General features: G+C 37.4%; 2 protein-coding genes across 6 annotated transcripts; both read right to left on the bottom strand.

Moving 5' to 3' along the window:
• Window positions 1-21,315: 21,315 nt before the first annotated feature.
• On the bottom strand, window positions 21,316-109,132 carry samd12 (sterile alpha motif domain containing 12). Of its 5 annotated transcripts, XM_046834380.1 has the most exons (6): window positions 109,009-109,108; window positions 108,814-108,935; window positions 88,463-88,659; window positions 81,609-81,738; window positions 67,218-67,358; window positions 43,365-45,035 (listed from the first exon to the last, which is right to left on the bottom strand). In XM_046834380.1, exons 2-6 carry the CDS (start codon window positions 108,824-108,826, stop codon window positions 44,869-44,871), a joined length of 648 nt encoding a protein of 215 aa, XP_046690336.1. In that variant the 5' UTR covers window positions 108,827-108,935; window positions 109,009-109,108; the 3' UTR covers window positions 43,365-44,868. The 5 variants fall into 5 exon arrangements, with proteins under 5 accessions (XP_046690338.1, XP_046690336.1, XP_046690337.1 ...); XM_046834382.1 differs by lacking the exons at window positions 43,365-45,035; window positions 108,814-108,935; window positions 109,009-109,108 and adding exons at window positions 21,316-22,182; window positions 108,189-108,661; XM_046834381.1 differs by lacking the exon at window positions 108,814-108,935 and having other exon boundaries at window positions 109,009-109,132.
• Window positions 109,133-115,720: 6,588 nt separating this feature from the next.
• On the bottom strand, window positions 115,721-118,179 carry abrab (actin binding Rho activating protein b). The gene is made up of 2 exons (XM_046834378.1): window positions 117,402-118,179; window positions 115,721-116,718 (listed from the first exon to the last, which is right to left on the bottom strand). Exons 1-2 carry the CDS (start codon window positions 118,025-118,027, stop codon window positions 116,235-116,237), a joined length of 1,110 nt encoding a protein of 369 aa, XP_046690334.1. The 5' UTR covers window positions 118,028-118,179; the 3' UTR covers window positions 115,721-116,234.
• Between the last annotated feature and the right edge of the window lie 3,717 nt (window positions 118,180-121,896).

Raw genomic sequence — 121,896 nt, 5'->3', positions numbered from 1 at the left:
CAATCTGAAGATTTTAAATAATTATTGCCCACAAAGCAGGAGAACGTTATAAGAAGACAGCTAAGTGGTTTCAGGTAGCCGTTTTATCAGTTCATAATGTGATTAAGGAATGGCAGTTAAAAGGAACGGTGGAGGGCAAGTTAAGGTCTGGAAGATAGAGAGAGAGAACTGTTTTCTTGACATTTGTGACCTCTTGCCATTAGTTTTTTTTAATTTGTTAGAGAACATACACTCAAAGATCATGCTTTCTTCAAATCCAGTTTGTAGAGCTAGATTGTCATTTTAAGACATTACATGGTTTCCTAAGAATTACTCTGTCATCTTATGTCCTGGATTAAAGATTCAAGTAAATTTACACAGTGCCAGTGTAAAGTATTTGCTGCCTAATATATCCCACCCACTAACAGGTGCCATGCTGAAGAGAAAATCAGTGTTATTCACTCACCAGTCATAATGTTAAAATGTCATAATGTTATGCCTGGTCGGTGTATATGATCATTGTTATTTGTTGGATTATTTGTATTTTGGTCCTGGTATATATTAATATCTATATCACAAAGCATGCCTTTAAAACACTGTTATGATATCTTGAGACTACATAGAAGAATTTCATTTTTCCTTTTGTCCTCTGTTCAAGTTGGCGAATACTAATTTTTCTCATAACACTGTATCTATTTCCAGCTTCCAACAGATAAGATGTTCAGAGTCTGCTCACTCCAGAGAAGCGAGCTCAGATGTTACAGGGCCTGAGGCATTTAGGGAATCGAACCACTACTCCGTGACTAATGCTGGCATGGTCACTGAGTAGGAGTGTAGTGTGAAGTTCTACTCCTCTTTTTTAACGCTCCCCAATGTCCTCTGAGCAAATGAATCTTTAAAAAAAAAAGAAGAAAAGCAGAGCGAAAGCTTTCACAGCCTGAGTGAGGGTGTGGGGTGGCTTGATACCTCCTTCTTTATTTATTTATTTAAGTGACCTTTCCATCGAGAGAAAGCCAGCTCTCTGAAACATGAAGGTTTCAATTCTGGAAGCCGTAGAAGGGGAGGGCGATGGAGAAAAGGCGATGAGAGAGATTTCACCAATGCAAAAAGAAAGAAAAACACAAGACTTCAGGGAGACAGAGGCGGTAAATGAAGCGGAAAGGGTTAGATGTGCTGATAGGTTTTTGTCCTCATTAAAAAAAAGCAGAGCTCTTGACTTCTGCACCCGTTCATTTGTATTCTGACACAATTCATTCGGTACAGATTTGGACTGGGGAATTGGAGTATAGTTTAGAGGTGAAGTGAGACTTTCTTAGCTAAACGCTTGCAAAAGACCCTTTACATTTGACATACATAGCCGGGTGCTTAAAACAAGTCTAGGGACTCGACTAAACTGGAAACACTGCATATTTTTTTTAGAGGAATCACAAATATACAGTTATTTAAGTGCATCATGGATAAAGTCTAACACAACATATAGAACATTTAAAAAGTCATACAGTGTACTTTATTTTAGTGAGTCATGTAATAATACTGATCCTTACAAACAGATTATGAGACAAGAACTGCTATATATGGATAAATGTTTGTGTTCACCTGACCATAAGATTGGTATGTGCTTTTTGAACATCCCATTACACAATTAGTCCCTATTTGCTGTTATAATAACCTCCACTCTTCTGGGAAAATGTTCCACTAGATTTTGGAGTGCTTGTGGGGATTTGTGATCATTCTGCCTCAAGGGTGTTAGTAAATTCAGGTACTGATGAGTTCCTGCGCTCTATAGCAGGCCACTTAAGATATTCCACTCCAGCCCATGTAAATCATATCTTCATATCTTCATCTTCTTTGTGCACAGGAGCATTGTTATGATGGAACAGGTTTGGGTCTCATAGTTCAAGTGAAACGATTTTACCACATTTTACCAAAGACATCTTATAAAACTATGTGCCTCCAACATTGTAGTAAGAGTTTGTGGAGGAACCACATGTGCCTGAAAAAAAACAATCAGGTGTCCCAGTACTTTAGTCCATGTATTGTACTTCCTTTGATAGTTTTTGTTTGTTAATAATTAGCATGACTAGATAAAAACATGGCAATTCAAAAGAAACAGAGGAGTGTGAAGTTAATACATTACACGTATAACATCAAACACTCAAACACACACACACACACACACACACACACACACACACACACACACACACACACACACTTGTGCCTCTCTTTCATGACACACCGGCAGGACGTTACTGCACTAGCTTCATAGGGTGAGATTAGATCAGCGAGCATCTTTCCTCACCCCTCTGAACCTCCCCATGCTTCCGCTTACATTTCCCAGCTGCTGAACAGCAACAGGCATTTGGATACATGCCCCATCAGCTAGGAATCCTAAGATCTAACACTGACACCCACTTTCTGCACTCTTCTTTCTCCTCCTTGTCAACTAGCTTTCACAAAACCAAGGCCTTCTCACACTGCACACATTTACATTCTTTAAATTGTCGACTGTCAAACGAACGCATAAATAAAAGACAATCCAGCCAGTTTTCATTTAAGTAGTGATGATTCAAACTGACCGTTAGTTCAGCTTTCATGAGCCAATGTTCAACCTTTGTGTTGTACAGACTTTCTTTTTCTTTTTTCTTTTTTTTTTCTCTCTCTACTGAATTCCAAGCCTTTCTCTTATCATGTGTCAGCACTTCCAGCCTTGGAGAGCCAGGTGATTACAGGAGGGGGTCAAAGCAACCATATAATCATTTCATCATTATGAAAAAATGTGTTGAGTGTAAAAAGAACTGCACATGAATTTATTAAGGATTTAAGTTACACAATAGTTTTGTTCATAGTGTCCACGTCTTAACTACTGTAAATACTGTACATACACCAAACAATGCAACAAAATGCCATTGTTTTTGGAAAGAAATAATGATGGGCCTAGTGCATATCAAAAAGTTTGTACACCCTTTAAAAATTGCATGTTTTTTTTATTGTTCTGTAATAAATTCAAGCAAAATAAATTATGTGATTTTTTTTTTGCTTTTTACAAATGCCTGCTTAATTGGAAAAACTGAAAACAATTATACAGTAATCTAGATCATCATCATAATGTGAGGGTTCTTAGAATGAACCCGTCAGGATCAAGTTCATGTTCAAAAGTACTCTAAACACAATTATAACGCAACACTTTTTTTTTTTGCCCCCATTTTTCATGAGGTGAACTCAAAGATCTAAGACTTTTTTTATGTACACAAAAGGCCTATTTTTCTCAAATATTGTTTACAAATCTGTCTGAATCTGTAGATGTGTGAGCACTTCTCCTTTGCCGAGATAATCCATCCACCTCACAGGTGTGGTATATCAAGATGCTGATTAGACAGCATGATTATTGCACAGGTGTGCCTCAGGCTGGCCACAAAAAAAGGCAACTATAAAATGTGCAGTTTTACTGTACTAGGGGGTCCAGGGGGGGGTCCGAAATCCAGTCAGTATCTGGTGTGACCACTATTTGCCTCACGCAGTGCAACACATCTCCTTCGCATAGCGTTGATCAGGTTGTTGATTGTGGCCTCTGGAATGTTGGTCCACTCCTCTTTAATGGCTGTGCGAAGTTACTGGATATTGGCGGGAACTGGAACACACTATCGTATACGCCGATGAGGACGACGAGCACGCAGATGAGCTTCCCTGAGACGCTTTCTGAGAGTTTGAGCTGAAATTCTTTGGTTATGCAAACTGATTGTTGCAGCAGCTGTCCGGGTGGCTGGTCTCAGACAATCTTGGCGATGAAGATGCTGGATGTGGAGGTCCTGGGCTTGTGTGGTTAAATGTGGTCTGTGGTTGTGAGGCCGGTTGGATGTACTGCCAAATTCTCTGAAACGCCTTTGGAGACGGCTTATGGTAGAGAAATGAACATTCAATTCACGGGCAATAGCTCTGGTGGACATTCCTGTGGTCAGCATGCCAATCGCACAATCACTCAAAAATTGCGACATCTGTGACATTGTGCTGTGTGATAAAACTGCACATTTTAGAGTGGCCTTTTATTGTGGCCAGCCTGAGGCACACCTGTGCAATAATCATGCTGTCTAATCAGCATCTTGATATGCCACACCTGTGAGGTTGATGAATTATCTTGGCAAAGGAGAAGTGCTCACTAACAGATTTAGACAGATTTGTGAACAATATTTGAGAAAAATAGGCCTTTTGTGTACATAGAAAAAGTCTTAGATCATTGAGTTCAGCTCATGAAAAATGGGGCAAAAACAAAAGTGCTGCATTTATAATTTTGTTCAGTATACTTTTTACAAACCTGTCATCAGTGATGTGATTCTGATTATCAAATGCTCTGTTATAAAATAGTGTGCATAAATGTTTTATAAATGTTTTATTTTTCTGTTACTTTTCATTAAAAAAAATTAATGGTCTCTATAATCAGATTAAAGGTGTACAAAAATCTGACAATTTAGTATCTTGGTTTCATATTAACAGGGACTTGTAGAGTTTTTATATTCAGTGTAGCACAATTTGGATTGATGCATTTATGTAGGAATGCCTGAATGCTGTTTTAAAGCCAGTAACCCATTTGCAATTCGGTGTTCAGTACTATTTCACTATTTCATTTGAGACAAGAACGAGAACACAAATGAAAGGCAGGAAGGCAGGTTAGGACAGGACCATAGACTTTACATAGTTCATAGACAGACTGTCAGCAGTTGCATCAATTTTTTGGTTTCTGTGGTGTCTGCAAAAAATACATTTGGGACCATTACTGGATATTCTTAGTCACTTAAGTGACATAATTTTTTTGTTTTGCTAATAGTCAATATAAAAATTTACAAATTAAGCAGACCTATTTGCTTTTGGCATGTATTGTATTTTAAAACGAATGAGAGCAAATGAAAACAATTAAATTAGACTACTGTGGTCACAAAAAGCTAAGCATGGAGACGACTGGTATTTTAACATAAATATAACATTAACTTGCATCACTGTAAGTGAGTCTTAATGTGACTTATTTTTTGCTGAAGGTCATGTAATAAGCAGGATGATCCAAAACATATTAAGTCATTATCACATGTTAAATAGTTCCAGTTCATGACTTTAGTCCCTCATAATCATTTGTGACCATGAGATATTTAGTTTGCGGCCTTGAAATATAACCTAATGGTTTTCTTGTTTTATTTCATAGCCTCAATATATTCATTTTTTTGTATGTTGTACCTAAAATATCCACATTATCACTTCAAAGGCTCTGTATATTAACATATTTGAAGGCAGAACAATTTTTTTCACTTTAAGTCACCACATTTTACAACACATTTTAGTCATTTGCTGATGGAGGGACACATGTGCAGGCTAAAATAAATAAGCAAAGTCCTGGCAAACAAATCTGATGGGTAATGCAATACGCAAACACAGTAACAGGCAAAGAGTCATGCCAATGGCAAACAGACATGAACTGGGCAAGCAAATGGAGTAAATGTGAAAACAATGTCAAGCAATGTCCACATCCAAAAAACAGCCAAAGTGCAAAAGGTTCAATAATGTCACAAAAAGTTTTTGTGTGAAGTGAGACTTGACGGTGTATAAGAATGAATGAAGTTGGGAGATAAAGAACAGGGCTATGTAATCACTAATCAGGTGAATGTAAATGGGTAAAGGATGATCATGGGTTTTGATGGATCGTCATGGGTTTTGAAGTTTACTGTCTGGCTGTGTATTATGAAAAGGCTTGGCTTTTTTGAATTTACAGGAGTTCTTCCAGGCATATAGTATACATATACCATACATCCAGTAGCATGCACTGTATATATTTTAGTGTATACATTCAGCTTCAGTGTGTGGAAAATGTATCAAAATGGGGAAAGCCAGACAAATCCTAAATAATAATTATTTCCACCCCAAATTCTCCCCAGTTTGGTAAATTCGAACCCACCAGCCAGCTCCCCCTTATCATTCGACAGCTAGCAGCCGTAGAGGGTAAAGGTTAACATGTGCTTCCTGAGACACTTGAAGTCACTCAGGCACATTTTCTTCCAAGCTGCCACTCATGCTGCATCGCAGTACAGTATTACACACAAGGAAGGAATGCTATCTACCCTCATCCAAGAACATAAACTTACAGATGCAGTGATGACCATTGTGTGCTGGTCACAGAAGGCTTTGAGGAGAAGCAATTTTATCAATTAATTTAATACATTTTATAAATAACATGACATTTATCACTTTTGCCCATCTGGCATTCATTCTCCTGCTTGTGCCTTTGGTTTAGTGGTCATTGCCCTCTCATTATCATTATGAATAAATGCTTTCCTTTTTATTTGTAGTAAAACATAATATTCTGTTAGCAAGTTAACTCAAATATCTTCAAATAGTAAATATTGTAGCTAAATGAAAAAGAAATAAAGTTTAAATCCATGCTGTAATGGTTATATTGGCACTAGCTGACCAACATTCAACTTTCCACTGCTCTCAGCATACACATTATTTCAAAATCTGGACTGGTTATATTACTGCAGTCTTAAATATATAATGCAATAAATTAGGCTACTTTCTAATTTCTGAACAAAGTAAGACTTTTTTTTTTTTTTTGGAAAAGGCTGAAAGAATCTCAGCTCTGTTAATCACTTTATTTCTTCCTTTCATTGCTTTCAATGGTTCCTGTGATAAATGAACATTCAACTTTTAATTCGTAGTAAAGCATATCATCTTAGGACTTTTAGACAGTAATTAATAAATAATGCATCTCACTTCTACTATTTGTTCATGTTTATATACTCTTTAATGCTTACTGCATTTTTAAAAACGTCGAATTATTTCAATCAGATTACTTTTTTTTTTATTATGGCTCACCACATAGTATAAGGAGAATTTATGTAAGGAATCATTTCATCTTTATTAGTGCTTATCATTATCTTAAAAGATCCTCTCATGTAATTATGAAACTGTCACTGCCATTTTAATTGCACGTAGTGAATTTTGGCTGAATGATACAGCACTTGACTGGCTTTGCCCGGCGTGATGGCGTGGTGCCAGAGCTGTGTGTGGTGAGGCAATAGCATTAAAGCTAAATCAAGGAAGCAAAGTGACCATAAGACATAATAAATACACAATACATGGCAAATCACAGTGTGGCTTTCTATATGAGAATAAGCTGCTGCAAGAGAAATGTAATAAGTCTGCTTCTGAGACGCTATTAACACATAATTATTGTTGTTGCATATGGTGTGTGTGTGTGTGTGTGAAAGCTAAACTAAAACACGGCATCTCTAAGTTGGCTTGCAGTGAGTGATATATGTTATGAGTGGGTTAATTATGAGGACAAATGGGCAGTTGTGGGAGGTTCAGGGTTAACCATGGCTCATTTCAGAGAGTTTCTTGTGCAGTCTGGGTAAAAGCAACTATCCGCTGTCCCTGCAACATTTCAGCTGTGAGCTAAGGGGCCAGGACATTTTGCCTTGGGCAAATCTTACAAATTACAGAAACATTTACTATACTGTATGGTACACCATACAGCCTTTCATCATGCATGCATTATTGAGGCATGTTATACATTTTATGACAAGCATAACTCAGGAGCTGTCAAATAAACCGACCTTGTCTGATGCATTTCCTCACTTTTTCCAGCAAGTCGACTTCAAAAATAATGCGAGGGGGTGACTGTAGGAAGAAATTAGGTTCCACTAGGACATAGTGGGTTATGGGCAAATTGACATGATGGTCTGCTCCTTGCATTAATGCACTGCAATGCACACTGAAGTCCCTCTGCGAAAACCATTAGTCTTGCATAACTCCCTGGCTCATGTCAAAGCATTTAGTAAAGAAAAAAGCAGTAAAAATACAGAAGGCCTTGGATGCAAGCTCATCATCCAGGGAGTTAATTATGAATGATTGCATATACAACCCATCTGCACACACACACACACACACACACACACACACACACACACACACACACACACACACACACACACACACACATATGCACCCTGGTATGGAAAGTATTTGGGCCCACCTGTATGTAAAACACCGGTATCTAATATCAAGGCTCTAGCGTGAGCCTGGGGACTGCTGCAAAGCAATGATCTGGATTGCAGAGCCACAGGCAAGAAGCTGGATACCAATCAAACCCCCACACACAAACACACACACACACACACACAGGCACAAGGCAGTAGCATGAACAGACAAACACCTATGCCTCCAGCTGTGTCCACCAGGCCTCGGAGGGAGACAGTCTCGTAAATCACACTCTGCAGGTACACTGCATTCGCCGAGAAGGCAGGAATCTCTAAACATGAACTTTTGCCTTATCTGTGTGTAAATACTACAGGATGGTGCACTGCAGCTCTGAGGAAAGCTCACTTTGGCTTTCACACACACACACACACACACACACACACACACACACACACACACACACACACACACACACACACGCACAGCAAGATTTATTTAAGATAAACCCAGGCCGGTATTGAACACACACTTGCAGTCTGAGGACAAGCAGTGGCTTTTAATTTTCATCGTAAGAAATATAGAAGTGTCGGTGTGCAGGTTTGCTCAGAAATCCCTGAGAGACAGCCCACCAGGAGGACTCAGGTCAGAGTGTGACTGCCTGGAAGATATATAGACCAACATTTTGAAGAAAACTGCCTCCTTGGAGAATGGAGAGAATGTCTCTGGGTTTGGACTTGTTTTAACTCTCATTTAACTCTCTCTGCTAAGATCCAGACAGCTGAAGAAAATAAAAATGTGAAAAATCTTTTCAAAATCTTTTCTTCAACCCCACAGGGAGTTTTGGAGGATGAAAGGTAAAGAAGTGCCCGGGGAGTGATTTGATATAAATTAGGGTTAGACTGGGGTGGGTTTTTCTATGAATTTGATAAAAAACACAAGTGATTCTGTAATTGCGGTCAGACAAAGATATCGCTGATAGTTCGATAACCAGGACCTGCTGGAATACAAAGAGTATTAATGCTTAGGAATGAGGAAAGTAATCGAATGAGAACACATTATTTGGAAGAGTCTAAACAGATTCAAATACAGATATTAAAAGGAGGCACACTATATTTTGTGGGGACTTACAGAAAAGTTCAAAGGTCATGTTGGTCAGGGTCAAACACTCACGATTTAATAAATAGTCTGTTTGATAAGGAAATTCAAGAAAACTTGCTATGTGCTATTCTTTATTCATCCTTAGCAACTGCATGGACAGGCTTGAAGTAGATAAAATTATGTTTATATTTGAGAAAAATGATCAATTAAACTCATTGGTATAACAAACAAGTCAAGTCAAGTCAAGTCAAGTTAAGTTTATTTCTATAGCACTTTTCACAACAGACATTGTCTCAAAGCAGCTTTACAGAAATCAACATTTAAGGTGAACGGTGTGTATTTATCCCTGATGAGCAGCCGTGGCGACTGTGGCAAGGAGAAACTCCCTTAGATGTTATGAGGAAGAAACCTTGAGAGGAACCAGACTCAAAAGGGGAACCCATCATCATTTGTATTACATCAAGAGTTGGATCATAAATCTTTCAACAATACAGAACACTGGAGAGAGGAAACAACAAAACAACAACATAAAAAGGCTATAAATATGGTTCAAAATGGTTTTAAATCTGAATACAGCTTGTGTCATTGTGAATGTAAATAAAATTCTCACACTAACCCAATGGAACCATATGCATCACCAGGTGTTAGCAAATGGTCCGGCACACAAATTACTTACGCTAACTCTTTCTACACATGCCTCCCTACTGGCCACGATTCCTAGCATGGTGTGCTGATTAAAGCTACGAGTGTTGTGCTGCTGCAGGGAGAGAAGCAATCAGTTTGGTAAGTGATTACTCATTGTGAGCCCTACAAACTACTCTGCTATCATGCGTTTAGAGGCAGCAGTAGCAGTAATTATGATGAGGTAGGGCAATATAGCAGCTGACACCAACAGCCATCAGTCCCATTAGAAGGGCAGAGGGAGGGAAGTACCTGACTCTTCACAACACATCAGTTGATGTCAGACAGATAAAGGCTTGCTGCATGACTCAGAGACAGTGAGAGACATCGAAAATGATGAGTGCTCCTTTGACCCGTAATGAATGCTGAGAGACAAAGTGGGCGGGCGCCAGAGAGAAAGTGGGAGGAGACGTCTAATGCTGCCGCCAGTGTTTATCGCTGATCCTGTGACCTTTCTGATCCAGTTCTGGTTCAAAAGAATGTTAATAGCACAGCAGAGTGAGTTTTCAAAGCATATCTTTTTTATGTTTGTAATATAATTTGACTGGAATAATAGGTGACAAGTTAAACAAGTGTGCAAGGGTCTGTAGGGCCTTTGCCTTACCCCTCCTTGCCTTTATAATCTCCAGCAAGAACACATCATTATTCTAGTACTAAGAATACTATTTAGTTGAAACTGTTGCTTTGACTGGTTGCTAAAATGGAAAGAAATATTATTGTTAATTTATTGTAAATGATTAACCTGAAGGTTTAAATCCCACCTCTGGCCTGTGTGCATGTCCTCCCCTGTGCCTCAGGGGTTTCCCCTGGGTACTCCTGTATCCTCCCCCAGTCCAAAGACATGCATTGTAGGCTGACTGTCATTTCCAAATTATTTGTAGTGAATGTGATTGTGCTTTTTAACGGGTTTGTACCCAGCCCAAGGTGTCTCCTGCTTTGTTCGCTGAGATCCCCGAGATTGGTTCAGGCTCCCCTGAGACCTTGTGTTGGATAAGCAGTATGGAAAATGGATAAATGGATCATGTTGATAAATCAGTCTTGAAAGAGGTTTGTGAATGTTTTCTTTTTTTTTTCTTCAGATAAATGGGTCTGTTTTATGTCAGGAGAAATGATATTTAGAATGCTATTTGATATGATAAGATTCATCCTTTATCTTTAGATCTTTTTTTTGGATTCACTTCACTTCAAAGCAGAAGATCACTGCATCCAAGCAGGGATTATCGCAGGCTCATTACAATGGTCTCTATACTGCGTAATATCACGCAACTATTTCATTTGTTCGCTACAGATGAATATAACATGTACATGGGTAATAATTTTCACCACTGTTTTTTTGTGGAAAAACTTCAGATGAAGAGCTTTTGGGCATATGTTTCTTAAATTTAATATTTTATTATGTTAAACACATCGACTGGGCACACATAGTAAATAGGTTGTGCATTTATAAACAAGAAGAAAATGTGTTTAAATAAAAATAGAATGTTTATTCATGAGGGTACAGATTTAATATCTAAAATACTGACAGTTCCTCCTTCTATTATTTGCATTACAAAGAGACACTTGTTACCTCTCCATGGTTTATATGTTGTGACTGACAGCCAACATTAGACAAAACCATGGGGTAGTTCTGCACAAAAAGCTATTCTTTTCTGCTCATGTTCCTAATTGGACACAGTCATGTCGATCCTTTTACAATTGGAACTACTGAAGCTTTTCTCTTGAATTCTATCAATCCTCTGTTCCTGTACTGATCCAGAATGTTTTGTTTTTCACCTCAACCAAGTTCTGCCACATTACCCCATTGCTTTATTCCAAATCCTGGCTTCCTGTAACTACACAAATTGCTTACAAGGCCAAAAAAATCCTAACTATACCATACTAACCATACTCTTCATTATGTTCCCTTCAAGTCAGCTCAAAACGACCCATCATCCTTCAAGATAAAGCAGATGTATGAAAGCTGTTCATTGTCCTGACAACAAGGTGGTTAAATGAACCTTCCCCGGCTGCCCAAACAATCTCCAAAAAATCCTCAACTTGCTTGTGCTGTACTTGTACTCTTCTGTACAAACTCCCTTCTAGTTTTATGATGTTTTCAGACCATGGTGCTAGCATTCGGGTTTCTGCAAAATATTGTAAATATATATGTAAATGAATATTAAAGCATACAGTACCTTTGCAGCTTTGAAGCTTGATTAATAGTTGAATTCATTCGACCACTAATGTTAATTAAAATTTAAATACATTTTCAAAAGAGATTTGACATTCTCAGAATGAAACCGATTATAACATCACTGAGGGAATGAGTTAGCCTTGATCCTCGTTCACCTTCTCTCATCCTTGTAAAAAAACAAAAAAAAACAAAACAACACACAAGGGGTAATTAGACATCTGGTTTAATAATCCATGTCCCTGGTTACCTGCTCATTGAAAAGGCTCACATGGTGGTTGTCTTTGTTGGTTTGTCAGTGCTGTGATGCAAAGCTACTCTGGCTAGGATGATGCAGCAATGCTGCAAATTTTGCTCCGCCCAGCACTGTGCTAATCCTGATGCCCCAGAGACAAGCCTGCTCCCAGGGCTGAGAAAGATTCTAGCTGGCCTGTCAGACCCTGCAGACCCCCCTCACACTCGCACAAATACACCCCTGCCCCTTCACTGGGCACATTGCCTGGCCCACACATGTTCAAAGCATCAAAATGTGACAGGAGCATTAACAACATGTGGTACATCCAAACTCCCCATCGTTAATCTCTCACGCCTCTTCTAAGACACGAAGCAGAACAAATTCAAAATCTATTGGACAGAAAGGTATCTGAGAGGATTTGGATGAGACACAAGTTGAAAACTGATGCATTGGGACGGATGCTTTGTGGTTATGGGGATGGATTGGGAAATGAAAGCACATTTGTGCAAAAACAATGACGGCTTTGTGATGAAAATGCTCTAACAGCACAGGGCCAGGAGACAGTGAGGGAAGCCACTGTCTCTCAAAGCACATCAAATGCACTTAATTAATACCGCTGACTCCAGCTAGCATTATGATCTTAAACACGTTTCTGGTTCATTATTATTGAAAGAAAGGAATGGTTAAGTGGGGACAAATAATAATAATGTATCAAAGTAATATACAGTATATGCATCAGTAGATAATGCATGGGTGGATATGTGCACATATTTGCACAGTAAATAACCACCTGACTGAAAGTGGAGTGTATTAAAATAATTGTACACACACCAAGCTATTAATTATCCTGCTAATACCATGGTATTTTTCAGTATTGACAAGCAGTCAAATATCTTTGGTATTTTTTCTTTTTACTTTCAATTTATAATCTTCTTCTCCTTTCGGCTTCTCCAGTTAGGGGTCGCCACAGCGGATCATCCATCTCCATACCCCATGTCCTCTTCATCTGCCTCTTTCAAACCAACTACCTGCATGTCTTCCCTCACCACATCCATAAACCTCCTCTTTGGTCTTCCTTTTTTCCTCCTTCCTGGTGGCTCCATCCATCCATCAGCATTCTCCTTCCCCATGTCACACCCCATGTCCCTTCTTTGCACATGTCAAAACCATCTCAATCTCACCTCCCTCACCTCCAAAACGTCCTACATGCGCTGTCCCTCTAATAAACTAATTTCTTATACCACAATCCTATAAACTTTCCCTTTCACTTATGCAGATACTCTTCTATCACAAATCACTACTGCTATCACTCTTCTCCACCCACTCCACCCTGCCTGCACTCTTTTCTTCACTTCTCTAACACACTCTCCATTAATTTGCACTGTTGATCCCAGGTACCTGAACTCCTCCACCTTCTCCACCTCTTCTCCCTGCAACCGCACCACTCCACTGCCCTCCCTCTCATTCACACACATGTACTCTGTCTTACTCCTACTGTCTTTCATTTTACTTGGTTCATACATAGAAATGTAGTAATAGTATAAGACATTTAGACTTATTTGAATTACTGTAAGTCTTATTTATAACAATAATAATAATAATGAAAATATTATAGCTGTTGGTGTAATTTTTTGTGTTATTTATCAACTGAACATCAATTTCTTCAGGTCTTCATATTGATCTGATCAAAATAGCCATATTCAACGTACAAATAATTTTTTTTTTCATTTTGCTCAGTAAGGTAATTAGAAAATGTTTACAACAGCTGTTTCACTCTGTATGCACCGGTGTTTATTTATAAGGAAGCACATTCATTTGAAAATGGATTAAACTGACCACAACTTCTTCTAGTCCATCAGACTCAAGCACTCAGACAAACCATGATATATTAACAAATATCTAATATGGGTAATTATGAATAAATGTGTCGACACTCATGAAAAAATCTTAGAGCCTCCTGACACATATCCCTTCCTTTATACTTTGTGACAGCTCTTTAGCTAACATAATAATGGGTAATAATGGACAGAAATAGATTTTCTATTGCATTTTAATGAAAAGGTTTCTAGCAAAAAAAAAAAAGAAAAAAAAACTCACAATCTGTCATGCAGTGTTAATTCAATGTACAGTATAATGTGCTAATAGTCCTCTTAATGTACATATGAAACATCATCGTCACCCATACAGAGTACATAAAAGGTGTTGAGAGCCGTTCTACTCTCATCTGATTGCAATAAATGTGAGTCATATTCTTCACTCATGCCTGGAGCAAGACCAATACAGTTGTACAGACATGTCTAAAAGAGAGAAAAAAGCAGGATTGGGAATGGAGTGGTAGATCTGCAGATCCAGTGATGACACATCAGATCTTTGTATGTGGACAGCTGTTTTCTTTTTTCCACATATGCACATACTGCACGTTTCTTTGGTACACATGGTAGGCAGTGAATCACATTCTTTGCTCAAGAAGCTTAGTTGCACAACTCAAATTTATCACAATATGAAACCAGATCCGATTTCGGATAAAAGGTGAAGTCATGTGAACTCTTGGGTAATTCATATGAAAGCATATTGTTTAGTATTTTTAGAGAAACCTATAAGTGGTACAATACGAACTCATTAGAGAGCGCCATGGATGCTTCCTAAGAGTGTATGGAGGGAATAATTCAGATGTATGGAGTGCTCTTAGAGGCTGACTAAGCAAAAGTTGCGCAAGTGAACATCATTTACTGGAAGATTTCCCGCATTTCCTCAGAGTACTACGCAATCAACCGAACATTGTTCCATGTTAGGAACATTTGTCAGACCTACAGTAAGGTTCTCCTTTTATTGTGTAACTTTATGTATGAGGTATTTATTCATCTTTTCCACATTCAGCACCATATTAGCTAAGAAGATACGACATGTAACAAACACTTTTTTACAATTGAATGCTGTTGAATTCTGTCCAGGCGGTGTTAGTCCATTTTCCAGAGGAGCCTACCGGAGCCAAAAGTCTGACAATTGAATCAGAATCATGACTTTATATGCCATCAGCAAAGACAGCGAATGAATTAGCTTCTATAGAGCACACTATGCACCAGAAAGACTAACTACACAAACTATATTCATTTTTATTGATAAATTATAGAAAGAATGTGTCCACTTTGGCAGGTGGCTTGATGGTTAATTGGATATCTATAGTTTTCTGGAATATATTTTAACCATTCAAGAAGTACCATGCATGGAAAGTCTTAACCAGCAGGAGATATTTTTGTCCTTATACGACTGATACAAAGAAGAAATTCAAAATATTAATTAAAAGCTCCAAAAAGAATCATTTTATATAAAAGAAACTTGGAGCACTTTGTTTAAAATGGTGACTTGAGTTCCCACTTGCATTTCCAGCTTCACTGCAAACCTCAGTCTCCAGCGGTGACATGCACACAACTGGTAACAGTTAGCAGATGCAATGGTGAGAGCCGTCTAATGTGTGTGTGTGTGCGTGATGCCGTTAATGACACACAGTGCCAGCAATAGCTTTAAGTAGCTGATCCACTTTATTGGGTAAAAAAGTTAAAGTAGTTGAGAGAGAGAGAGAGAGCGCGAGAAAGAGAGAGAGAGCGAGAAAGAGAGAGAGAGCGAGAAAGAGAGAGAGAGAGCTGGGGGAGGAGAGAGCAAGATTTTAGTGGCCATGCAGACTTTAATAAGCATGCTCACAGCACTTCATCAAACCCAGTGGCGCCTGGAGGCTGCTGAAAGTGCATGGGTTCCCTACTGGGCTGGTTAACTGGGCATAGGTGAGTGGCAGGTAAGCCATAAGTACACAAGTCTCACACACACACACACACACACACACACAAAATGATTCACATTATACTCAAGTAGAGTGTGTTTCTGCAAATAAGCAGGTGTACGTATCTAAGAGAGAGTGTGTGTGTGTGTGTGTGTTTGGTCAGATTTGAGGTGTAAGCTGACTACAGCTTTTAAGGTGAATGCCAAAAATTCAGCTTTTAAACAGACTCTTTTCACTGTAAAGTTGCTCCTAGTGTGGGTGTGTACACATGGCTTAGGATATTGAACATGAAACAGCAGTTATTATGGGATGTGGTCCAAATATTCTGCTGACACAGACCATGTGTGGATATCAGACTACTCCTTTTTTAAGCGCAATACAGTGAGATGCAGAAAGCATTCTGGAAACTAAGTAAATCAAAATGTTTAGTTTAAAGAAGAAAGAAAGGAGAAAGAGAGAGAGAGAGAGAGAGAGAGAGAGAGAGAGAGGGGGATAGAGATTAAGACTTATACCAAAGATCATGCGTAAAAAATTGCTTGCAGCAACACTTACACAAAAATATTGTGTGTAAAGGTATGAAATTCACACAACAGGCCTCAGATGCCTGACCTACCCCGGGGGAATTAGATGATACAGCTTACCTAAAGGCACACAAGGATTTGGGTGCGCACACACCCACACCCACACACACAACATGCCTGTCTTCTCTGAATTTGGCGAGCTCGTAGAGCGCTGCCTGTGATATTTAATTCATTTGATGGTGTCTAGATGCCTCCTGAGTTCACACCATCCACAGTGAGAAAAATGCAGAGGAACACAAGAGAAGCTACGCTGGAGAGCCAGCGAGAGAGGAGGAAACAAAGATGATGATAGAAAAGGAAAGCAAAGAATACATTTACTAAGCTTATAGTTCATACAAACGGAATAAAGCAGCATTGCTTACGTGGCAAAGACTGACACTACGAGATAAAAGAAGTAATACAAAAACACAGACAGAAGTTGAAAATGAGATATGAGGAATTGAGTGTCTCTTCTCGAGTCAGAGTAATGGATGATTGTCTATTTCGTTCTGCTCGTCTCTCAGCCTCTCGCCAAGTAGCCTCAATGCACTCCATCAGCAAAATGAGTTAAGCCTTGTGCCTGTGTGTGTGTGTCCATGTCAATTTCAGTTTACTGTGTAGATAATCCCAACACACAGGGGAAAATGTATGTTGTTTAAAGCCTATCCCATCTCCCTTAGTACAAATATAACTGAGTTAAAGAACATCTACTCTTCCCTTGTGTTATTATATTATATTAAGACTGTGCAACCAAGCCATCTAATGCAGACTGACCAAACATGGGACACAAAGTGTTTCTGGATCTATAATAATCAAATCATTTTAGAGATTTATGAAAAAAAAAAGACATGCCGTATTTGCCATATTGCTATTTATACTGCAGCGAGTTCTCACACCTGATTGGTTGGAAGGTGTTGATTTATTTTCTACAATGGCACTAGTTCAGCTTGTAAATCATTATCTGTTCAAAAGGATGGAAAAAGAAAATGATACACATAAAATGTAGTTATTTAAAAAATGTCTAAGATATTAATACAGTTCTGTTATTAGCATAATATTATAATATGTAATAATATTATAATATGAACATATATACAATTTTTGCAATGATCAGATCACAAGTTCAAATCCCAGCTGCTAAGCTGCAACTGGTGGGTTTGAGCAAGACCCTTAACAATCATCTGCTCAGCTGTACAAACGAGATAAATGCATCTGCCAAATGCTGCAAATGTAATTTCCCCCCATTTTTTTCAGCTGTTTAAGCACCTTTCAAAATAGATTTTATTGTCTTCTAGGCTTTTTTCGGTCCCAGAAATCAGCTCTGTTCTGTTATCAGTGTAGCAAAGAGGTTCTAAACAAACCCGAACTGTCCCATCAACTGTGGCTAGAAAGAAGAAGTGGTCACGAGAAGAGACGAGAGCATGATGTTTAATATGCTGCATTTTCCAGTCCTATCGTTGCATTTCACTCGCAAACACAAGCACACAATTAAAAACACAGGTAGACCAACACTTGTTATATATTACTGCTACGTTTTAATATTACATATGTAATATTTGTATCCATCATTAGGCACACTATATAGAAATGGAGGAAAAGTCTGGACACTAACAGTTTGTTCTGCATGCCTGTTTCATACACAAGAGCGGAAAAGAATAATGTAGCATGCTACAGAATGGCAGAAATCAAACAGTTGTTTTTGGCCATGTTCGCAAATGTGCAGATACATGTGTGAATTATTATAACTGCTAGGAGAGAGATAAAGAGAAAGTATGCATTTGCATAATCCAGTGTTTCTCAAACCAGCACCCAGGGCTCCAGATGGTTTGCATTTTTGCTCGGTGTGACGGAAACTACAGATTTCCTGCTAAACAGTAAGTGCTAATTCCTCTTTCCTTATTATATAAGAGCAAAATCTCCACGGTTTACGTTAGTTACACCACACCTGTCTTGTTAACTGATTACTGTTATATCTGTGATCTCTCTGACATGACGTGCCAATATAATCATGCAAAAATGGACAGAAAAGCAGAAAGGTAGTGAAAATGTAAGTGTTTGTTCCACTGCGTTGTGAGCTAGGAAATCAAACATTTGAACCATCAGGAGCAGGGGCTATCAACTGGCAGTCTGGGAAAGTATTTCAGTAGACTGAATGAAGTAACTGATCAATGCAGGAAAAAAAAATTAAAAATCCATTGTACAGCAACTCTTTTTTTAAAAACATGAACCAGCTTTGTTACTATAGTAGATCATCTGTTGCAAATAATCCAGTTACATGCTGCAGGCAGATGACTGGACCAGTGACCAGCTGCAAGGCTATAGAAAGTTTTAAAAAAGGCACTGACTTCTATAGATTTTTCCATTTCATTTATCATCTTGATTTAGATTTGTGTATTGGCTACATGTCTTTAAATAAAATGTCATTGGCAAAACAAAGATAAATAAAGAAAATCTAATCATTGTCTTATTTGTTGCCAAATATTTATTGTTCCTGAATGAAAAGCGAACTGTTCTTGATATTTAGTCAGAAGTTGCTTATCTGGCTCTTGTAAACCTGGAACTTTATGAAATTGGATTTTTCAGTTGATCAACCATGGTATAGTGGGAAATGGAAGGTTTGAGCAACACTGGCATACCAACAATGTACAACTCATTAGATCAGTACAGAAAGTACAAAATATTTATGTGCAAATGTTAACATGCATGTATTGTACAAATGTATATGTTATGTCTGAATGTTCAAATCAGACACACACTTGTGTACAGTTCTTCCATCTGAATTAACGACTCCCGCTGTAAGCAGTAGCTGTGATTGAGACGATTACCTAGATGGCACCTTAATGCAGCAGATCAATGAGCTGATGCTTAGCACAGTCATCAGTGTTAAAATTAAGCCCCAACTGACGTCTGGATGTGCAAAATTTACCAGATGTGCAGAGCATAACTACAGATGTGTCCAAAAATACTCCATTTCCTCACGACCATCATATTTATTACAGGCACCTGTTCTCAGCACGTCACTAGAAGATTAAAGAGAATTGTCTGGATTATTTTGGACAGAAAGCACATTATTTAAGATTAGCAAATCTATGCTAAGAGGCTTTGTGATTAGTAGTTCCAAAATAAGACTTCTGTTATACACTAATAAACACCATGACATTGACTATATGGACCTGAATAATATCAGTTTTTTTACTCTGAGCAGTTATATTTATATCATTATAGTGAATGGGATTTTAGCTAAAAAACAAATAAAACCCGAGGTACACAGACAAGTGTTCAGACCTATGTTGCACCAATTCACTTTCTAGCCTTTTTTCTTGCTTAAAACACTAAACTAAACCAACATGTACATCTTCAACAGCCTTCTTTTGATAGGAAAGATCAAACGTTTCAGTTTTGAGTTTCTATTCCTCGATCGTTTCAAAAGTTCAGAACAGAAGAACTTTGTCCACCATCTTTCGCATTTTGACATTTTGTAATATCATGGAACATTAGCTGTCAAATTTTCCAGAGGTCTTCAAATCATTTTCTCAAATGGTTCTCCTATCACAAGCACTCTTTCAGCTATCAAGGACTAGTCAAATATTTTTTTTAACCAAAAAAGACAAAAAAAAATGCTTTAAGGTAACAAAAACTCAGTTCGTGAAACCTAACAATTTCACATAACTACACATTAAAACTGAAAAGACACCTGCAATTAAGGTAAAATAGATTAGTTTATAGATATAGTGTCAATTCAGTGCTCATCTCACAGTAGAGGCAAATGTTATGTAAATAAATATTACCCGTCTATTTCCCTTAAATACTGAGCTTCTACTCCATGAACCATGCAGCTTTCACAGAGCCGGTTCTCATGCTGTCTCAGACACAGTCTAAGATAGTTGAGCAGATGAAAGATTAATTATATGCCTCACTCACTATTCTATTACTACACAACATTGCAACAACCACGAAAGCCATTTCCAAAAGTGTTCTCCTGTGTACCAGAGAGCGGCTTCATCCAGCCATGAAATGGCGGTGAGAAACAGCCCCTTTTCCTGTGTAATTCTCAAAAACAACACCACCACCACTCTTCTAGTGGTTGGCTATTACATGCAGTCTAATCAATACTTGAATCTGTTACAGCTTCCCAATTTCATGTGATAAACTGACTTTATGTAGACTTCACCAACCTAGAACTGATCGATTATACGCTGACTCCAACACACAATTTCTTGTTAATATATCTCGAAGGCTAGACATGTGGATCATGCTACAGTTACAAACAGTTTTTTCTTCTAGTGTAACACGTGGCCTTTTCTGATGATATGGTTTATATTATAAGATATATCCCACTGATTAAGCAAAGTCTGTTCAGTCAAGCAGTCCTGTGTGCTTCATAATGATGAAAGTAACAGTGTACGGCCATATCACACCACAGTGATGCCTCTGAAAATGTCTGCAGACAGTTAATAACAATTTCATGACAGAGTTCTATTTGACAGGCTTCACACATCCCTTTACCTCTGACAGGGTTCTCCTCTTGTTCCTTTTTTGTCATTCTTTAACAATACTGTTTCACACTTTAGATTTCTTCTTCCTTTTAAATTTTTTTTTCTCCAGAGGCATGACAAGCCATAGAAGACAAGCCAATCTTCAGGAAAGGACATCATCCATTATTTTCAAGGTTGATTTTCCTCTTTCCCCTTGTGACAAAACAACACACAGACCATTTTCCCAACACACTGTGATTCAGCAATACGTTCTCTCACTGTTCTTAGATCAGACACTGAACAGGTTCGATGTGCTGTCCATTAATAAATGGGAGTAGTTTTTTTCCAGAGCTTGCAATGACTGACCTTTTCACCTTAACCATATTTAGTTATTTTAATCCTGGTACACATGGAGGCTGCATTCATTTGAAGGGGTTAGAGTGTAGAGGAGTAGATGAGGTGGCATCTGCCACATTAAGACAGCTGGTCAGAGTCACAGTGTAGTTCAGATTAAGGGATGGACGAGTGTTTGCAGCAGAGGAGAAACATTGGGGGAACTTGGAACACAGATGACAAGCCCATAACATACAGTTCACATAACAGGAAGAGACATCAGACTTCGAGGAATAAACATGAGGCACAGATACTATACAGATGTGCAAAATATCTCTACACAGTCCATCTATAGCATAGAGAGGTCAAAGTCACAGAGAGAAATTTAAAGTAAGAAAAAAGAAAAGACGCAGAACTAGGAAAAAAGTTACCATTAGTCCTACTGCAGTGAAGAGAAGATCTAAAATGTGTGTCTAAACATTATGCTAGTCTGAAGAGCATAGCTAGCAGACTCTCTACAGGAAAAGGTAAAGTGCTACACTTGGTAAGATGACAAATAGTGAGTGGGCTAATTGGCCAATTAGTCTCTCACAGCCAATTGTCCTTTTAGCAGGAAGAATATTTGTGGTCCAATTCAAAGATGTTCCACAGGAGGAAAAGGGAAGAAATGTATTTAAGAGCTGGAATAGGAAGGGGGTGGGGTTAATAGGGTTGGAGAGGGCATAAGGGTAAAGGGCAAAAGGGACAGAAAAAAGGGTCCTTGGACACAAGAGCTTGATCCAGGGCTTGAGGCGACTCAGTTTGGGCTGGAAGGCTGGTGTGTGCTGCAGACACGTGAGAGGACGCTTGGAGGGTCACGTGGTGGCTGGTGGGTCTCTGGGACTGCTCAGGTTATGGAGAGCTCTCCAATGAGGCTGCAGAGAAGAAAAAGAGAGGGATTTAAGGAGGGAGGTTGAGAAAAATAGGAACGGAAGATAGAGCAAAAGGAGTAGACACAGGGAAAAGGTGAGGAAGTTAAATACAAAAGGGAATGAGGAGGAGGAAAAAAATGCAAGTGCAAAAGAGTGTGAGAGAAATGACATGAGGGACTGAGGGAGATTAGCAGAAGAAGGAAAAAGATTTAAAAATAAAATACAGTTTGAGGAAATGGAAAGAGGAAACAAACAGGCAGAGAAGTGAAAGTCTAATAGACAATCATCAAATATATAATAAACTAAAGCCAAAAATAAAGAAAGAACAGCAGAGAAGAGCACAAAAAAACATGCTTTATATGGCAGTTGCAGTGATAAATCCATAGGTCTATAGTTCAACACCTCACAAAACAGTGGCAATGAACCTGCCACCCCAATGATTCACCTGCACCGACACACAGAGTCACGAGTCATGACAAGACACATCTGACACTCAGCCGCATAACAAGTCTGGAACTGCCCAATAAGATAACACTACCTAGGTACATCTTTTAATCAAACGATAAAAGAACTTGGCATATTAAAAACAAAAGCAACTTATACACTCTACAGCAACATGCACTTGCCTGCTGGCTACACACAGAAAAACACAGCAAGCATTTGAAATCCATTAGCATGGAGTGTGCTGACAAGCTGTCAGAGCATCACAGGCCCTCCATCTCATGCAGAAGCACATGAGCAGGTGGTGCGAGCACATGAGCAGGCTGATTCGGAAGTTTTTTCAGGGTTCATCCTGAATCCTTGAATCAAGGTCAGGAATTTTCAGTTTCCTCACCAAAAGAAATGGCAACATGACAGCTACCATTTGCACGTACACACTACGGCATGTGGGAGGAAGCGTTGGGCTAAAAGCGGTAATGGAAAGTTTTCTGTTGGTAGGAAATAGAAAAAAAATAAAAATACTCCTTCATTCTTCCTGTCAGTAAAAGTTTTCAAATAGTCAGTCTCTGCAACTTCCTGACATTAAGAACCATGACTGGAAAAATTATTTCCACTGATTTCTTTCGAGCATACACACCCACTTAGACGGAAGACAAATTTCCTTCTCGATCCCTGTCAAGTGGGAGAAATGAAAGAAATTGTCCACTTCTCTTTGACTAACTCCTTCTAGCCAGAGGACACAATCCAGTCTCCTTTACCCCACTGACTCCATCCTCAAACAATGTGATTTACTCATAATGGAACACAGACACAGAGTCGGCGCTGCTCATGTGTTACACATTACACGCCTGCTTTTATATGATTCCTCTGAAAACAAAGGATATTTATCACTGTAACCTTCCTTTGACAAAATTTATAGGGCAATAAAATATGAAGAAGATAGAGGGTGAGATCTTTTTCTCTTTTTCCTGCACCATACTGGCTTCCCTCTGAGCCCCAGTGGAAATGATAGACTGGATTCAAATGAATTACAGATGAGCCGCCCTCAGAGAGAGAGAGAGAGAGATATGGACAGACAGAAAGAGAGAAAGAGAGAGAGAGAGACGAAATCCAGGAGAGCGCTCTAGTGAAAAAGCTGGAGGCTACCTATGCATTCCTAATTAGTTCGTACTTCTACCAGTAAATTCCAGCTCAGCCTCTGACTCTTTCAAGCCCAGTTCCTCTCTGCTGAATTCTTCCCAAAGCCCTAGGAGTTGCAGCATGGCTGACAGATTTGCCTTTGTAGTGGCTGAGCAGCTCACTGATTGGAAAGCTCACAAGTATTTTTGGTGGCGTTGATCCACTGTGACTTCTGGTTTGGCAAATGACCTGGGGCTGTGTTTGAGAACTCTGAAAGTGGAGAGGCTTGCCTCACTATTGGTGTATTATAGTTGAACAGGATGGTATGATGACCAACCCAGAAAAGATCAATTTTGCAGTATTTGCAGTATCACAATATCAACTAAAAAGCTGATGAGAAGAAAAAAAAATATCTAAAAATATTTCATACAGTTTATATATTGTATAACTATATATTAATCACAACATAATCACACATATTTATCGGTTCTAAATTTACCTTAAATGAATACTTTTTAACCCTAGTTTTTAATATTCTAATCAACATGAGCAAATACGGACACTTTCTGCAAATGTATGATTATTATTAGTGAAACAATACTTAACATAAAGCATGAAGACAAAATATTCTTGTAAATGTTTTTAAATAATTATGGTGTTTTAAATTGTATCATAAATCATCAGGACACCAAACAGAACTTTTGCTATGTTTCCACACGGACGGTTTAAATTGGCGGATGTGTGCATCATGCAAATGTTGGTGCTTGAATTGAGACATGGTGCAACAGTAAAACAAGGAGTTTTATTTTAAATTTTTTTCCCTATATCTGAGTAAAGAAAGGACGTCGTGAATAAATGTGTGTTGCGTTTTAGGTTTTAATTTTGCCTCGTTTATATTTGTTTATTTGTTTCTATTATTAATAAAAAATCTGAACAGGTCAAACAGAAATAAATAAATAATAAATCGAGTGTCGTTAAAATGAATTTGCATTAACGCCTTATTAACACGTTTATTTTGACAGCCCTAATATAGATAGCTACTATTTCTTTATAGAAAAGCTACTTTGCTTTTACCTTCTATCTTTAGCTTTCGTGAGCATTACATTTTTATAGAGTTTTGTTATAACCAAATGCAAATTAGCTGCACATGCCTGCTTATTTACAGGTACTTAACATTCATTACTACAGTATACACAAAAATACACCGAAGATCAACGTTCCTTGAACATCTTTAAATTTGCCTAAAGAAAATATTTTGTTTAATTTGGCACACTTACAAACTAAACAAACACACAAACAAATAAATGCCAATGAGTTAAAAAAAAAAAAAAATCAAGTACAGTGATTTCTTCAACACATTTCTGGTCCTTTATTATTGGTCCAAATTATTGTCCATGAATGATCACTCACTTCAACTACACTCCTATAATAGGCTGCACTATTTGTTCTACTTGAGGACAAAAATAAGACATTCATAGCATTGTGCTTTGTGTCACACCTCAGTTCCTCGCAGCATTGAAATCCGGCTGCCCATTTCCCATCAGTATACACATAAGGGGCATCTTTACACTTGGAACTTTTGATCTGCTTGTGTGCAGGTTTAAATAGGCCATCCTGTTCTCCTTTAAGTGCTTTCTTTCCCTTGCCCTGGATTCTGATAATAAACAAAAGAGTGAAGTTGTTCAAACAAAACAGCTCATCAGCATAGAACCCACAGAGGGTTTGTGAAGAGGTCTATTTAAGCAACCTTGTGACTCTCATCACTGATGCTTACACCATTTCCAGTCACTCCCTTTCCCCCTGCTTGCTCACTTCCTCTTAAGCTGGGATGCATATAGGGAAATGATGTGTATAAGAAATGTGAATAAAGGAAGCGGTATCTCTTGCGTCCGACCCCTGCGATCCCCCTGCCCCCTCACACTTTAGGAAGAGCCGCTAAATAAATCACCCAGTGTTGCACCAACAATCCTTCTAGTAAATTAAAGTATTTTCTCTAATGATTCTGAATAGGGAAAATGAACTAAATGAGTTTGTTTGACCCTTAAATATATTCAAGTTCATGTTCTTCTTATTAATAGTTTGAGAGTCACTTAGCTGAAAATACTCTATAACTATTATATTGTCCTCCGACTATGAAAATAGACTCTTTAACAGTGTAACACTTGAACTTTAATAATGTCAGTTTGTGAAATCGTTAACAAATAAATATGCACATTTTAGAACACCACAATTTTTTTCCAGTTTCTACTGAATTTAATTCAATTTAAAAAGTTTAGCCGAAATTATGGCATAGAACATATACAGTGGAACCCAAATACCAGATAACCCAGAACCCTTGACACTCCTGACCTCGATAGTTCGCGACTGTTCATTTGGAACTGGACTAAGTGTAACTCGCTAAAAATCGAATAGTTCGTGAAAAGCCGTAAGCGGCTCGAAAGTCCGGAGTAACTTTTCAAAACAGAGTTTCTACTAATAAATTACATAAAAATGTTTCAAAAACTATTTAATTATTGTATTATTCCTTTAAAGTAGTAAATAAAACATTAATGACAAATAATTTACAATTTTTGTTGAGTTTACAGTACTTGTACAATTCCTCTTGAAAAAGGAACCATCAAAAGGAGAGAGTCAAAACCTTGTGATTTTTTGTTACTCGCGTAGGGTATTAGAATGTAACCCCTGCGAGTATCGAGGTTGCACTGTATTTACATTTACTGCATTTAGCAGATGCCCTCTTCGAGAGGGACGTACAAAAGTGTGTTGAGTCTCTATCAATGAATAAATCAATGCTGGTAGATTACAACTTAAGATAAATCAATCTACAACTCTTTTTTTTTTTTTTTTTAACAAAGCAAACTTTGAAAGTGCTAATTTAAGTGTTTCAGGAGGATGTTGGTCTTCACCCGTCGATTGAAGATAGTCAGGGACTCTGCTGTTCTGACATCTAGGGGAAGTTCATTCCACCACCTCAGTGCCAGAACAGAGAAGAACCTTGAAGTATACTTACCTCTCATTCTGAGTCAAGCAACATATAAACAAATGGGCATGAAGAAATCATAGAATTGTTTTGTTTAATACAATTGTATACATTATTGATAGCCACCTTTTGCAAATGCATGTAACAGTCAAACACACTGGCCTTCTTTCTACAACTGAAATCAAATATTGTTCAAAAAGGTTTTATACAAAACTGTTGCAGAAGTGAGAAATATGAGATTTCACTTGTAGGATGCTTTGCTTTAAACCTTTTGTCTTATTCATGCCACCCAAGCCAAGTTTGGAGACTGTGCAGGCCAATCCATGATTTGAAGCCTACCATCTGGTTATTTTTGGTAGTTCTGACCTGGAAGTAGGTTTGCTGTTGGACGAACCCCTGACCAACTAGGTGTATACCCTAGGCTACTACATGGTGCTGCAAAATGCTGTGATGGCACTCTGTGCAGTTCGCTGACTCTGGATCAGAGGTGGGAAAATTACACACATCCTTCATTCAAGAAGAACTGCAGTTTTAAAAGACTGGTAAAAGTTGAAGTACTGACTACACTTTTTCACTCAAGTTAAAGTAAAGAAGTTTGGGCTTTGAAATGTACTTAAGTAAAAAGTAGTCATTACTACTACCTCTTTTAGTGTCATGCTGGTAACTGGACCTCACATCATAATATATTAATCAAAAGAATTTAAAATGTTGTCATCTAATGAATGTATTCAGGCTAAACAACCACCATATAGAACACAAGCAGAGAAAAGATGATGATGATCAGGTGATCAGGGATGTCTCTTTTCTCAGTCATGCTTACATCACTGACTCCCTCTGTCTCAGCCACATAACCCCGGACTTGTTGTTGCCTTCTGCCCTGCTCATTGTGAGCTTAATAAACTAGTCTACATCTGTGGTGTGTGAGAACCAGGAAATGATACACCAGTGGTGTATTGAAAAAGCAGCACAATGGGTTGATGTGCTGAAAACGGCGCACAATTCGAAGAAAAATATTTATCATGTCACCAAATAGATTAAAACTGAGGAAAGAGTCTGGTTTGGAAATGTAAGAAGTACAACGTACAGATATTTGTGTAAAAAAATGGAGAGTGAAAGTAAAAAGTAAGTGAAAAAAGATAAAGAAGTAAAGAACTGATACCAGAAAAATCTACTTAAGTACATTATCGAAGTATTTGTACTTCATTACTTGCCATCTCTGCTCTAGAACCAGCCACAGCATCAAGAAAAAAGACCACCAAGCTTCCCCTCCATATTTGACAGTTAGTGTCACACATAGATGGGCCATCATTTCTCCTACTCGAAGGCATAAAAAAACCTTGATTAATGAACCAAAGTTTTTATTTATCAGTCCATAAGTCCTTCCAGTGTTCAGGAGTCCAACAGAGGTGCTTCATTGCCTTTTTCTTATCTAACCCTATAAACCTGCAGCTCAAAGCTCAGCTCAAACTGAGACTTGCTTACTTTAACCAGTGTTAAGCTCTGCTTGAGACTGTTGTCCTGTGAGCCATCTATCACGCAAGCTGTTGACTCTCAAAAACGTCTGATACTGTTGTGGCTTTGGGTCTGCCAAACCTCTTCCTTTCAGAGTTTCCTTCAGTTTTCAAGTCCCCTTTGATTGTGTAGGAAACTGTACCCACCGACACGCTGACTTTCTTTGCAATTTTTCTAAAGAAAAGACCTGAACTTTTAAGGATTATAATAATCAGTCCGTCTTGAGTTAATTGCCTTTTTCTTGCCATTAGAAGAGCAATATGCAACTTCCTGCAGTACTGTACAATACTGTTTTGCTTAAAAGGATGTAGCAACACAGTCTGTTTCAACACTACTTTTATACAGATGGAGAATTTGAAAGTAATCAACAAAAGTTGGGACACCTGTAGAAATTGGTAGCATCGACTTTCAAGGTTTAATTTACTTTCCTTGCCACAGAACAGCTGTAAATCTTTAACCCATCTTCCCTAAAGAAAACACTTTTGTATAACTAACAGCCAACGCAAGATTACAGAATAAAAGTATACCTTCCCCAGCGTTCTATTGCCATGTCTATTCAGTTCATAATGCTGCTCATAAACAAAGCAGGGAGAGAGTGGTGCAGAGAAAGTGGGAAGAAAAAACAGCTAGAGCAAAGTGTTACATTTTCTGCTGTATAAATAGGTTTTAAAGAAATGGGCTTCATGATAAAACTGCAAGTGCGTGGTGCAACCTAATTTGCCATCTTCATTGTAAACACTAACAGAACAAAGAGAGAAGAATAAAACCTGACACTTAGGCAGTTTGGGATGACAGAAGCTGGAATCATCTCTGAGAGGGAGGAAACTTTCCTTTCGTGATTTATTGGTGCAGATCTGGCTGTAGTCAATGGTGCATGGAGCCAGGCTTTTGTGTGACACTGGTAAATACCTGCTCCCCATTGAAACAACACTCTCTTTTTCAAGATTAACTTGCAGCCAGTGATTAACAACACTCCATTAAACCCTATTAGGTGCCATTATTATAAATCTACAGCTTTTGCAGAGAGATTTAGAAATGTTTGCTGGGTTTCCTCTGGAGTGCTGGAGTATAGTATATATTGAGTAAATGTCCTGCATGCATCACTGTGCTGATTAATGCTGCATTCCAATTGGTCAAAAGTTGTTGACTAATTTTCTATAACAGCAGCCTAGACAGCAGCCAGCTGGAAGTTAATGTTAATGCACCATGTTATTCACTTTGATACATTAACGTTTCTATAGTGCAGGGACATTCCATAAAACAGATTAAAGAAGCAATACTCGTTTTTTATTTTAATTGGAAATATGTAGAATATGATTAAAATCAAAAACATTACTAACAACTGGAAAGCTGAATTACTGTCATGAATGTTTGCGTATGTTTATTGAATTTTACTAGTGAATATTTGTTTGTATTTACTGAATTTCTGTCATGAATGTTTGAATGAATTGATTGGTGTTTGGTCTTTCATTTTATAGACAAAATGTGTGCGTATAATGTGTAATTCTTAAATAAAAAAATAAAAATTGCAATTATCAACAAAATACTGTTATTTTAAAATAATAAATTTTTGCCATCATGCTCTTATTTTCTTTCAAAACCTAGTTGTGCTTCATTCCATACACAATTTCCAATGACACCTTACAAAATCTAATTTACAAATAAAATCTGTTATTATGCTCTTGCAGTATACTCTGGAAAGAAAAAGGGCATTAAGAGTAAGAATGCATGCAGGAATGGATAACAAGGAAAGTGGAAAGAGTGAGCACACAGACAAAGGGTGGATTGTATTCCCTAATGTTGTTCTGACTATAGACACTCTGCTGCTGCTCAGAGGACTACTGCATTTATATTTCAGTGTAAAAATAGCTCCCGTGATAATTTATTTAGCCTGAACAAGCCTGTCTGCATTGTGCTCCTGAAAAATGGCTCCCCTCACCCAGATCATGAGAACCTTCTGCATACCTTGTATTGCCTCACAGAATTATCTCTAGTTCGTTCGCTAATGACATTACGGCAAAAACACCACATTAGCAAAGCCGTGTAATGAACTGAGGTCGTGCCTCTTTTCTCAGTCGTTGTCGGTAGGAAAAAACCCTCTATGTTGATAAGGAAAATAATAACATTCACACTTTTGCAGAACTTCTTATTTGCCAGCAGCAATTACATTACACATTAATAAAAAACAAACAAAAAAAACAACAGTTCTCTCCGCTATGCAAGTGAGATTCTGTGGTGCAAAGTAGGATAAAGTGGCTTGAGCTAATCTGTGAGGTGCTGAAGCTCATTAGGCTTTCATCTCTGGTGAAAAACTCTCAAAAGAGCCCTAAAATGTGACAACTCTGCACTTTCAGTGGCAGCGATCCATGTCGGCCAGGAAATGGGTCCAGGAAGGAATCCTAATGTTTTGACTGCATGCCGTATCTCCATAACCTTGAGATTCATTGGTGAATAATGACTTTGCTCTGTGTGCTGGCATTGCTCTTATGGGGAAAAAAAGACATTGTTTTCTTATTCGGTGGACTCCCAAATTGCTGGCATTAAATTTTATATTCATTGACAAAGAATGCCAGTGCAGATGGTGCCCATAGTGAAATAAACGATGAAGTATGGAATATAAAAAGAGATAAAGAGCTTTACAAGATGAAAGTTTATTATCGAAGAAGTCTTATTTCAAGTTTCCTTGAACTTGTTATGAAACAACAAAAAAGGTTTTTCGACTTGATAATGCTTACAACGAAATTCTAAATGAATATAATCAGCAACCTTAATCATAACAGGATTTTTCTGGATTCAGGATTTTTCCATCCGTAAGCTGTACACATAAAACTGGGTCATGAATAAACGAGTAAAATAAATAAATAAATAAAAAGCAAAAGTCTTTGGGAAGCAACATCTATGAACATACCACAGTGTCTTAGGGGAAGTGAAGGTGAAATATTAATAACTAATCAAGTTTCTTTGGGGAAAGTAAGACAAAAATGTGCCAAGGTAAGCACATTGAAAAGATCAAATTGACCGGCTTTATGTCAAGAATACTGCACTGCGCTTTCCCTCCGGAGCAGTGCATGACCCAGGGGTTTGTGGGGAACGGAACTCTTAGGTCCTGTGATTAAATCAGAAACCAATTCATCAAATAACTAGACTGTGGGGAAAAGTAAAGGCTTGTCTAAGAGTGTGGGTGTTGGAATTTGGACTGAGTCATTTTGGCTGATTGTAAGAACACTCCTTCCTTAACTACCCCCACCCTATTTGGTTTGTTTTTCAGAGGCAGGAAATTCTACTTAAGTCTATATCTAATTATCCGGGCTCTGAGCAAGAAATGACTGCATTAATCAGAGCTAAACAAAGGAAATGAAAGGAAAACAAGCATCTGAAAAACAATAAAAATGTAAACATATGATCACATTTGGATTTAAATCTGTTGCTGTTTACAGTCTTTATACTTTAGATCATATATAACCAGAAGTACAGTATGTGGTCATCTGATCATCACACCCATATGTGGTTCTTCCCCAAACTGTTTAAACTGGAGTGGAAGAACCCAACAGTCTGCACAGAGCCCTGACCTCATCCACACCAAATACCTATGAGATTAACCAGAACACTGACTGCACCCCAGAACTCATCAATGCCTGATGTTACTAATTCTCTTTAAGATGAATGAAGAAAAAAAATCCCGACCATGCCCCAAAACCTAGTAGAAAGTCTTCCCAGAACAATAAAGCCTACTATAACAACAACATTTTAAACTAAATCTAAAATGAGATGTTAAACAAAATAGATATTGGTGTAATGGTCAGATGTTGAAATATTCTTGGCCAGAAAAGTGTATTCAAAAAGAAGAGAAGAATGTAGGCCATACGGTCCCAGAGCTCAAAATTGAAGTGGGATCGCAAACGTTTTGGACAGCCATCAGCACACATTAGTTACTGTGTACATTAGGAATCACATTAGCAACTGTCAACTATGTAGGTCGCATCATAAGAGTGTTTGCCAAGCAACTAAATAATAAATATTAATACCAAGAGGTGCATAGGGACTCTAAGGACCGAACGTCGCCATGACGACTTGCTTCCTTCCTTCTCTGAAATGTCGGCTGCTCATCATCTCCTATCAGCGGAAAAAAGTGTCAGCATCAGCCATGCGGCATCAACCGTGCGAGCACTCCATAAGGAGTTAGGGTCAAAAAAAGTTGTTAGGGAGGAATGATTGTGAAAATTGCATTGAAAATCTATAGAAGCAAAGTGTAAAAGACTGAGGCGTTATGTCATCAATGGAGGCTACTCAATAAAACATATTGTCTGATCAGACACACACTTGCCTCTGAATCTTGAAGCGATAAATCTTTACTGTTAGCCGAGCTCCTCCACATTCCTCCCTTCTTCCCACAACCATGGCTATATGAACTGTTGGCTCAGCAAACACAACACTGGAAAAATTACATATCTAATTGGAGGCAAGGAGGATTAAGGCTACAGTAAAAATGATGAGTCACTTACAGACCAAATGTCTGCTAAACAAAGACACAAAGTGAGAAAAGAAAAAGGTACAATGAAAGCGAGAAGAATAGTGAGAGAGAGAGAGAGAGAGAGAGAGAGAGAGAGAGAGAGAGAGAGAGAGAGCATGAAGGAAGTGTCCTTGTTATCTTTTACAATTAAAAAACTGCTCAGAGTCCTGGGAGAGCTCAATATAGCGGTGATCGAATGTGAAAACAATTTTCCCTTTACACGTCTACAATGACTGTTCCGTTCGTGGGAAGCAGGAACTTGCCGATGTTTCTCACTTTAGCTTTAACCAAAGATGAGGAGGGGGGGAAGCACACAAAAGGGAAATGAGTCAGTTGTGTTTAATCGCTCTTCAAAAAGAAATCCAACATGCAGCAACAAACAAGGCCAACAAATAAGCCAATTCATTCATGGGATTTGAATCCCTCTTTCCTAACACAGCTAACCACACAAGACAACAGACGCGGGCAAGCCAGGAGATGCAGGCTTGCAGAGCTGGTAAATCAGCCATGCTCATCTAACCCTGGCACACCCTCTCTCTCTCTCTCTCTCTCTCTCTCTCTCTCTATCTTTCCCTCGCTCTCTCTAATCAGCCCTGACACAAAGCATACTGCACTGTACTGCACAGCAGACCAAGCCCATTAGGTCCAGCACACACCACACACACACACACACACACACACACACACACACACACACACACACACACACACGAAAAACAATTCAACACTGTGGAAAGTAAATCAATGGAAAATATTAGGTTTGAAGCCTGAATGCTAGCATGTGGTCGTATGTATGTGAACTGTGTCAGCATGTGCGTGTGCTGCATTTTGATCCCGATACGATTTATATCATTTGTCATCATCCACTTTTCACCATCGGTCTCTGTAGTCTTTTTACCTTGACTGCATCCGAATAAGGCGAGGACAGGTTTTCACAGTGCGTAAGATGAAAAAAACTCGCAAGATTTCAATCTTTTTTGGAGGGAGGAGAAAATGAGCTGGTCTTCCTGGCTCAAACGCACAGTGACAAAACACAATTCCTAGCGTGTCATGGAACCAGAGCAAATCACTAAGTGGTATTTCTTGTTAATACATTGTTTTAATTAAATATTAATTTACCTTTTTAATCATGATGGCACAGAGGTACAGCTCCAGGGTCCTGTGTTCAAACCCAAATCCCCCGCAAATGTTAAATGTTCCTCCTTTTTCTGGACAGCTCATTACTGAACATCTTCATAACCTTCATTGGCAGAGGTCCCACCTATTGGACTTACAAACTTCTGAGTTATTTCATTAACAGGGCAGCAGGACAGCTGCTGACAAAACAAACACTTGGTTGGATGATACCCAGAACCCCATTGTTCACATGGGTTTGTTCACGGAAGATGGGCTTGTCTGGACTCGTCGCTCTTGACAGATCTTTTTTGTCCAGGCTTCTGTAATTGTAGCCACTGCCGGAGATCTTAATCAAGGTTTTTCGTGAGGATGGAAGAAGCTGCCGCAACAAGCGTTTAAGAAACATTTTTTCTGTTCTCAGACCAATGCAGAGTGTTACGGCAAACCATCTTCTGGCCAACCTGTAATTAAAGTGCCACTTCAGGCCACTGCTGAGTGTAACTGAGTGAAACTTCACATAAGAGTATTGCAATCTCGCCACAGACCAAATGTCTCTTGACATTTATAGCCAGTGGCTGGTGCTAAGCGGTTGCTTATTTGTCTGTGCTACCAATGAATCTTTTAGATTTACACAAACCAAATAATTGTACAGAGGCGTCTTGTAAACGTGTGGGCTTCACAAAAAAACTTTGACAAATTCAATCAGATTAAAACAAAAACTTTCTTCCCCTTGATTTCTCTCTCAACAGATTGTTCTTGCTATTCCCTTGAGAGCACAATTCCTTAGGGGGCTTTATGTTGTTCTTGTGTTTTCTTTCCTCAGTCAGAGTTTATCCAAACCATCATAAAGTTTATGAGATTGCCACTTACCACAGTAGGAAGATTTGGGAAAAAAAGTCAACTCTGCCTCAAGCATTATGAATGATGTGTTTGGAAAATGAGCCTAGTATAAAACATAACTTATGTACTTTGTGGGGAATACAACAGTGTGCACACAAGCATTCTTCATTTCAACACAGGTTCTTTCTAACATGGTCACATTGATCTTCAAATGCAGATATTTTTCGACAGGGTATTTAATCTGAATATTTAGTCTGAATGGTCTAAGGCAACCTTTTTTACACCACAGACGGGTTTAATGTCGGACAATATTTTCATGCTTTTAAGGTGTGGTGGATAAATACAAAATAAAATTATATGACCGGCATAAAAACTGGTATTTTCTAAATATAATAATAATCGTGAATCCACTGTGTTGTTTTTTGATCATTCTGCTAACTTGGGGGTTTGAATTTAGCGGTAATGTATCATGTGTTAGCGGCCAGAGCAGCCCCTTTAATGTAGGTAAAACATGTGACCGAGGCATCATGACATGCATCAAGAGTGAGTCACAGACAGATGTGGTGAAGAAAATCCGGGAGTTTTCCAAAATATAAAATAGTTCAGAATCAGATAATAAATAAAATGGAAATAATGTAAGTTATGTATTCTTTCTGTGCGGCCCGGAACCAATTAACCCACTGGTCTAAGGCATTCAGGATACTATCTTAGGGACACTTCAGACAAACAAAAAAACAGTGACTAAAAATTCAATAATAGGTATAGTTATGGTGTAGTGTTGCTACATTACAATTTATTGTGAGCTCAAGCTACTACCTCTGTTAGATTTTTGCTGTTGGGTTCTCCACGTGTCTACGTGGGCTTCTTTTAAGATTTTTGAACCTCCCAAAAACAGGTTAGTAGGTATGAATGAGTGTGTCCTTACTGTAGGTTTGCATGGGGTTAATTTAGGGTATATTCCCAAGCAAACCAAAGGAATTTTTATCAACAACAAGGAAAAACTTTTATTCGTTTGAAAACTAAAGGTTCTAGTGTTTTATCAACTTTACATTTCTTTCGAATTATTGGTTTACTAAAATCTCTTCTTCTGCTGAAATCAAACAATAACTCTGCATCTCCAAAACACAGCAGCACTTTTATTGGGGACTGGGTGCGTCCAATAACTCTAATGAGAACATTTATTACACCGTGTAAACCTTATAAATGAATTCACTGAATTCAGTGGGGTTACATCTGATATGTAACTTTGTGCTTGCAAATAATAATTTTTGAAACACTTTGCAAATCTTACTTACACCACTCACATGAATGGGTCTATAGGAATATATCAGTGCACGGACAAGCGCCTTTTCCGCACCTTCTATGCTTCTGATATGAATTTTCTGGCTTTTTAACCATCAGTGATTGGGGACAGATAAAAAGTCATCTTCATCATCTGTCTTTGTCTTCTATATCTCCACTGTTTTTTCTACATCAGTGCCAGCTCAGCAAGTCCTCTCATGAAGCATTGCCTACTTTCTTCTAGTCTGCAAGAGACCATGTGGCTTCACACATCCCAGGGTGTTGATTTTTTTTCCTGCTTAAAGGTCATTTACTGATGCCTGCATTTATATTCTAAACCAGCCCGTGAAAATAAACAGCCAGCTCCAGCAAACCGATTGAGACAATGAGATTGCTTATAGCATTCAGCATAAATTACCTCTGTGCCAATCACAGCCCTGTTCTGTGGTCAACAACTCAGAACAACACTATATGGACAAAAGTTCTTCCTCAAACGGTTACCACAATGTTAGAGGCACAAAATTGTATAGGATGTCTTTGAATGTGGTAGAATTAATTTTCCCATCACTTCAACTATGAGACCCAAACCTGTTCCAGCATGACAATGTCACTGTAAACAAAGCAAGCTTCATGAAGATATGGTTTACATGGGATGGTGTAGAAGATCTTGAGTGGCCTGCTGTAGAGCTCTGACCTCAAACCTACTGAATGTCTACTGAATTAGAACTCACACTGCACCTCAGGCCTCCTCACCGAACATCAGTACCTGACTTTACTTAAAAATGTGCTGATGGAGAAAGAGTGGAGGTTATTATAATGACAAACTTTTGTTATAGTGTATGATCAACTGGTGCATTCTTTTTTATAAAACTCATAATGAATGAGGTATAAAGGAAGCTGTTTTTATATCAGGAAAACCTCATTTCCAGAATGTGACAAAGTTTTTTATCATCAGAGAATAAGAGTAATCCATCAAAGGAAGAGTCACTAAGCTGTGGGAATACGGACCCTGCAATGTATTTTTGCTATACTTCAGTGACTCCAGATATCAAAACATGATCCAATGCAGTTTCTTTCGCAGAGCTTCTTTTTCAGTTTATGCGATCACAGGCATTTAGGTAAATTATTTAACTGAAGGCATCTCATCAAACCAGAAATTAGCTTCAAGGTTAAAGAGGGTAAATCTGAATTTTCACTAGTTTTCTTCTTGTCTTATTAGAGAAGTAACAAGATGACTTGTTACCAAAAAGGTTGTCAAACAAAACATAACCACTATGTCTTACTTTTTAGTAAGCTTTAAAACTTTAGTTGAATTATTGATTGAAAATCCATGACCCGCTCACACATTGTACATTTAGTACAAACACCACTGTTTGTCACTTAAATGTAGTTACTAATGAGGGAATCACCAGCATGCTTTAATGGCATTCTGGCTGAGTGCTTGAAAAGGTAAATTTCATCAAACCAGTTGTATGTGTGATTTACTATATGTTCATCCTGAAAGTTTGAACTGTCTTTAAGAGAGGACAGTGAGCAAGGTTGCCATTTGAATGCAGTTAATCCCCTCTGATGCAAAAGGCTAATGGGGGTTAACAAGAATGCCGGCTCCCAGTGCAAAGGCGACACTCCAACCCCAGCTGTAAACAGTCATAATGAAAGCCATGTCAGAATTGTTCTGGTCACACTCACATACACCCACTTTTTAATTGCTTTTGCATGTGACAAGGGCTGACAAAAGGGATCAAAGCGCCTCTTTCTTTTCCCCCACCACCACCACCATTTCCAATACGTCCATGTGCCCCTATAACCATGTCCCACCCTCTAGGCAAAGGTAATTATTCACTGAAACCTATGTCACGGCAAAGCGCAAACTAGAATAGAATAGAAGAAAGAGCTAGGGTAAACACTACCCACAGTCTGCATACTGAGCAAGACTTATTCAAATCTAAGCATCTATAGAAAAGACTATTGGGCAAGTAAACATGCAAAAACATACGCACACACGATCCCCGTAAAAAGCAGCAATTCCACATACTAGAGCAAAAATAACCTGTTTAAATGCCTAGGTCTAGCACATGAATGCCTTCAGCATCTGCTGGTGATTTAGTTGCAGATTTTTTTATTTTTACACGTTCAGGCCTCAAAGGAGATCATAAAAGTAACCATTTCCCATGTCTCGGCTTATCATCAAATCGTTGCATTTATTATTACATTCCAGAAGACCCCTAACATGGCCTTTTACTACCTTCCAAAAAAACAAACAAACAAAAAAACCCCCAACAATGCCAACATAGATTTTTTTTAAAAGTATAAGAAATAAACACCAAGCAATAAAACACAATTTTTTTTACTGATCTTTGTGGCAAGTCTAAATCTGTAGGTTGCAGATTCACAGTTTGAGTGGAAACACATTGATTCTCAGAAAGTATGTTTTTTTTTTCTTTTCCATGAAGGATTTTTCACCATTGTGTATTTTATGATTATGGCTATAAATAAAAATGATACATTAAAATATGGACTACAACTTTTCTCCTTATTACAAATTTTCACCTGCACATTATTAAACCAACTGTACTGACTGAGATGTTAAAGGTGTTTGCTGGGGTTTTGTGGCTTTTCCCACTTGAGTGTTTAATAATGTAATAAAATTGTTAAATTCCCCTTTTTCCTCACTTTATAATTTAAAGCATGCACATTTGAGTGGGAATACTAGTTGCTCATATTTTACAAAAACCGTCTTCTTACCCATCATTTTAAGACGAGCCATAAAGAAAATGGCAAGCCAACCACACGTTATACCTTTCAAGGTTCCAAATGCCATAAAACTGCTCTGTGTGTTCAATAAACCAACTTTGACATTTATGGTATGTGAGCACACTTTAAAAAAAAAAAAAAAAAAAAAAAAAGAAAAAAAAAAAAAAAAAAAGCGTATTTTAAATATATATCCTTGTTCAGGGTCTGTGAGCAGCTAGGGCACCTTAACACTACCCATTACCCATCTGTGCTCTCTCAACACTCCAGAGAGTCTCCTGCTGGAGCTGTAATGATCTTCAACCAGATCTCAAAGTCACAGAGAATAAAGGATTTTGAAAAAGTTTTGCAAGTAGGATTATCCATAGTATGAACACTACTTTAAAAGTAGCCAAATGAACAAACTGAAAATTTATTGTTGTCAAATGTCTTGTTTTATTTTATAGCTACTATATAATAAGGCGCTGGTTTACTCATATCCCAAGAGTGTTCATTTGTGTGGGCTATCTGAGAAATTGCGTGCAAGATTAATGGGAACGTTCCAGGTGATTGCGAAAGAATAATTGTGGAAATGACATCACGTGCAAACTAGCGAGAAGAAACAATCCTAAAAAAATGAGGTGTGTGAACTAATTGTTCTCGATATGAGAGTTTGGAACAGTTTTAAACGGATGTCTGGAAGAACAAAACCGAAACTTGTCAGATGTTTGAGTAACCACGTATGATGCAGATTAAAGGTGATTAGACAAGCGGACAAACACAAAACATGGTATAAGTGCAGAATAAGAGTAGATTCAATTGTAATGAAAACCTTTTCAATGGCTTTCTTTAAATGGTATTCTTAGATTGAAATCATGGTTAAAAAAAAAAAAAAATCTTACTTTTGAGGTTCCAAGGTTTTGATAAAATGTATACTTTAAATATGAAAGCCTCTCTAACCCATTAACAAATCACATTCCTTCTTCTTCAACGGATTTTCATTTGCGCTTAGTCACAAGTTAAACTTTTTTCCATCACTTGGAAATGAGATGTGCTAACTATCCATAAGTAAAAGCAAAGACTGTAAATAGTCCATTTTGAAAATGGTTATAAAAAGATCAAAATCATTCAACTACACAGTCACCATGCACCTTAAAAGGGACATCTGTATGCCTGATCATGTATTCAGTAATCCAATCAGCCAATACATGTGGCAGCAGCAAAAAAACTAAAAATCTGATTGATTGAATGCTCACAACAAACATCAGAATGGGGAATAATGTATTCGCTGTGATTTTAACCATGGTATGGATGTTAGTAACAGATTGGCTGCTTTAAATGTTTCAGAAACTGCTGATCTACTGGAATTTTCACACACAGTCTCTAGAGTTTTCACAGAATGATGTGAAAAACAAAACAAAACAACATCCTTTGTGCAAAGGATCTGCAGGATGAAACACTTTGTTGATGAGAGAGATCATAAGAAAACTGATTGGTCTGAAGTGAAAGGAAATCTATAATAATGTAAATAATCACTGTACTACCATGGTGAGCAGAAACGCATCACTAAACACACAATATATCAAACCTGGAGGTGGGTGAGCTAAAACAGCAGAAGACCACTTCCACCTTCTGAGGCTGTCATGGACATAGACTCAACCAAACTGGACAGCTGAAATTGAAAAAATACAAGGTGATTTATTTATCAACTTTAACTGTCCAGTCTGGGTAAGCCTGTGCCCATCATAAGCTCAGATTCTTGTTCTTGGCTAGCTTCATTTACACCCACAGAACTCTTATTTACTCAGTGCTTTTTTGCACCAGTCTTTGTACACTTTAAAGAATGTTGTGTGTGAAAATCCCAGGAGAATCTATCATACCCAAACTAGCTCATCTAGCACCAACAACCGTGCCACTGTTAAAAGTCACAGAGACCACAGTTTCTCATCGTTTTCATGTTTGACGTGAACATTCCCCGAAGCTCTTGACCTGTATCTGCATGGATTTTTATGCATTGCTTTGTTTACACATGTTCAGCTGATTAGATAACTGCATGACGTGTAACAGTGAGTGTATCCAAAACTATATAAAAGTACACTTAACAATGAGAGACACTTTATTATATAACTCCATATTAACATTCTTAACTAGCAGATAAGAAACAAATATGTCTTGTTTGCACTATTTTAATACTAGATTTGCATAAACAGCATTCAGCTTTACAAGAGCAAGCCTGAGAAAACTATCGGCTTCTGGTATTTCATCATTTCCAGGCATTATACTCAAATGTGACATTGTGCTAATAGTTTTGAGAGCAATGACCTTATGTTTGGGAGCATTTGGGAAAATTGAAAAATAAGCATGTCCATTCTGCTTGTGTGTGAGAGAGATCACAAATGTTATTCCGTCAGTATTGAAACAGTGAATGTATGGTCTGGGCAAGAATATATGGCTGGAAAATTCAAGTGTCTCAATACTTTTGCCAATATAACACATTATGTGGAAAACTAAAATGGATAGTTTCAAGAGTAGAAAAATTAGTAAGTAGCACTACAAATAGTAATTCAATGCCCAAATATAGAGCCATTTCTCAAGTGTCAAACAGTAGGTTTAAAATAACTATACTACTGTAGATCTTCAACTCCCGACTGCCTCATTCACTTTCAGCTCATTGCGTATTTTTTATTTTTATTTTACCTACTTTTAGCATCAGTGTAAAAGATACAGGAAACTCATGCAACCTTTGCAGGGCCTATTTTAACAATATACAGTATGTGCACCAGTAAAGCAGTGTTGGACATTATATTATTCTTAGCACATCAGTTTCGAACAAGAGTACATAAATGTCACCATGCAATATGTCACACCCTATATATCAGCACAGCATTGCTATTTTCAAGCACCTGTTCCAAATCCTGCTTCTTTTATTCAACCCAGTTACAGGTCTAGCTGAAAGCAGGAGCATGTGGATACTGAGAAAGAGGTTTAATGGCTTCATACTGTTCTTCTCCCTAGTGCTTTGGGTTTGCTTTGCTTTTCTAATGGTGGAGAACACAGTGAACAGGTTGGAAGAGTCTGCCTTGGGCTTTTAACTTTCCTGAGTCAATCAGAGACATGCTGTCAGTTGTTTCACTCCACAATCTCTCTGTGTGTCCATTACTCTGTGGGCTACAGCACACCCATTTTTAATGGAACAAAATAAAGTTATTGTTTTATATATTGTTTATATAATGTTTTATATATATATATATATATATATATATATATATATATATATATATATATATATATATATATATATATATATATATACATATACACATATATACATACATACATACACACACACATATACATACATACATACATACAATATACCTATAACATATTGTATGTATGTATGTATATATGTATGTATGTATATATGTATATATATGTATATACATATACACATATATACATACATACATACACACACACATATACATACATACATACATACAATATGTTATAGGTATATTTATCTATGTAAATATTTTATATAACAATCATTTTGTAATTTTTCAACATTTTGTCCTCTTACTTAATGCTTGATGAGCTTGAAGAATACACAGTCAGGAACCTCAGTACAGAATCTCTCCAGATCCCCCAGACATCCCTCCAAACATAGCTTCTTGGCAGGAGCTTGATTTTTATTTTAAATCTCTTGGTAACACATAAAGTCCGTGATGGTGCGTATCTTCACAAAATTTACAGGGTTTGATGATTAAAGAGAACCACAATATCGGAGATCTTGTACCATACTTACTAATGGCGATTGGTTGTTTTCTGTATATGCTTCTGTCTTTTTACAATAAACCCACCTGAATTGTTTGTTGCCTAAAGTTATATTTTTTGCTCATTAAAGAATAAATATAGACAAATTCCCAGCAGCAATCTAGTGAACGTTAAGTTTGTGGTTAGATGAAAGTAAAGATTTTTTTTTTTTACTGGCGCACCTCCACATAGTTGGTTGGCATGAGGCCGACACCGGATTGTAGTTTCTGAGATATCTCTTAATCCAAAAATACTCACATCTTCTGCGAACTTGTCTCTGGAGAAAATTTTCTCTCTCTAATCATCCTCCCTACTGTGTGGGCAAAATACACCCGCCATGTTCCCTACAGCTGAATTAAAATCTGCACTAACAATGGAGATGGACATATTAAGAAATGTAGCTCTTTTTATATTCATCTCCTGGTTTACCAAGACCTTTTCCTATCCCCACTGATGAAGGATGGAATTTGGACTCTAATGTCATGTCATGTTCATAATAGCAAAACATGATGCATACCCATTATCAAGGGTGCCAATAAGTCTGCCCTTTACAGATGTACAGTGTATAAAAGTGTTTATATACCAAGAAAAATAATCAGAATTCACATTATATATATCTTGTGATTGCTATAACATACTGTAAACATTATTCTGACCAAAATAAAAACGTGTCTACATTTAATGTTTGTAAAGTCAAATCTCTTTCTATTTTGTCTTAAATTATGTATGTTACAAAAATGTGGTTTAGAAATCATACACTGATATCAGACTAAAGCAGGCTTAAAATGGATTATTGTTACAGCATACATATGACATAGTAGATAAAAAAAAATCCTCACAGAAATTCAGGCAGTTTAATGCAGGCTTGTTACATTTACAAGTACAGCATTTGGCAAATGTCCTTATACAAAGCGACTTAAAAAAATGTCATTTAAAGTCTCCATCAATGACTACAATCTAATGCTGGTTCATTAGGACACAAACTAAGAAAACGATCAGTCTAAAATTCATTTTGCAGGGAATTAAAATTAGAAAGTTTTTTAAGGAAAAGTGTTCATTCAAATACTGCTTGAAAAGGTAGATTTTAAGATATAATTCGAAGGCAGCTACAGATTTAGAAATTTGGACATGAAGTGGAAGTTTGTTCCAACACCTAGGTGCCTGAACAGACAAGAGCCTTGAAGCATGTCTTGTTTGTACTCTGAGAGACGATGGGACCAGGAAACCAATGGATAGAACCTGAAACTTTGGGTGGTTGAAAGAAGTCACAGGGCTACATTCTGGACTCTGCTAGCTAGAGAGCATTAACAGTGAAGACTGTAATACATAGGCATAAACATAAAAAGGTGGAAGTAAGAAATATAGGGACATCTGTTCAGTTACACTTTGATCACTGATTGTGTTGACTGATACGCCAAAAACATTGTGACTCAGCTCTTGTAGTGGAAGTGGAAATAGTTAATATTTACCTTTGAACCTGTAATTGTAAATAAAGACAAACTAAATGACTCAAATGAATAAACATAGCAGATTTTTGAAAATAGGATTTACACTTTTTTCTTCATATGTAGGTAGGATTCAAAAAATGCATTGTTTTGGGGTGTTTGCTTGATTAATGGCAAGGAGCCCATTCTAAAACTTGATCAGAAAACACCTTATATGCATATCCTAGCTATGTGCACTTAACTGAACTTGCTGTAAGCTGAAGCTTGACTTCTCACAAACAGGTTTTCTGCTTAAAAAAAAGCACCATTTGCACTGAATCAAGATGATTTGAAACTCTTTTTTGAAAAAAAATTATGCTGGAAAAAAAAAAAAAAAAAAAAAAAAAAAATCAATCTTGCCTGAGCAACTTGATATTCATAGACAGACAGCATCGTTAATCAGCAAGAGCTGAATGCTGAAGTACCAAATTTACAAACCGCATACGCACCTGTATTTGACAGGAGACTATTTGTTTTGTAAAATACATTGTGAATGTTCACTGCAGTTCTTCTATATTTTCTCTTTTACAAGTAGAAAAATTATTATTCATCATATAATATTTATTTCAAATATATGATATATATGATTTTTTTTTTCTTAATTACAACATGACCAGGACTCAGGCACTTAGTATTCCACCCTTTTCTTCTCTATTTATATTTTAAAACAAATCTTTTTAACTAGTGCTAAAACCTTCCCCTGTGCAATATCCCTCCACATATACTGTTCGGTCTTCAGACAGTTTAGACACTGCTTTTCAGTAAGACTCTGTTAATGCAATTTCTGGATGCTGTTTTCAGGGAAATCCAGCCAAAGTCAGGCCCGGCAGCTGGGCTGGCAAGGGATCTTGGTTTAATATCTATGTCAGATATATTGTAATTGCGTGGGGCAGTGTGGCAGAACCCACTGGTTGGAATATTGCATTGTATTTCCCTGGAGTCGCCCTTCGCCTCTGTCGGCTTCTCGCTATCAGTCTTTGTCTGAATGTCTCTCTGTCACTCTCTGTTTCGCTCTCATCACACTTTCCTGGGAAAATGAAAGGGAGGGAAGATTTTAAGAAAAGGCTGAGAAGAGAGGGTCTGTGTGATCCAAATAAAAATATAGCATGAGGAACATATGTCTCAAAAAACTTTCAAATGAGAAAAAAAAACCCAAAAAACTTGCACACACACATTTCTTTGTAGCAGACACACACGGGCACAATCACACTGGAATATCAAACAAGGCTGTTACGTGTTATATTCTGCCAAACTCTCTTGCAAGACTGTACACAAAACCTTTAAAAGATACCCTAAATGTCACGTTGCTCTCTCCCCCTCTCTCCCTCACACACACACACACACACACACACACACACACACACACACACACACACACACACACACACACACACAAACACACACACAAACACACACGTTTTCAGGGAACTGGCAAAATTTTCCGAAACCATCCTTAGTATGGTACCAGTATCCATTGGTACCAGTTTGGGAACCGTTGCATAATCAGATGTGGGAGTAACAATAACAGCCTTGAAGTCAAAACCGTTACCACATATCCACAGCACAAAGGCATCATCCTAGACAGAAAGTTTTTGGTTGCTTTGGGAATATGCAGTACACCTCCCATTTAGTTTATTAAGTTTGGATTAAAAATGTGTTTCTCAGCAGGCCGTGCATTTGGTACCTGGGCCTTCAGTGGCGACTTACCCGACTTAATCCACCTCTTACTACCACCACTATCACGTCGCAATTATAGAAACCATCAATACTATACAAAAACACAATATAAATTACAATAATAATAATAATAATAATAATAATAAATCACAGAGAGAGAGGCATTTCACATATGGAGGGTGAATACCATTTTACTAAAGTTAAGACAACTCCAAACCTGCAACTGTGCCACCTGCATCATCTGGAGCAGTTCAGAATCAATACTTGTCTAATAACATGACAAAAACATTAGAAATGTAAAAAAAATACAACCTACTCACCAGAGATGCAGACTCATAGTTTGAGCCACTCCTCTGTGGCTGTAAGCCAGTGGTACCACTCATATTGACTGACAAACAGAAAAATGCTGACACTATTCTGGGCCAGCTAGCTGGCCCTGTAAGGCAAATCTGATTGGAAACAGACCCCTTTGCTAATATTCTCTATGGCCAAAAAGCCAGCAGTATTAACTTTGAAGGCCCTGGGCAGATTAGATTCACATGGCAGCACATAGATGCTAAAATCTGATTGAACAAAAAAATCTAACATCTACAGACACGTACAGGAAGCAGTGCAGCCAAGAGAAACGCTATGAAATGAAGAGAATAGACTGTTGGTAATAAATTAATAAAATTTCATGGAACAAATATTAGAATTTAGGTTGTAAATGTAGGTCAGTGCTTCTGATAGTGTTTCGGCCAGCAGAGAAGGCTTTGCTGGCCCTGACCGCCCGCCACTGGTGTTTCTATTACAGATATATTACAGTGTAGGCATGATGGTACAAAAAAAAACAAAAAACTGCTGAGGCAAATTTGTACCATCCGATCTCATGTGCTCACTGTCAGATTGTCTCGTTCGGCTCCATGCTTCATCTAGAGACTTTCCAGCCTTTCTTTTCCCCCTGGTGGAAAGCTTATTTTCGGTTTCGTTTTTTCCAGGCTTCTCGGACTCTCGCTTTTTCCTCAGCTTTGGATTTGCCTAGTGCAGTCTGATTTTTAGTCTTGAACCGTCCTCCTTGGAATGAGAAAATCAGTCTTTCCACTGCGCCTCCGTCACCTTCTCCGGGGAACTCAGCAAGGTATTCGGTTAGTCTACTCCTTCGCAGGATGCTGCCTGCTCACTGTTGTCTTCTTCACAGGGCAACTGGTTGGTGGCTAAGTATGCTGCAGACTTTTGCATCGACGCTACTGACAGCGGGTGGGATCTCACCACCTTAGACGACACCTTTGTTCTGCCCAGGTGAAGGATGAGCTGGCCACCTGGGAAATTCCACATTACCTGGATGCCTTGATTAACCCTGGACGTACGGATTGACCAGCAAATACGGGAATGTCACCCAGAGCGCCTTGCTCGCTGCCGGGAGCACTCCGACCACCCTTCTCCAGCCCATCACAGTTCACCCTCCCGTACAACACCTACCCCGGTGTCCTCTTTGCTGCCACAGCCCATGAAGATTGCGTCGTTCTCTGGGGCTCTGTCTCTACTGTAGTAAAACCAGGCACATGGCGAGCCACACTATCAGTCCTTTTTAAGCCCCCTGTTCAAGATCAGCATTCTTTGGCAGGCTTTGTCGACTCCAGGCCGGACGCGGAATTTGTGGACTAGAACCTTGCCCGTAATTAATACCAGCAGTATTTCAGTCGCTGGTCAATGACGTGCTTCGACCTGTGAAATCACTACGTGTTTGTCTACCTGGATGACATCCTTGTGTTCTCATGCTCCATTGACGAACATGTCCAGCACGTGTGTTCAGTACTCGGGCAACTCCTCCAGACAGGGCAATTCGTCAAGGTGGAGAAGTGTGAATTCCATGTCTACAGCACCTCCTTTCCTTGGTTTGTCCTCTCAGCTGGTAATGTACAGATGGACCCAGCCAGGATTTAGGTGGTGCATAAGGACTGGCCCCAACCCTCCACTTGTAAGCTTGGGGTTCACCAATTTTTATCGACGGTTCATCAGGGGCTATAGCTCAGTCACAGTTCTCCTTCAGAAACTTACCTCAGAGCACCAGGCTTTCAGCTGGAACCCAGAGGCTGCACGGGCCTTTACCAAGCTCAAAAGTCTTTTCACCTCTACCCCAGTCCTGGTCATTCTGGACCCTTCCCACCAATTTGTGGAGGTGTACATAACACAAGACACATAAGGGGCGCCCCAAAGGGCTGCTTCATCCTCTTCCCATACACCGATGTCAGTGGTCACACAATGCCATGGACTTTGTCACCGGGCTTTCCCCCTTCTGCCGGTCATACTCCCATCCTCACCGTAGTTGACAGGTTCTCCAAGATGGGTCACTTTATTCCTCTACCAAAACTTCCCTCGGCCAAAGAAACAGCTCATCTCCTTTCCCAACACGTTTTTTTCGCCTGCATGGTTTACCCTGGAATATAGTCTCCGATTGAGGGCCCCAGTTTAGCCGTCTCCTGGGTATTTCCATCAGCCTCTCCACAGGCTTCCATCGTCAAACCAACCACAAATGGAAAGCTTCATATCCTCTGTGCTCAAGACTCATCCACCTGGTCAGAAAATGCCTATAATATTCTGATCACTGCTACCACCCCCTTTCAGGTTGTGTACCGCTACCAACCACCACTGTTCTCCACCCAGGAGCCCGAGACAGCCATTCCTTCCACCCTGGCCCTGTTCAGGCGCTGTTGGCGAAGGTGGAAGATAGCACTTCTCAAGTCCTCCAAGAGTTACAAGTGATGGGATAGGTGATGTGTGTTTTAAGTTACACACTTGGACACTACTTTCAAGTAGACTGGAAATCTAAAGTTATCAAGAGAAAAGGAACAAATGACTGGCTAGCCATCACTAAAGATCAAAGTTCACCTGCCTAATTACTTGTCTCTAATCAGGCTTTACAACCTCTATCCGACCTACACTGCATCTCATGCTACCGGAAGTGTGCTTAGTACTGACAGCATACCTTTTGCTAAGGAATATAGTACTAAAAATGAGATGATACGCAAGCCTTGCAAGCTCAGATAAGTGGCTGAAGATGACGAATGGCCTCGTAATGTAGCGCTGCAGAAATAAGCTGCCCTGAGGCCACTCTGCCAGGGGAAACATCTATTGTAGAACACCACGAATACCTGGTGCTTAAAAGCTGAAAAATGGAGCAGGCCACATAAGCGTGCATTCGCTGATGGAGCGCCTAATTAAGACAAAGTGGGCCGCAAATCTGCCTGACATTTCGCCAACACCGGAGGAGCCTGACTGTCAGCACGGCAACACATAGATATCTGGTCAGTCATATCCCCCAACACAGGCTTATCCCCTGACATGCAATCAGTTTTTAGCAATCTTCAACTATGTAAATAATTATGCCTATCTGAAGGGTATTCTTATAAATCCATGTAATAATCCTGTTTGCCCAATGCACATTTACTCAAATATGAATAAAACATAAAAGATAATATTTTTCCTGGAACATTTTACATATTCTAATGTTGTTTTTAGTTTGTTTTTAAAATCAGAGATAGGGCAAAAGATAGCAAAAGAAAACAAAAGAAAAAAATTCTCTATCTCCAGAGGAATGCTGAAATCAGCTGGAGGATCAGCATGGCAGGGTCAGAGTGGGAGAGCAGAAGAGGTTTTAGTATGCCCTTATCACCACGGTGGTGCACAGGATGGAGGACAGATTTGGTGTATCAGCACAGAGGTGATCTGGCCCATCTGTGTGATGTGGCTCCAGACTGAGCAGACGGCTGTAAGCCGTGATGAGATTTTACTTGTGCCGCCTGGACAGACAAATAAATATACTACTTACTGTGGACCACTGCTACAGTGGTACCTGGCCTATGCTGCCATCAGATAGCATTATCTATGTGTTAGAAAGAGATGCTCTAAATTCTTTAAGACCACCAAGATAAATACTTGACATACGGGGCAAGATGCCTGTAGCAAGGTCATAGAAGAAAGTCCTGCTAATTTGAAGATCATGTCTTACATGAAGGTTGCTCTGACGAGTCTGCATGGGTGCGAGAAAAAAAAAAGGCATTGTGAAATTAAATTGCATGTGAAAGTTTACACAAGAAAAAGAAATGGGTAGCTACATTTATTTTACTTTCAGATTTCAGTTTTATGACTCATCCTCCTGAGCAGAACAAATGACTATAAATGACACCATTACCCTAACCCAGAAGGTAAAGGAGACTGTAAATGAAAGGAGCGTACAGATCGACGTGCAGGCAGTGTAATTATGTGAACGCATGGAGTAAATACATACGAGCAGACTTCTCTCAATAATTGATTCGATAGAGCTGCTTTGTTGTTAATGGCTGGAGGACACACTGCTGACCTGCAATAAGAAAGAGCAGGGTTGTTTTGTGGGAAGGATGAGCAAGCATGCAGCAGGTGGTTCGATTTGATTTGTTGGGATGCCGAAATGCCCCCCCATGACTCCCCTTAATCACGCATCTTAATTACAAATAACCTGTGTGCCAGGCAGATAGCATCCTCCTTCTTCCCATATCCAGATTACAGAAAATCACACACACACACGCTCTCCAGTTTCCCCTCACCAGGATCCATAATTAAGCATAAAATGATGGCAGTAATGAAAGCATGTGGTCAGACATAACATGCAAAATCAAGGGTCCATAGAAATTCTGTGCTTAGCGGACGTCTGTTGAAAACTGTGCAAAGTTTTCAGCCTACCAGATTAACAAGTGTGCTCCCAGTGCTTCCGGTGCACTGGCCACCTGTGGAGGTGCAATTTCTCAAGGGACTGCACTGACAATCTTCGATTTCAGGTCAGCACACCGCTTCCAAAAGCAGTCTAAACAGCTTGCGTTCCAAACTAAAGTACAAAATTACACCAACCTGTCAGAAATAGTCGCAGGGATGATTTCAGGGTCTCTGTGCCATGTGTCAAAAAAAATAATAATAAAAATAAAATAAAATCTCTCTCTCTCTTTTACTCATATATATATATATATATATATATATATATATATATATATATATATATATATATATATATATATATATATATATATATATATATAAATAGTCATGTAACATGACATCTGTAGGGTTTCCTTCCACAGGAGGTGCATTAAAAGTAAGAAAGAATATCTCACTTGAACTGTTAAAGAAACTTGATAAACACACCTAGCACATCCCTCAAGCTACACAAACACAAAATGTAAACAAAAATATCAGAGGGAAATGTGGTAATAATAATAATAATAAAGTGTGTTTTGTGTATACATTTTTGCCTTCAAGGACCTTCACACACAGTAAATGCAAAGCATTTTTTGAAGCTGTGCGAAATTGCGATGCACGTTCACTTTCAGCTGCAATAAAAATGAAAGTTAGTCATTATATTTTCAATCCTTACAACCTTTTAGAATTAGAATCTTTTTTAAATTCTTTCAGGAACAATCCTACAACTGGAAAAAAATAAACCAGAATGAAATGCAGTAATCCTTATGTGCAATCCAAATGAATTGTGTGCATATTCCATTTTATCTGTTTATATTGTGTATCCAATACAACATTCCATGAAAATCTGTTTTGTGTACATGTAATCCAAACCAAATCTATGCACAAGCAAGAGTCAGTTTTGGGTTGCATTACTTGTTTCTCAAATAATGTCTGCCTCAGAAAAAAATGTGTTCCAGATATATCTACTGAACAGCAGGCAAGAAAAAGTATTCAGTATTCAATAAGTAAGCTTTGGAACATTTATTCGAATGCCTATTCCACCACATATAACACAATATTACAACATATTTTACTACACTTGCACTTAATAGGAGTCCCTATTTAGACAATGAAAGTCATCTCAGGCGAAGGTTTACAAGCTGAATATTTTTTCTATATTACAGATAGTAAATCCTGAAGACCGAGACAGACTCAGGAGGAGTTTTGACTGTTCGTTGGGCATTACGACTACAGTACAACAAAAGTTCAGAGAAACTATGTATTCCTTTACTCACTCACCAGACATAAGCACAATTTTGCACCATTTTACACCGTATTTTATTTTATTATGTGCTAGTATGTTCTCTTGTTTGTTGTTACACAGTGGGACAAAAAAACCCAAACATTTTGCTATATAACATGTCCTATGCAATATGTGTAATTAGTAACAAAAAAAACCCTTGAACCTCAAAATTACTTATTATGTTCAATGGCATAGCACATAAAGGGTTTTTATTCTGTTTAAGTACCATTTCCATGAGAACAAGCAAGCAATCCAATGCTCCAATGTAGGGCTGTTAAATGTGACAGTGACAGCACATCAGGACATGACTACTCTCTACCTCTGTCTCCCAGACACACTGTCATGCTTCTCTTTTTATGATCAAACTCTTGATGTCACCCAGATGAGGATGGGTTCCCCTTTTGAGTCTGGTTCCTCTCAAGGTTTCTTCCTCATAACATCTAAGGGAGTTTTTCCTTGCCACAGTCGCCACGGCTTGCTCATCAGGGACAAATGCACACCATTCACCATCACTGTTGATTTGTGTAAAGCTGCTTTGAGACAATGTCTGTTGTGAAAAGCGCTATACAAATAAACTTGACTTGACTTGACTTGACTTTCAGGAACATGACTGCTTAACAACTCCTGAGACGAACTAGCCTCATAAAGCAAGAACAGCACAGCCCCGTTGAAGTCTGTTAACAAAATGGCCGCCCTAGTTGCGTATCTAGCAAATGAGATAAATCACACGGCAAATAATAAAAGGTGGTGCTACACAAACATGGGACAGGACAAGGGGGTCATTTGCTGACCGTGCCCAGGGGTTAGGTAACGAGCCTTCAATCAGTGGTTTATTGGGATGGCAGTGGCCATGACCTAGCACCATCTGGGTTCCGCCGTCTGGACCTGTGTAGTAGCAGGTGATGTCTGTCCACTCCTTCTGCTCCCCTTTTTTTTTGCAGGGCTGAAAAAACAGCTCAGATTTGTGTGCAGTCTGGAATGCAAAACCACAGCGTGTACTGGAAAACATCATTCAGTGTGGGCAAGTTGCCTTAACTTTCATGTGCTAGTAAATAAATCAGTATACGCCTACCCACTAAGTAACATATATAGTAGCTGGACAGTTTAACACCATTATTAGTCATTCACACAATAATCCACTCAGCCAATCATGCAGCAGAAGAGCAATACATAAAATATACAGATATCATGCAGACACAGGTCAAAAGCTTCAATTACTATTCACTTCAAACTCAAAATACTGAGAAAATGGTATCTCTGTGACTTTGAAAATGGTATGCGATTATGGCATGGCACCAGAGAGGCTGGTATGAGTATTTTAAAAGGAACTGATACACACACTAGTACCATTAAGGTGTATACGATCGTATTATTGTTAATAAGAGAGGTCAAAGAAGAACAGCCTTTTTGGTTTAAGCTGACAGGAAGTCTATGATAGCACATAAGACACACACACACACACACACACACACACACACAGTCCGAATTAAACAGTTTTAGTTCACATTTGCATCACACCTGTCAAACAGCCTTTCATCTATAAATATCGGCTTGCTACAAAACTCTAAACCACAACATGAATAAAGAGTTCTGTTTGGGTGACTGCATGTTCCCACCCACGGTGCGGCAAAACTTCACGGCATGTTGAAAACCCATTTATGCATATACAGAAACTGGTTCAGTGAAGAAAGGCATGAAAGAAGGAAAAAAGATAGATGGATATGTAACATCACAGATTTGTTAATCTCAATAGTTTTTTTCCAGTATTGTTATTTAAGACAAAATGCCAATTAAAATGTCAAAGGTCAGAAATGCTGTACAGTTCTGTCAAAATGATCAACAATACATATCTTTGAGTGGTTTTTAAATTGGCTGAAGTAAAAACTGAAACTGAAAACTGAACCTGTAGAATCTAGTTCTGTTAGATTTTTTGACCGGTTGGAAGGGTAGCAACTGCATATTTATTCTGGCATGCAGAAACATCTCTGGTTATCCAGCCCGAATTTCCAAAAATTCTGAAAAAGTACTCTTTTTGTATGTATTAGTATTTAAACATGCAGAAGTAGCAGCACATAGGCATCACAGTACATACATATATATATATATATATATATATATATATATATATATATATATATATATATATATATATATATATATATATATATATATACACTTTTTTAAATAAAAGGTAAATGTATGAATCCTATAATAAATCCAACCCACCCATAGGAAGTGCTACTTCTTTATTTAAAGGTTGGTCAGGAATAATCACAGCACACTAATTTTATCTACATACAAATATAAAACAGACTTTTGTAATATCAGTTTTAAAAAGGCCAATAATTATAATTAAAATATTGTGTATTGTACTGGTTACAATACACACAAACACACACATTAATGCTGTAGCTCATAAGTATCTGTAGATGTGTTGTACATTATAAAGGATTTTTGGATCTGCACAAACAGTAATATGGCTGCCTCATAATCCAGACTAACCTTCTCTAATTACAGTCACTTTTCTTTGCAGCAAATGAATAGGGAGATCGTATGATCACAGGTGTTTGGATCTGTCCTCTTTGCTTCCATAAACCCAAGATTGCAGACAATAATCATTTCCCATCAAGCTCACCCACGGAGCAAAGCAAAGGGAACATTTGGACAGGCAATTAAACATGTAATGTGCAGCAGCACCAATTATGTCTAATGATGGATTGTCTGATTGTTGATTAGTGTTTGAAAATGCTATAGCATTTGGAAAAGTGAGTGAGAGAGGACAGAGAGTAAAGGCATGTGTGGGGCGTGTGCGTGTGTGAGAAAGATGGAGAGAGAGAGAGAGAGAGAGAGAGAGAGAGAGAGAGAGAGAGAGAGAGAGAGAGAGAGAGAGAGCACATTTATACTTGTGTGTACGTTTACTGCAAGAACGATGCTCAGTGGAGCAATGAATTAGGCTGTAATTAGGCTACTCCAAAATATTTTTTTAACATTTTGCTCAGTTGCTTGAGAACGTGTAGAATGGATATAAACAGCCATTGTTCAAATGACAGGATTTTATGATAAAGTTATAATTAGAACAGGAATACTGTTAGAATAATTAGAATAGGAAGAGTGAAAAACAATCACAAAATATTTCAGGAATAAATTAGAAAATAGAAAAATAAATTTTAATAAACTGGTTGCTGATGTTTCTTGGTGATAGACTCTTACCCCATATGAATGGTGATTAGTGTGTAATAAAACCCAAACTTGCTTCAAGAAAGTATTTAGTAGTACAGAGATGTGAACACAAACAACTAGGTTATTAAGTAATATATGTTTTTCAATACATTTTATATGTTGAGGGTGAAAGATTTGTTCAGCACAATTTATCTTAGCTATAATTTAAGCAGACTTGTGTAGATTTTATATCGTTATTAAAAATGTTTTGGTGTATATTGATTTAAGGAGCCATATGTATGAATGTCCTTTTTTTTTTTTTTTTTTTCATGTGCAGCTTGTAACTTTTCCCCACTGGTCCACACAAGGGTATTGTTTTCACTGGCTAGTTTTACTCTAAGCTGTCTTTATGATCTCAGTGGCTGGATCGAGAAATCTTTCTCTGTCCAATTTGTGTGGATGTGTAGTCATTATTGTATTGTACTAAACAGATGTTACATACATTCTTTTTTCAAATAGTAAATATTTTGTTTGACCTTCCTGATGTATAGATTTAGTCCATCAGTAAACATGGGAAACAAGAGAAAAACATTTGCAGCAGTTTCAAAAAACCTTTGCAATATCACATACAGTGTATTTCAGAAAAATATTCACATTTGTTATTATTGGCTAGTAGTTTTTACTCCCAAATCGAATTCTCTACTGTTTTGCTAGAGCTTTTACAATAATTATCAGAATTTCTTAATGTGCACTATTCATTGTACAAGATGGTAAACAATTTTTTCTTAGTTTTTGCTACTGACAATATTAACTCCTTTGTACAAAAGGTCAGAGGCTTTTCCTTTCTATTAAATAATGTGTTCACATGATTAATTTGACATGGACTGAACCCAAAAACCTCTTAAATTCCTCAAAATGTTTAAATAATTTTTCACTCAAATTAAACACAGCATTTTCACTAGTGCAGACTTTTGGACTTGTTGTTTGTATGTGTGTGAAAGGGCTTGGCTCAGTGAGTGTGTGTGTATAAGCAGCAAATCGACATTAGTGCCAGTGATGTGTAAGGTGCTGAGGTGGGGGGCAGACAGAGTGGAACCAGGCCGATGTCTTTTTAATGGACTATACTGCTTATTCAAGCCTGATGAGCAAGGCTCCATACCCTGAAATTCAAGCCTGAATGCAGTTGCTTCAGAAGTCTAGCCAGGCTTTTTCCCACTACAAACAAGCCTTTCCCATTCCCTAATAGTGCTTACTGTTCAATACTGCTGGATGGAATATTATAGTATAATTAGTATATTAGTACTATAGATCAATATCATATGATTGTTTTTGATTTTTAATACAAATGATAATTGGAAAAACAGAAGCAATTTGTCATAAAAGCTTTGTGTCCTGTAAAGCAAAAAAAATAAAAATATCCAAAAAAATGTTTAATTAATTTGCAAATTAAAAAAAGTATTCTGCAGTTCCTAAAGGATACACATAGGTTTTATACTGAAATCTGTTGAAATAATTGCTTTATACAGTATGTGTCCGCAAGTTTCTGATTTCTGACAGCTGAATTATCCCCTTTATTAAGGAATGTCTAATCCATGAAGTTGTTCAATAGGTAGGTGTCAAATAAGAAATATAAAAATATTTTTTAAAAGAAATGTTGAAATTTTAGAGGCAGCAATGACTCTAGGATACTGATATTCTGGCAGTGCCAAGCTGCCACTGATGAGTAAAGCGGCCTTTTAGCAAAGTCACTTATCCTTTCAGGGGTACCATACCATGGCTGACCCCTATGTTCTGACCCCAGCTTTCTAACAATGGGGCAAGTGGATAACTGCTTATTCTTTCATTTCGGAAAAATGAAATATACAGTATCATATTTGGTTTCTATTTTCTTTAACATTGGAAAAAAGAAACAGAAATGGATTACAGTGGTAAGGGAATTTAAATACAAGATGCTACACACTTGGTCTTCTTAATGGCAAACTGTAGCAGAAAACTGAACAATGCATGCCACAGGATAGATAGCAACAAAAAATAATAATAAAGCAACTGGAAGTACACTCTGGGTTCTGTCAAAAGTCGACTCCTTTGGAAAAAAACTGTACATTTGTTTGATTCCAAAGGCTTTCTATTTTTTTTTTCTTTTTCAATAATATCAACATGAAAGCTCTATTTGTCTAGTAGATTAGTTATTAAACCAAATTCAAACCAAAGTCTATTTCTTATAAACTTTGTCTGGTCAGGGTTCAAGGGCATGGTGAATAAGCTCTGTGGGGAAAACACTTTTGTCGCTTGTGGCTGTAAGTATAGTCGCGCCCTTCAAAATTAAAAAAAAAATTTTTTTTTGGAAGCACTGAACATGTGGAAATGGCATATGGCTCTGGATCTTTTCTGCGTCCGATTAAGAATTAGAACTGACTTTGAAGGGTTGAATGTCCTCAGGGATAAGTGATCTAATGATCGGTCCAGGAAAAGATTACAGTCTTCTCTGTTAAGACACGGAGCTGCCGATGTAGCCAGAATCATTATTAAGTTTTGCAGAAAAAAAAAGTTGGGTCATCATGCTCTGAGTCTGTGTCATAATATCCATGTTAATTACATAGTCTTTTTCTATTCTTCTCCTTTTCTACTGATGTACTTTTAAACCTCAGCGAATTTATTAATAAGGGTAGCATACCCTTGCACTTCAGAGGGAAATGATGAAAAGAATACATAATTCACTCCAATTCTTTGCTATTTTCAGTTTTTCAGAGATAAGAGTCTCATAAAAAACAGCATTGTGTATAATGTTCATTAAACTGTTATATGTGTCTAGACATCCATACATTTAAATATTACTATAATTAATGGCAATAATATCTGAAGAAATATCAGAATTTAAAAGGTCTTACTAAGAAAACTCTATCGAAGACCCTCAAAATGAAATGATGTAGTCCAAACTTTAACACTATATATTGGGACATACATATATACTTAGGATATGGTAAATTGTATGTTGCAGTATATTTGATATTGCAGATAGCAAAAATGTACATCCTGTGTGGTCCTCAAGCATGCAGTGTGGCGGTGGATCCAGAGACTTTCTTAGTTAAACTGAAAACCTGGGGGTAATTTAGAAGCCTGACTAACTACATGCATGTCAGAGGAAAACCTGTAGGAAACCCACATGGACACAGCTAGAACATGCAAAATATGACTTATTACAATGAGCTCTGAATCAAACCCTTGAGCCGTCCGTGAGGCAACAGTAGCTGCTGTGCCCCAATACTCCCCATGTCATTACAAACAAACCTAAATTAATTGTACAAAATTATAAGTTATTGAAGAACTGGAAAGTACAAAATTGTCTTTGCAGAGGAGTGGGAAATTAGTGCACTCTCACCAACAATGAGAGTCTGAACTTGCTCAAATCTAGTGAACTGAGCTAATCCACATTGCCCATGCTTCTTTATCCCTTTCCTCAGACACTTTTTTCAGAAATTCTTTAGACAATCGTTTTCAAATAATTGGATGGATCTCATGTGTAAATGATTACTATCATTCTCAGTGATCTTTTACCTGAATGTATATTTGAGTTGTCTTAGAAACAATGTACATCTATATCACAGAGGAAAATAGTGCCCTCTGAGGAGTTTTACAATCATTCTTCTGAAATCATAAGAGTTCTATCTCAAGCAATGTACCCTCTCAAAAATAATGGAATCTGGAGAATAATCTACTACAAAGCCTATAGTAATATCAGCTCCCATCTGGATTTTTGGTCCAACTGCTTGTCAAGGTCATCAGGTTTATATAATATATTCTTTAGATATTGCATTCACTCGCAGATGCTCATCCTTTCTTTTCAGGTTGGTCGGATAAAGTGAAGAGATACTGTGAGTTAAAATTGTCATTATAAGTAGACTTTGTACTTATCATTAGGCTCCAATTCTTGAAGAACAGAATCTCATGATTGCCTTGAGTGCACTGTCACTGCGCTCAGGCACAATTTTCTTTTCAAGTCATACTCAGGTACTATGACAGTCAGTTAGCATTTCTTAAATCTGAAAGTAATGTAAAATGAAATTATTCTCAAGGACATAGATTTGCACAAACAGGGACATCTGTTAAAAGGCCAACCATGTCAGCTCATGTCTCACTGCATGCGACATTATCTATCTATCTACCGTATTTTTCGGACTATAAGCCGCTACTTTTTTCCCACGTTTTGAACCCCGCGGCTTAAACAACGAAGCGGCTAATTTGTGAATTTTTCCTGGGTTTTTCCCGGTTTCACAAACTTCAAGCCAAAAAACTGAACCCCATAACATTAGACCAATGAAATTTCCGACGGAAACTAACAAACGCACCTCACCTGTGTTCTGAGCTGCACGGCATCGGGAGAAAAAACTTCCATCGGGGTGATTTTTAAACGCACGACGATGCTAAAAGATAAACTCCCGAGAGAAATACAGTAGTTGTGAAAGTAAGGAAGAAGACAGTGAACAATGACTTTCTTGGTCGGCTACTGTTTAGATACAAGCTGTTGTAACGCGTTGAGTCAGGGTGAAGGGAGACTCCAGTTGCAACAGAAATCATATAAGCACAGACAGCGTTCCAAAACTCGTGCTTTTTATTTTTCTTGGCAACAGCGTTACGGGTTAGTCAAAGAAACTTAGAAATGAGCATCAGAAAATAATAAGCACATAATCCTCGTCTTGCGCACACGCAGTAATACCGGAAAATGCGGTGGCAGGCTATTCCCAAAATACCGCTATGCTCCTAAAGGAAGCGCAACATATTTCACCCGTTCCACCGTGTGTAACGTGTCTTTCGTTAAAGCCTGTGTAAAGTACATTAATTACATTATGTTAAAAATAAAAATATTTGTAGAATTCAGTGGGTGCGGCTATCTATCAATCATACCTTTTAATTTTGTATTACCTTTAAACCAACATGGGATGTACGTTTTTGCATAATCTAGGATCTATAAGTCACTACAAGTAGATGGAATATAGCTAAGGTAATATACATGCCCCATATACATATGTTTAAGTGTGTGCGTCCTCTGTGTCTCAGCAACCCATTGTGTCTGTGTTATTCTTATCTCTAACAGGCTTAAAGACTCAGCTTCACTGAGATCCGTGTGCACATGGCTCGTGCCCCACTGCTCTGATTCGTGGAGATTTTACTGTCCTTGAGAGCCCAATTCTCATCCACACACACACAAACACACACACGCACGCTCACACACGCACTCCTACATAAAACTGACCTTTGTCTATCCACGAGCAGAACTAAGATTAGCCTTCCATGACTAAGAAAGAACATGCAGCTTATAGATGGAAATGAAGAGCTCTCACCTCCTCATGGCCGGGGTATTTTAGTCTGACGTGGGTGGAAAGGAATAAGGAAATATTTTTGAAACTACATCTCTGACCGTTACAGTTATACCAGACTATATTCTATATGGCAACATTATTTTTAGTTTTTATGCATGTAATTGGACACACAGATTCATTCCATTACTCAGATTTGGGCTACTTTCAGGAAGCCAAACCAGGAAGACAGTCTGTCTTTATACACAGTAACTAATAAGCAACATTACACACCCTGTGATGCTAATTTACTGCCGCAACTCTGCTCTTGCACTTTGACTCATGCCAGATCTAATTCCCACAAGCTGGAGCCTTCTGTAACTATCGCGAGACCTACCAATGCAACATTCTGCAACGCATGCCCCCTTTAACGAGCCCCCTGTCACGAGTCAGCACACCTGCCTAACCTGTGAACTCACACGATCGAATACAGACAAGCTGGACTCCTATTAAATTCATGTCTTGAGCCAAACAGAGCACTTCATTATATGTAATATTTTTTCAAAGATATGCTATATGACATCCCATTCTTTGGCAACTCTGCAAGACATAATCACAGCTTCCCAAACCCCAGTAGTGACATAGTGGATCTGTTAGGAAAGCCTAGAAAGGCAATTAAAAAAAATAAATAAGAAATTAATCTGACCTTCTGGAGGACACAGGGAGAATTTCCCAGCATGGTGCCTTAGGCTTTGGCAGATAATAACACCAATCAGCTTTTCTTTCTTTTCTGACCCTGAGAGCAAAGAATGCGAATTCCACTTCATATCCCCATAGCCTACACACACACACACACATACACACACACACACACAGCTAAAAAAGCTAGTGCTAGATTGACAGTATGTCTAAAAAATTCAGGAACCAATGGCTATATGTTAAGCAAATACTATATTTTGAGCCGGATGTTTTGCAAAAGTATGACACACATGCTAAGAAAATGCATAGTGCAAACGGCAGAGAAATAAATACAAAATAAACTACATGATGTTTTACTCACACTGATGTTTCATACACACTGTAGGTATAAGTTATACCTGCCACCAAAAGCAAAAGTGTACGTCAAACCTCGAGCAATTAGAAGCACCATCTATACTTGCTAAACCCAGTGCAGTGTAGTGTGAGATGCATGTTTAGCATCCAGCCAAAAAGAAGCATCGACAACTTATATTCCAACATTGGCTTAGACTAATTTATGGCATAGTAATAGACAACCATCCTATCCAAGTGCTTTCAAAACAGCTCAATGAGAAATACACTTTTACAAGAAGAATGTTCTAGCTTGATAAAAAAAAACCCTCAAGACATTCAGTGCATGAGAAACAGCTTGCAAAAATAAAAGTCTTAAAGTTTTTTTAAGCATTCTGACATTTTTATAAGGTCAGGCACCCCTTTATGGCCTGTAGGCATTTTACACATCTGGAAGCTAAGTATTCTAAAGAGTTGAAAGTTTTATGATGATTAGTGTAAATCACTGAAATGCGCCGGGGAATTTTCTTCACTCGCTTTTTAAAAAGCGTTTGGAGCCTATTTTACAGTTTTGCGTCAGTGCCACATGAAAAACATGCTTAGTGTGTGTCAGTGGGTGTGATAAGTTAGTTTTGAAGGTCTGTGGTAGAGTGCTGTCCTGTCTGATTAAAGGCACATCGCCTTCCTCAGTATATTCCTTGAAGTATGTGAAAATTATATCATAACGTAGATTATAGACTGTAGATAGACTGGAGGACTCAATAAACGGACTCAAATGTGGATTCGAACTGAAAGACAGTCCACTCAGGACTGAGATATTTATCTTTTGTAGTAGCAGTGTTACAACATCTGTACGAAAACACTGAATTTCCACACTCTCAAATGACTGATTCAATGCTTGATGGTTGTCAGGTAAACAATTTGTTTTGGCAAGTGGCAATTAGCAAATTTGCAGAAGAGCATTTTGCAGATAATTCACATTCTTTATTCTTTATTTGATGGGATATATACTTGCTCAGTCATCCTTCATCTCAGTGGAGAAATGGTAAGTGGACAACAATGATTTAGTTTTAAGTGCCCCTGATCTAGATAATGCATTTTGAATTGATGCCAGACAGGGCATAGTAAGAGCAATGATGATTCCGTTACTGAATTATTTAGATTTACCAATCTACCCATATTATTAATGTTTTCATAATGGTAGGAAATTGACAGTAGATCTTCCCTTATTTTTCTTCTCCTTTAGTAACCCTCTGGCTGCTTTAGACGGATAGCCATTGTCTCTGCAAGTAGCTAGCTAGCTGGAAGCGTTCAAATAAATAAATAAGTATATACATACATGATTATTCACTATAGCAGCTGATAGACAGTAAGATTTGATTAAACAAAACAAGCATGTTTAGCACAATATTTTGACCAAGGAGATTAAACCTGTAAGGGATAATCTATGGATAGGTGTGCGTGACTGCCAAACATGGTCGCAAAAATATTCCACCATATGTGAAGAAGATTAATAGATCTCAAATTCTGCCCAATCTAAACCATATATACAGATAAAGTGGGATAAATTTGTGACATTTATTTGAATTAATATTAATAATATTGCTATATATTATGTTATTAAATGTCACACAAAACTATTAAATTTAGCTGAGGGAGATTAGGAAATATTTACAATATTTGTCACATACTTTATGCAACTTGGACTATGTGTTACTATGGTTACAGCTGTTCATAAGACTGCACATTCATTTACAACAGTGATCTGAATTACCTGCGCATTCAACCAGTTTCGGGGCCAATCAGAATTAAGTATTCGGAGAGACAATAGTATACAGAATCATAATAGGGAATGATGGTGGGGTTTTTAAACCTGAGCAACTTGATAGAAACAGAGGCATTGGTTAAAAAAGGTAAAATAAGAAAGGACAAGGGAAGAATGCTCTCATATCATCTTATCTTAATCATTTACGCAGGCTGTGGCTGGATTTCATATAGCAAGTGAATTTTATGAAAAATATATATTTTTTTAAACCATACATTGCCTTGAAATGGTTATTTAATGTAGTCATGGATACTATATGAAATACTAATGAAAGGCATGTGTATCAAAGCAATTAGGAAAAAGCAGTTTAAATAAGTCTCATACACAGCTGAACACTGCAGTCCATGCCATCTGCTCAGCCAGACTAATGGCCACATGGCAATCATGCTTATAACCTATTTATTTTCAATGCTTAGATGTTATTTGTTCAAGCGGTATAACTGGTATAAAAAAATGTATTTAAATAAAAAAAAAAAAAAATCCTTTCCTCAGGGCACAATGTGCATCATTGAGATGACATTTAAATCAAATTTGAAATTCCATTCAGACACGGTCATACAAAAGTTTATAACATATCTTGCACCAGCTCATCCTTCTTCCTGAAGATGCAATGTTACTGGTGAAACACTAGACTTATGATAATTTAATTAATCCATCTCAATAAATGTACTTAGGAAACAGTCGGCTGCCTGCTACTCTGTGTCATGATCACATTGTGGTCCGTGTCAGCGGCTGCACAAACTGCAGCTAGGTCAGCTCTCATGAAGACAAAAGTGACGTGAAGGACAAGAGCGAATTCCTTCTTTCTGCCCAGTAGCTTGCTATGTGAGCCATGAACAATAAGAGGCGGCTGCTGCTTGGTTGACTGTAACTGATAAAGCCATTACGTTCCAATCATCCTCACTAGCATTCACTGAACCAGAATCTAATTATTTTCCTTCCAAGGACCAATGAGCCGTAAAGGTTAATTGCTGTCCAGCCGCGTGATTTGCTGAAAGAAACGTAATGGCATGAAGTTCAGTGACAGAAAGAATATTTACACTAACTACTTTAGCCAGACTGCCTTCACTAAAACGTGAGCCAAATGTAATGGTCGGTTTCACTGCAATGAATATACATAGCAAATGATGTAACAATGCACCTTTCTGTCCACTCCTATGGGTATTCCTTTTGCTATATATTCAGTCTACAAGCTAAATTTAGAATGATATGAGCTCAACTGACAGAATTCCCAGCAGTGCAACGTTGGAAAGGAGATAAATTAAATCTTTTCCCAGGATGAACAAATGAATGAATGATGTTAGTGTAGATCAGCATTCATCAAGTCCACTTCATCCATTATTCAATTATACATGTCAGACACTTTAAGGTAGTTTGCAACATTAACTATCCATGAAGATCTTGGTATTGGTGTAATGTATATTCCTACAAAACCAACACTATGTATTTGACTATGTAGTATTTGCATTTTTAAACAGATTTTAATAAAAAGAAAATGACAAATGAACTACTTTAAGCCAATAACCAGTCACTAGTATTTTTTTTTAAAACATCTACTTTGGGAAATCAAACAGACTCGTGCAAACTGCCAGTGGCATCTCATCACATCATCTTTGGTCTAACAAGTAAAATAACAAAGGGCTTGTTCAAATCCTCAAAAAAAGACAAAGTTTAAAGACAAGAAACACTCAAGTTAAAAAAAAACATTGTGTCTCATTGGTTCATGATGAGTTCATGTAAATTAGTACATTTTTAATACCTACAATTTTGTTGGTATCCCCTGCATGAAAAAATAAGGTCTGTTCATACAGATCATCAGGACACCAAACGGAAGTTTTGCTGTTTCCACACGGACGGTTTTAATTGACGGATGTGTGTATCATGGCAGATTTTGGTGCTTGATTGGAGACTTGCTGCATCAGTAAAACAAATGTTTAGTGATTAAAAATTATTTTTCTATGAATTATTATTAGTATTTTTTTTTACATCTGAGTAAAGAAAGGAAGTCATAAATGTGTGCTGCATTGAATATAGGCTTTAATTTTGGCTCATATATATGTATTTATTTTAATTGTCAAAGAAATGCCCTGCATTCATCATGCAATTGCAAATAAAAATGTGTGAAATTACGTGTTAATTTTGACAGCCCTCACTGTTGTTGCCAATCATTTCAGTTCCAACAAATGGAATTCTCCTTAGCTTGACCTTGACCATTTTTAGTTGAATTTCCCTGCCCTATGAAAACAATGTGCAACTCCAGAATGTTCACCTTAAAACCGTTCCCACTTGTTGCTTCAATCGTTTAAATGCCCAAATATTTCTGAATTTCCCAGTAGAGACTCACTAAAATCATAAACATTCTGTTATATGAGCGTATACTGTAGCTTTAGTGTCACATCCACATACTGTATCACACTTAACAGCGAAGGTTCCTGTAGCCAGAGTACTGAACTGTTTCCATGGTTACTTGGTTCATTTGACTCACCTGCAACTCATTTACTCAATGATGATATAAATGGCACTCTCCACAGCCTGTGGCAAAGTCTTGCCTGTCTATTCTAGCAAGTCCAAACCTTTCTAAATAGTTCAGAGAGCTGTTCTTCCTCTCTTTGTGTTGAATGTAGTGTACTAACTCCACTGTGCTTGTGGAACAATCTTAGCAACCGTTTTATTTAAAAAAAAACTTTTACAGCATCATGTTTATTTTAGGCATGGAACCATTCCCAATAGCTTCACTTCAGTCCCTGAATGATTTAATAAACTGCCTAAAGATATACAGTATAAATAACTTTATAATAAGCTGAACGCTGAATAATTAACTGAATAATAAGATAAAAGCTGTTGCTCAATCCCAACAGAGTTTATAGAAACGCAAGGTGAAAATGGAAGAAATATGTGATAATGTGAAAATTAATTTTTATGATAATACTTTCCTTTTTCGGTATGACGTGTAGATGCACTACATTTACATGTTTTATAATTATTTTTCAACAAACAAAATATTTGAATACGAATAACTGTTAAAAATTTAGGGCATGGTATAGAGACGATGGAAAATGTCAAGTTTTGTTAAAACATGATACAATGTTTGTATTATTTGTTGATGCTGTGCTGATTTGGACCTTGAAAATAATTGATTGTGCCAGTTTTTAGAGATTCTCAGGATACACATCAAAATATGTGAATGAGTTACAGTGATGCAAATAGATTTTGAGATGTGTGGGGTTTAATAACATCACTCTAGATCATCACTCACAATATATATAGAAGTAAACTAAACTAAACCAGCACCAAGAATACTTTTTGCAGTGCCATTAAGTGCATACAAATGGCAAACCTTCTATTCTGTTTCATTTTTGAGGTGGCATGAGGTGCCACCTACACAAAGCGTTGCTGTCAACCAAATCTTCTTGCTTTCCTACTGGTTGTTATTGTTCATATTACATTCACTAAATGGCCAGAAGAATGTGGACACCCATGTGTGGTTCTTCTCCAGACTGCTGCCGCAAACTGTGAAGTAAATAGCAAGCTCCACGAAGACATGGTTTGAGAAATTTGGTGAGGAAGAAATTAAATTTTGGGCACAGATCTCTGATCTCACCTCCATTGAACACTTTCGGGATGCACTGGAACACAGACTGAACCCCAGACGTCCTCACACAAGTGTTTCAACTCATTAATGCTCTTGTGGCTGTATAAACACAAAGCCCCACAACCACGTACCAAAATCTAATGGAAAGCCGTTCTTGAAGAGTAGAGGTTATTATAACAGTAAAGAAGAATAAATCTGGAATGAGATGTTCAAAAGAGCACTGTGTGTAATAGCCAGGTGTACACAAACATTGGGCCAGTGTATACTCAGCACACAATGGCATCTTTAGGTAAAACTATCCTAAATGCAGTCAAATGTATTAAATGTTTTGTATTATATGATTACACCCAAACCGACTATATAATTATTAAACCTATTTCTATATAGTTTTCTTCTTACCTAATACATTTACAATCTTTACATATGTTAAGCATTGATAATATACTTGGATTAGCAAAATCATTTAATAGGAAACACAAAACCCGTCTTAGTTACATTAAAGAAAATTTGATCTGCTATGATATATGTTTGCAGTGCACACTATATTATTCCAACAGTGAGAAAATGCTTTCTAACAGAACTTACAGTACAGTACATTTATCTATGTGTGTGTGTGTGTGTGTGTGTTTGTGTCTGCGTACCTTGTGTGAGGAGCTGCAGGGTGCGGACCTCTTCTCTGACGCGGAGCTGCAGGACCTGTTGCAGGATGAACTGTCTCTGGCTCTCTTGCATGATACCCATCCTCTCCAGCTTCCTGTCTGTCAGCCTCATCAAAGCTCGGCCTGAAAACACAAAGATCTTACTTAGCACCTACTTCCAAGTGAATTCAGCGAAGTAACAGATATCAACAGTAATTACAAGGCTAATATTTACCAAGTATTTACACAAACAACGCCATAATTCAACACGGCTAATACCAGCAGCATGAACCGAACCTACGCAGACGAGTCTAACTGGCATGTAAAGACTTTAGTGTAGCACTCAATTCTCTGCAATGTATTGAAAGGAAAAACACTAATGAAAACATTTACTGGATTTTTTTTTTTTGCTCCAGATAACATTCTGGTCAAGGTCAGATGAAGTTTAATAAATTTCTTAACAGTTCCTGGTTTCTTAATGACATTGTGAATAATCCACGTCTAATAAATCTTCATTGCCCCAATCTGATATTTGCCATTTTTGTTATTCGGAATGAGGCACATCGCTTTGTATGGGACAAACAACAGAATTTTAGCTTTGTCTTTGAATAAGACATTGCACATTCGTTCACTCAGAAGCTTGATAAATATACAGCATTCAGCTATGATACAGAATATGAGCTCTTATGAATCCTCGTTTTTGTTTGATGACGCAAGCAGAGACATCGCTTTCACATTCTCTCGCTCGCTCTCTTTGTGAAATTCTCCCAGTCACTATTATCTATAAAATGGGTTAGCCAGTGGAGTGATGCTGATGTGACCATTTTCCTGCTCTGCAAAAGCATTTACGCCAGCCGTGGTTGTTGACAGCCAGACGGTTATTTAGAGCAAAATGTGTGCTCCATGTGTGCAAACCTGCTTAAAGCGCCCTAACAAATCAGGCCTCTAAAATTGCCAACCACCTTTTCCATAGAGAGTGTAATGTGGAAATTCCACCAAAAAAAAAAAAAAAACGCATCTCAATGAGAAAGAGTAGATGGAAAGACTCCAGGAATCCTTTAATGGACACAATGGTTACAGAGCCTGTACAGAGCAAAGAAAGCGTGACAATAGAATAAATGAAACAGGAACGAGAACAAAAGGTAGAAACTGTCCTTATTATTTAGTAAGCTTGATTGAAATTGGACACTTTTGCAATATAATTGATGGATTAAAAAAGCATAGCAACAACGGCAGTGCTTCCAGGCCTGTCACTGAGCAACAGATGTGTCAAACGACATATCAAATTTTTACTGACATTTAAAAAACACCTACAATCAGTTTCTGGCTGGGTGCTATGTTTAGCCATGCTACATTGGAAAAAGAGAATAAGGAGAATAAGGGCTCTTATGTAGGTGGACGTGATCAGACTGAGGCTTCTCCATAAAATGGACGTGGGCCAGACGAGCTCTTCATTTGGCAGCCGGAGCTGGAACCTAGTCCTTCTTTCTGACTCAGTGCCTTCAAAATCCCAGAAAGAGGCAGAATAGAATGAGTCAAACCACAGTTAATACTAGTGCACTGAAGAGAAGAGAGGGAGAAGAGAAGACAGAGGGGGGAGATAAGAGGGAATATGAGAAAATAGAGGACGAAACAAGAGAAGAGCAGATGAAGTGAGGAGATTCAAAGACAGTCGGCAAATTATAAACCAAACAAGCAGCAAGGGAACTGGGAACGAAGCCATTCAAAACAGAGCTCAGCACATAAACATGTCCTATAAAAACATTATGGATGTTGCTCAGCTGTGAGCATCAAAGGTCACTGAGTGGGAGAAAAAGCACATTACCTTAAGTCTTAAGAAAAACAGGTGAGATGTCGCAGTTCATTCAAAATCTCCAAGTCATCTTATAATGCATGTCAAGTGGGAGAGAAACAAGCCATAAAAGGCAAAAAAGCTATTGCACCTATGGGGACTACACAGTCGCAGACTTCCAAAAGACATTTACTGAGTCACAACAACTGTGATTACAGCGTTTTTACTGTACCCTTACTGGCACCAACAGTATGGTTCTTTCAGAACGGCAACAAGAAGATAAAACAGATCAGCTGGGACTCAAATCCTATAGAATCCAATTTACTAGTGAGGAAATACCAGGTTTTATTTTATCCCTCCTAACTTTTAAAAGTGCTACCAATCACCTGGATACCTCCTTCTTGAAAATGTAAAAGGAAATTTGCATACTCTGATATGTGCCTTTAAAATTCTCTTTTTCCCAATTTTGTCTGCAAGTTGATCGCCTGACATTTCTCAGTGAGGATGAAGGCTAACATGTGCTTCCTTAGACACATGTCAAAGTCAAAAGGTATATTTTCAAACAGCTGCTCATTTTGCAGCAAGTGTGTTGCATGTGTAGGATACTTCATGTGTAGGATACTCTTCTGCATGAGATCATAGACAGCCAAGATTAATTAGTGTCCCAATTAAATTAGTAAATCGTTATTAGTAAATCGTTATTAGCATATTGTTATACCCGATCATCATTCTTCGAAAAGTATCCTGGAATCTTTGGTCATACCATTTATCTGCAGCAGACACAGAAAAAAAAATCTTGTTTGCTATGTAAAGCAATCACAGACGGCTGCAACTCCGGGTAAAGTGCCACGTTAATGAAAACAAAACTAAACTAGCTAAGCACTGAAACACAGCAATAAGACAAATAACAACATTAAAACAGAGAAGTAACTGAAAGCGTATACTTTGCAGCGGTTTTATGAATGAGTCTCTCTATTAAAGGTTGAGCGTGTGCGAGTGCCATGCTTGGAGGCCGTGATGATTGCTGGGAACTCGAGTCCCTCAGGAGCTGCGATCTGACATTGTGTAGTGATTTTTCATTAAAAACTCATCAAACTCAACAAACAGGCTGCATACGTGATCTATTACAAGTGGCAGGGGAGCTGCTCATGCGTGCACTCCTGTCCTGCATGGTTAAAGACCATCGTTCTGCATTTCACTTTCTGAATGACCCTAATGGTCTTAGTGTTTATTGCGTTTTGATTGAGAACAAAGCTAAGTGAATTATCTGTCAATATTATTTCATTCCAGATCAATTTCTCTTTTGCTCATTTGACCGTAAGAAAAAAAACAAAAAAAAAGATTTAACCCTTTGATTTTGGAATACCAGTTTAATTTTAAAATCCTATTCTCACATGAGTTCCTCCAGTCACTGGTGATTTTTCTCATCTTGACATCCACTAGCAAAGAATCGATATTACATCACTGCAGTGATTTATGTGTTCTATGCATAACGCATGCACACACATGAATTTTCTACATGAATGTAGTTTAGACTACTTGTATAGATTTATTGGTTGAAAGTTGGAAAAAAAAAATCATATCGGACATGAAAAAAAAAATTATATCGAATCAAAAAAAGATTAAGTGGAATGTTTATTTATTATCGTCAATAAATGTATATCTATTTGTTTGATACAAATGATATAGAAATAACAAAAATAAATGTAAATAGGCTGAGTATACATGTTCCTTACCCATTTAGGTTGATATCAAAACGGTGCTAATGTCCTACACTATCTCACACAAACTTACTACTTGTCCCACATTTCTTCTGCATCTATTTAACCCTCTTCCTTTTTTTATTTCTGCCAGAAGATAGAAGCTATATTTCTGTAACGCTGCTTTGTGACAATGCCAACTGTTAAAAGCACTATGCAAATCAAATTGAATTGAATATGTGATATGTTTAGTGAACCATGAGCATCAACTTGTTTTATTGATATTCCACAAAACAAAATGAAACATCAGTTATTATAAAAAAAACTCATGAAATATCCAGACTTTTCTAATTCTTTCTCAGTTCATTCTATATACAGGTTTGTAGTGATAATTAGATAAAGATACTGAAATAAATAAGAATGCGGAGAGAATGAAGGCGAGACCGAGCAAATAAGGACAGAGAGGAAATGTCAATAAGAACAAGCTTACTATTTCTCATCCATAATTATGTTTCCCATTGAAAGAAACCTGTCACCCCTCCATCCCAACCCCTTCTTTCCAACTGTCTCAAACAGGAAATCTCCCTTTGATGACATACTGATTTCTTTAGAGAATTCAGAGAAAAGGAGGGTATTATTCTTAATGATTATGAGCTCCTCCTTTCTAATGAGAGCAGCTCTGTAACCACTCGGTAATCAGCGCCTAATAACAGCCTGTTCTTCACCTCCCTCATTGTACAGGCACATAGAGATCCTTCAACTTAAATTCTCTGTGATCCACTTAGAGAACACAAAGCCCTCATCTTCAGAGTGAAATGACAGGTTAAATTATTCTTTTGTACTCTGTTCTCCCTGCTGCTCTATTTCATATAACATCAATTACCAAACTTGATAAATTAGACTCTTTGCATTATAAGTCTTCACAGCTGAAACACAGTGAGCCTTATTGTTGAATAATGATGGTATTTATGGGATGTATCTTGCTTTTTTTTTTTTTTTTTTAAGAATAAAATGAACACCAAGGCACATTGAACATCATTTATCATAACATGAATAAGCAAATATTGTACACTAGCATATTGACAGTGAACAAAATAATATTAATAATTCATAGGTTTGCATTCATAAATGTGATATAAAGAGCCTCTATATTTTGTCCATTGTAGTTCGTGTTTGCCTTTATTACTCTGTCTAACCTCTGCATTTCTGCCAAAAAGCATTTGGATTCTCTTGGTTGTGTTATTCTTCCAGGTGCTTGGCCTACTATATAGTTGCATTTTTTATTATATATCTATTATAATCCTGCCAAATGTCAGAAATTGCATCCTTTGAATTGAATCTAAAGGTAAAGATTGCCATGACAAGACCTTTCCAAAGTACTGACTGATTTTCCTTTGCTTTTTGCTTGTTGTTGACGAGATACCAACCAAGGTATCTTTTGTACCCATATATGTATACATCTTTCCTCTTTAAAATATTTAAACATACACAATCAGATATTTAAAGCTAAAATCTAAAAGCCTAGTAACGATTACATGAACCATACCTTTAAATAAATATACCTTACCTACACTTTCTTCAATTAAATATACTTTACCTGCACTACCCTTCCTTCAATTAAATATACTTTACCTGCACTACCCTTCCTTCAAGTAAATATACTTTAACTGCACTACCCTTCCCTTAATTAAATATACTTTACCTGCACTACCCTTCCTTCAAGTAAATATACTTTACCTGCACTACCCTTTCTTGGTAAAAGAATATATATTAAAGTTGCAAAACAAGGAAATGCAGTTTGATATATTTCTTTCAGAGCATATATAACATAAAACATGGTCTTGAACATAGCACATGTAACAGTATAAAAATACATTTAGTTTTAATTTAAATTAAATCAAATCAAACATTTAAACTTATGTTTCCTGTTTAGCATTACCCCTTCCCTAATTTGTTTCTAAATGGGAAGGTATGTTGATAAGCTGTGATCAATCTAATTTCATCTTTTCATTAAAATACATTTTATATGTATTTTCTATTAATTCTTGTTTATATAATTTTATTCACACAGATTAGATCATTCTCATGTTCATTAGTAAAAAAAAAAAAAGGTCACACATACACAAAATTACACATCCCTAATTAGCTATGCATGTCTGCTACAATCTTCTAAATCCTCCTAAATCTCCTAAATCTGACAATTTATATACCAAAGAATGATAATAAAAAAGAAAACTGCATATATGTTCAATAACAAGACAACCTCAGTATGTATCCTTCACCTAGTAAGGTGCATGTAGTGCATCTTTAATTGGCTTTTATAACAATGCTTTAAAGGTACTAGTTCCAATTGTGTACCTTTATCTATTTTAACGGTGAAATATACATACTAAACATACAAAAGAATAGAGATTAAAGTCCTGAATTTCCAAGATTGCAGATTTGTTGCTAGATTAGCCTGATTATAACACATAAGCTCTAGCAGTTGAATTTGTCACCAAAAACACAAACAGCAGTGCCTTCCTTGTCACATTGTGCACTTATTAAGATCACATCAGTTATATATTATTCTTCCTACCTGATTCCAAGAAAACAAAGATGCTTCAATGCAAATGTTAAATGTTTCAACTTAAAATAACAAAACAGCCATTACAATTATATACCTAAATCAAAATCACCAGAGCTGCACTGCAAGTCCGCATTTCACTTGAGCTAGAACGTTATATTATATTAGAAATAAAAGGCTGCGATCATTCATTTTCACTATCGTCCCTGATCATAAATCACACGAAGGCCTTCACCAATAGAAACTGTATAAAATCTTTCAATAATTTATTAGTAATATTGGAGTTTAATAAGAACCTGCATAAATAAGTACTACATTTATTCCAATAGCTGCTGTAGTTATTGTAGTATGGAATGGATGAACCAACATGGCATTTGCTTTCAATGTGTAAATACAAACATGTGTTTGAAAATGTTTAAATTAATCTTTACTTGTCAATGTGTTAAGTTTGTTAATAATAATCAAATTAATTATTAAGACATCATATATTATATGGTCATTATACACTATATGGCCAAATTTTGTGAACACCTGATCATCAAACACATATATGATTCTTCTTTAGACACCCAAATTTGGAGCCACACAATTGTATAGGATGTGTTTGTAAATGTAGCATTATCATTTTCCCCTCTCTAGAACTAAAACCTGTTGCCAACGCCCTTGTGCACAAAGTGAGTTCCATGAAGACATCGACATCTCACCTGACCTCATCACCACTGAACTCTTTTGGATGACCTGGAACGATGACTGCAGCCAAGACCTCCTCACCCAACATCAGTGCCTAACCTCACTAATGCTCTAAGAAGAAGCTACTTCATATTTGCAATGAGTACAACATGATGATTTGACTGAAAATATAAATAATGTACTGTATTTTACATAGGTATGGAATTAAATGGTCAATTGACTGAATATATAAACATTAAGTGCATAAATTGTGTTTGTGTAGTTCTCTACATACACATATGATAGGAGCTATTTGTGCAATTTGGAATAGATGCTCTAGTTGAAGCTCGATAAAATCGTTTAGCTCTAGCACCTAAAATGCTGCAAAAGAACAAATGCTTTTAGTGGATATAATCAGATCCAAGCTGTCATTCCAAAAAAAAAAAAAAGAATAAAACAGGAGACCCTTAAACCACCTCAAGTCAGTAATGAAAAACTTTCTATGTGCACAAATAAAAAGAGAAAGAAAGACGAGCCATCAGGTTCTCCTTCACTCTCAAGCCAAGAATGAGTATGGGATGACAGCTTGCGAGTGTCTTACTTTTGCTGGTTCTTTATAAAACTATCATCAAGGCTCATAAATAAGCTCAGCTATTAAAACACACCCTTTGTAAAAAATAAAATAAAATCCCCCCACTTTTTTTTTTTGGCAAGGGGAGCGTGAGCCCTTCTGGGGCAAAATACTCCAGACTCATTTGCTTTCCAGTGAGGACATGTGAGTACAGCCTGTTAACGAGAAGAATCCCAGCTGGTTTCATTTAGCTTGACAGCAGAAGAGCTGGCTGGCTTTCCGTTTTTGCTTTCAACTATTTCCCTTCTTTTTCCGCAGCCCCCGTCCTAAGCCAACTCCACACGTGTGTACATTAAATCTGCTGGGCTTCAGGGTAAAATATTTGGAGAGGAGGGTTATGACATATGATTACGTTCCAGGTTGTCAAACAACAGCCCTGAAGTTGACGGGCCAAGCTTGCCTGGCCATTTTGGAGGAACTTGTGCTATAACACTGAAATGAAATGTAAGTATTAATATAGTCTTATGCAAGTCTTATTAGTCGATGCTATAAACTCACAGTAGCACATAACAGACCACTTGTAAATGTGTTATGCTGCACTCAACTAGGGAAAACCCTTTGAGAAATAAAGCTCTTAAAAAATCAACTAAAGAAATGCACTGACCTTTTTTAACCGCTGTTAATGCAGCTCTGTTCTAGTTTTCTTTTTTTCTTTTAGTGCTACCTGCAATTTGTCAAGTAGTGTGGAAGAACTAGAATTCCCTAAACAGGAAATGCCTAAACAGAAGCTGCCATGCTGACAACCCAAGAGGCATAGCACAGAGTCCCAACCAAGAGCAAATCTATGGAAGCAATTTGAGGTCTAAGTTCCATATGACTGATCATAAAAAAAAATCAATTGCTGTAAAGGGGCACTAGCAGCACCTCTGAACGATGCTAGGCATACAAAATGTCATGCCGATGCTGGTTTAAACTCCCTGAAAGTGACATTTGGCAACATGATGCCCAGATTGCTACAGGATGTCTTAAGTAGTCTTAAGTGCAATTACACACAGACAATACAACAGCTCAAAACAACTCAAACCTTCTACTCCATGTTCACCAGGGCATTGACAATATAATTAAAAGTAGATTTGACACATCTAATCCTCATAAGACATGCTGTAAAACTGTAGCCTGAAGGCAATAACTCTTAAAGCAAGGAATAGACAAACCAACATGACATTTACAAAATGTGTAAATATGAAAATGTAATTGTATATTGAAAATATCACAATGAATCTGGCTTACTTCAATACGTACATGTCATTTTCTAAAGTCTGATCCCATTAAACAAATAAATTAACTCAACAATTCAATATTTAATACAATTAACAAAGCTTTGATTAAAAAATAAGTCATCCTATACTATATGGACAAAGGTTTAGAGACACCTGACCATCATGTGGTTTTTCTCCAAACAGTTCACACAAATTTGAGCTCACAATTTTATAAGATGCCGTTAAGTACTGCAGCATTGCAATTTATCTTTACTGGAACATAAACCTCTTCCAGCATGACAATGTCCATGTAAACTCTACGTAAGACACGTTTAGAGAAATTTGGAGTGAAGTATTTGAGTGTCCTGCACAGAGCACCGACCTCTACCCCACTGAACACCTCTGGGATGAACTTGATCAGCAACTGCACCCCAGGCCCCCTTACCCAACATCAGTACCTGCCCTTACTAAAGCTCCTGGGGCTTAATGAGCACATTTCCACATTTTCATATTCATACATCATGTTCAACAAGCTCATATGAAAACAATGGTCATATAGTGTATATGAATGAACAAAGAAAAATTGCTGCTTTATTTTTTTCCCCAAACACAACATTTATAATAGTGTGGGAGTAAATCCTCCCTAAGGTAATGTTTCAATATAGTAAAAAAAAAAAAAAGGGTACATGAACAAGGTACATTTTAAATCTACTATACATTTTTTTTTTTGTTAAAAGCATGATATTCCCAAGCTGTTTCCCTACAGTTATGCAAATTTTTTCATCTTCTGACTGTACAAACCAATCCATCGGAAATGAAAAAAAAAATTAAAAATCAACAATAAGTCTTGTTGAATCTTGTCCCTTTCTTAATAATCTGCTATCAGCTTAACGTAGATCGGTAGCGCTTTTTTTCTTCTTCAAATGCTCAGGTTTTTTTCAATTCAGACTAGATTCTCTAGACGACAAACCCCAGAAATACAGGATTAAAGAATGACTCCTTTCCAAGATTTATTGATGGGCCAAAGAGGAAAACACTTTTGCTCTTAAACGCAGATATGCTCACTGGATGGCTTAAACTATTTTTCTATTTACCGCTTATTTTGGTAAGAAAGAGACCCATATTACAAAAATATAATGTCATTTTCAAGCCCTGCTGCAAGGCAACCCCAAAGATGAATGCAGTCAATTTTTCCATTTAGACCTAATTGCAACACTCTAGTGCTTTTCTGGGCTCTGCTGCTTTAAGCACAATTTGTGCTTTCCACTAGTAGCAGTCATTTTCAACATTTTTGACTGAATGTATGAAAGTATATTGAATGCATCCGGTAAAGATAAACTTGCATGTTGTATCACTGTTGTTAAGAAGAGCATCGCTGCTTATTGTGATTTTTTATATATATATATATAAATATATATATATATATAAAATCCAGAACATCTTCCCAGAAGAGTGGAGGTTATTATACCAGCAAAGAGGACGAACTGTGAAACATGTTCAAGCAAATACAAATCTTAGAGTGAAGTTTCCACAAAATTGACCATCTAGTGTACTTTGGCCTTTGTAGAGATAAGCACACTTAAACGAGTCAACGCATTTAGCTAGCTCTCTTAAATGAACACTGGGTATATGGACAACCAGTTCCAATATTACTTTAAGGGTCGTAGGGAAGCCTGGAGACTCAGGATCTCAGGAAACTCTGGGCACAAGGCACTGTGCCCATCAATTTAGGATTTCAATGACGTTAAATATAGACAAGCAGGCTCAATACAAAAATGTCAAGAAGCTGTTTAAGAAACAAAGAGTCAGCTCTTATTGGTGAACTAAGCCGAATGAGTCACTGGAATGATCAGAATTTAATGGCACACTTTTCTATAGACAAACTTTAAATTAATATTTCTGGCTAGGCTATTGGCGAGCAATCAGGTTTTTTTTTATACTCATAACAAAAGTCACTATATGAAAACAACAGCAGATAATTACAGCATCTGGTTTAGACTACATTCTTAACTGTGCACTGCTAAATAATGTCAGTACACAAATTGTGTCAGAAATGATGTCATTGTTGTCTGGGCAATATGTAGAATGCGGCCCTGAACGGATCATGTATCAGTATATTATGTACCTCAGATAAATTCAATGCAGTGGAGAATGGAACAGCATGTTACAAAATGTTCTTCGGCGATTTTATACCAGACTGGGGAAATGAACCAAATTTAACACCCATCTGTTTTTAACTAAAATTAACTGCTGGTTGTGAATGTAGCATTACAGTGGGTGTTTCTCTTCACTATATTATTAAAGCATTTACGTGATTGAGTGCCTAATTTTAATGCCGTTTTATAGCCCACAACGTCCCTCATGCCTTATAAACAACTGTTGTGATATTGTTTTAGTCCTTGGCTTTTTCTAAAGCCATGGGTAGCAACAAATGAAGTGAAAAGAGTGCCCTGCTTCAATCAGTAAATCAGCACATTAATAGGAAGAGTGCACATTCTGTACTCCTACGCTATCAGAAATATGTGCTTAACTCATTTACCAAAACGACTCGCCTGATCTGTCTTTGTAATTACTGCAGATTAGGGACTAATATCTAATTATGCCTTAATATGCATTAATGGAATTTTAATAACAGTTCAGTGTTCAAATTAAAGTCAAGGAATCTAAAGAGAGAGCAGATCCAGTGAGAAACAGAGAGCTGGATGGTTATGTCTGTACTCTGAGAAACACGTGTAATGCACACAATATATCTTAGAAATTAAAATTGTAAGATTTCACCTTGAGTAAATGGGAATCTTCTGAAACAGTGAAAGCCAATTGTAAAGACATGACAAAGTGCTGCGTGACACAAAGAGACTCAAAATGCACTCCAGTTGAGTCTTGGCACTTGAGGTGAAATGAATATAGCTCATCAATTGAGCTGTATGTGGGTCCGTATTAATAAAACATCACAGTAAAATGGTGGAAATGGTCAATAAAAAAAAAGCTCAGGATTAGAGAGAAGATGAAATTTGGGAAACATAACCTTATTGATATAAATAGCAAGTAACAAGAACTCTGAGTTATAAAAAAGATTCTGGAGGAACTCACAATTCATTCATTTAATCAAGGTCATATGTCAAGGTCATAGTGGATCGTGAGAGCAATGGGTGTGATGTGAATAAAGCAGAGATGGATTTTTTCTACTTTACTTTTCTACGTTTCTAGCAAAAGTATAGAGGTATAAAATGTAAAAAATACTGATCTTTTAAAGAGTGAGTTTTCTTTATTACAGATTCAGTGAAAGAGCCCTAATTCGACGCAAACTCTCACCAGATCTCTGGGTTACACTTGTGAGCTTGTGACAAATTCACAAACAATGATTTTTTTGCTGAAATGTAATGAAGTAAAACAATATTTTACTTTAAAATGCATGGAAGTAAAAGTTTCTACAGGTACTGGAAAAAATAGAGTAATGAATTCAAAATAATTTGTTAGTTTCGAACAGGGGAATATCTAAAAAAATTCAATGTTAAACAAGCTTACATGATGCAGAATGAGGCCTAATTAAACCTGAAACCAGGGGCAACATACTCAGTACATCATGCTCAGTATGCTTTAAAATGGACACATAACTAAAAAATAGATGTTGTATTGATCTTAAAGTTATAATAAGGGAAATATATTGGGTGAGATTGATATCATGGTTACAAGAAACATGGCTGGGGGTCCATGATTTTTTGTATTTGTAACGCCTATTACAAACATATTATTATTAAATAATAATAATGATGATAATAATAATAATAATGATAATAATAATAATAATAATAATCTGAGCCCTTTCCTGTTTGCAGTGGTGATGGACAGATTGAAGGACGAGGTCAGACAGGAGTCTCCCTGGACTATGATGTTTGCAGATAATATTGTGATTTGTGGTGAGAGTAGGGAGCAGGTTGAGAAGAGCCTGGAGAGGTGGAGGTATATGCTGGAGAGAAGGGGAATGAAAGTCAGTAGGAGTAAGACAGAGTACATGTGTGTAAATGAGAGTGAGGGCAGTGGAGTGGTGCAGTTGCAGAGAAAAGAGGTGGAGAAGGTGGAGGAGTTCAGGTACCTGGGGTCAACAGTGTAAAGTAATGGAGAATGTGTTAGAGAAGAGAAGAAAAGAGTGCAGGCAGGGTGGAGTGAGTGGAGAAGAGTGGCAGGAGTGATTTGTGATAGAAGAGTATCTGCAAGAGTGAAAGGGAAAGTTTATAGGACTGTGGTGAGACCTGCGATGTTGTATGGATTAGAGACAGTGGCATTGAGTAAAAGACAGGAGGTGGAGCTGGAGGTGGCAGAGCTGAAGATGTTGCGATTTTCATTGGGAGTGACGATGATGGACAGGATAAGAAACGAGTTTATTAGAGGGACAGTGCATGTAGGACATTTCTGAAGGCAAGGTGAGTGAGGTGTGATTGAGATGATTTGGACATGTGCAGAGGAGGGACATGGGTTATATCGGTAGGATAATGCTGAGGATGGAGCCACCAGGAAGGATGAAAAGAGGAAGGCCAAGGAGGAGGTTTATGGATGTGGTGAAGGAAGACATGCAGGTAGTTGGTTTGAAAGAGGCAGATGTAGAGGACGAAAAAGTATGGAGACGGATGATCTGCTGTGGCGACCCCTAATTGATGAAGCCAAAATAATTTTGTTGTTGTTAGTTTGTTAGTCTGTTTGACTGGTCACTTAAATCAAAATAGGTTTAAATCAAACCTAAAATCAAAACCTAGAAATCAAGACCTATGTATATAATATGTACAATTTTACCTTGTGTTCCATCGTTGGACATTTAAAAATAAAATAAAAAGCCTTTTGGTGCAAATGTAACTGAATATTCTGGGGTCAGTCTAATATTTTGGACATTTAAAGCGGTTCCTTTTCGCAAAAAAAAAAAAAAAAAAAGTTTAAAGTTATTAGGAGAAAGTCATTAAGAATTCAAACAGCGACCCAAATTTGACACCAGCGACTTTCTGAGTGTGCCAGTTGTATTTGTGTTCTTGATCAAAGCAAGTTTCCCCCCCACACTGTTATGTACATCTGAGACATCATCTTTTGTTTATTCTAATGAAGTGTGTAGAGTGGCACTTCATGTTACAATCACCGGAGAGAGAGAGATGCAAATTGCATTGTGTCACTAATTGGTGAGGCCTGGCGTTTGTTAACGATGTTCTGTTAATTAATGCGGGATAGTCGAACTCAGTTGCTTGCATATTTTCCGCATAAATTACTGCTAATTGGCGTGTGGATTGACCAGACCCTTAACACAAAGTGTAATTCGTGATCTGCTGAGAAACATTAGAACGATTTAGGAAAAGACATGCAATTGTTTCAGTAGTGAGTGCTGTTTATATCATCCAAAATATATAAAAAGGAATTCTCGGATTTCTTTGGCAATGAATTTCTGTGATATCTGATTATGGGAAAGTGCAAAAGGAATGAAGTGAATAAAAGGTAGTAATGGAAATTGTTTACGTTTTCCAAGTCTGTTTAATTGAACAGCATTTACTCATCATATCATCAGGTCTGTAGCTTGCTAAAGTATGCTGCCTTAAAAGTGCATAATCAGTTTGCTCATCACTACCAAATTACCGTCTACTACCTGTAGTACCTGAAGTACTGCAGAGATGATAAACATTCTGTGATCAAGTCTCAACCAAGAGGTTGTGGCAGATCAGAAAGAAATTTGTACTTGTCATTATGCACAAGCTAATTAAGGAAGTGTGTGTGTGTGTGTGTGTGTGTGTGTGTGTGTGTGTGTGCGCGAATGTGTCCTTGGCTAGGCGCATCATGTGATGACTGACAGGAAGAGCGTGTACCTGTAATATCGTGCTGTTTGAAGGCGTCACTGTACACTTGGTGCTGGTTTGGGCAATGCTTCTTCAGCCACTTACACACATCCTGCTGAGTCCACAAAGCCACCGGTTTGGACAGTTTTACCGTCCCTGACTGGACAACAGAGAAGAGATAAAAGTTCACATTAAATATACAGTATATACAATCTGTTTTTACACAGACAGATAAAAAGTTTAGTGCAAACATTAAGCACAAGACAGTACTTTGATGATCATACAGCAAAAGCTTAAAACTGTGGATTTGGTGTGTGGGTATAGCCTTAATGCAGATGATAAACTGGGGGCAGTATTGGTAGCTTGTCATAGAGGTAGAAAGAAAAGCAGGAGCACAGAACTGCAGCAGAACTGAATACATCACAAACTGACACCCTGAACGCATGCCTAACTTATTTGCAATACATCTGCTCTTGCTAGTGGCTAGTCTATTACAGACTTTACTGATTTCATTAAAGATTTTTACTGCACATGACATTGAATGTATTGAATTCGCAACTTGATAAAATGGCAGGGTTGCTGGCTGGAACTTCACATTCAGAAACTCGAGGCATGTGATCAATGTAGAATGTACCCACAACAGTGGTACAGTTTGAGAAAGCAATATATAAGAGCTGACATGCTGTAAATTGGTATCATTTGTAAATTATATCACACAGTGGAACCTGGCAAAGTTCCTACTGCCCCTTCGAGGAAATAAAAGATACGATATGTACAGTACATCGGTCCTACATACAGTACAAATTCAGGTAAACACAGTCATAGCAACAGGGTGGAGCGAATGTGTGGATGCTTAAGCAGAAGACGAGAGCCTTGTAAATGCCATTGCTGGAGCCTTGTACAAACATGCGACCCCGGCTGCCATTGGTGCCTGGACAGATCTTTGGCACACAGGCCCAGGAGCCATTAAATGATTGCCGCTTTCTAGCTGAAACTACAGTAAAACACAGTGAACAACAGATTGCCTTTAGGTGCTTGACTGTGCCAGCCGCATTATTCCCACCAAGTTGCATTTCAAAAAAATGCAAATGGGGGAAAGAAGGAGCTGTATGAGCTGCAGCAGGAAGCACGCTGGTGCGAACACAGCTGCCTAGAACACATCGCTGTTGTTTTACCACAGTAGAGTGTGATCAACCTTCTAAAGCACGAAATACCAAAACTGTTAAGAGGATCCCTGCAGTGATTCTGAAATCACATGACTGGATCCTCTGCAACTGACATCTCAGGCACAACAGTGATCCCACATAGGGATCTGGATTTGGTGCTCAAGCAGACTGTGCACCTTGCCATAGGAACAAATGGCGGAGGATGATAACAGTATTTGTTAATTTGAAGCTTGAAATAGTTTCTTTTGAGCATTTATTTCAAGAAAGAAGCTAAATGATCTGTCAGTAGTATATAATATACTTTAAATCTCAAAATTCACTGAAGGAAAAAATTTAATTATCAGAAAATGTGTTTGTTTTAATCTTGCAATCGGATAAATCGGACTTTATTCAATATATTTTTACCTGCTGTCATTTTTTGCAGGGAAAACAAGCTTTCTTGTATTACACAATGTTTATACACATTACCTTAGCGCTCACACAGAGCTCATAGTCTAACTTCACCAGATTTAATAGACTGAATGTTGCTTGATCACAACCCAAGTGCTCTGAGTCATCGTCCTCCTTAATGGGAAGTGGAAGCAATACTTGAGTGATCCTCCGACTCTATAAATTATGTTGTTTGTACTATTTATGAGTGCTGTTTGGCAAGGTGTGCCATCTGGACTGGTTCCGACTCTGCTACTTGCTTGGCAAAGCACTGCACGTTGTTAAGCAAGTGCAGCATGATTAAAAGAATGAAATATTTAGGGCCCTTGAAATATGGTGCTGCATAGTGCTATAGCACTATGTCCAAAATTCTAATAAATTTACAGGTAGGGCTGTCATCTACAGCAGACTGATAAACGTCTGGTATCCTGTGAATATTGCACTCTTCTGAGCATGTCGCTAGAGCTCCAACTTGTTTTCACAGGCATGCTAATTCAGAAATAACACAGCTGTCAACACAGCACACCTGTGCATGCCTTTTCCTAATGTGTGCTATAGTGTTATGCTGTGCACTGATTTGGGAGAGGAATGAAAAGGAGAAATGTGCTGTAAAAAAAAGGGTACAGTGTGTAGCTATGTCGCACCAAAACCAGAATTTTGCCGTACAAATGTTTCCTTCTATTTACAGTAATTGTGAGAAAGCTGTGGGGTAGGGACAGGACACAAACACCAAATGGAAATTGCTCTTGCTCAGACACAAATAAATACTTAAGTCACTCGCACATTAGCTGAGATGGAAACGGGGACAATTACTATGAGCGCACACACACAGAGTCCTTGGCATAATTGCACAACACAGGTATTTCCACGTTCCTATAGCAACAAACCCAAATCAGAGTCTCTGAATAAATCAGCACCATCCTTAAGGTTTTAAATACAGACCAAGGTTTTAGACACATCAAGAGGACAAAAAAGGGATGTGGCACCAGAATCACAATTAATACTAAACTTTAATAAAAATACACTTCATTTCTAAACTGGATACCCATTTTTTTAGTCAACCGAAAAACTTTGATATCTTCTACAATTTTCAAGTGAATCTGTTTTTTCTGGTGCAACCACCTGAAACATTGTTTTTTTTTTTTTTTATCATGTCAGTGGTTTACTTTCAGAAAGAAGAGCATGGTGCTCATCTGAAGAACCCCCACACTGAATCACCAAAAACCCATCCCTTATAACGGTGTTCATTTAAATGAAAGCAGAGTGCCATCGTGTGGTGTATTAGAGAAGGACACTTTTCTCCTAAGCTTTCTCATGTCCAGTTGTCAATGTCTCGATTTCCTCCAAAATATATTATAATTCAAAAATGAGTATGTTTATGCAAAAAGGAGTAAAGTTAAAAGAAGTAATAATAGTAATGCAACAGCATACTCTATATGCTTAATGGAATAAAGTATTTTAAATACATTATATATTCAAAGTTAATGCATTTGCACTGTATATCGATGAGTTAATGCATTGAACTATCCAGATTTAATGCACTGTTATATTTAGAAAATAACTCATTGTTTTCTCCAGAGATTAATGCATTTGTATATCCAAAAAGTAATGCACTGGTATCAGAAATGGGAAGTCATAAAGTACAAATACTTTGTTACTGTACTCGGGTAGATTTTTCTGGTATCAGTACTTTACTTCACTATTTATTTTTCGGACAACTTTTTACTTTCACTCATTATGTTTTTATCACAAACATCTGAACTTTCTACTTCTTACATTTTCGAACCAGACTCGTTACTTGTCATTGCGTGGCTCTTTCAACCTACCCACTGGTGTATTATTTCCTGGCTCTCGTGCACCACAGAAGTAGGCTAGTTTATGAAACCAACAACAAACAAGGCAGAAGGCAGCAAGAAATCTGGGGGTTAACGTGGATGAGACAGAGGGAGTCAGCGATGTAAACATGACTGAGAACAGAGACATTCCTGATCATCATCATCTTTTCTCTGCTTGTGTTCTATATGGCGGTTGTTTAGCCTGAATACATTGATTAGATAGCATTTTAAATGATTTTGTATTAATATATTAATATGATGTGAAGTCCATTTACCAGCGTGACACTAAAACACGCAGTAGTAATAGCTATTTTTTACTTAAGTACATTTCAGAGCCCAAACATCTTATTTTAACTTGAATGAAATAGTGTAGTGAGTACTTTAACTTTTACCAGAGTCTTTTAAAACATAAGTATCTGCACTTCTACTTGAGCGAAGGATGTGTGCACTTTTGCAATCTCTGATATTAGTAGTATACAGATGTTAATGCTTTTGTATATGCAGAAGTAATTGTTTTTCTATATGCAGATGTTTAAACACTGGTAAATCAATAGGTTAATGCACTGATATATTCAGAGATAAATGCATTGGTATGTACAGAGATTGATGCACTGGTAATCCAGATGTTAATACATTGATACATGCAGAGATTAATCCAATGGAATATTTAGAAGCTAAAAGCACTGGTATACATACTGGTTAACACATACATATATCCAGATGTCAATTCACTGTTTTATCCAGATATTCCTGCATTGGGAAATCCAGATGTTAATGCATTATTATATGCAGTGGTATATCCTGAGGTACGCATGAGCACTGATTTGCCATGAATGGTGAGGTATAGTTGCATGTATTAAATATACTGCTGTATCTTTAACTTAATTGCAAGATGACCACATGATACAGGGTGGAAATACGTAATGCAGAGGTCTAGTAAAATGTTCAAATAGTTGAAAGTTAAAACTTCTATACTTGGTTGTCTTCAATGAAAATGACTAAAGTAAAACAAATACAAAATAAGAGAAGTTAACAATTGCTGTCGTTGTCTTCGCATTTGCTACTGACAAAAAAGGCTTGGTACGACATATTGTGTCATACGGTGGACATACTGAAACAATCATAAGGTTTAAGCTATAGGGGCTTAGTCTTAGTAAGGTGTGCCACTACACGCCACCAAAACAGCTAGATTCTATAAGTCTCATCTGTAATGAAGAGTACAATATTGTCAGAGAGATGTAGGTGCCAAGCTGGTGCTTCGTCAGTCTAAAATAGGTTTTATTGGGTTGAGATCTGGTCACTGTGAAGGCCATAGCATGTGAATTATGTCGTCTGCACACTTGTATCATTCAGTAAGTACTCAGGATCAGGCTCAGGCTCAGGCAGATCACTCGCATCAGAATAAAAATGTTTCACATAGTCTAAAAGTGATCAGTCAGAAAAACTTGCCAGAAAACAGCCTCTTACAGCAAAATAACACCATTGTTTTCCCCCCTTGTATCCATCTGTACATTTAGTGCATGTAGGGGTGGATAGAGATGTGTGCTCTTCAAGTAGCTCATTGGGGTAGTGGGAATAAAATGCTAATTTTAGTTAAAACAGAACAGCCAGAGCAAATTTTATTTAGAACAGAGAGAAAAAGAATGAATCCACTAACCGATCCATTTGTGGAAAATCTCATTTACAGTTGTTAGAGCTCTTAAAAAGATTAGTCAGTAACTAATTTACCCTGAACACAGACACTGAACTAACTGCCTGCTACCTGCTCCCTCAGCATCTCTGTGTCTGAGGGAATGAGGAACACTGCATCTAGATGGAATTAACATTTTAGATGGCAATGTGAGTATTTCTACCTTTCTATAAGTTTTTTTTTTCCTCAACATTTTTTGCAGTTACAATATATAATCTGATTTCGCTAAACTTCACCAGCAAAACCCTCAGCCATAAAATACCACTAGAGGTATTTTATTATTCCAGATACTGCCACAACCAGAATCAGAATCAGGTTTATTGGACAAATGTGTTGACACACACAAGGAATTTGGTTCCAGCTGTTAGTGAACCAAGGTGTTTTTTTTTTTTTTTACTAACAATCTGACAAGAGGGATAAAAGTGTCAAGTCAAGTTTATTTCTATAGCGCTTTTCACAACAGACATTGTCTCAAAGCAGCTTTACAGAAATCAACATTTAAGGTGAATGGTGTGCATTTATCCCTGATGAGCAGCCATGGCGACTGTGGCAAGGAAAAACTCCCTTAGATGTAATGAGGAAGTAACCTTGAGAGGAACCAGACTCAAAAGGGGAACCCATCCTCATTTAGGTGATATCAAGAGTTTGATCATAAATCTTTCAACAATACAGAACACTGGAGAGAGAGAACTAACATGAGTACTGGAGTATAAGATTATAAGTAATGTTCTTTCTACAGTCTTTTACAGTCATTATGGTTATAAAACTAGGAGCTACTGAGCTCAACATTTGTGATCATCACAGATCCAGCATCAGCTTCTCCATGCCAGAGCCTTTAAAGTGCTATACTTTATATAAAAATAAGAAAAACCTAAAGAAGATGTGCAAATACTTGTCATTATCTAAATGCTAAACACTACAACAAAAAAGTGTTGTTGAATATAATTTACTTATAAATAATATGCATCTGAATAGTAAATATTTCATTTTAGTCATTGGTGAAATGAAAGTAGTCTTTGTACACAAAAGCAGTCTGTCTGGAAATCACCACGGAGAAAGTGTTAGGTGTTATTACTCTGCTTGTGTGTGAGAAAGCTCATAATGCACCTGTGCATGCGTACAACTCAGGCCGTGTCTCTCACTACAGGTAAAGTATTTTCAGTAAGAAGTGCAGTTACAGTATGTCCTGTACAGAAATATATATGGAAGGTAAAGTTGTTCAAACACTATTTTTGTATTTTTCCTGAACAACACAAAGGCTTGTAAGTAGATGATTTATCATCGTGTCAAAGAATAACTGTATTTGGCCAAGGGTTATTTGTTTTAAGGCATACCTTAGAGAATACTCTAGAAACGAGAAAAGCTCCTTCAGCATTAAAAGGGAGATGAAAAAGTGATAGAACCCATTTGTTCTGAACACCAAAATAAAACAGCACAATCGACTTAATGATGCATCACTAACTACTTTTGCTGTACTGTGTTGCAAAGTTATAGATATAATAAACTTGATACATTTTGGAAATAAAATTGTCCGATATTAACCTAAAACCTTTAGGAATGACGAATAAAAAAGTTGCCATGACCTACAAATAAACAAACAATTCAGCCAGATTAACTGATAAAGACTAAGGCTAGATTTTGACAAAACTTTACCAGAATAAAAGAAAAAATTCTGTTCCAGAAATTATGTTTTTGGAATTTCTTACATTTACTAGATTTCTTACTAGAGGATTGTATGGTTGTGGTTCTGTTTGTGGTGTTTACCTTGGAGAGTTCGGATTCAGAGACGGAGCGCTGTGGTGGAGTACAGTGCTGGAAACCAGGACTGTGCTGCTGAAAGCTTGAGCTGCCATCATTCAGACCTGGACCCTGATCAACAGACTCCTCTTCCACGTGTGAACTCGCATCTGCCATACACCCTTGATGATCGATCCCATTCTGACTCAGGTTGCAGTGAACAGCTAGAGATAAAAGGACAACATTAGTGATTATTCACTTAAAAATTGTTTAATTGTAAGCAATTGGTAGCATGAAATACATTGCCTCTGATATCTCTCCTGCATGTGTCTTACAATAAGGACATTCGTAGACAGGGTTATAAATTTAATTAACACTAAATTCAGTTTCTTTAAATATAAAGAATTTATCTCCATAAAGTATTTTTGTTGTTGAAAATCCGTCACTGACATTTAAAACATGAAGGCCACTAAAGTTACCTATTTAAAAAATAAGCTTTAAAATCACCTTGTTGATGTTTTACTATTTTACATACACTAGGTGGCACCAAAGTTTTCTTTATTTTTTATTATTTTCAACATTGTGAGAGATGCAAAATATGAAACGACACATATGGAATTATGTAGAATATGTTGTATATTTAAGATTGTCCAAAGTAGTGACATTTTAGCTTGAAACACAAGATAAAGACATTGGCTCAGTGAAAAACTCTCCTTTGGTCTGAAGAGTCCAAATTTGACATTTTTGGTTCTACCACCTTATCAGATCTTGTTACATGTACAGAGGGTGAATGGACCGTACCTGAATGTGTGGTTTCCCACTGTGAAGTATGCAGGAGGAGGTTTAATGGTGTGGAGGTGCTTGGTTGGGACCATAGTTTATTTTCCAACAAGACAATGACCCCAACACACCTCTAGGTTATTTTAGAGCTATTTGTTGAAGCATCTCTGGGAACTGTTTAAGATTGTTGGTAAACCATTCTAGGTGACTACCTCATGAGGTTAACTAAAAGAATGCCAAGAGTGTGCATAGCAAAAGATGGCTACTTCGAAGAATTGAAAATACGGTTTATTTAACACTGTGAAAAAGTGTTTGCCCCTTCCTGATTTCTTTAATGTTTCTTTCTTCTTACTTTAATGTTTCAGACCATCAAACTAATTTAAATATTAGTAAAAGATAACACAAGTGAACACAACATGCAGTTTTTAAATTAAGGTTTTTATTACTGAGGGAAAACAAAATCCAAAACTACATGACCCTGTGTGAAAAAGTGATTGCCACCTAAACCTAATAACTGGTTGGGCCGCTCTTAGCAGCAACAACTGCAATCAACTGTTTGTGATAACTTGCACTGAGTCTGTTACAGCGCTGTGGAGGAATTTTGGTCCACTCATCTATGCAGAATTGTTGTAATTCAGCCACATTGGAGGGTTTTTGAGCAGTAACCGCCTTTTAAAGGTCATGCCACAACATCTCATTACGATTCAGGTCAGGACTTTGACTAGGTCACTCCAAAGTCTTCATTTAGCTTTTCTTCAGCCATTCAGAGGTAGACTTGCTGGTGTGTTTTGGATCAGAACACAAGTTCGCTTCAGCTTGAGGTCATGAACAGATGGCCGGATATTCTCCTTCAGGATTTTTTTGTTAAACAGCAGCATTAATCGTTCCATTCATCACAGCAAGTCTCCCAGGTCCTGAGGCAGCACAACAGACCATCACACTACCACCACCATACTTTACTGTTGGTATGATGTTCTTTTTCTGAAATGCGATGTTATTTTTACGCCTGATGTAATGGGACACACGCCTTCCAAATGTTAAACTTTTGTCTCGTCAGTCCACGGAGTATTTTCACAAAAGTCTTGGGGATCATCAAGATGTTTTCTTGCAAAACTGAGACGAGCCTTTATGTTCTTTTTTGCTCAGCAGCGGTTTTTGCAGAACATTTTTGCCCAGTCTCTTTCTTATGGTGGAGTCATGAACACTGACCTTACTATATATATATATATATATATATATATATATATATATATATATATATATATATATATATATATATATATATATATATATATAAAAGAGCATAATCTGATACTTAAATGAATAAAAATAAATAAATGTATGCTGTTACCAGCCCAAGAAATTCTTGGGAACAAAATGAAACAAGAGTATATTATCATTTATATTTAATTTCAAGTTGCAAAAAAAAGAAAGGGTAGAATAAAAGCAATGCAAACGAGGAAAGAAAACCTCCCGCTGTTTGTCTTTTATAACAAACATTATTAGTCCTGCTGCAAAAAAACTCTGACAGTTAAACATTTCTTCAGGAATTCCAGAAAAAGCATAAATTAAAAAAATGCCACATAGCTTGAAGCTAACACAGGGTACATCCACTAATTACTGCGATCAGATTAAATTGCTGTATCTAGCAACGCTACTCTTAATTTGCATTTTACACACCAACTAATCTCAAACCCTCACACTGGTGTCGTATATTCTTGCATAAATTGAAACATTTATTTCAGAGCTACATTATATGGACAAAAGTATTGGGATGCTTGATATTTCCAGGCTTTTCCACCGTTTTTCCACCAACACATGACTGTTTAGGATGTCTTTGGGTGTGGTAGATAACATAAAGCACATACAAATCATATGGTCAGGGGTCTACAAACTTATTTCCTGAGTGTATGTCAGACTTTATTGTCATTCAATAAGTTAGAGTCTGAAAGAAAAGCATTTTGTGAGCATTTAACATAACAATTGGCCGAAAGTATCCTCTTTTAGTGCTGTGGTCAGTTGAGAAAAAGTCATCATGGCCAAACAAGTTTTTTGCACCGTGAACTCAATTCTTTATAGATCAGGACGTTGCATTGCTTCTGCACAATATTCTACGACTACACACTACTGAAAAACCACAGAACCTTCCCAGACTACAGATGTACGGATGTCGGTGACCTCAGTGGTCAGATGATATAAAAATGCAGCTTTCTGGCAAAAAAAAATCTGTGGTAAAAACAACGAACCACTTGCCTACTAGAAAGTATGGTAATAAATCAGTGTGCAGCTGCTTTTCCTTGTTTGGATACAACACATCAGTGCCTCCCTGAATCTTTGTCTTTTACAACATATAGGTCCTGCTTGAATTTTCCAGAAGGACAGAGATCTAAATTACAGTACAGTTTGTCCAAAAGCAGACAAAATGTTTCAGTAAACATGAGAAAGGAGAAATAACAGGACTTAATTGAAGAATGCACTCTGTATTCCTTTCTCCAAATTCTCATCAAATGTAAGGCTCAGTAAAGGCAATAAGCACAAGTACCAATATTAACCAGTTTACTTTAATCTTATATTTCCCTCATATTCTATGGTAAATAAGCAATTTATTAATTAACCAAAGGATTATGGAGCCTAGCGTTTTGGTTTAAATTCACATTTACACATCCTAATAGGATTCACCGTAGTAAGAATCAGAGTATGAACAAATGCAGCTTCAATTATTTTTTAAGATACAGCTTGCAAGCGGATTAATTAAGCACCATGAACATTAATCTCATGTCTGCGAGTGCCAAGTAATAATTTAAAGATGTGGCTCAAATCACATTTTGCACATTAGGGTCTTTTTTACATGGTGCAATTTTCACAGTCTTTTTATTTCACACTGTCTGAGACATCAATTGCAAGATAGTCAATGAGAAAATACAAATACAAGGAGAAGTCTATGGAGCCAATAGTGACTGGGTACAACAGGACAACACTAGCATGTGCCACTAACATGTGCTTGGAAACCAATTGTCGTTAGCACAGGCATGCAGGTTGGTAAGGTTAATTTCATTTATTTATATTATGCGTATTTCAGTTTCTATTTGTAACTGTTCCCTGTTGACTTTCCTTTTGGTTCAAAATCCTTTGTGAACTTCCAGAATACACCATGGCCTACAAATAAGGCCGCCAGGGACTATACTTTCCAACAATCAAACTAAAATTCACATTCTTCTGATTTATAATAATTCAAAACTGGTCACTAATCACACATGCACCTATGAACAATCACACCTTACAATATCTACGACAGGTGTTCCCAACCACAGGACCACGGATCGGTAATGAGCTGTGGATCATTTAGTACCGGGCCACGCAGAGGAAATAACACTTTTTAATTTCTCTTTTTTAAATGTAATTTACTTTTGCAGGGTGTTTTTTTTTATTTTTTTTTTACTTTGCCTGTGCCAATTTCCCACGTTTCAGTCGCAGTTCTTGCTATCCATGAATAAATGAAGCTCCCAATGATTAGCTATTTTAAAGATGTTACATTTTGATGATATATGTAATTAATTAAAAAAATTATATAATATGTATGATGGTAATATAATATGCATATTATTGTGCGCGATTATATAAACCTAACACATTGGAATTTATATAAATCCTCATGTTCTGCTATCACTATCCATAGTACACATAAAGAGGACATGAAACTGCAAAGTTCCAAGTTCTGGAAGCACTTTAACGAATTGCAATGAAGAAATGTTATAATAAAATTACCTTTATTTTCACAGAACGATCATATAATTTAAGCATGGAGAAAAATAATCCTTATGACTGAAGCTTTAATTGCAAGCCTCCACCTTAAACAATCTCAGAAGGTGGTGTGGGGGCTGGTACACTATAAAATAAGTTTTTTATTGTGTTATTTTACTTTTCAGGCAGACTTCTAAAGTTCATTTGCTTTCAGATTTTTTTTTTTGCCAAGTTTCAAAGCCTAGAAGATCTAAAAGCAAGGATCTAGCCATGGATTTGATATAATATAAATTATGAAAATCAGATTAGCCTGCAAGAAAAGATGTGTCTTTTGTTTTTTCAGTAAATGTACTTATAGAGCATCTGGCAAAAGTTAAACATTATGCATTTACATGATTGAATGTGTGCATCTCTTCTGGTTATGCCACTCCCCTTTGCCGAGCATCAGTGAATCTTCTGCTAAGAAAATCTATAAAACTTTCAGTTGAAAACATTATAAGCATTTGAGAAAGCTGTAAAGATTTATAACCTGAAATGTCTAAAGAATATTGCTTGTTTGTACTGTATTGTAAGTTTTATTCTAGTTGGTAGCATATGGACAATTTTAAAACATTTTTGAGGCTTATGTAAGAGCATAAACAAACAAAAAAAAATGCAAAGAACAATTACTATAAAAGTAAATTGTAACCCAAGGCAGTCTTGATGTACAGAGAAAAGCTCTCTTGGCAGTCAGAACACTGATGAGATTTTGAACCTGTCTAGACCTGAATAGATAGAATATATAACATTAGTCCTGAAGTTAATAACCTAAATAGGTTTATCCGTAGTTCTGAATGAAGGTACAGAGATAATGTGTTACAGAGACATTTAAAACCTGGATAGGCAGAAAAAAGAACTGTGAATGTGATTCTTGTTACTCAAAGGCAAGCAACAGAATGTTGAACCATCTGTAGGGGAGACACCATATATCAGCGAAAACCTGAAATGGCTTTGTCCCAGAATGATTTTTTTCAGGTTATAGCGCTAGATCAAAAATATCCTCTATCAAATCAATATGATTCAAAATTCTTACAGTAAGTGAGAACTTTCATCTTTCAGAATTGTAGGCAAAAAACCCCTGGGGTTGAAATATTACTCAGCTAACTGAAGATAAGCATTTGAGCAAATTCTGTTCAAGGTTTACTGTTACATTGCCTTGTTAATTCAAATGCTTCAAACAAACAGCTATAGTAATAGTTCAGGGTGTACTGAAAATATTTTTCATCAAACGATACAGCTTGACAACTCGAGCTAAAGAACAATTCACATTTAGGTTGACAGCTGTATTGAAAAATAGTAGAGAGATGAACAACGACTAGCCTGTACTGTCAATGGCTTGTTAGCATACTGAGTTAATCTGTTCCTTGATTGAGTCGATGTATCATTGTGAAATCTTATTGTGCATTTCATCATTAGGCTTTTATCCCTTATATATTAAAGGGTTTAACCCTCGTTTCCATTTCATCCTGGATGATCTTTATTTAACTTTTGCCTTCCTTGTGTTTTGATCCTTCTTAGGATAAGCGTGTTTTCCCTAATAAAGTTATTTTATGCCCTGCATCCTGCCTCTCTCTACGTTATATTCATATAATAATGCACAGATGTGAATCATTTTTTTATTATTAATCTTTCACTGATTATTTACTGCAACCCTAATATGCAACAACATTATCGAAATATACTTTAAAGTAGATTTCTTCACAGATAATTAATCATATTAAAGATCATGATGATTTAACTGCCAAATAAGCTTAGACACAAGGTCAGACATTTAAACCACTTAGCTGAAATGACTAATTCATACACAGCATATTATAGGATTATTCTTTAGCCACATCCCTGAAAAACGACACTGCTGGCTGTGTCACTTTGAAGAAATCAGAACCATGCAGCTAAGTTTGTTTTGCTAGGGATTACAAGAATCCTGGAATTAAAAACCTGAAGTAAATACAAGAGCAAAGCACTTCCTGCCCAAGCCAGCCATTTCACCATCAGCTGAGAGCATAAAGTAAAGCGAAAGTTTAACAGGCATGGATAACGCTAACTTTGTCAGGTCAAATCACTCATTAAGGGTTTGCTCTGGTTCTATAAATTCAAATTCCATTTATAAGATCCATTTGCATGTACAATTCACCTTGCTGCTGTAGTAAATCACCCATGAGATTTGCACTTATCAAGAACAGCTACAGTTATAAAAAAAACCTGTTCTATTTTGCCCTGTATTGAGACACAGTTCTCTTATATCTAACATCCAGTATAACATTCAGAGCTGTTATAATTCAAAGTATTCAGGGTATCATGTGCTCAGATGACCTCAGGACCACAGTCACCACTGGCTTGCTGACTCCTGGATTGGATTAGATTTCCACCACTGTGTGACAGCGTCTGTATATAAAACTATACACAATATACAATAAATGAACAATGTTTTAATATGTAAGTAAACTGAACCAAATCAATGTAAATTTCTGGGGATAAACTGTTTGCCCCCTGGTATATCTGCTCTGTATTGTGACAACACCCACATCTGCAGTGAGACAGCTTTTAAAACAAAGGCAACTTAGCATGCACAGCACAAAGCGCTTATCTTTCTCAGTCCCTGCTGCCTCCTTCCTTTTCGCTTTTTCTGCCTTGCTTTCTAGCCACGTCTCTCAATCAGTGAAGCTTACCATGCTTACCGTCCACCTAATGTTCTCCCGCTCCACAGTTAAAATAAATTATGCATCTGGCTAAGCTATACTAGGAGTGAGGGGGGAAAAAGAGCTAGATCGGGTGAAACAGAATGAAAGAAGAGGAGGGCAAAAGAGAAAAGGAGGCAGGTAGAACAGATCAGTATGTGATTTTTTTTTTAGAAGGGAAACGAAAGGGAAAAGAGCAGCTTTTCTGCAGTTACAGTGCATCTTGGCCAGTGATCAAGGGTGATGTTCGGAATGATTCGTTTTACATCATCTTCTAAAGATAGCTCAGAATATTCTTTGCCCTGGCACATCTGGCATGCGCAGTGAGATGAGAGGCACGTCAGTGAGCTTTACAGCCCTCCTCCCACTGCCTCATTCACAGGTCAAACAAGAAGGAGAAGACCAGAAAGCACACCACTTAATGAACACCATATCGATCCCGCTATTCCGCGGTAGCAGGACACATAGTGCGAACAAAATTAGCCTTTCTAACTCAATCAGCGAAAACAGATAGGCTGTGCAGATGTTGCTTTGTATCTGTGGAGCCAGTGTATTCGAGCAGCAGTGCTTGTAAGGAGTACATAATCAAAAGTGATTTGCCATGTAGAACAGACTAATCAATGCAAGACTGTGACCTGTTCAGACAAAATCATCATTATATGAAGAATAACCTAAGAAGAGAAGGGAATTTGATGGAAGTCTAATAATCACAGGACTACTGTACTACTGACGTGAATTAAAGTGTTCAGTGTATGATAAAGATAAAAACAGGATAATTATAAGATACAAGGAAGATAAGCTGTGTCAGAAAATATACACAGAACAACAGGTAATTCACTATTACCATGTGGCAGCAATGACCTACAGTCCTTTAGACCCATAATATGGAATAGGAATGTGACAAAATGCAACTGTATTTGTATTTGTTTGGTACACCAAATTCCTATATTTGTATTCGGATGTAAACCTTCGTCATCCTCATTCGGGTCACTTAGGTTCATAAAACATGAAGTGTGGGCTTTACAGTTTCATCCTATCAAATAAGTGCACTTTTGTTGTTGTTTGTACCTGTCCATTATATTTTCTATTAAATATAAACAAACTTGTATCTTTTAAACCAGGCAGCTACAACGGATGAATGACTGAATGCAGTAAAAGTGTGTTTCACTCATGCTTGCTCACAAAAAAAACTCTGATTTAGTCATTTTTGTTGTTGCTTTCTACAGGATCCCAGTCTTGAGGCACATCTGTAGCCTGACGCAGACGCCCTGTGAACCTTTCTGGCTTTCATATTCATATCTGTTTACATTATATGTTCATTCCAAATAATGTATTTGTATTCTGTTTATCTCGAACATGAACCATTTAGTTATTGGAAAGAATCCAGTTTTCCATATTTAAAGTGTGAATGAAAGTGATTTAATGAACAACCTGCCATTTGGATTGCTTGCATGTTTCCATTCTGGCCAAAGTCCACTCCATTTGGCTAGTTAAATCGAAGGCAAGAGCCAAATTTCTCTTTCCCTCCAATTTCTCATCTATACAACGCTACAATTTGACACAAACATGAGCTGCAATCATGCCTTCTTCTCCGTTCAAGTAGTAATGAGTCTCCCATTTGCCACATGAGACAATGCAAACAGTTTCCTCTGCCATGTGTATTGTTCAGTTCAATAGAGCTTTTTAAGCCGCAGAGAACAGCTTTCCTGTCAGCAGGGGTTCCCTGTTACACGCTTACTAAAGTTCTAAGTGGTTTTTTTTAAAGACGAGAAAGGAGACAGAGAGAATGAGGGAACTAATGATGCTCTTTCTCTCTCCCACCAAACACCAAGATAAAGGGGTTGTTTCAGTCTACTGAAGTAGGTCAACTTCACTTCAGCACTGGTTAAGGATTAAGAACTTTATTCCCTATTGAATTGAATTTGATGGCACCCTAACATTATGTCTAAGCTAGATTTCAAAGCAGATCAGGTCATCTGTTCATCTCAGGCCGTGGGAACTGGTAACAAGATTTGTTCTTATTGGCATCTTTTACAAATTATTCTGAAAATTGAAGATAATGTTCGAATGTTTTTTTTAACCTGGACACAGTTAATACGTCGGGTCTGTTCAGGGTGATTTCATTTAGAGCTTGTCACAGACACAGAGTTATAGTTATGAGGTGGTTTGCTTCAAGGTCTGCCATATTAGACTGGATGTCATCATGCATCTTTAATGTCATTTTCTTACAAATGTAGTCATTTCATCAAATTTTAAATCAGAAGATTTGAGACTAGGCCTCATAAATATTACAGAAAGATTTGGTTTATATTCATAACCAATAGCCAGTAAAAAAAAAAAAAACCCAGATGTTAAGGAGATAAAACCGGAAGTGGGCCTGTGTCTCAGCTGGCAAAAAGTACATGCTGCTTCTACTTAATATCTTATTATATGTTGCAGAAATATAATGATATATATATATATATATATATATATATATATATACACACACACACACACACACACACACACACACACACACACACACACACACACACACACACACACACACACACACACACACACACACACAGTATATACACCATGGTGGGGATAGAAGCAGAAATGGTGTAGGGGTGATCCTTAAGAAAGAGTACAGTAAGGTACTCTTGATAGGTACTGATAGGTTGATGAACGTGAAGCTGGAAGTTAAAGGGGTGATAATAAATGTCATCAGTGCTCATGATCCACAAGTGGGTTGTGAGATGGAGGAGAAGAAAAAATTCGGGAGTGAGTTGGATAAAGTGGTAGAAGGTGTAAATAGGAATGGAAAATTGGTGATTGGGTCAGATTTCTATGAGCATGTAGGTGAAGGTATGGCCCTTAGAAGAGGAATGTGGAAGGGCACATGGTGGTAGATTTTGCTAAAAGGATGGAAATGACAGTGGTAAATACTTATTTTAAGGAGAAGGATGAGATGTGAAGTATAAGATTAAAGGAAGGTGCACACAAGTGGACTATATTCTATGCAGGAGATATAACCTGTAAGATATTGGAGACTGTAAGGTGTTGGCAGGACAGTAGCTACAGCATCAGATGGTGGTCTGTAGAATGGCTTTAGAGGTGAAGACTGAAAAAAGAATAAGATGGTGGAAACTATAGGAGGAAGACTGTAGTGAGATTCAGGGAGGAGGTCAGACAGGTTCTTAGCGGTGGTGGAATGAGGAAATGCAGGAAAGCATAAGGAGAAAAAGGTGGGCGAGACAGAATTGGGATCAACAGAGAGATGAGTAAAGTAGGCAGGAGTACAAGGAGATGTGGCAGTACAAGGATCGATATGAGAAGTTGGACACTAAGGAAGGAGAAAAGGATTTATAGCGAGTGGCCAGGCAGAGGGATCGAGCTGGGAAGGATGTGCTACAAGTTAAAGGATGGAGATGGAAATGTGTTACTAGTGAGAAGAGTGTGTTGAGAAGATGGAGGGAGTATTTTGAGCAGCTGATAAACAAGGAAAATGAGAGAGAGAGAAGGTTGGATGATGTGGAGATGGTGCAGCAGGAAGTGGATAGGATTAGTAAGAAGGAAGTAAGAGCAGCGATTAAGAGGATGAAGAGTGGAAAGTCAGTAGAACCAGATAACATTTCTGTCGACACAGGCTGCCCAGGTGCTTGTTCAGTCTCTTGTCATTTCAAGACTCGACTACTGCAACTCTCTGCTGGCAGGTCTTCCACTGAACGCTATCCGTCCACTGCAAATGATCCAAAACGCAGGGAAACGGCTTGTGTTCAATCAGCCCAAGTTCTCCCACACCACCCCGCTGCTGCGCTCCCTTCACTCGCTTCCAGTAGCTGCACGTATCAGATTCAAAACACTGATGCTTGCCTAAAAGGCCAAAAATGGACCAGCGCCATCTTACCTCAGTGACCTCATCACATTTCGCACTGCACCACACTGTCTGAGATCCTCCAGCACTGTTTGACTGGTACCACCTTCTCTCAGAATGAGAGGTAAGTACACTTCAAGGCTCTTCTCTGTTCTGGCACCGAGGTGGTGGAATGAACTTCCCCTAGATGTCCGTACAGAGCAGTCCCTGACTATCTTCGAGCGACGACTGAAGACCTACCTCTTCCTGAAACACTTAAATAAGCACTTATATTAAGTTTGTAATCTGGCGTACCAGTGTAGATTTATTTATTACTAGAGACTCAAAGCACTTTTGTACGTTGCTCTGGATAAGGGCGTTTGCTAAATGCCGCAAATGTAAATGTAAATGACATACCAGTAAAAGCGTATGGTTTCATGCTGAGAAAGAGCACTACGGATGCAATATTTGCTTTATAAATGTTGATTGAGAAGCATAAAGAAGGTCAGAAGGAGTGTTTGTGGATTTAGAGAAAGTTGTAAGAGGAGTTGTGGTATTGTATGAGGAAGTCTGGTGTGTCAAAAGTATGTAAGGGTGGTTCAGGACATGTATGAGGGCAGTGTGATAGCAGTGAAGTGTGCAGTAGGAACGACAGACTGGTTCAAAGTGGGAGGCTGGACTGCATCAAGGATTGGCTCTGAACCCTTTACTGTTTGCAGTGGTGATGGACAGGTTAAAGGACGAGGTCAGACAGGAGTCTCCGTTGACTATGATGTTTGCGGATGATATTGTGAGTTGTGTTGGGAGTCGGGAGTTGGTGAAGAAGAGCCTGGAAAGCTGGAGGTACGTGCTGGAAAGAAGTGGAATGAAAATCAGTAGGTGCAAGACAGAGTATATGTGTGTGAATGAGAGAGAGGACAGTGAAGTGTTGCAGTTGTGGGGAGAAAAGGTGGTGAATGTCGATGAGTTTAGGTACCTGGAATCAACAGTGGGTGGGTGGAGAAGAGTGATACTAGTAATTTGTGATTGAAGGGTATCTACAAGAGTGAAAGGGAAAGTTTATAGGACTGTGGTGAGACCTGCGATGTTGTATGGTTTAGAGACAGTGGCATTGACGAAAAGACAAGAGGTGGAGCTGGAGGTAGCAGAGCTGAAGATGCTGAAATTTTCATTGGGAGTGACGAGGATGGACAGGATTATAAATTAGTTTATTAAAGGGGCCATGCATGTAGGACGTTAAGGTAAGGGAGGCGCGTTCAAAATAGTTTCGGCATGTGCAGAGGAGGGACATGGGGTATATTGGTCGAAGAATGCTGAGGATGGAGCCACCAGGAAGGAGGAAAAGAGGAAGACCAAGGAGGAGGTTTATAAATGTGGTGAGGGAAGACATGCAGATAGTTGGTTTGAAAGAGGCAGATGTAGAGGACAGGGGGGTATGGAGATGGATGATCCGCTGTGGCGACCCCTAAAGGGAGAAGCGAGATGATGATGATACTGTATATATACAGGCACTCTCCCTCTAGAATGTTTAGTTTTATTAGCAAGAAAACTGATTTATTATATCCAAATTTTTTAGTAGTAAGTAATTCTACACACTTATGTTACGGTTTAAAATTTCAATGATAATGATGCTTAACTGACCTAGTCCAAATTGAAGTGCATTGATAAACTACTCTTAAATATATTAACAGTTTCACCATATCCCAGTTGTTGAAACATATTCAATTATTTTTTTTTTTTGTGGATATTAGTTTAAACTTTTAACATTCAGAATTTGTGCCTTGGGGGAAAGATATAATGCCCATTTCAAAGCAGGGGCCATGTATAAAACGGTGCGTAACCATGGCTCAAACCGTGTCCCTGCTTCTTAACACAATTTATGTGGTGTTCATGTGACAGTAACCAATTTTCTTTTTTTTTCTCTCAAATCTCTCGCTCTGGAATAAAAAATTGTAAATGCAAGGCACTTTACAGTCTGTGCAACAGCACATTGATGAGATGTATGAACATTAAAACAAAAATGACAAAAACTCCTTAATAAGTGAAAGTCTGGGATTATAATCTGATACTGCACTTCATACAAGGGGCTTAATATTTCTTACATGAAACAGTAACTGTCGATTGCATGTAACAATGTTACTGTATAGTTTAGATTTCATTTTTTTTAATTATTAGGCTTAATTTTGGTTTGTTACAATTAATGATAATTAACATTTGTGTGATTTCATACAGTTTACACTAAGACCTAAAAATTTTATATATATAAAAAAAAAAACAACAACTCTGGTTTTACATTATTTTGTTTAATGAATTAATAAAATAAACAAAGTCAATGCATTGGCTAAAGCAGCTTTCATTTACACTAAATACAAATTTAAAGCCAATTTTAAAATAATCATCATGAATAATCAATAAAATGTTTCTTTTTTTAGCAGCAAACTATACCAAGAAAATGGCAATGGCAAAAAAAAGTGGTCAGTCAAACTATAATAGATAGGAAGTGATGACATTTGTCATTGATTCATTACTAGGTTTTTTCTTTCATAATTCCTCATCCTGTTTTAGCAGTATAACAAATCCATCTCAGGATCACAAGAGTCTGCACTGGTGTGGAGTGGCACAATGTAGCGTTCTACAGTGGAATAAGAGGCTTTTAATTCCCAGTAATACACCATGATACAAAAGCAAACATTAGTAGCAGGTGGTGTTTGCCAGCCAAACTGTCCTCAGAGTTTACGACTCTCTGCCTGTTAGTCTATTGTGCTAGACTCAGACATGTTCAGCTTTAAAACAATGTCTACCAAAAACACTCACTTTTCTAACAAACACTAATGATCTAATAATATCGTTTACACATTGTACACTGCTTTTTAAATAAATGCTACAATTGCTTGGTGCAACCAGCAGTTAGGAGAAAAAGAACATTATATACACAGCATTTAAGGCAAACAACGGAGGAACCAAGTATCTAGAAATACTCCAGCAACATAAAATACAATCTTGTTGACCAAGTAAAAGGCCCTGAACCTTGAAGTGATTGCAAAAATATATGACGTGATGTGACCTGACCAAGAGAGGCTGTAAATCTTAAAAATCCTCCTCCCAAGATCTTCTCTCCTCTGCTCTCCTCTGCTCTCCTTAAAACCATAAAAAAATCTGTACACTTTTATTTCAATGCATTTTGTTTTACTTTTACTACATTTTCTTTTCTCACTAAGCAAAATCAGACATTAAAGCCAGCGGGATTTCTATAACAAGGCTGAAGCACAAAGAGCAGCATGGAAATAGAGTACTGGCGAAACAGTTTAGTTTAATTTAGTTTAGTTTAATTTAGCAATTTGGTCTTACAATTATTACTGCTTTACTTTTATTTAATATTGAGAGGATCATTGGTAAACATGGGAGATTATCTCATTTATTCACAGGTCTTTACGCAAAATATTATTGAATATTGCTCTCAAATTAACAAGGTATCTTATGGAAGTGCAGGAAGTTGTTTACATTACAACCTTCAAGACTCTGAAGGTTGTAGGCAGAAAAGTAAGCTAAATATATCAGTGTCTCGGTATCAGTCTCTCTATCCCACTGGCAGACTATTCTTGATTCCCCTCAGCCCTGACAGCTCCCAAACAACTTTGCCCACTGCTATCAACTTACCAGTTAAGGAACAATTTACAGACAATACAACTAAAAATAACTTGTCTATCAGATGTCTAAGATGCATTATTGATTTTGATGCTTCTGTGGTATATTTTCAGGAAACCTGTGACGTCTGAATTACACTGTTGCTATAAAGACAGGAAACCAAACCGATTCGGAAATTAAAGCCACTCAACATTGCAAAAGATCAACTTCACAGAGCACATAATTCTCTAAACTGTAGAAACACAGCTCTATTAACAATCAACATTCAGTCTTGATATGAATCACTGACAACACATCAATAGCCAGATACCTGGCCAAATGTTCTCCTCTGATATGCATTCTATGTAGTCAGAATGGCCGAAAACCTCATAGGAAAATCATTATGACTTTAATAAGCATTTCTTATCATTGCTCTAATAAAGGAGGCTGGAGTGATTCATCACTGCTTCCTCTTTAAATATCTCAGCACAGCAGCCAGAGCCCCTAAAAATGCTAATCAAAGATAAAATTAGCTCGCCTCTGTTCCCTGAGCAAAGAGCAGTATAAATAGGTGGCATGGGCATAAATAGACCTGGCAAGAGTATGAAGTAGGCACATTCGGCAAACATTAAATGATCTACATTTAATTTTGGGCTTGAAAATAAAAATGACTTCTAAATCAGAAACTAAAAGCTACAGAGTCAAAGACTATTTCAATTTCAAATATCATTTCTATCCATAGTTCAAGGATAAACTACTAAGTGCTACTAAAAACAGTATGTTCAATATGTTTGACTGGAAGTTGTTGACAGGAAGGATACTATAACTCAAATAAACACTTTTTGCAACTGTAATGAGAAGAAAAACATCACAGCATGCCCTAAATATTAAACCCTGAGCTGGATGGGCAGAAGATCAAATTGGATTCCACTCGTGTCGGCCAAGATAATGTCCAGGAGACATTCTGTACCAAATATGACAAAATCATGCCACAGAAACACAAGAAACAACAGAATGCACATAATTCATCGAAATGTGAAATGCACACCTGCAATCAAAAAGCTTCCATTTTTTTAAAAGATGGAAATGTTATAACCAATCAAAAGACATGCAGCATCTGTATATGGATACTTTCTTAGTTAGCTTGAGCGGAATTCTTACTGTACAGTGTCAGACTTTATCAAACCAACTATGCACAATCGAACAAAAGTCCCATGTAGGCTTTACTGAGATGACAGTTAACATGCCATGTATTGTGCAAACCCTCTTTAGTCAGACACGTAAATTGTCTGCTTAAAAAATGGCAAGACAGTAGCATATTATTGACTCGTCAAGTGAGTCATTTGCCCTGCTGGAACAGAGAAAACAAGGAATAATAAGCCCAAATAGATTAGCCTGGTTGCTTCTTTGTCTAATTCTATTTATATTCCTGCAAATTATAATCACCATTTATGAAGATATCTGTAGAGACTGTAATGTAATATCTGTAGAGATTGCTTCAATCTCTGTATTTTTCGCATCTCTGTTGCAAAATCTGTTGGGCAAAAAGTCAAATAAATAACACAAAATAACAAAAAAACAACTAATAGCAGGTATGTTGCAAAGAAATACGTCATTAATTGCAAGTGAAGTGAAAAATTTTAATCAAAGTGCAGAACTTTAGAAGGCATCACTCCTAAAAAATTTCCCAAGAGACTAAGAGCTCTGCCTTAAATCTATTCACTTGTAAATAAAATTCCAAAGCATTACGTGATAAGATTTAATAAATAAAATTAAATCTTAAAAAACAGCATTGCAGATTGTAATAATTAAAACAATTATTTCTGTTATCGTGCAAAATAAACACACACCTGTTTTTCTGATTTATCACAGAACAGATTTTCTTTAATTTAATTAAAGTTTAAGATTATAGTCTCTATGCTATAGCATACTGTAACCTCAGCTTTTTGGTTTAAACCAATGTCACTTTTAGTTTAGTTGCATTTTTTGTGTAATGATAATAATAATAGTCTACTAGCTTTTCATGTACGAGTTTACTGTGGAGACAACCGCAGACATTCTTCTGTACTGATGCTTAGTTGTAAAACTGTCAGCATTAATAATGATTAAAATGCTAATTGCAGGCTGCAGAGGGAATTTATTGCTTGGTGTATAGCAAGACTCGTATACTATCTGCTGTTCATCTTCACTGCATAACTGGAATTTTCACAGGGCCACATAGCAGAGAATTAACAGAGGGTGAACTCTGATCGCTCTTCAGCGGCAACTTCAGCAAGGTGATTCTTATACTTCAGGTTCTAAAGAGACAGAAAATCTGATGAGAATCTATAGTGCAAAACCATGTCATCAACTACAAATGGGAATTGTGTTTTTGTTTTGCCTTAGCTTACAGATATAGGCTAACATTCACATTAAAAGTCACGTCCTCATAATTTTGCTGGCAGCTTTTTTATTCACGTGTCTGAATAAAGAGGGCTTGCACAATACATGGCATGTTAACTGTAATGCACTAGTTGGAGCTCCTCTAAATGCCTTGAAATGTGCAGCATTGTTTGTTTGACCCAACTTCCACTGAATCAGAAAGTCAGGGCATATGGAGTGGCTCACAAACCAAGCTAGTCCGTACTTGATGAGAGTCTAAGCAATAACAATGTATTGTATTCACTTGTAGAGGCTTTTTAAATCTCTAAAATTCAAACCATTTTTAAGCCAAAACTGTATCAAAACGGCTAAAGGCAAATTTATGACCTAGAAATGCTGATATAATTGCCTTTGCTCAACAGTGGCAACTTCAGCAAGCTGATTCTTATACTTCAGGTTGTATAGAGACAGAAAATCTAATGAGAATTTATAGTGCAAAACCATGTCATCAACTACAAATGGGAATTGTGTTGTTGTTTTGAAGCACCTTAGCTTACAGATGTAGGCGAACATATTCACATTAAAAGCCATGTACATTTTTATTTAACGAGGACTGTAATGTGACCTGACTGCCCTCACAACTCCATCATCATTCAAATATTTCTGATATTAGCAAGAAAACTAAATACTTCCTCAGGAAAAGCCCATATGATTCTATAGGTTTAGGGCCAGACTATAGTACTAAACTTATTTTTCTTAGACAAAAAAAAGAGGATTAAATTTAGGACTTATACACCTTTAATGACTGTGTGGCATCAATCAACTGATCTTCATTCATCATCTTCTGGTCTACACAGGCTTAAGTCAAGTCTTATTTTACATGCCATCTATATATAGTACATGTATAAGGTGAGAATATTCCCCTTGACTGTGATGCAACAGTGATGCAAGATAATAAACTTAGCTACATATAGTGAAAACCACAAGTCCCACTATCTTCAGAGACACTGCTTTTCTTGCTCTGCTGTCACATTCCACACCAGTTAATAAAGACTCCATTTACCTTGAACTGATCTTCTTTGACACACATGATTTAGCAGGGTATGCGCAATACAGCGAACATGCTCTCATATTAAAGCAAAAGCACTGTAGACCTACAGCAATTATCTCATGAATGCAAGAGGGGGGAAAAAAACAGACATATAGTTTTGCAGGGACAAACAGTATTTAAAGGGAAGAAATCGATAGCCCAAGCCTGAGACCTGAGCAGCATGTCTACAGTCTCAACACAAGGTCCTTGGATTGAAATGGGATCTCAGCACATTCTGATATAAATCATTAATGAAACTATTCTGATTGCAAAAAAAGCAGTGCAAAAAAATATGTTGTAAAACTAAAATATGATTGGCAGATAGAAAATTACAGAGAAAAAATATTCTTCATACATTTCAACTTATGTTGGAAGTCAATCTTTAAAGATAATACACAGCAGGGTCATTCTCAAGCTTATTAGGTACTGTATAACACAACTAACTGGATATGGGCTCAGATTTCTTACTTTAGGCTCTCTGGCTTGCTTCCGCTTTCTAAAACCATTCCCACTAGGATGAACTTGCTATGCATGCAACCCAATCCAAGATAAAAACTGCTTTCTGAAAATGAATAAATACACAAACAACCCAAGAGGAATAGATCATCCGAACCAATAAAGGTAAGAATTTGGAGAATGAGGAATGTTTACTACACTAATCAAAAATTCCCCTGTAACACAACTGCAGACTTTTATAAAACATTTGGACATAGTATTTGGACATACTGTTTTGCTATGAATGAGATGAAGCCTCTCTCAATACTTACAGTATGTTGAAATGAAAAATCTTCTAAGATAAAACAATGACAGTGACACCATTATTTTGGCTGTATACATCTGTTGGACTTAAATGTTTACAGTAGATCTGAGCTTAACATGCAGAAATCAGCTGTTACTGAAGAGTACTTTTATCATTAAGCTTTACACGTGGTATTTGTCACAACCTCATGCAACGTGACACATTGCTCATTTCCTCTCTGTTGCCTTCTCTCTTGTGGCTCTGTAATTATTATTGTCATTAAAAACAAGAAGAATACCACAGATGAGCTGCATTATATTTGTGCATATGGGGAATGATTTTTTCCTTTGTATCTTATAGGATATATTATGATCAGGCGTCTCCACAAGGACAATGGGAATATCTGACAGTTGTGACTTTGACATGAGGACATCTAAGTGGTTCCTATAAATTATTATTTATTTTTAAATAGATCAACAAAGGTTAATGTTTGGGAATTGGATTATTTTCCTGCATTAGTCATTATGTCAATGGACGAGCCTGACAAGGATGGTGAAACAAAAACACAAGTGTGTGTTGAGACGAACTGATGAATATGTCCTAATTAATAAACCTGCAAACAACAACAATGTGCGCATGCAGGAACACAACCTTAATGCCACTACATTCTTCCACTAAGCCATGTGGGTAAATAATTCCTGTGTATTCAGGGCAAGATCGGATTCCTGGCTAATCATCCAGTCGGACCGGATCAGACCGAGAGGCAACAGGGAACGGTGATTACTCATTGCACACATTGGGATGATTCTCAGGCGCAATGTTTATCAGTGCATGGCTGTTTAGGAAAGAAAAGGACATACCTCGCATGGGGTTTTGAATCCAGAGAATTCCCCCAACAAGATGTGGAGTCTGGCCGAGCATCATGCCCTACAGAGTGGCGTTCAGTTCAGAGCTCAGTGTGCAGCTTTTTCTTTACAAAGCAGTCACGCGCTCATTTCTGGCCCCTTTTGCGCGCGTGCCATAGCACCCGTAAATGAATGTACCCTTTATAAGGTCTGATTATCAGTCTAAAATGATCCCAAAATGAATTCTGTAGCTAAAACCATTTAAAGACTTCAATTGCTTAAAACAAACAAACACACAAACACACACGTAGCCGTCGTTCCATGAGCGCGCGAGAGCATTGTACACCTCGTTCCCTGTGCATTTTCTGCTTCTCACAAGAACCCAAAATGCATACACTCAAGATTGTTTTACTCTCTCTTTCTATCTGTGTGTTTTTGCAAGTCCATCTTCCTTGCATGCATCTCCACATTCGCAACATACAGCGGTACACACAACTGGAGGACGACGATGCACGCGCGCGCGCCGCCAACGCGGCACAAGCCAATCATAAGCCCGAGCTCGCGCCTCGCATCAGTTGCTTGCTGCTGCCCCTGTTCAGAAGGTCAATCTGTTTATTCGGCGTCTTTGGTTAAATCTTACCTTCGACAGCCATTCTGCTACTCCACAGAACGGCACATAATGTCCACGGGTTCAGGCTTCACTACAACACTGTCTCAGCACCTAATCTCCACGCGCGTGTTAACACTCGCCTCGGGCAAATCCTGCCAAGTGCACAAACGCTTTGTTGCCAGATTGGAGCATCGGTTTCCAGCCTTATTAATGCGTAATACTTACCCATGTTGCAATAAAACTGGCGAGGTGATAACTTTCCCAGATGTTATCTCCTATCTCGGTGCCATTTCAACATCCAAATGGCAATACAGACAGTAATACTGGGAAGTAAATGGCCCAATCTGGCAACACGGAAACTCGCGCGCTCTTAAAATACCTTTTGTGGCTTTGTGTCAGAGAATTGTGGGGAATGTAGTTATCTTTAACACGATTACCATCAATCACATCATTCCATCAATGCTCACGAACAACGGTGTGAATCTAACATGCTTTACAAAACATGCATCTAGTTAGTCTTAGGATATGCGTCTGTCAGGTTACAATATTTCATGTCACGTGTCCATAATGAACTAAACAGTGAGTTTGGAACAGAACCAGTAGAAAAGAGGATGAAAACAGGATCATAAGTAAAATTTGATAAAAGCATGCAATAAATATATAAGTAGATATTTATGTATTAAATATTCATCATTCAATATTCAGAATCAAAATCAGAATAATGAATTGATCCTCTAGGGAAATCAGATCTGACCAGTCACCAAGACGTTAACCACAGATAATTTAAGTCCTGTAAGTTGGCGAGATATGGTCTCCATGGATCTGACATGTTTGTCCAGGACATTCCATAGATGCTTGATTAGAATGTAATCTTTGAATTTGGAGGCCAAATCATGTTCCTCAAACCATTCTTAAACAATGTTTACAGTGAAGGAGCGGATTGTCCACATGATATCAAATAAAATGTGATTAATTCAGACCTTCCTCCATTGCTCCATGTTCCACTTCTGATAACCCCGTGCCCATTGTAGGTGTGTTTAATGGTGGACAGTGGTTAGAATGGGCACACTGACTGGTTTGTGGCCAAGCTGCTATATATACAACAAGCATTGTGTGTTTACACAACTTTCTTTTAGAGCCAGCATTAACGTTTTTGGCAATTTGTTAACGTTTCTGTGGGATTTGTTATTGTTTCATTTATGATTGGTACTAACCCTATGAACACTACACAGACTGGATGAATATATATGAAGACCAGAGAAAGGTCAACCATCTCTGCAACACTCCTGGTCTTTATGATCCTGGTCTTTATGGTCTAATTTAAACCTATCCTCAGTATAAGACACACAAATGCCTGCTTGGAATTTCAAAACATTTTTTTAATTCCAATTTCTTTTTCTTGCAATGAAAAAAAAAAAAAAAAAAACACTTCCATCTTCCTTCCAAGACCCTTCTACCCTGATTGACTGAACAGACAGCTCTAGTTCTGGTTGTTTTAAAGTTCTTCGATTCAGGTTTTATGTAGGCTACTGTGCTCTTGGGAATGAAAGTCAGTAGGAGTGCGACAGAGTACGTGTGTAAATAAGAGGGAGGGCAGTGGAGTGGTGCGGTTGCAGGGAGAAGAGGTGAAGAAGGTGGAGGAGTTCAGGTTCCTGGGATCAACAGTGCAAAGTAATGGAGAGTGTGTTAGGGAAGTAAAGAAAAGAGTGCAGGCAGGGTGGAGTGGGTGGAGAAGAGTGTTAGGAGTGATTTGTGATAGAAGAGTATCTGCGAGAATAAAAGGGAAAGTTTATAGGACTGTGGTGAGACCTGCAATGTTGTATGGAGTAGAGACAGTGGCATTGAGTAAAAGACATGAGCTGGAGGTAGCAGAGCTGAAGATGTTGAGGTTTCCATTGGGAGTGACGATGATGGACAGGATTAGAAATGAGTTTATTAGATGGACAGCGCATGTAGGACGTTATGGTGACAAGGTGAGGGAGGCGAGATTGAGGTGGTTTGGACATGTGCAGAGGCGGGACATATATTTTATTATATTGGTAGGAGAATGCTGAGGATGGTGCCACCAAGAAGGAGGAAAAGAGGAAGACCAAGGAGGAGGTTTATGGATGTGGTGAGGGAAGACATGCAGGTAGTTGGTGTGAAAGAGGCAGATGTAGAGGAGAGGGGGGTATGGAGACGGATGATCCGCTGTGGTGACCCCTAATGGGAGAAGCCGAAAGAAGAAGAAGAAGAAGAAAAAGACTGTGCTCTTGGGAACTTTCGATGCAAAGTCTTTGTAGCCTTCCCCAGATATGTGCCCTTGAGTCAGTTCCTTTACCCTCATGATTTGATGACTTATGACTTATATAAAAATGTGTCTGTCTTTACAAATCATATCCAATTGATTTAAAAGTGTCTGAATAATTTTGTCAATGTGATATTACAGTTCAGTGTTTTTAAAAAAGCTAATAAAGTTTTTGATTATTTATGGGTATAGAGTTTATATTGATGTGGGCAAAAATCAATCAGTGTTTTATATAAGGCTAAAACATAACAAAATGTGAAAAAAATGAAGCGGTCTAAATACTTAGTGAATGCGCTCTATGTATGTGCTCTAGATTTTGAAACCACCATGACCCTGACCAAAGTAAAGATGACCGAAGATGATGAAATGGATCAGTGGCAAATGATTTACAACCAGGTATAGCAATAATAATTTTGAAACTATACTTTAATTTGTTCCTGTAACCTGTCCCCTGAAGTACAGTGTAGAAAAGCTATATTTTTTGTGGATAAAAGACTGTTTGATGTTTTAATTATTTGCCATTCTAGGTTTGAGAAAAGGATACAGTCGTATGTGGTAAATGTTGTTTTTCTGGTCCAGAGTGGAACAAAATCATGTTGTTGTGTATTCTTATCTGGTGTGTTCCTGCAAGTCCAGTCTGGTAAGCCTTTGTGGTTTTTGGTAACAAAGCAAGCACTTGTAGGCCGATGCTACAGGGAGCAGAAATACCTGAGATATGTTGCAATTTTACAATCTCATTCAAAGTAATGATTTTGGATTAAAATCACATTAGCACATTAATTCGTGATTTTGAAGTAAGCCTGGTATGACTTTAACTACTACAATTGCAGGTAGAGCTTTTCACCTGTAGAGGGCACCAAAGTAGTGGTTAAAATAAAAACAAGGTGTACAGGTAGTCGTCGATTTATGACCTATGCAACTTACGATCACAATTGCTAGCCGCGGCGTACAACAGTGCGTACCAGCTTCTGGCATAATTTCACAGTACTGTACATATAGCCTACTCTACTTATGACCAAATCGTGTTATGACAGTGCGTACCGGCTTCCGGCATCATTTCACAGTACTGTACATATAGCCTACTACACTTACGACCATGGTGTGTTACGACCGGTCTATCGGTCGCAATCATGGTTGTAAATCGACGACTACCTGTATTTTAAAACAGTCGAATTGATTAAACAATCAGGTCATGTATTACATGGTCTTGTATTAGAATAATTTATGTATGTATTGGGCAGAATAATTAAATTACTCGATTAATTCCATAACTAAGAAATGATTCTCTGGCTGATTCTAAACTTTTTTCTTGGTCAAAAGAAAACTATTATTTGTCATATTTCAAAGTAGACCAATATTCTGCATAACAAATTGCTATTTTACAAGACAATATTAAAAAAAAAAATTGTTTGTTTTTGTTTTTATTTTATTATTTTTAGAAAATAACTCATGACTGCCCTCTACAGGAGTAAAAGAAGCATTCAGTTAACAGCCTTATATTTTGTTCTTGATAAGGAAAGTGTTTTGGTATGGAGGATGTTGAACATCATCAGTTTAACAATGTCAAACCATATAGATGACAAATTAAATTAAAAAAAGAACATCTGACAACATAATTAAGTCACAAGCAAACAGAGATAGGAAGTAATGAAGCACAAATACTTTGTTACTTTACTTAAGGAAATCTATTGTATTTATTTTCTTGACAGCTTTTTACTTTCATTTATTACATCTTTACAAATCAGGCTCTTTACCTTAGTTTTAATCTATTTGATTACACAATCAGTATATTTTCTTCTCATTGCGTGCCATTTTCAGCTCATCAACCTATTTCTTGTCATTGCATAACTTTTTCAACCTACCACAACAAACAAGTCAGAAGGCAACAAGAAGTCTGGGGGTTAATGTGGATGAGACAGAGTCAGTGATGTAACCATGACTGAGAACAGAGACATTCCTGATCATCATCATCATCATCTTTTCTCTGCTTGTATTCTATATGGTGGTTGTTCAGGCTGGATTTCGTATTAATATATTAATATGATGTGAGGTCCAGTTACCAGCATGACTCTAAAACAGGTAGTAGTAATGGCTACTTTTTTTTTACTTAAGTACATGTCAGAGCCCAAACTTCATTACTTTAACTTGAGTAATAAAAAGGGTAGTCAGTACACTTTTAAAACATGAGTATTTGTACTTCTACTTGAGAGAAGGATGTGTGTACTTTTGCCACCTCTGCAAGCCAGACCAGCTTAAATGTCCTGTTGTATCTATAATAGTCTCTCAAACTGTACTCTATTTTAAGAAAATCATTGTTAAATAGGTAATAGGCCACAGCATATAAACAAAATAAGTCTTACAATATTTGAAAATAATGACATTTTAATAAACATTACTCACAAGTAAAATTATCAAGCACATTTACAGCAAAGTCATGCACACCAAACAATGTTTACAGAGAGCCGAATGATGGCTAGACATTGAAAGAATTCCTTACACTGTATGCATGCTATGTGATAAATCCTGCAGTAATCCGGCAGACACTGAAGGTCTATACACACAGACTAATGCACTATTTTTATTAGAAAGACATTTGTGGTGACAGACTAAGATTATGTAAACAAATTCATGCATTAAGTGTGTTCTATAATTTTAAAAAGACTGATCCAATGTAATACAGTTAATTGCATTGATTAACTAAAACCCATGAAATGAATTGGAATCTCGGATCACGCTACTGTAGTTATATGTATGTGAATGTCTACAAACTCAAGAACTCATGTAGGGTATGAATGTATTTTTTAACTAAATCCCCATCTAAGTGAAAAACATGTCCATATTCAGCTTCATAAATGTGGCCCCATGTCACTATACTGTCATACATTTAAGTACTTTTCTCTTGGCTATACAGTCAAGCCCAGGCTTGCTAAATACGTTACACAATTCTTATTAGTGAAATTGCTTTATTCATAGAGATCATGTGGAAGAAATATTAAATATAAACGTTATGCCAATTTGACTTTTTTAAAATATGTACAATAATGCTGTAACTTCAATATATTAACACTCAATAAGAAACACAGTCCAAAAGTCCATTCATTTCAAAGTACATACATTTCACAGTTAATCACATTTAATCAGATCCCTTGAAGAGTACAAATTGTAAAGGGGAATTTTTATGAACATTCCATTGGTGCTTATTCCACTCAGTGTCAAATCTCATTACAAACTCTTCAGCGATGCACATTTATATTAAATGAAACTTGTTCATTAATTCACGAAACCATTTCTGATAATGACCACTAAATTTCATTTTATTGTTATAATTCATTGCATGTACTGTAAGTATGACATATGTGACTTATTGCAAAAGACTATTCTGTGTTCCAGTACTGCTGTCAACATGCCTCTGGCTTTCACATTATGTTCATTTCGTGGAATCAGGTTTCAAATGAGAGAGTTATCTGAAAGGTATGCTATATTAGAGAGGAATCTGAGTTCAAATTTGATGACACATTGCATGTGGGATGCATGGAGTCAACATGACTTTAGGATATAAATGCCAAACATGTAAAGAAGACATTGTAGTCTACTGCTGTTTTCTATTTCAAAACAGTAAAACATGAATCATTTTAAACCAGTAAGCAGATCAAAGTTGCAAAACTGATTGTTTTATTTAAAATATAAAAAAATGGTTTACTTGTGCCACAGCTAATGCAAATTTATTTTGTCCTTCTGCTCACTATTTAACATATTTGCAACATATTACCAGGATTAATTTATTTTTTATTTAGTGTTATGATTGAAATCTTCTGCCTTCCTATGACCATTTGTGTGCCATATCACTTTAAAGTCTTTATGTAGAAATGTCTTTATGTGGAAATCAGCCAGGGCAGAATTACGGTAATTTCCGGGCTATAAAGCGCACCCATATATAAGCCGCACCCACTGAATTTTACAAATATTTTTATTTTAAACATAAATAAGCCGAACCTGTCTATAAGCCGCAGGTGTCTACACTGAAACTAATGTACTTTACACAGGCTTTAACGAAAGACACGTTACACACGGTGTAACGGGTGAAATATGTTGCGCTTCCCTTAGGAGCATAGCGGTATTTTGCCTGGCACTGCATTTTTCCACTATTACTGCATGTGTGCAAGCCTGAGGATTATGTCCTTATTATTTTCTGATGCTCATTTCTAAGTTTCTTTGACTAACCCGTAACGCTGTTGCCAAGAATAATAAAAAAGCACGAGTTTTGGAAACCTGTCTGTGCTTATATGATTTCTGTTGCAACTGGAGTTAGTGAGCTCTCCCTTCACCCCGACTCAGCGCGTTACAACGGCTTGTATCTAAACAGTAGCCGCCCAAAGAAAGTCATTGTTCACTGTCTTCCTCCTTCCTTTCACAACTATTTCTCTCAGGAGTTTATCTTTTGTCATCGTCATGCGTTTTTTCTCCCGAAGCCGTGCAGCTCAGAACACAGGTGAGGTGCGTTTTTTCGTTTCCGTTCGGAAATTTCATTGGTTTAATGTTATGGGGTTCAGTTTTTGGCTTGAAGTTTGTGAAACCGGGAAAAACCCAGGAAAAAATTAATAAACCGCTTCGTTGTTTAAGCCGCGGGGTTCAAAACATGGGAAAAAAGTAGCGGCTTATAGTCCGAAAAATACGGTAGACTTTAATTAGTTTTTTTGCAGCAAATACAGACATGCATGCATATCACAGGTAAATACTATTGGCGTATTAAGTATATGACAGAAATAGTTCATATAAAGTATATATAAAGTAGTGATTAAATGTTAATTTTCCTCTGGATACATAAAGTGATCTATCTTGAGGGTGATTTAATTATGATTTACATATTTGACTATAGTGATATTGCATAAATGCCTGTAGGTCTAATTATTCTGCATTTTAGTGTGCCTGCAATCATAATGATCTTTAATAAGCTGTCAAACATATGTTAAGTCTTTATTTACAATTGAGAAATGTCTAAAATCTAAAAGATCTCAACATTCATCAGTAAAATGAAATAATTTACCCATAGCAGCAGTGCTACCCTCCCACCATTTTTATACCGATACTTCATCTTTTCTACAGCAGCCAAGTCAACACTCCTTTTTGTTGTTGGAGTGCATTATGTTATAAAATAAAGTTTATGTCACACAAGCAGTGTAATGATCACTCTATCATCCCGACCTTGCCACAGCATTTCTCCCTCAAAGTCCACCTTGCCGTGCTTCCTGGCCCTCATCAAGATGCCCACTACCTTGTCCGAAATCCTTACATATCTGTCAAACAGCTCACCAAAAGTGACCTGGATGTAGCCATTCGGGTCAGGGTCAGCCATGGTACTGATGATAAAGCACATGTGCTCGATCTCTCGATGGATGTGCTGCTCAGCGCGTTTGGCTCTCTCTGCTGTCTTAGTGCCTTCCTTGGGCCTGCCATAGCCCTCCTCTCCCTTTCGCAGACGCAAGGACATGGAGTACCCATGGTCGAAATCATCGCTGAAGGGGTTAAGTTTTTGGCTGATGCTATGTTCTGACGCCCAGTTCTGCCAGCGGCTCTTGAGGTTCCCCACAGCGCTGTACTTGCTGGAGAGAGTGTTTATTTTATTGGCATCCTCTGCTTCCCTCTTGGCCCTGTGATAACACAAATACAAGAAATGTGTGAAATCAACAGTTTTCAAGAATTGCAATAAATCCACTATTTCAAACATATGACCACACATATAAATAAACCACACTGGAGTATAAAAATGCTATGAGGTCAGAAACCAAATACCCAAAACCTTTTTCTGTGTATATTCAGTGGAACTTAGTTCTTTGTTCACATGAAAACAGCCATAAAATATTCGCTTTGTTTCTGGGATTTAAAAAGTTTTTTTATATATTAATTTTACACAAAGCTGTCAGCAATTTATTTGATGAAACAAGAAAATTGTTTGGGAAATAACAGAGACCTGTTGCATAGAAAAAAACTTTAGAGATAAAAAAAACCATATAATTTATATAAGTTCCAGTTTAAAACTGTATACTGTATATACTGTATAAAAATCTTCAGGCCAAACGTTATTACTGGAGAAGGATCTGAAAATGTCTTTATACCATCAAATGACATAAAAGTCACAATAACTAAAAAAAATAAATAAACATTGTATTACATGTTAAAAACAATATTTTCCAAAGATAAGAAAAGGATAATCAAACTCAGTTTCAGTTATATATCATATATATGTATATCATAATACATATTTTTCTTTCATTCTTACTTTATAACTCCCTATTAGTGTAGCCATGGAAAGCTTAAAAGGAACCACACTCACCAATATGATGATGGCCTCTTGATCAATGATGGCTCTGTATCATTCTCTTCTGCATTTTCCTGGTTCTCTGAAATATCCAGGTCCAGGGCTCTCTCCTTGGCCTCAGAGATTCCACTGCCCTCGCTGGATTCCCCTGCCCTCTTCCGTTCCTTTTCTACTTTCTTCCAGCTCTGTGTCAACTCTGACACCATGTTGGAGCAGTTCCTACGCCGGGTGGGTGAACTCCTATTTTTCAGCACCCTGTCCAGTTCCTCTGCTGCTGGGTCTTTACAAATGCGGTTGGTCAAAAACTCAATGCCTGCGCTCTTCTCCTGGACATCACGCGTTACTGTTTTCACCACCTGTTTTGTCTTAATGCGGGTATCCTCTGGTCCATCCTTATTGTCCTGAGATTGTTTTGTCTTTAGCTCAGATGATACAGGTTTCTTTGGCTCTTTCTTTTCAGTTTTCGTCTTGTCCACGCTGTCTGGGGTCCAGCCTGAGGGTTCACTAGCGTGCTTTTCTTCATTCTCAGATACCCACTGTTGCCAGCTTCGTGCCAGGTTACACACCGCACTTAGCGTACGCAGCTTCTTTATATTTTTGTTAGTCGAGGGCTTCCTCTGAGATGACACTGTTTCTGACATAGTTGAACAACTGCTTGCTCATCCACGCTTCCAGCTCTTCTTTAACTAATTCTTGTTCTTGCAGTTGTACCACGCACTGTTGTTATTCTCTGGCAAATTCTAGAAGCAAACTTCCTCTGTTAGTCAGTCGTGCCTTTGAAATAGGGAGCAAACCCAACATGATGGTGGAAAGTATGCCAGGCATTCCCACCTCCCTTATCATCTTTCCCTGACACTTGCCCCCAACCTCGGGAGACTGCTGTAGAATCACATTACAAGAGGGATAGAGGCTATTACTGGGGTAAAAAGAGCATAGCATTAAGATCCATGCATTCAAATTTCATGCATACAATATTTTATACATACTACTGTATGTTACCTCTACAGTATCAGACAATACAATATTGATTGCTATAAAACTGATGTTTGCTTAGTTAATCTCAATAATTAGCAATTTAATGGAATAATTAAAATGGAATAATCTGTACCAAATTAGTCTCTTTCTGTCATTCTGTTAAATGTACCTGTCCAAAACCACTGGGATTTATTTGTAGTTGGTAAACCAATTACTGTTCCAGAAAGACTTTCTGGTTGGTTTTTGAGCATCGATATCAGTGGGTTGTTCTAATTCATCCCAAAGGTGGGTTTGAGTTCATGATATTCAGACCAGTCAAAGCAAACCTTGTCTTGTTTGGCTTTGAAAGTCAGGTGGCCATAAGTTGTAGATGCCTGATTTTAGCCCAAAAGAATTAACGCTGGTTTTATTTTTTTTCTGTTCAAATAACATTTCATTTCCTGACTTTTTGTCAATTTTAATATCACATATTTTACTGAAACTTTCACAGGATATTGAATATGCTACTTTAAAGAGAACACTGTGAAATTTCTCTGCATATGCTTAGCATGCCTCCTGGCTCTCCTGTTTTCATGCTAGTAGATGGAATGACTGTGCATTCTCTCTTCACACCCAATGCTTCCTGTATTGGCTTTGGATCCAATGTGACCCTGACCCGGACTGAAAAAGGTTTTTGAAGTTAAATGAATGAGCTGCTAATCACCCCTCTATACCCCCTCCCACATAAACACCCAGCCCACACACACACACACACACACACACACACACAAACACACACACAACACACTCACACTCTTGCACTTCTCTAGTTAAAAATATAAAAGGGAAATTGTTAAAATTTTTATCTCCCTTGATATTGTTCAGTAAATAATATTTTAGGGAAAGGGAAAACTTTATTTGTTTCAATAAGGCACTTTAACGCGAGTGTTTCTATTATTACTTTTGGCTAAAATAATATGTTATGTTGCCTTAGATCTGAATGTTCCAATTTATCTGAATATTGTCCAAAAATCAGAATAAAGAATCAAAATGAAGAGCCCTTTTATCTTGCAACTTCAATGCCAGACAATCACTACAAATGAAATACAAAGATAGTACTAAAATCACCAATAACATGATTAACTGACATATAACTAACTTTCTTTCGGCTTCTCCCATTAGGGGTCACCACAGCGAATCATCCATATTCATGATACACATTTTCGATTTGGCACGTTTTTACGCTGGATGCCCTTCCTAACGCAACCCTCCCCGTTTATCCGGGCTTGGGACCGGCCATAAGAGTGCACTGGCTTGTGCAACCCTAATGGCTGCGGTTGGTTCCCTGACATATAATAATCTAAATTTGGGAATGTGTCATAAAATAATAGAACAGACTAAAATTATCCTCTTGCATAAGTTGGGATGCAACATGTGTCAAATTACTGATGGCACTTTTTCAAATGTGTCTAATAAAAATGATATTTAGTGCCTGTTGGGCAATGCTTGAATCGAATGGAAATTGCAGCACATTTAAATAAGAGCATTTACTTTTTAAAAATTCAATCATTTTGCCCCCACTGAATTTGTGAAAGTTGTAATATAAAGTAGACTTTGTCAACAAATTTGTCCACTTTTAATACAGATCAAAAAATATAATATATATCTTTTGGAACATACAACGATCTGTTAAATGCATTGATTCCAGCAGAAATAAGAAATGTATGCTAGTAGATGTAGAATAAAATAATACAGTACACAGAAACTAGATGAAACTATGCGACCCTTACTTGGATTCAGTGTGCTATAAGCAAGAGTCACTTGATCCTGTGCAGTAGAGCTGATGTCCTTGCACAGGAAAGAATGTGACACCTGAAGAAGTCATGTGTAGCACTACTCTGACATTACCATAGTGCCATTCCATTATCACCAAGACATTTGTGCATTGAACATGTTCAGTATATGCATAGGTAGGTATGGTGCAAACACTTGTGAAGACTTTATTTAGATATTTATATGTGTGTGAACATGTATGTGTGTTTGTCCATGTGTGTGTGTGTGTGTGTTTACTTTTCTGGGAAAATTAAAGAGTTTTATTATTAGTATCTGGCTGAAGCCAAAGTCAGATGGAGGCAGCTGTTGGCTATCAGTCATCAAATAGAAGACTGGTTGTGTGTCATTGACCATGTGCAGGAAACAGAGGACCTGCTGGTGACCCTCTTGGGAAATCGTGTCTTGAGCAAGTCTAGGGGAAACACCGAGATCATAATTACTGATAGCTAAACAAAAGTAAATAAAAGTGACCTTGGAAATGTTTTTCAAGCAAGGAAAATTTACAATTGTATAACTGTTCAGTTATTAATTTGCTTTGAAAATATGTATTTATTTACACAAATTTAAAGAGGGGTCAAATATAGTTCATTAACTAAAATTATATATATTTATATATAATGTTTATATAATTTCAGCAAACTGTTATTATTGTTTATTAATTGAATGTATCTTACTAAAAATCTGAAGATTTTTAAATCTTAAGATATTATCCTAAATCCACACTGAACATACTGTAGGTGTAAAAATCCTAAAGGTCCAAAACTCAACACAGAATTACTGAATTTATATACAATACATCATGCCTAATGCATTAGACATCACTTATGTTAACTCTTTCAATAAAATAACAATCAACATATATAAAATGTTTTAATCAGTATAAACCAAATAAGACATTTTTTTCCAACTGTTGTAACATCAGTCAGAACACTGTTGGTTTTCTGTATTTAGATTATCATGACTCTGTTTAGCTGCTGGTGAGAAGGGTGATTGGGAAAAGAACCACTGGCACTTAGATAAAATGGACTGCACAACAGCTTTCAGGTTTTTGATAGACAAACACTATATTTTAATACATATAGTTACAAAACAGTTAGTTATAAAACACTTATAAAATTTGAACTCACCAGCTTGGTAAACAAATAAATACTTATTATACAAAGAAAAACTTCACATTCTTGAATGTTTATTGCTGTAGTACACTTCCTTATCATCCAATGTCAACATGCACCTGGAGGAATATACACTAAACAAACAGCCTGCCAGTTGTTGCTCAGTATCTGATGTATGTTCAGAACATGTGAGAAGCCACAACGGCAGAGAGATCATTGTGTAAACTGGGTTTAAAAAGGACGTTATGAAGTGGCATAAATGTCTTATCAAACTGTATTTAGTATGGGAAAAGGACACCCATTAACGGAGGGTTTGCGTTCAAAACAATAGGATACATTTGTGGGATTATTTATAACAGCAGGTGAAGCACATACTCTAAAAAGGCACCATGAACCTAGATTGATTAGTCTACAACTGGAGAATTTTAACCCTATATTCTACCACAGTTCAATTTGTATTAACTTTTAAAATTTCATGATCTTATTTCAGGATCCTGGGTATGAGGTGTATTTTAGAAAACTATGTAAAACTCATAGACAGCACAGAGGTGTAATTCTTTCTTTGCATATCCCAGCTTGCTCAGAATCTGGAGTCAGAGCACGGGGTCAGC

Source organism: Silurus meridionalis, chromosome 22 (assembly GCF_014805685.1).
Source record: "Silurus meridionalis isolate SWU-2019-XX chromosome 22, ASM1480568v1, whole genome shotgun sequence".
In the NCBI taxonomy this organism is placed as follows: Eukaryota; Metazoa; Chordata; class Actinopteri; order Siluriformes; family Siluridae; genus Silurus; species Silurus meridionalis.
Note: the sequence above shows the minus strand (reverse complement) of the source record. Positions and strands in the feature narration are given on the sequence as shown.

Bases quoted from the DNA above. Each gene is read 5' to 3' on its own strand.
- samd12 (XM_046834379.1), bottom strand. From the start codon at position 108,252: ATGATGCTCGGCCAGACTCCACATCTTGTTGGGGGAATTCTCTGGATT. The intron at 88,660-108,188 runs GTATGTCCTTTT...TTTTATCTCTAG, and splicing joins GATTCAAAACCCCATGCGAG to CTGTTCACTGCAACCTGAGT. The intron at 45,036-67,217 runs GTACGCAGACAC...TCATTTTCCCAG, and splicing joins CCTGCAGCTCCTCACACAAG to GAAAGTGTGATGAGAGCGAA.
- abrab (XM_046834378.1), bottom strand. From the start codon at position 118,027: ATGTCAGAAACAGTGTCATCTCAGAGGAAGCCCTCGACTAACAAAAAT. The intron at 116,719-117,401 runs GTGAGTGTGGTT...GTGTTATCACAG, and splicing joins AAGAGGCCATCATCATATTG to GGCCAAGAGGGAAGCAGAGG.